Source organism: Dendronephthya gigantea, unplaced genomic scaffold (genome assembly GCF_004324835.1).
Source record: "Dendronephthya gigantea isolate DGI-Jeju-01 unplaced genomic scaffold, DenGig_1.0 000140F, whole genome shotgun sequence".
NCBI classification, from domain to species: Eukaryota; Metazoa; Cnidaria; class Anthozoa; order Malacalcyonacea; family Nephtheidae; genus Dendronephthya; species Dendronephthya gigantea.
The window spans coordinates 337,916-482,094 of record NW_021163150.1 but is presented as its reverse complement, the minus strand read 5'-3'; the positions used below and the strand labels follow the sequence as shown (position 1 = coordinate 482,094).

Genomic DNA, 144,179 nt, shown 5'->3' with positions numbered 1-144,179 from the left:
GGTCCATAAAATGCATTCTAATAAAATCAAGAATGTCTCAGCTGGCAGGAAGTACTAACAAAATCTGTTATCTCCCTAAAAATTTTTTGGGGAGTTTTTATCAGATTTACGAAATCACAACAAAATACTTTTGTTTTGGCCGTGTTTGTTTTTGCGTGCAAAGACTGGGGGTGACTTAGTTTCAACTTCCGGTCAGAAGGTAGCGTTCCACTTATTTTCATTTCACTGGGTCATACCTACAAGAAAAGCTTCAGTGTCCGCCATCTTGGCTTCAAACTTCCGACAGAGTGAGCGTTCCAGTCTTATTTGAGTTCACCGGTGCATGATTACGCCGCCGAACCAATTCTCGTTGTCGCGATTCATCCTGTACCATCTTTGACTAACGAATGTGGGTGATATTGTCAATTTAACTCAGTAGGAAAGAATGCTAGCCGAGTAGCAGTGTTTGATACGATAGGCCAAAAGCTACAGAAAATAACTTTTATTAATAATATTTTAACTTATAATAAAGTAACCAAAACAACAAAACTACAACTAACCGCCCGATATTTAATGAAAATTTGTGCTTTCTGAGATTAATGCAGAATATGATTCCATTGCATGACTAGAAATTTGTCTAGCAAATTACAGAAAGGCAATTGAAGAACATTATACTCTTTGTACACTCTCTGCGTGGGCAGATTATTAACATTCACAAAGTCCCAAGAGTCGATTCAAGTATGATGCGCAGCAATAACGAACTCCATACGCAAAAACGACTTACTTTGGTTAGCGCACACCAACTTGAATAGAATAAATTACTGCAGTTTGTTTAGCGTCCTCGCTCTGTCCGATCTATACCGAAACCCCTAAACTAAAGTCCTTATTACTGCATGCATGACGTCACCAGTTTCAAACCTACACTCTGCATGTGCATATGTATACTGAACGCGAAACGATATTTTTCAAATAAAAACAAACTAATGTAAATATGTAATAGCCCTGCGGTAATTTTGGAATTAAAGCATACAATATTATAATTAATTATAATCAAACTCAACATTTCAGTGAAACCAAACGTGACATTGAACTGCTACAGTCCGGTCTTGCTAAAAGAAGGTGATAACTTCACATGTCTATGTAAAGGTGAACATGGAAATCCTCCTGCTAATGTTATCTGGTTTAAAGATGGAGTCAACGTTAGTATTGTTGGAACGCAAAATCAAACACTGAATCTCTTCAATCTTAGTGGAGCAGATAATGGAACTTACACGTGTGTTGCCACAAGCTACCCTCATAAAAATTATACAGATGAAAAATCTATCGAAGTGGTAGTTTATTGTAAGTGCGATTACCGGATTCTCCGCCGGTAAAAGGGATCCAAACTCCAAAGACAAAGTATTTGAGCTGCTATTTCGCCATTCTATGTCAAATATTTCAATATATCGAAGAGCATGCAAAGGGACATTTTCAAAAAGTTAGGTTCAGGTCTTAACCATTGAACTGTAGGTAAACTGGAACGCTAATTCCAGACAAGCAAGTATATTAGCTTGAAGCCAAAATAGTTTTTCTGAGTTTTGAGATGAAATACTTGACGCCAGACGTTAGGCTGTGTGTCAAATTAAAGCTATTGAAAAGATATTCTTTACAGTTCAATGGCCTAAACACAAATTTAGTCTCTACGAATCAACTACGTGGCCATACTGTTCTATATTTTCCTTGTATCATATCGAAGCATACGACGAACGTGCGCAGGCCGGAAGTAAGTTATTGGCGATGTCTATTGTCTGTGGTATTGATGCATAAAATGATAAAATGCCGTCAGGCTGGCTATGCTACTGCTTATAAGCCAAGTATTCTTGCATCTCGAGACTTTTTACGTATTTATTTGCCTTCATACATTTCAGCAAAATTAAACGTGACATTGAATTGTCCCAGTCTCGTCGCGCTAAATGAAAGTGATAACTTTACATGTTTATGTAAGAGTGAAGGTGGAAACCCTCCTGTTAGTGTGTCGTGGTATAAAGATGATGTCATGTTTGGAGATTTTGGGACAGAGAAGCAAACATTAGATCTCTTAAATGTTGGTAGAACAGAGAGTGGAACTTACATGCAAGTGTGTAGCCACAAGCTTCTCTCGTTTTTTCTCAAGAAAAAAATCTATTCAAGTGATAGTCCTTTGTAAGTATATGATATCCTACCCTCCAAGATTTGCAACGTTATACGCTGGACTTAGGTTCAGCAAGGTTCGAACAATGCCTACATGATTATGTCATGATAAACCTGCCTGGCGACTTTCAAATATATATTTTTACTACATTTTAGTGAAACCAAACGTGGAATTAAATTGTTCCAGTCCTGTCATACTAAATGAAGGCGATAACTTCACGTGTCTGTGCAGAGGTGAAGGTGGAAACCCTCCTGCTAATGTTACCTGGTTTAAAGATGGAGTCAAATTTAGCAATGTTGAAACAGAGAATCAAACATTAACTCTCTTAAATGTTGGTAAAGCTAACATTGGAACATACACTTGTGTAGCCACAAGCTATAAAAGTTATACGGATGAAAAAATCAAAATAATAGTTCTTTGTAAGTATGATATCGCACGTCGCACATTCAACCAAACGTGATTGCTGCTTTTATTTCTATGCATGATAATCCTGTACGCAGGAGCACCGGAACCGCGGGGGCAGCTGCCCTTTGCTTACGGGGCAAGCGGGGGCAAACCTGTGCCCTTTCATATCAGGTAATAGTATCTCACGGTATTTAACTTTGCTAAATTTCAGTGAAACCATTCGTGGCATTGAATTGTCCCAGTATCGTCACGCTAAAGGAAGGTGATAACTTCGCATGTCTATGCAGAGGTGAAGGTGGAAACCCTCCTTCTAATGTTACCTGGTATAAAGATGGAGTCAAAATTAGTGATGTTGGAACAGACAGGCAAAAAATAAATCTTTTAAATGTTGGTACATACACCGCGGAACATACACGCCTCAAGCAACCCTGATGAAAAATATACTGATGAAAAGTTCATCCAAGTGATAATCTTTTGTAAGCATGATTACATACCAATAACTCGTAACATAACAATCACTGCATGTTTTTCACAAACATTGCATTCCAAATATCTTTGCCTGGCTATAATTTTTATTGCCACAAGAATTAAGGTTTTGTTTTTTAACAGTTAAACCAACGAATGCAGTCATTAGATTCTCAGCAAACCCAGCAGCAATCATTGGATCAATAACTGTAACGTGTACATCTGATGGGTTTCCTGAGCCAATAACCACTATATATCATAATGGTACTAAGATTGTTAGTGATAGCAAACGGTACTCAATATCTCAAGTGAAGTGGAACGATGCTGGAGAGTACAAGTGCATTGCAATTAACGCAATTGGAAAATACTCCGATTATGAATATTTAAACGTGATGGAAAGTAAGTCAGTCTATTTTTATAATTTTATGAGTTGTCTAGTTAACGTCGCATTCTCCTGTTATGTTTGTGGCTCTCGAGCTGACGAGCTCACATCATTGTCTTGTCCATAGCTGTATGTGATAAAAGGGTTTGTTTTGGGGGTGAATAGGAACCCTTTTACATTGAGTGACTTCCGAAGGAATTGATATAACTCATCCTATATCAGAGCTGTTTTATAGTCACGCATCTCATAAATCCGTCATATATCCATTTATTCATTCTAAGATACGAAACTAACAACAGCAATTTCACGCTCGCTATCCAGTACAAGCGTAACAAATCGCGAAGGTAATGAAACAGGTACAGTGATATTATGTATTGTATATAACAGATATCAAATGTTGTCTGAGAGTAAAATTTATATATCCCAATAGGAATGAATTTAAGATACACAAAATAAAACGAGAATAACCGTTGTAAATAGCATTCTTTGGCCGAATGATTTGAGTTAATTGATATCAAAGGACAAGCTCCCAGGTTGCTAAAACCAGAAGAATACCTTTCTCATTGTTTTTTTTAGAAAAGGCTGATCCAGTAGCATCGACTGACGGTGAAACAAAATGGTATATCGTTATGGTAGTATTGTTGTCTGGAATGATCATTGGAATTCTTATTTCCTACATTTTCATATGTTCTCGTCGCAAATTTAGGAAAGCTCAGCAATCTAACCCTGAACCTCCAACTTCTCCAGTTGATTTAACTTATCAAGAACTGGATCTTAAAAAAATGAAAAAAGAAGACAATTATCAATCATTAACAGTGAATGCTGCCAGAAATGATGGTGTAAATAACGACGAATCTACTTATACTGACCTAACCAAAACAAGAGATGCGGAAAACAATTATCAATCTTTGACATGAATAAGGACAGATATTGGTCCTTCACCTGGTTTAAAAAGCATTGCCTTTTTTATGGAAACCTGACAACAATTTTACGGAGAAGTTTCGACTGTATTTTTAAGACTATAGTCATGCAGGTTTGTCATTGCCTTTGAAATAAGGTGAGATTTCGATACGATTGGCATAAGATTTTATAACATTTTCCAAGTATTTAATGTGAAAAATTTGTAGAAGCGAGACAAGAATAGGTAACCCATTTTCTTTTGGCAAAATTTACCTGGATGCTGAACGAAAACGGTATTTCATCTATAGCGATGAGCGATTTCCAGTGACCTAGAATGATTATCAACCTATTAAATGAATGAATGATATTTTAAGTATACAAAAAGGATCATTCAGTAAACGTGACCACATGTACATGCGCAAGCCTGACAGAAACGACAAATTTTTAGAAATATAATCTCATAATATGTATATTAACTGACTTGTAATAACTGGTATTTTGGCATTGTTGGCGGTGATGGCGCCTGGCATATATACGTACACAACTACAGTAGAACTTAGAATACCGATAATGCCCTTTTTTGATCTTTTTAGATTTGAATGAAATGATCGATCCCTATAAACTATAAGTACTGTGAAATAAAACACTGCTGTAATTATACCCACTGGAATATAGTCGTGTTGAGAATTTTCTATGCATTTGTTTCCTTCTATTAACTTTTTATGCAGTTTTTGGAATTGGAATTCTGGAATTGCTCTTTCTTATATATCGTTTCATAATCTCGTGGTGTATATTCAGGAGTAGAAAGAATCGGTAAATGAAACAAGAAACAACGAAAGCAACTCTTAATCTTTAATTACTTGAACCTGGAATAAGGATTTTACAACTCTTTTCAGTTCACTTCTTAACCAGAGCAAGGTAGAAAAATCCCCCTCCAGGGAAACAAACGTCTAAAGCACGAATTGTTCTCAAAATATGAACTAACTGTCTTTAATTTATAAAAACAAGACAACTTACGGTCATATTTTAACTCTTTTTTCGCAGTCACTGTGAAACAAGGAAGTTCTACGACGTCTTTAAAACAGACAACGATGAGTTTTTTATAGCTATTTGCAAAGTGTACCGTTTAAAAGAAGTGGCGAAAATAAAGAGAAAGTCAAAGATACAACCATGCACCTGACAAAAATGCCTTTTATAACTTTAAGTTGGATGGGCCGTGTGAAGAAATTGAACTATTTGCAGATGCTATCAACCGAAGTTTGGGAAGAATGAACCATACCTTTCGTGTTTTGGTTTTGACAGGAAGTAGTTTTTGAAGGGGCTGATGAACATCAAATTTGGCGAACAATAAGAGAATACGGAAGTATCGATATTGCATCATTTGAATGCGATTGAAAGGAGTTTCAGATTTAATCAGCATAGATTATTTCATTTTTCTCCTCATGGTTGTCCCTATAACCATAGGCAGCCCAGACGTCGACATGTTTTCGTTCTCGTGGCGCTCGCGCGTGTACACGAGTCTACTTGTAGGCTGCCTATGCTATAGTGTTGCATGTATGATATAATTTATATTATTATTTATTGAAAATGAGTCAAGAGTTGTGATTGGCCAGCAGCTGTTGGCGAAATCGTCATATCCGCTCGGCAGCTGCCCAAATTTGGACAGTGACGTCACTTCGTCGGATATGAAAAAAATTATTGCACGTTTGACGTCACTTCGTCAGATATGAAAAAAATTATTGCACGGTATGACGTCACGCTAATTTATGCGGCTTGTGCCAAAACCTAAAAGCGGGAAAATACGAATGTCTAAAAATGTCTACAACGCAAGCGTTTAGTCTAAGCCCAAAATGTTTGCAAATAAATAATAAAACAATTATTGAATTCGGTTCTCGCAGGATATGAGGAATTATCAAGGCCTCGGTTTGTGTTATCCGCCTCAGCCTTCGGCTTCGGCAGATAACACAAACCTCGGCCTTAATAATTCCTCATATCCTGCTCAACCTCATTCAATAATTGTTTAATGTCTTGCTAATCTTGCTAACTGCATTATGTGTCCCCAGTCTACTTTCCGCGCTCAGAATTTGAACTTTGATCAGCTGTATACTTTTAATATTTAAATTTATTAAAATGATTATCATATCATGCCGTAAGGAATTTTCTAACGTTGTGTTAGGAATTCTCGAAACTATAATCTCTCTTTCGATGGGAAATACACAATTGGCATTGCAAACCAGGAAGTGAATTGATCGAGTGAGGATTTTGATTAGTAATAGCTAGAAAAACATCTCCTTTGATCTTAATTGTTGGACTCTGATGTAAGCATATAATGTGTAATCAATAATATTGAATATACAAGCTTGCATGCAATCGTAATAATATAAAGGCAGCTTTTCATATTTGCATGCGACTGCCTACCAATATGCGACAATTAACCTAACAACTAGTTTTTAATTTTGTAATTATACCTCAAAGTATAAAAAACACTTTGAATTAAAGCGAATAAATATTTTTGCAGTATTGTAAACAATATTATTAGAGTGGACTTGTCAAGCCTACGAGCCATTTTTGATATATACGGTGTTTGTAGGTGAGACAACATAGCCATAGGCATAGGGAGCCATTTTTACCGTTTCAGAAAGACCATGATGAATAATGTCAATAATGATATCTGGTAGATCAGAGTGTTATACCCAGCGACAAGATGTGTCGAACAACAAGAATATGTCGACGCTAATTCTATTTTGCTGGGATTTAAGTTAGCTACATACATTAGAGACCTTTAGTTTGACGGCGTTTACGGCAAACGCCAAACCGCTAACAAAGTTTATGTTTTAACTCCGCTATCTTTAAGTGTGCGGCAATTTCGCTAAGTTACAAACGTTCTGCATAAAACTTGTGATGTTCAGTAGTGAGGTAAGAAAGCAATAGGCTTTTTCTGATGTATTTAGAAAAGTAGCAAATTCAGCTTTGCCGTATGTGTTTCACGTTCGCCGTATAAAATTTAATGCTTGAACGTCTGAGGGTGTGTGCAGTCGTTCAAGCATTAAATTTTATACGGCGAACGTGAAACACATACGGCAAAGCTGAATTTGCTGCTTTTCTAAACACATCAGAAATAGCCTATTGCTTTCTTACATTACTGCTGAGTGCTGAACATCACAAGTTTTATGCAGAACGTTTGTAATTTAGCGAAATTGCCGCACACTTAAAGATAGCGGAGTTAAACACAAATATTGTTAGCGGTTTGGCGTTTGCCGTAAACGTCAAACTAAAGGTCTCTATTAAGTTGAAGAGAGCTGTGACCACGAACCTCTGGCTCTGACGGTTATATATATATAGATTATAGATTATAGATTTGGATGAAATATGATATCTAATTTATTTTTATATGTTGACAACGCTGCATTCCTTAATTAAGCGATTAAATTCTGAAAACCAATCAAAATGTACTATCATTCACTAATTACCAACGATGTCACAACATTGTTAGCAGCTGTCAAAGTTATCAGCTTTTAAAAACTGAAAAAGTCGTAAAAATCGCGTCGCATTGGCAAATCACTTCCTCGGTGTGTTGGCCATTTTTTTACAATGGCGTTCAGACTTTTTGCTTCATACCTTGACGTGCTGACTTTCACTGTTTCACATTTGGTTTTGACTCGTTCTGAACTTGAATGATGTTAGGAACTGAAAAAGAAAAAAAAATTCCCCAAAACTGCGTGTTATTTTTGTAGAAAATCACAGATTTGGCTCAAACCTTGAAGCAACAAATTACATTAGCTATTAAATATCATTTTCCTTTGTTCCCACCTATAATAGTGAACGTTACTGTTATTCAAGAGGTGATAAGCAATTATTACGTTTGAGAAAGTCACGCAGCTAAGCTAGCTTGATATTATTCATTTATTGTATATGTATAAATGAAGAATACATCATGTTCATGATCAAATATATTTGATATATTGGATTAACACAGTAATTTCCAACGGTGACGAGTTAGCCGTTAGAACTATTATTTCTCCAACCCGTTTTTCTCCTATGAAAACAATATTTTTACACGCTTCTCAAAACAAGTTGCCAACATGGCAACAAGTTGTGCCAAGTTTGTAGCAACGTTGTTATATGGCTGTATAATTAAAACTTGTAAGAAGTCTGATAATGCCATCGAACATACTAAAAGATGTTAACATGTATAGTCCCAAACTAGTTACAATAAACTTGGAGCAAACAGTGCGAACTTCAAATCTTGCTGCAAGCTTGTGATGTAATCAACAAGCCAATTTAAACAATTAAAGAAAATATTTTCGATTTCAGGTTGAATTTTGCATGCCATTTCACGTACTTTGGAATTAACTTTGGAAGCAACATTCAATTGTATTGTATCGGCAGCATCATTAGGGAGTAATTCTGAAAGTGACCGCACATGTGTAGTTTAATTTCCTCTATTTGTACAGGTAAATTTCCTTACGTTAATGCCAATAATGGCTGTTTTTGGTTTAATTCTCACGATTTTTGGACTCACTTTGATGTCATATCCTAATTGTCAAGGTAAGAAACCTGATTATTATGCATGTAAACATATACACAATAAATTATAACGATTGAAATCCATGCAAGCACAATAATCAGTGCATGGAATTTAAAGCTGGCCCTATATAATTCCCTGTAATTATTATATAAAACAGTGGTCAATGATTAGGGACAGGGTTGACCGACGTACAACATGAACATTTGGATATGGGCCCCCAATTATTGATGCTGGCTACGCCACTACCAATATAAAAACCTGAATTAAACCCACCATTTGTGTGATTGGTATTGTTTAGGCCAAATCACCTCGCCGCCTGATGGGAAATCATTTATCATCTTAAATGGAGCAACAGCAAATATAACATGGTCGTTTAAAAATGATCCAACTAAAGTAATTTCTCGTGCTTGGTTTTTCACAAGTAGTAATCGCTTATTCGAAGGATATGAACTTGGAAGCATAAGTAGAAATGGCCCACCAATGAAAGCAACCAGTTTGTTTGACGTTGAAATTAAAAAGCCAGGAACATTGCTTTTAAAGAATGTTAATCAAACTTATGATGGAACATACAACTTTGTTCTTTCAGCATCTGGGGGTGGTGCATCCACAGTTGTCGTTTTTATTGCAAGTGAGTAGTTTTATAGTCAAACATTAAATAATGCATACATGCATGAGCCATCATCCGCGATTATATAAGGGGCTGTTTACATGAGCCCGGTTACCCGAGTTAATAACTAGAACTGGCGTGAAAAGACTTTGAGGTATGAGTAAATAACATGATCCTGCATGGTAGTCGTGTGTCATCCTAACAATACCATGTGCTTGTTTGGTTTTAAAATGACTTATTTCAATACATCAAAAATTACGGGTTTTTTCAGGTAACCAGGCTCATAAACAGTGTCTTAGTGTAGATCCGGAAAAATAGTGTGTATCAATCCATACTAGCAAATAAATTTGAGGAATATACAACAGCTGGTTAAACATAGGTACTAGCTATAGCTTGGTTAAAAAAGGTAAAACGTATGACACCATCGCATTACATGCACTTGGGGAGCTCGCTAATCGCTATACCATTGCCTATGGCTATGTTGCTATAGTTCTATATAGGTGTGGATTTTACTCCTGCTACTCAGCTACTGCAACTTTCTCGTGTTTAGAGCTGCGGAAAATCGAATGTTCTATTATTATTAGCATATAACTCACTTATAATTAAATATGTAATAGCCCTGTGATAATTTTGAAATGAAAGCATAAAATATTATAATTAATTATAATCATACTCCACATTTCAGTGAAACCAAACGTGACATTGAACTGCTCCAGTCCGGTCTTGCTAAATGAGGGTGTCAACTTCACATGTCTATGTAAAGGTGAACATGGAAATCCTCCTGCTAAAGTTGCCTGGTTTAAAGATGGAGCCAACGTTAGTGTTGTTGGAACGCAAAATCAAACACTGAATCTCTTAAATGTTAGTGGAGCAGATAATGGAGCTTACAAGTGTGTTGCCACAAGCTACTTTCATGAAAATTATACAAATGAAAAATCTATCAAAGTGGTAGTTTATTGTAAGTGCGATTACCGGATTCTCCAAAGACCTTCATTTGAGCTGCTATTTTGCCATTCTATGTCAGTTAGGTTCAGTAAAATTCTTAGGATATTTTTTATGGTTATTGATCGTCCCTTGCTATGCACAAATTTAGTCTCTACGAATCAACTACGCGGCCATACTGTTCAATACTTTCTTTGTATCATATCGAAGCGTACGACGAGCGTGCGCAGGCCGGAAGTAAGTTATCGGCAATGTCTATAGACTTTATGCATAAGAGCATGGAGCCGTGATGACTGCAGGGAATTCTGGTTTTAGTAGTCACGGCGAAAAATTCTACCTTCAAAATTTCCCGCTGTGACTACTACGACCAGAATTCCCTGCAGGTGTCACGGCTTGTTACGTCATTATGCAGAAGGTCTATTGTCTGTGGTTATTGGTGCATAAAATGCTTTGTCTATCGAAAAGAGCATCGCCGATGAATTGCGACATAGAAGATCCATGCAAGCTTAACCTGTTCACTACCAAAGATGTACATGTATGGGTAATATGGTGGGTTTGCCTTAGCTTTGGTAGTGAACAGGTTAAACATCCGAGATTTTCTTCCGGGTATAGAAAGTATGAAGGATTAAGGTATCCGTGTCATTTGAATTACTCAGTACCGCTTTGATGAGAATGTACAGTAGGAGGCAAAAGTTTGAGTCCAGTGACTGTATTTCATTGTTTTAGCAGCATATATTAATATCCTACAGAAAACCTTACCGATAAGTGAACTAGAAAAAAGTAAATAAGTAAACAGAAAAATACATGCTGTACAACAACTATGAGATGTTATGATATTCATTTTTACGTATTTTAATGTGCAAACATGCATTTACATGTCATTGCTTAGTTCCCTCTTTTTGCTCTTGAAATGACCTTTATTCTTGCTCGCATAGATTCCATAGGTTTTTTAATGTCACACGTTCAATACCTTGCCAGCATTCGTTGACCACTTGCCTCAAGTCAGCCTGGCTGGCGGGTCTGTGCCTCGCCCTCTTCCGGTTAAAACGGTTCTACAAGTGCTCCATAGGTTTTAGATCTGGAATATGAGGTGGAAAGCCATGACAACGAGATCACCAGAATGAGTTTGCTTCTAAAAGATTTCTGGCACATAGAAGATGTGCATGTGCTTAGGGTGATTATCATGTAGTTAGACGTGCGATCATCTTTGTACCAGATGAAATTCCATGTCCTTGAAGAATTGGATGATACTTTTCTTTAATTAGGATCCTATTATATCTTTCAATATTGCCAAACCGAGCATGACCAAAGCAGCTAAAAGTTTGCTTGAGTAGGATTTAGTTTCTTCGAACCGTCCAAGGTTAGTTGCATACAACCTTTTTAAATTCTCACTTTTTCTGCGACCTTACGAGGAAAGAATCCTTCAATACTTAATGCAACTATTTGTCCTTGTGCACCATCACTTTGCCCTTTTTCCCACCCATCTTGGGCAGTGTAAAGGAATGAGAACTTTATTTTGTTATAATTTAGATCATTAGGACCAAAACAGTGTGCAATTAATATAGTTTACAGTACTGAAACACTAGCACGCATGTCTTAACTCGAATACGCTGCCAGGATTTAATACTGGAATTCTACAACGACTGGACTCAAACTTTTGCCTCCTACTGTATTTCCTTTAAAGTTGGACACGAAAATACTATAAGCCTTATAAGCCAAGTATTTTTGCATGTGAAGGATGTGATATTCTTTGAACAACATATATAACATTTTTTTATAATTTATGCCGGAAACCTTTTTTACAAAACCCTCCTAGCCAAACGCCGCAAATGTCAATATAATATACCTATCATTATCATCATTCTGGTCGATGACTTTGACATGTTTATTTGCCTTCATACATTTCAGCAAAATTAAACGTCTTATTGAATTGTTCCAGTCTCGTCGTGCTAAATGAAAGTGATAACTTTACATGTTTATGTAAGAGTGAAGGTGGAAACCCTCCTGTTAATGTTTCGTGGTATAAAGATGATGTCATGTTTGGTGATTTTGGGACAGAGAAGCAACCATTAAATCTCTTAAATGTTGGTAGAACAGAGAGTGGAACTTATACGTGTGTAGCCACAAGCTTCTCTCGCCTTTTCTCAAGAAAAAAATCTATTCAAGTGATAGTCCTTTGTAAGTATAGGCCTATGATATCCTACTCTCCAAGATTTGCGACGTTACGCTGGACTTAGAGTAAAACATTATATATTGGTTTGAAAGGTTCGAACAATCATTTATGCTTCTGGTTTTAGAATCTGAATCCTACATGATTATGTCATGATCATCCTGCCTGACGACTTTCAAATATATATTTTTACTACATTTTAGTGAAACCAAACGTGGAATTAAATTGTTCCAGTCCTGTCATACTAAATGAAGGCGATAACTTCACGTGTCTGTGCAGAGGTGAAGGTGGAAACCCTCCTGCTAATGTTACCTGGTTTAAAGATGGAGTCAAATTTAGCAATGTTGAAACAGAGAATCAAACATTAACTCTCTTAAATGTTGGCAGAGCAAACATTGGAAATACACTTGTGTTGCCACAAGCTATAAAAGTTATACGGAATGAAAAAAAACATCCAAATAATAGTTCTTTGTAAGCATGATATCGCACGTTCGCACATTCAACCAAACGTGATTGCTGCTTTAATTTATTTCCAATGCATGATAATCCTGTACGCAGGGGCGCCCGAAACTGCGGGGCAGCTGCCCTTTGCTTACGGCCCTTTGCTTACGGGGGCAACCCTGTGCCATTTCATATCAGGTAATAGTATCATATACATGATACATATCATACACTTGCAGGTTCGCATGTACTTGTAAATTTAAGTTTCCTATTCCTGTGCTAAGGTAAAATGAATGTGCCCTTTTCTAAAACTCTTCCCCCGCCGCCAGAAACTGCTTCTGACGCCCCTGCCTGTACAATTCTTTAAAATACTTACGGTATTCAACTTTATTAAATTTCAGTGAAACCATTCGTGACATTGAATTGTTCCAGTATTGTCACGCTAAAGGAAGGTGATAACTTCGCCTGTCTATGCAAAGATGAACGTGGAAACCCTCCTTCGAATGTTACCTGGTATAAAAATGGAGTCAAAATTAGTGATGTTGGAACAGAGAGGCAAAAAATAAATCTTTTAAATGTTGGTACAACAGACCGCGGAACATACACGTGTATAGCCTCAAGCAACCCTGATGAAAAATATACTGATGAAAAGTTCATCCAAGTGATAATCTTTTGTAAGCATGATTACATACCAATAACTCGTAACATAACAATCACTGCATGTTTTTCACAAACATTGCATTCCAAATATCTTTGCCTGGCTATAATTTTTATTGCCACAAGAATTAAGGTTTTGTTTTTTAACAGTTAAACCAACGATGCAGTCATTAGATTCTCAGCAAACCCAGCAGCAATCATTGGATCAATAACTGTAACGTGTACATCTGATGGGTTTCCTGAGCCAATAACCACTATATATCATAATGGTACTAAGATTGTTAGTGATAGCAAACGGTACTCAATATCTCAAGTGAAGTGGAACGATGCTGGAGAGTACAAGTGCATTGCAATTAACGCAATTGGAAAATACTCCGATTATGAATATTTAAACGTGATGGAAAGTAAGTCAGTCTATTTTTATAATTTTATGAGTTGTCTAGTTAACGTCGCATTCTCCTGTTATGTTTGTGGCTCTCGAGCTGACGAGCTCACATCATTGTCTTGTCCATAGCTGTATGTGATAAAAGGGTTTGTTTTGGGGGTGAATAGGAACCCTTTTACATTGAGTGACTTCCGAAGGAATTGATATAACTCATCCTATATCAGAGCTGTTTTATAGTCACGCATCTCATAAATCCGTCATATATCCATTTATTCATTCTAAGATACGAAACTAACAACAGCAATTTCACGCTCGCTATCCAGTACAAGCGTAACAAATCGCGAAGGTAATGAAACAGGTACAGTGATATTATGTATTGTATATAACAGATATCAAATGTTGTCTGAGAGTAAAATTTATATATCCCAATAGGGGACCGGTCATTATTTATACCCAGGGTTGGGGCCAAAGAGAAATTATTTTAACTGCCAAAAATTCACCTACCCAACCCAACTTGAACCAAAAATTTGGATACCCCACTATTTTTAACTTTAAAAAATTTTTACCCAACCCTGGCAGAAATGCTGGCCCGAGTGATTTTTCTTCACAACATTAAAAAACATGGCGGCCAGTGAAAACAAATTTGAAGCCTTTCTCCAATCGATAAATTTGGCTGTGGAACATCTTGAAAGATTTAAGCCGACTGGCTTTGACGACATTGATTTGATTAAGTCATTGGAGCCGGGGGAACTGCAGAATATGTTTGATATGGTGGGATTAGCAGCGAAACCGGGGCATGTGTTAAAGTTTAAGAAGGCTATTGCTCAACTCACTGCACCGACACCACAAAGAACTGGCAATGTTGACCAAAGTTCTGTGCCTCAGAAGACAGTTCAAAAAAGTAAGTTTTTAAAAATGCATATTATTAAATTAATACACTATGAGGACTATTTGTTTTGGGACAATCATGGAAAAGTATTTTTAAATCGAAAAAAGGCTCTCCATTTTCATACATGAATACTTAAATATATTATTGATCATTTCAACTTTCAACGTACATGTCCACATATAAACTAGTATATTTGAAATACAGTAACGACTGTATATTAAGCTTTAATATTGTTTAAATACGTTTTCCAATACCAGAAAGATATGAATAAAACATCTCCATATTTTTTCAAGAGAAGGCCCCTACCTCTTGACTGAAGACCTTTGCTCATGTGTGTGAGAAGTGAGACATTTACAATAGCTGATATAAAGGAATATTCAAAACACCTTTGCCAAATATTTAATATAATATATTTTCTTTCTTTTAATAATAGCGATTGCATTTGTTGGTGGGAAATTTGTCTTGGGCGAGAATGCTATAATTATGGATAAAGAGCCCTGGCAAAAGTTTACTATACCAAATGTAAAATCCAAGAGACTGATTTATCACAACCAGCTGACCAAGGAGATTTACCTCTCAGCATACACATCTAAGCAATCAGGTTTCCAGGCATATCTGAATGGTCAACGTCAATTCAGGTGGAATATGAAATGCAGCATTGAGAAACTTCCTGATATTGTTTCCAGTTACAAATCTGGTTTAATCCCAAAAGAAAATATCGATTGTGATCGTTACAGAGAGTTCCCCGCAGATGTCAAGATGGAGGATGTGAATAAGAGTCAAAGAGCAATTCTGCATATCAACAATACATAGTGTGAAATGAGAAAGGAAAAAGACAAACTTTTGAATAGAAAAAAGAACTGTATGGGGAAGATATGGAAGCCAAGAAATGGGCTAGCAATGAAATTGCTTTTGTTCTACCAACAATACGACAGATAAAGGAGTTGATAAATGAAACTGAGAAAATTGCTAATGATGTGGAACATGTTAGTAATCAATTTATGAAAAGATTTGATTCAAGCACTGTTCGTGAGAGTGAGGAGAAACGTAAACTTAACAGAGCAAAGGAGCAGAGGTCAAAGGCAAAGAAAAAGAGACAAACTGTCAAAATGTCAAAACCAGTCAGGCTTAATGTAGAGAATGATTCATCAAGTGATGATCCAATTGATATTCTTTAAACAGATGATGAATTTTAAGTATATTTTGTTCAATTTCATATCTTCAATATTACATTGTTGTTATTTTGAAAAATTGTTACAATTTTCTTTTTACCCAACCTTGAAAGAATGAGATTTTTTCTTTACCCAACCTTTTATGTCATGGATTTTTCAGTTACCCAACCATTTTCTCTTCGGCCCCAACCCTGGGTATAAATAATGACCGGTCCCTAGGAATGAATTTAAGATACACAAAATAAAACGAGAATAACCGTTGTAAATAGCATTCTTTGGCCGAATGATTTGAGTTAATTGATATCAAAGGACAAGTTCCCAGGTTGCTAAAACCAGAAGAATACCTTTCTCATTGTTTTTTTTAGAAAAGGCTGATCCAGTAGCATCGACTGACGGTGAAACAAAATGGTATATCGTTATGGTAGCATTGTTGTCTGGAATGATCATTGGAATTCTTATTTCCTACATTTTCATATGTTCTCGTCGCAAATTTAGGAAAGCTCAGCAATCTAACCCTGAACCTCCAACTTCTCCAGTTGATTTAACTTATCAAGAACTGGATCTTAAAAAAATGAAAAAAGAAGACAATTATCAATCATTAACAGTGAATGCTGCCAGAAATGATGGTGTAAATAACGACGAATCTACTTATACTGACCTAACCAAAACAAGAGATGCGGAAAACAATTATCAATCTTTGACATGAATAAGGACAGATATTGGTCCTTCACCTGGTTTAAAAAGCATTGCCTTTTTTATGGAAACCTGACAACAATTTTACGGAGAAGTTTCGACTGTATTTTTAAGACTATAGTCATGCAGGTTTGTCATTGCCTTTGAAATAAGGTGAGATTTCGATACGATTGGCATAAGATTTATAACATTTTCCAAGTATTTAATGTGAAAAATTTGTAGAAGCGAGACAAGAATAGGTAACCCATTTTCTTTTGGCAAAATTTACCTGGATGCTGAACGAAAACGGTATTTCATCTATAGCGATGAGCGATTTCCAGTGACCTAGAATGATTATCAACCTATTAAATGAATGAATGATATTTTAAGTATACAAAAAGGATCATTCAGTAAACGTGACCACATGTACATGCGCAAGCCTGACAGAAACGACAAATTTTTAGAAATATAATCTCATAATATGTATATTAACTGACTTGTAATAACTGGTATTTTGGCATTGTTGGCGGTGATGGCGCCTGGCATATATACGTACACAACTACAGTAGAACTTAGAATACCGATAATGCCCTTTTTTGATCTTTTTAGATTTGAATGAAATGATCGATCCCTATAAACTATAAGTACTGTGAAATAAAACACTGCTGTAATTATACCCACTGGAATATAGTCGTGTTGAGAATTTTCTATGCATTTGTTTCCTTCTATTAACTTTTTATGCAGTTTTTGGAATTGGAATTCTGGAATTGCTCTTTCTTATATATCGTTTCATAATCTCGTGGTGTATATTCAGGAGTAGAAAGAATCGGTAAATGAAACAAGAAACAACGAAAGCAACTCTTAATCTTTAATTACTTGAACCTGGAATAAGGATTTTACAACTCTTTTCAGTTCACTTCTTAACCAGAGCAAGGTAGAAAAATCCCCCTCCAGGGAAACAAACGTCTAAAGCACGAATTGTTCTCAAATATGAACTAACTGTCTTTAATTTATAAAAACAAGACAACTTACGGTCATATTTTAACTCTTTTTTCGCAGTCACTGTGAAACAAGGAAGTTCTACGACGTCTTTAAAACAGACAACGATGAGTTTTTTATAGCTATTTGCAAAGTGTACCGTTTAAAAGAAGTGGCGAAAATAAAGAGAAAGTCAAAGATACAACCATGCACCTGACAAAAATGCCTTTTATAACTTTAAGTTGGATGGGCCGTGTGAAGAAATTGAACTATTTGCAGATGCTATCAACCGAAGTTTGGGAAGAATGAACCATACCTTTCGTGTTTTGGTTTTGACAGGAAGTAGTTTTTGAAGGGGCTGATGAACATCAAATTTGGCGAACAATAAGAGAATACGGAAGTATCGATATTGCATCATTTGAATGCGATTGAAAGGAGTTTCAGATTTAATCAGCATAGATTATTTCATTTTTCTCCTCATGGTTGTCCCTATAACCATAGGCAGCCCAGACGTCGACATGTTTTCGTTCTCGTGGCGCTCGCGCGTGTACACGAGTCTACTTGTAGGCTGCCTATGCTATAGTGTTGCATGTATGATATAATTTATAATGTCTTGCTAATCTTGCTAACTGCATTATGTGTCCCCAGTCTACTTTCCGCGCTCAGAATTTGAACTTTGATCAGCTGTATACTTTTAATATTTAAATTTATTAAAATGATTATCATATCATGCCGTAAGGAATTTTCTAACGTTGTGTTAGGAATTCTCGAAACTATAATCTCTCTTTCGATGGGAAATACACAATTGGCATTGCAAACCAGGAAGTGAATTGATCGAGTGAGGATTTTGATTAGTAATAGCTAGAAAAACATCTCCTTTGATCTTAATTGTTGGACTCTGATGTAAGCATATAATGTGTAATCAATAATATTGAATATACAAGCTTGCATGCAATCGTAATAATATAAAGGCAGCTTTTCATATTTGCATGCGACTGCCTACCAATATGCGACAATTAACCTAACAACTAGTTTTTAATTTTGTAATTATACCTCAAAGTATAAAAAGCACTTTGAATTAAAGCGAATAAATATTTTTGCAGTATTGTAAACAATATTATTAGAGTGGACTTGTCAAGCCTACGAGCCATTTTTGATATATACGGTGTTTGTAGGTGAGACAACATAGCCATAGGCATAGGGAGCCATTTTTACCGTTTCAGAAAGACCATGATGAATAATGTCAATAATGATATCTGGTAGATCAGAGTGTTATACCCAGCGACAAGATGTGTCGAACAACAAGAATATGTCGACGCTAATTCTATTTTGCTGGGATTTAAGTTAGCTACATACATTAGAGACCTTTAGTTTGACGGCGTTTACGGCAAACGCCAAACCGCTAACAAAGTTTATGTTTTAACTCCGCTATCTTTAAGTGTGCGGCAATTTCGCTAAGTTACAAACGTTCTGCATAAAACTTGTGATGTTCAGTAGTGAGGTAAGAAAGCAATAGGCTTTTTCTGATGTATTTAGAAAAGTAGCAAATTCAGCTTTGCCGTATGTGTTTCACGTTCGCCGTATAAAATTTAATGCTTGAACGTCTGAGGGTGTGTGCAGTCGTTCAAGCATTAAATTTTATACGGCGAACGTGAAACACATACGGCAAAGCTGAATTTGCTGCTTTTCTAAACACATCAGAAATAGCCTATTGCTTTCTTACATTACTGCTGAGTGCTGAACATCACAAGTTTTATGCAGAACGTTTGTAATTTAGCGAAATTGCCGCACACTTAAAGATAGCGGAGTTAAAACACAAATATTGTTAGCGGTTTGGCGTTTGCCGTAAACGTCAAACTAAAGGTCTCTATTAAGTTGAAGAGAGCTGTGACCACGAACCTCTGGCTCTGACGGTTATATATATATAGATTATAGATTATAGATTTGGATGAAATATGATATCTAATTTTATTTTTATATGTTGACAACGCTGCATTCCTTAATTAAGCGATTAAATTCTGAAAACCAATCAAAATGTACTATCATTCACTAATTACCAACGATGTCACAACATTGTTAGCAGCTGTCAAAGTTATCAGCTTTTAAAAACTGAAAAAGTCGTAAAAATCGCGTCGCATTGGCAAATCACTTCCTCGGTGTGTTGGCCATTTTTTTACAATGGCGTTCAGACTTTTTGCTTCATACCTTGACGTGCTGACTTTCACTGTTTCACATTTGGTTTTGACTCGTTCTGAACTTGAATGATGTTAGGAACTGAAAAAGAAAAAAAAATTCCCCAAAACTGCGTGTTATTTTTGTAGAAAATCACAGATTTGGCTCAAACCTTGAAGCAACAAATTACATTAGCTATTAAATATCATTTTCCTTTGTTCCCACCTATAATAGTGAACGTTACTGTTATTCAAGAGGTGATAAGCAATTATTACGTTTGAGAAAGTCACGCAGCTAAGCTAGCTTGATATTATTCATTTATTGTATATGTATAAATGAAGAATACATCATGTTCATGATCAAATATATTTGATATATTGGATTAACACAGTAATTTCCAACGGTGACGAGTTAGCCGTTAGAACTATTATTTCTCCAACCCGTTTTTCTCCTATGAAAACAATATTTTTACACGCTTCTCAAAACAAGTTGCCAACATGGCAACAAGTTGTGCCAAGTTTGTAGCAACGTTGTTATATGGCTGTATAATTAAAACTTGTAAGAAGTCTGATAATGCCATCGAACATACTAAAAGATGTTAACATGTATAGTCCCAAACTAGTTACAATAAACTTGGAGCAAACAGTGCGAACTTCAAATCTTGCTGCAAGCTTGTGATGTAATCAACAAGCCAATTTAAACAATTAAAGAAAATATTTTCGATTTCAGGTTGAATTTTGCATGCCATTTCACGTACTTTGGAATTAACTTTGGAAGCAACATTCAATTGTATTGTATCGGCAGCATCATTAGGGAGTAATTCTGAAAGTGACCGCACATGTGTAGTTTAATTTCCTCTATTTGTACAGGTAAATTTCCTTACGTTAATGCCAATAATGGCTGTTTTTGGTTTAATTCTCACGATTTTTGGACTCACTTTGATGTCATATCCTAATTGTCAAGGTAAGAAACCTGATTATTATGCATGTAAACATATACACAATAAATTATAACGATTGAAATCCATGCAAGCACAATAATCAGTGCATGGAATTTAAAGCTGGCCCTATATAATTCCCTGTAATTATTATATAAAACAGTGGTCAATGATTAGGGACAGGGTTGACCGACGTACAACATGAACATTTGGATATGGGCCCCCAATTATTGATGCTGGCTACGCCACTACCAATATAAAAACCTGAATTAAACCCACCATTTGTGTGATTGGTATTGTTTAGGCCAAATCACCTCGCCGCCTGATGGGAAATCATTTATCATCTTAAATGGAGCAACAGCAAATATAACATGGTCGTTTAAAAATGATCCAACTAAAGTAATTTCTCGTGCTTGGTTTTTCACAAGTAGTAATCGCTTATTCGAAGGATATGAACTTGGAAGCATAAGTAGAAATGGCCCACCAATGAAAGCAACCAGTTTGTTTGACGTTGAAATTAAAAAGCCAGGAACATTGCTTTTAAAGAATGTTAATCAAACTTATGATGGAACATACAACTTTGTTCTTTCAGCATCTGGGGGTGGTGCATCCACAGTTGTCGTTTTTATTGCAAGTGAGTAGTTTTATAGTCAAACATTAAATAATGCATACATGCATGAGCCATCATCCGCGATTATATAAGGGGCTGTTTACATGAGCCCGGTTACCCGAGTTAATAACTAGAACTGGCGTGAAAAGACTTTGAGGTATGAGTAAATAACATGATCCTGCATGGTAGTCGTGTGTCATCCTAACAATACCATGTGCTTGTTTGGTTTTAAAATGACTTATTTCAATACATCAAAAATTACGGGTTTTTTCAGGTAACCAGGCTCATAAACAGTGTCTTAGTGTAGATCCGGAAAAATAGTGTGTATCAATCCATACTAGCAAATAAATTTGAGGAATATACAACAGCTGGTTAAACATAGGTACTAGCTATAGCTTGGTTAAAAAAGGTAAAACGTATGACACCATCGCATTACATGCACTTGGGGAGCTCGCTAATCGCTATACCATTGCCTATGGCTATGTTGCTATAGTTCTATATAGGTGTGGATTTTACTCCTGCTACTCAGCTACTGCAACTTTCTCGTGTTTAGAGCTGCGGAAAATCGAATGTTCTATTATTATTAGCATATAACTCACTTATAATTAAATATGTAATAGCCCTGTGATAATTTTGAAATGAAAGCATAAAATATATATTAATTATAATCATACTCCACATTTCAGTGAAACCAAACGTGACATTGAACTGCTCCAGTCCGGTCTTGCTAAATGAGGGTGTCAACTTCACATGTCTATGTAAAGGTGAACATGGAAATCCTCCTGCTAAAGTTGCCTGGTTTAAAGATGGAGCCAACGTTAGTGTTGTTGGAACGCAAAATCAAACACTGAATCTCTTAAATGTTAGTGGAGCAGATAATGGAGCTTACAAGTGTGTTGCCACAAGCTACTTTCATGAAAATTATACAAATGAAAAATCTATCAAAGTGGTAGTTTATTGTAAGTGCGATTACCGGATTCTCCAAAGACCTTCATTTGAGCTGCTATTTTGCCATTCTATGTCAGTTAGGTTCAGTAAAATTCTTAGGATATTTTTTATGGTTATTGATCGTCCCTTGCTATGCACAAATTTAGTCTCTACGAATCAACTACGCGGCCATACTGTTCAATACTTTCTTTGTATCATATCGAAGCGTACGACGAGCGTGCGCAGGCCGGAAGTAAGTTATCGGCAATGTCTATAGACTTTATGCATAAGAGCATGGAGCCGTGATGACTGCAGGGAATTCTGGTTTTAGTAGTCACGGCGAAAAATTCTACCTTCAAAATTTCCCGCTGTGACTACTACGACCAGAATTCCCTGCAGGTGTCACGGCTTGTTACGTCATTATGCAGAAGGTCTATTGTCTGTGGTTATTGGTGCATAAAATGCTTTGTCTATCGAAAAGAGCATCGCCGATGAATTGCGACATAGAAGATCCATGCAAGCTTAACCTGTTCACTACCAAAGATGTACATGTATGGGTAATATGGTGGGTTTGCCTTAGCTTTGGTAGTGAACAGGTTAAACATCCGAGATTTTCTTCCGGGTATAGAAAGTATGAAGGATTAAGGTATCCGTGTCATTTGAATTACTCAGTACCGCTTTGATGAGAATGTACAGTAGGAGGCAAAAGTTTGAGTCCAGTGACTGTATTTCATTGTTTTAGCAGCATATATTAATATCCTACAGAAAACCTTACCGATAAGTGAACTAGAAAAAAGTAAATAAGTAAACAGAAAAATACATGCTGTACACAACTATGAGATGTTATGATATTCATTTTTACGTATTTTAATGTGCAAACATGCATTTACATGTCATTGCTTAGTTCCCTCTTTTTGCTCTTGAAATGACCTTTATTCTTGCTCGCATAGATTCCATAGGTTTTTTAATGTCACACGTTCAATACCTTGCCAGCATTCGTTGACCACTTGCCTCAAGTCAGCCTGGCTGGCGGGTCTGTGCCTCGCCCTCTTCCGGTTAAAACGGTTCTACAAGTGCTCCATAGGTTTTAGATCTGGAATATGAGGTGGAAAGCCATGACAACGAGATCACCAGAATGAGTTTGCTTCTAAAAGATTTCTGGCACATAGAAGATGTGCATGTGCTTAGGGTGATTATCATGTAGTTAGACGTGCGATCATCTTTGTACCAGATGAAATTCCATGTCCTTGAAGAATTGGATGATACTTTTCTTTAATTAGGATCCTATTATATCTTTCAATATTGCCAAACCGAGCATGACCAAAGCAGCTAAAAGTTTGCTTGAGTAGGATTTAGTTTCTTCGAACCGTCCAAGGTTAGTTGCATACAACCTTTTTAAATTCTCACTTTTTCTGCGACCTTACGAGGAAAGAATCCTTCAATACTTAATGCAACTATTTGTCCTTGTGCACCATCACTTTGCCCTTTTTCCCACCCATCTTGGGCAGTGTAAAGGAATGAGAACTTTATTTTGTTATAATTTAGATCATTAGGACCAAAACAGTGTGCAATTAATATAGTTTACAGTACTGAAACACTAGCACGCATGTCTTAACTCGAATACGCTGCCAGGATTTAATACTGGAATTCTACAACGACTGGACTCAAACTTTTGCCTCCTACTGTATTTCCTTTAAAGTTGGACACGAAAATACTATAAGCCTTATAAGCCAAGTATTTTTGCATGTGAAGGATGTGATATTCTTTGAACAACATATATAACATTTTTTTATAATTTATGCCGGAAACCTTTTTTACAAAACCCTCCTAGCCAAACGCCGCAAATGTCAATATAATATACCTATCATTATCATCATTCTGGTCGATGACTTTGACATGTTTATTTGCCTTCATACATTTCAGCAAAATTAAACGTCTTATTGAATTGTTCCAGTCTCGTCGTGCTAAATGAAAGTGATAACTTTACATGTTTATGTAAGAGTGAAGGTGGAAACCCTCCTGTTAATGTTTCGTGGTATAAAGATGATGTCATGTTTGGTGATTTTGGGACAGAGAAGCAACCATTAAATCTCTTAAATGTTGGTAGAACAGAGAGTGGAACTTATACGTGTGTAGCCACAAGCTTCTCTCGCCTTTTCTCAAGAAAAAAATCTATTCAAGTGATAGTCCTTTGTAAGTATAGGCCTATGATATCCTACTCTCCAAGATTTGCGACGTTACGCTGGACTTAGAGTAAAACATTATATATTGGTTTGAAAGGTTCGAACAATCATTTATGCTTCTGGTTTTAGAATCTGAATCCTACATGATTATGTCATGATCATCCTGCCTGACGACTTTCAAATATATATTTTTACTACATTTTAGTGAAACCAAACGTGGAATTAAATTGTTCCAGTCCTGTCATACTAAATGAAGGCGATAACTTCACGTGTCTGTGCAGAGGTGAAGGTGGAAACCCTCCTGCTAATGTTACCTGGTTTAAAGATGGAGTCAAATTTAGCAATGTTGAAACAGAGAATCAAACATTAACTCTCTTAAATGTTGGCAGAGCAAACATTGGAACATACACTTGTGTTGCCACAAGCTATAAAAGTTATACGGATGAAAAAAACATCCAAATAATAGTTCTTTGTAAGCATGATATCGCACGTCGCACATTCAACCAAACGTGATTGCTGCTTTAATTTATTTCCATGCATGATAATCCTGTACGCAGGGGCGCCGAAACTGCGGGGGCAGCTGCCCTTTGCTTACGGCCCTTTGCTTACGGGGGCAACCCTGTGCCATTTCATATCAGGTAATAGTATCATATACATGATACATATCATACACTTGCAGGTTCGCATGTACTTGTAAATTTAAGTTTCCTATTCCTGTGCTAAGGTAAAATGAATGTGCCCTTTTCTAAAACTCTTCCCCCGCCGCCAGAAACTGCTTCTGACGCCCCTGCCTGTACAATTCTTTAAAATACTTACGGTATTCAACTTTATTAAATTTCAGTGAAACCATTCGTGACATTGAATTGTTCCAGTATTGTCACGCTAAAGGAAGGTGATAACTTCGCCTGTCTATGCAAAGATGAACGTGGAAACCCTCCTTCGAATGTTACCTGGTATAAAAATGGAGTCAAAATTAGTGATGTTGGAACAGAGAGGCAAAAAATAAATCTTTTAAATGTTGGTACAACAGAACGCGGAACGTACAAGTGTGTAGCCTCAAGCAACTCTGATGAAAAATACACTGATGAAAAGTTCATCCAAGTGATAATCTTTTGTAAGCATGATTATATACCAATAACTCGTAATATAACAATCACTGCATGTTTTTCACAAACAGAGCACTCCAAATTCATGTTTTTTATTGCTACAAGAATTAAGGTTTTGTTTTTTAACAGTTAAACCAACGAATGCAGTCATTAGATTCTCAGCAAACCCAGCAGCAATCATTGGATCAATAACTGTAACGTGTACATCTGATGGGTTTCCTGAGCCAATAACCACTATATATCATAATGGTACTAAGATTGTTAGTGATAGCAAACGGTACTCAATATCTCAAGTGAAGTGGAAGGATACTGGAGTGTACAAGTGCATTGCGATTAACGCAATTGGAGAATACTCCGATTATGAATATTTAAACGTGATGGAAAGTAAGTCAGTCTATTTTTATATGAGTTGTCTAGTTAACGTCGCATTCTCCTGCTAATATGTGGCTCTCGAACTCACGCCATTGTCTTGTACGTCCATAGCTGTATGTGATAAAAGGATTTGTTTTAGGGGTCAAAATAGGAACACTTTTACATTGAGTGACTTCAGAAGGAATTGACATAACTCATCGAATATCAGAGCTGTTTTATAGTCACGCATCTCATAAATCAGTCATATATCCATTTATTCATTCTAAGCTACGAAACCAACAACATTAACTTCACGCTCGCTATCCAGTACAAGCGTAACAAATCGCGAAGGTAATGAAACAGGTACAGTGATATTATGTATATATATAACAAATATGAAGTGCTGTCTTAGAGTAAAATTTGTATATCCCAATAGAAATGAATTCAAGATACACAAAATAAAACGAGAATAACCGTTGTAAATATCATTCTTTCGCCGATTCATTTGAGTTAAATATCAAAGGACAAGTTCACGGGCTGCTAAAACCAGAAGAATATCTTTATCATTGTTTTTTTTTAGAAAACGCTGATCCAGTAGCATCGACTGATGGTGAAACAAAATGGTATATCGTCTTGGCAATATTGTTGTCTGGAATGATCATTGGAATTCTTATTTCCTACATTTTCATATGTTCTCGTCGCAAATTTAGGATTAAAGCTCAGCAATCTGGTCCTTCACCTGGTTTAAAAAGCATTGCCTTTTTTATGGAACCTGACAACAATTTTACGGAGAAGTTTCGACTGTATTTTTAGGACTATAGTCATGCAGGTTTGTCATTGCCTTTGAAATAAGGTGAGATTTCGATACGATTAGCATAAGATTTATAACATTTTCCAAGTATCTAATGTGAAAAATTTGTAGAAGCGAGGTAAGAATAGGCAACCCATTTTCTTTTAGCAAAATTTACTTGGACTCTGAACGAAAGCGGTATTTCATCTATAGCCGATGAGCGATTTCCAGTGAACTAGAATGATTATCAAATATATAATTATAAATATATAAAAAAAACAAAAACAATTACCAACCAGCAAAAAACCGGGAAATTTTGAAATATTTTTTAAATATTTTTTAGTTATTTCCTTTAAGCTAAAGTCTCGAAATTTCTACACGAAATATAACTTATTAGCTTTAATTTCATATACGGCTAAACATTTGGCGTCAAGTATTTCAGCTCATTTCGAGTCGGGCCAAGAGCAAGTCCTCCAGGAATTTTAATATAGCTCAGTGGGAGCAAGTCACTGAGCTATACTATAATTCCTGGAGGACAAGTTGGGGCAGAACCATTTTGTGTTCTGGGAGCTAAAAAGCAGCTAAACGATATTAAGCGTTTTTGTTGCAATTCGAAGGAATACAGACCACTAAGAAGGAGTGACTTTTGTTAAGAGTCTTGGAAAACTAATTCGAATACAGAAACAAGAAATAGAGATATCTGTCTTGGGGAGAGGAAAGTACAGACTTCGCGACGAATATTCCCATATTCTTATAATCTGATTGATCCTAAACAATTAAAAAAAATGACGGACGACCAAAGAAAGAACGCCTTATTCAAAATTCACACGATTGATATTGAAGATTCGTTGCCAACTTCTGCGAGTATCGTTGCTGCTTAAAGAAATTATATCGGCAGGAGCTGACTGGATATCAGAAGATGTTTTGACCAAAATAGCTGTTTCAACAGAAGAATCAATGAAGCATGCATGCGTTGCTGAGTTACCTGGAAAACAATTTGAATATAGCTCAGTGCCCATTCCCCAATTCTCCGATTCTCCCTTTTAAAGAATTAAAAAGGCATGGTGAGGAATTCCGACTTTCGTCCCCTAAATTGGGAAAATTGCAAATAAAATTGCATAAACTCCCTAGCAAGGAATATGATACTACATATCAAGGAATTTTGGAGTTTCGTCAAAACTTGAACACACCTCTCTCTCTCTCTCTGCTCAAATAGATGGCGACAAAATATTAAGGAAATCAAATTCAAGAGAAATTCTTGGTAAAATTAGATCAAGATAACGCCGTTGTAAGTAACATTTATTACTATCTGTGAATTTCCATGTTGGATTCCACACTAAGGCCGCTATTCATAATAATTTTGATAAATAATGTGCATTTCTTCGAAGTTTCCGTGGGCGTACAAATTGCGAATGTATCTGTATTTTGAATTACACTATACAGCAATAAACATCATTACTAAAGCTAGATAATCGTTAAAATTTTCGCTGTTCAAGTAAAAATTTGAATTCTGTTTATTTGCAACAAAAAAAATGAGGGAACGTCAGCTGCTGAGTGTGTGTTGTACTTCATTTGACAAATTATTATTGCTTGTTGGGCATCAAGAATTACAGCGATATCGAATAATAAATCCTAGTTTCGAGCATTAGCCTCGTTTAAATATTGTACTTTAATGTTAGGAGTGAAGAGTGCCTTTAGTGTAGGAATGAAATAAGTTTACTATTGAATAGAATTTTAAGTCGAAGGGAGTACGTATGTGTCACATACCTATAACATTGTTTTTGTATCAATACTTGAATACGAAAGCTGTATATGTAGCACAGGGCCGGATTAACCTTTCGCGGGGCCCGTGGCATTTTTTCAGCGTGGGGCCCCTCAATCCTGTAAGGCATCAAAGCCTTTACTCAGGGCCGCCCAGAGAATTTTGGTTGCTCGGAGTAAAATTCCCGTTAGAGGACTAAAATCTGCCAAAAAATTGCCATAGAGAGTTGAAACATTGAGAGTTGAAAGAAAATTGAATTTTGGGGGCTATAGCAGTGTTAGGGGGGTTTGGAGGCAGCCTCCTCCAAGAAAACTTTGAAGTTTTAGAGTGCAGCAAATGCAATTTCCTGCATTTTGGGGGTGGGATTTCTGCAACAGCGAATATATATTGCATTACCTAAACTATAAATAACCGTTTAAATAAAACGTTTTCTGAAAGAGGACTATATATTTCCAACAACATGCAGTTTCATTTTTTTCTTGTAGGTTTTTGGGGACCCTTGCAACCCTGGGCCCAGTGCAAATTTCCCCCCTTGACCCCCCCTCTGGGCTGCCCTGCCTTTACTTCTGAAAGTCTTCAATTTTTTATTTCTTATTACTTCAATTTATTATTAATTATGGGGCCTCACTTTTTGGAGTGAAGTTATTTTATTTTGTGGCCATGCGGCTTTGGGGCCCTTTTTCCATCCCTCATGCACTGAAAAAAATAGAGCTGAGTGAAGCGTGGGGGTCCCAAAGCGCCATTCCACCCCCTCTGCCATATGGTTATGCGGCCCTGGTATAGCATGGTATTGAGGTACATTACCCTTGTGTATTTAAGAAAAGCTTTAGACTTTAGGTAATAAATTGATTGTCTTGCATCACACTGAGGCATATGGATTGTTTATTTAAAGTACTAGTTGACAGTAGCTAAAGTCCATGCTCAGTAGCAACAGCACACAAATATGTAAAGAATATTAGGGGTGCACTGGATACAGTATCCAGCCAGATATTCCAGCCAAATAGTGGAATAATTAAGGAAAAAATGGTATGGTCCAGTATCTGGCTGAATGGTTATCATATGATTATTGATAATTATTTGTCTGAATACATGCCATCATTTGGCCAGATACCGGATAATTTGTTTCTCAGTGGTAGGAATTGAAACTTGATTAATCAAGCTAGAATCATCAATTCGGTAACACAACATTTTTAACAGTGTGCACTCAAACAAACAAAAATAATTCACAGTTACATTAGTTTTCTCATTTTCTCTCAACATTTTATTCAATGCATATATTCTTAATTTATATACAGTTGAACTACTATCTAATTATCCAATTTTTCAATAAAATTGAAAAGTTTGTAAATATTTCTTTGGTACAAAGCTTTCGGTCTAATCTCAGTAATAATTGTACCTTGAAGTAATCCTAAATAATGTTACTTTCCTAAATAAACAATTCAAAGTAAATTGCATTGAATGATGAAGGCCAGGTTAACAGACTGAAATCTTTGCACCATACAAATATACATTGTGTTCCCACTATTTGATTATTTAACTTACTGTTTTTCTAGAGTTTAAATTCTCCATACCCGGCTTGAACTGATATAATGTTTGTTTCTGGTTTTCTCATTGTATTTGGTGTCAGCCTTGTCTGGTTCCCATGTGAAGGTAGGGTTTTTTATATTTATTTTCATTTCACAATTGTTCCAAATTGTATGTCCTTGGTCCTTGCCTTTACTGACGAAACAAAAAAGAACCATTAATACATCATCACCAGAATTTACGACTTGCGACAGAATATTTCGTTTATTTTTTTGATTGCCAGTAAAGTTACTTCTGATTTCTACTTGATTCGTCTCTGCAGTTTATCTGCTTATAAACTTTGTAAATATTAATTAATTCAAGTAGCTCAGGAAAAAATTCCTCTAGCCAATTACGTTGCAGAATTAGAGAACTATAACATTTGAAAGGGTGACTTTTCATTGTTTGGGTACCAAAAAGTAAAACCAAAGATGACGAAAATTGAAGCCATATTGGGGTCATCAGACTCCTAACCCTTTGGCATCTTGAGTTGTATTATGGTGATAGGAAAGCTATAGGTCGTCCGTTAGCACGAAACGTTGAGTTCTACGCTTACAACCGTATTGCGTCCCTCACAATGGAGTAAATCGTTATGATAAAATGTAAATCGTTGAGTAAATCGTTACTGCATTAGCGACTCCTGAAATGGACTGCAAATGGTTAAATAACAATGGTTTAATAACAGAACGTTACTCATGTTGGAGAAACGTAAATTCTACTTTATAATCAACAGAAAACGCAGGAGAGCCTGCGAAAAGCAGGCAGCCAAGCAGTAATACAACAAAAAATATTAACTGTGCATGAATTGACGAGAGGTACATACAAATGACATCAAAGTTGATGATTGTGTACTCGTCCGACAACCGATCGACAACTGATCGAGTAAGAACAAGCTTACACCAAGATTTAAAATCACACCGTTCACAGTTTTCGTTTCCGCACGAAACAGAAACAGACTCAAGATATGAATAAAGCAAGAGGCGGATATGTTTTTACTTAAAATGGGGCGCTCCATTGAGAGAGTGGCTCAATCGAGTACTAAATAAATTAATGCTGTAGTGAAAACTGTAAAATTTTATTTCCACCCCTTAAAGATAGATAGATAATCCGTTTATTAAAGTCATCTAGCAGCCATAGGCTGAATTGCATGATTATGTATACAAAAATATTTTAACAACTATTTACAAGATTACTAAACGTTATAGGTTTTACAATAACAATTAGTACATACAACTTTAAAATATCAACTACTTCTAAATTTATCAGACTAGATATTATAAATGTATCTCTAAATCTATTAGTACGGTATTTTGGAATGTTACCATAGGAGGCAATAAATTACGAAGTTTATGATCCTCATCATTCAAAATTGAGTTAAAAAGTTAATTGCATAGATCACCCCTTCGAACGTGTAAAGTCTTTAGTCCCAAACATGGCTAGGGCATTTTCATAAGATAGTTGAGGGTAAATGATACGTAGCGCTCTCCTTTGTATCCTTTCAATTTCTTCTGACAAATATTGTGGTAAACTATAGTGGAAAACTTGACATGAGTATTCAAGAATCGACCTTATTGCGGCGACATATAGAAGCACTTTAAATCATTCGCGTCCAGTCCAAACCTTTTGAGTTGTTTCAGTAAATAAATTCGCTTCGATGCTTTATTAACTATTTTGTCCACATGTTCCCTCAGTAAATAAATTCGCTTCGATGCTTTATTAACTATTTTGTCCACATGTTCCCTCAATTTTAAATCCCTTGTGATAGATAAACCAAGGATCAACAGTTTTTTTACTCGTTTAATAGGTGATACATTAATAAAAATGGGAGGAAAGTTAGGTTGATTCCGTTTGAAAAACACAACATTCCTTACATTTTGGGGGATTAAGTTGGAATTTATTTTTTTGAGACCAGTCGACAATAGAATCTGTTACTTCTTGCAAGGACCTTTTATCTGTGTGATCAACGATGTACTCTGATATATTGGTATCATCCGCATATTTCGTCATGTCTCCATGAAATTGATCGTTAGAAATTTCAAGGTCGTTGATCATTAGCAAAAACAGCCATGGACCAAGCTTAGTCCCTTGTGGGACACCAGCATTAACAGGTTTCTAGTTTAAGTATAATTTCGAGGAAAGCTTTACTTTCTGTGATCTTCCTCTCAGAAAATCCGTGATCCAATTCAAAGTTGATGGTTTAAGACCTATTTCTAGAAGTTTCGCATACAGAACATTATGGTCAATAAGATCAAACGCTTTCCAATAGTCTGTAACCAATTATCGCACACATCCGCTTTCTTTGTCTACTGTCTCTGACCAACGATGGATGAATGCAATAAGAGCCAATGTGGTATTGGAGCCAGGTATAAAACCAAATTGGTTACAGTCTAGGCTATTCATTATTCTCGGTTGTAAATCGTGTTTAATAATGAAATCTTCAGCAATTTTACAGAGTGTTGAGGTAAGGGATATAGGTCTTAACATCGATCACTTGTTTACCTCTCGGTATATATAGGGCAGATATTAGCCAATTTCCAAGAGACAGGCACTTGGTTTTCTTTAAAGGATGTATTTATTATTGTTGATATAGGCATTGCTAGGATAACTGCAAATTTCCGCAGAAACCAATTGGGCATACAATCGGAACCACTAGATTTCCCCGGTTTAACACGATTTAAATATGCGATGACGTCCTCCTCCGACAAACAAATTGGGCTATCATTTCCGGTCATAAAAGCACACGGTCTGCATTTGAAATTATGGATATATTAAGCAAAGCCTTGTGATCGTGTGTTTCCAGGAAGTTCCTAACTTTAATTTGTTTTAATATTTAATTTCACTTCCACATGCATGATATGCGAAATATTTAAACATTTAACTAATGAAGAGAAATAAAATTTGCATGTTGATAGTATTCCACACCCAATTCGCGCATGGCCGCATGAGCCTACCACGCAGAGTAACACGTCTGTTTAAATGGTAAAACCCTTGCTTTGAAAGAATTTTTACTTTCTATGTTTATAGGCCAAATCACCTCGCCGCCTGATGGGAAATCATTTATCATCTTAAATGGAGCAACAGCAAATATAACATGGTCGTTTAAAAATGATCCAACTAAAGTAATTTCTCGTGCTTGGTTTTTCACAAGTAGTAATCGCTTATTCGAAGGATATGAACTTGGAAGCATAAATAGAAATGGCCCGCCAATGAAAGCAACCAGTTTGTTTGACGTTGAAATTAAAAAGCCAGGAACATTGCTTTTAAAGAATGTTAATCAAACTTATGATGGAACATACAACTTTATCCTTTCAGCATCTGGGGGAGGTGCATCCACAGTTGTCGTTTTTATTGCAAGTGAGTAGTTTTATTACGCAGGTTTAGATCGAGGACATAGATAGAGTTGATTTCGAGGAATCGGATGCATGAGGACGACCACATGGAAGATTGCGTGATGAGCCCATTTTTGTGCCATCCGTTATTCACATCGTCTTTCACGTATCTTCGATCTGAGTTTGTGTGTAAAAGTATAAACTGTTTGAAATAAAATAGAACTTTTATATTTTGACAAATGAATACGGAGTTAAGCTCGTAGGTAATGACCATGAACCTTGTTTTTATGCCAGGCTCATTTTCTCTTATTGTTTTAGCTCAATCTATATTAATCTACACGTATTTCAATATATTTTTGAAGATTTTTTTTTCAAAAGATCGTAAGAAACAAATTAAGTCCGTTTCGTTTAATGTAGTCCTAAATGGAAAAATTTTTCGATCAATTTTTTTAGCAATCTTTATAATACATCTATTGGTCTATACTTTCTCAAGTACCCTAAATTTTCCCGATTCACTTTCGTATTTCCTAAAGACCCCGTATGTTTGCACAAAGGGGTAAAATGAATTCGGCTCCTTTTTATGAAATTAGTAAATCAGTTCTCTCGCACTTTATTACCCTTTCCTTCGGCGTTTGTTCCTTCGCTATTGCTTAGTACGTTTGAAAATTCAAAACATTGCTGTGTGACTCATGTAGTGGTATTACTGTGGTAACATTCATAGCGTTGCATGATAACACGAATACTTAAAGATTTTCCTTTTCTGCGGATCATCTCCAATGGCCGGTTATTATTTTTAATTGTTAGCGTTGGAAAGGATATTCCTCCGATGTTTTCTGTCGCGCCGACAATTGCCTGATAATGACGCACGATTGACGGCCTGCTATGCTTAATAAAGTCGAAAATTTTTTGTTATTTATATACCTGGGGACTGGAGATAGGGTGATTCGGGGAAATATTCCCCAAGTAAAGTCTATTGTTCGTTACTGGCCAAATCTCAATATTATCTAGCTACTTGAGCCGTACTTATAGCACAAGTTCCCAGTAAAATATAGATCTTTGCCTTTTGTTAGTCAAAGAATTTGCAATCCAACGTAATACATATGGATTGGTGCTGGTGGTAATTTTAGTCTCTTGATTCTAATACAGTTCATGCTGTACAAAACGGACTTATCCACCGTTCTAGCTAAACGGGCTTGATACAATCGGCCCCAGCCAGTTTATTTATGATAGCACGTACAGTATGAGAGCATCATTTCACTTTATCTATAGGTAAATTGTCATGCACATGCATTGAAACAATTGTCACATTTGAACAATCTTTAGTACATGCATGTTTAGACATCCTATAGGTCCATGACAATAAGATGATCTGTGCATGTCTTCATAAAATAATGTTTAGCGTCTAAATTAAAAGCGCTCAAGGTAAAAGGCATTTGTCAAGAAGTTTGGGGACGACGGTATTGATGTGGCTCACTGTTTGCGAGTTTGAAATCCATTTCAGCGATCTTATATTTCTTGGTCAATTCTGGATTAACAATATTTAGGGTTGTATAGTGAGCCAAAAAACTATTATTCAAAAATCTACAATACACAAATATGACTTTCACTATTTTAATTGATGTTGTGATAAATTTCAGAGAAATCAACTGTGACATTGACTTGTTCCAGTCTCATCAAACTAAATGAAGGTGATAACTTCACATGTCTGTGTAAAGCTGAAGGTGGAAATCCTCCTGCTAAAGTTGCCTGGTATAGAGATGGAGCCAACGTTACTCTTGTTGGAACGAAGAATCAAACATTAAAACTCTTAGATGTTAGTGAAGCAGATAATGGAACATACACGTGTATTGCCACAAATTACCACATGCATGAAAATTATACCGATAAAAAATCTATCGTGGTAATAGTTTATAGTAAGTATCGACATATTTGATTACTCAAGGCCGGGTGCATAGCTAATTCAATTAAAGCGATTTTTCACGAAATTTTTTTATCATACGAAATTTTTCGCTGGATTATCTTTTTACCTATAGTCGCATATATGCTCGAATTCTCATGCACGTTCAAAAACTTTCGTTCGATCGAAAAATTCTTCCTGGTGAAAAACTGCCTCATGCACGCCTTCAAGGTCAATATTACAAAACTCAAATCCTAACCCCATGCTCCGCAGCCTTTATTTTATCGGTGTGCGGTCGAACATAGGTTGCTTGTGCTGACAAATCAAGTAGAAAAACCAACAACCCAGCGGCAGATTTAACGTCGTGCAAACCCACCAAACTTTCGAGTTGCATATATCCGATACAAGTAATCCTCTGCCTTTTCAGTCTTTTCATCCCTGGTTATTCGGGTACTATTATTTGGTTATTCGGTTTTTGTTAACTGAATACAAGAACGATATAAAACGACACGACCTTAAATCCCTACCCGCAGCACACACATACGACAACTTTCATGCAGCACCTTCGCCCGGACAAAAACGCAACTTCTAGGACGAGCACAAACAAAACAGGCGCGTGAATTCAAAGAAGCTTGGTTTACTACGGACGGCAATAAACTTAAGACAAAACGTAAGGACTCTATCAATAATCGCGTTAATATGAGTAATAATAACTTAAACCCTGATCCACCCGCATCTAACACACAAAACAATCAAATCATTGCAAATCCGAATTTGTTATCTTCCTATTTTTAGGCGCATTGCTTGTGTGCTTTTAAGTTTCATCTTTTTTCTTCACGATTTCATTTTTCAGTTACACCAAATGTGACAACAGATTGCCCCAGTGCCATGGCCGTAAATGAAGGCGTTGACGTCACGTGTAATTGTGAGTGTAAAGGTGGCAACCCTCCAGCAAATTGTACTTGGCTTAAAAATAGTGTCCTAACTGGTAAAATACGAAGGGAGGAAAACACGTTGAACCGCCCTAATATTACAAGGGCTGATGGTGGAAATTACACGTGTGTAGGCAAGAGTCACTCGTCAGCAATGGCTAAAAAGTTAACCACAATAACAGTTCATTGTAAGTATATTATTAATTTGTTCAGACCAGCGTCAGTTGGCCTTCAGTGACTAAATTATTCAAATAGTTATATCCGTCCAACCACAATGTTGGTTACGGTTAAAGACCTTTTATTTACAAACCCAGTTCCAGATCTTTAGTAAAGTGCAGTGTTCAGCTATACTTAAGAAAAAAATAGAAAGTTTTAAAACTCTAAAAACCTACATACATACCATCTTTGCTATACGCTGTACCAACTTAGTCACGAGATCCATGCGGCATGGGATACAGTTAATCCATTATCAGTTAAAGTAATTGTATTATTACTCCGGCGTCAGCGACGGAGTTGAAAATTCGCCCCGGTTTTGTTTGTTTTTGTTTTTTGTTTTTTTTTTATTTTTCGTCGTCGCAAGTCTGTAATGGCGCGAAATATACTAGTATTTGAAATGTGTATGTGACCGTATTTATCTACGTCCCAGTCGTATCTCCCAAGAGTTGTGGTGCACAGCTTTCGCTAATTTTCCAATGCGCGATTCGATTTCGCTCGTATGATACGGCAATTCCTCCAAGAGGAACAAATAAACCGTTCTTCTCATGCTGTTCGATTAAGTTTAGATTGAATTGGGGTAAGAATGTATTTAATACATGTAGACCCGGTCCTATTTTAATAATATCGCTGCTATTTCGCCGTTTAACAAGATGATGTGGTCGTGTATGGGCGCGTTGACACGTCGCGTAGTTTGCACAGGATCGAAGATTTAATACAACTATATAAGCGCGAATTCCCAAGGCAAAGTGTAAGACGAAGCGAATGTATCATGCGGTTTATTTACATTTTTGAACAATTGAACTTCTATACTGCGATGTGCTTCTGAATTTCGCGATCGAACATTTAGGTTCGCAAGGCATCTAAATGCGAACATGTATGCGAAACAATACGCGAACTGTATTGTTTATGTTCAGAAGCTCTGTATTGAAGACTGGCACGTGCGCCGGAGTTAACGCCAGAATTGTTTTTCTGTTTATTGAACTCTGTTGGAGTTTAGAATTTGACCAAGAGGTGTGCAACTTGTTCCCTAGCGTAATTTTTGCTCTTTCATGCAATATTCTCATTTTTATCTTGAGAGATATTTTTCTCTTTTTCTTTAGATGTTGAGGTTAACTTCTATTTCCCAAACAATGGCAGCGTTACCATAACATGTACATCAAGTGGTCCTCGTTTACAGGACTACACAATATACCATAACGGCACTAAAGTCGCTAGAAACATGTCGTATACCATTTCAACGGTGAACGGGACTCATCCTGGATTATACAATTGCACAGCAATTAATGGATTATTGGGAGAACTTTCAACTGTCAAATTCTTAGATGCCAATAGTAAGTATATATTCTAGATGCCTCTATCTCTCATAAGGCACTCAAATATACGCTGCATTGGAACCTCTGCGGATCATGTGGATCTGATAATGCGGATCCAACCAATCTGATTAAATTATGCATGGTGTATACAGAGTTTTCAAAAAGAGCTCAACCTTCCTCCGGTAGGATCTCAAGTTTTGAAAACCTTCCTCAAAATGACGTTACATCACTAAGTCAAGTGGCAACCATGCAGCATAAAGAAATATTTGTTTTTTTGATACATGCATGCACACTCTATTTGATAGAGTGTTCAACTTTCCTCACAAACCTCATTCAAAGCAAACCTTCCTCCAGGTGGTACCCGCAGCTTTTTTGCAACCCTGGGTGTATATAATAGCAGGGTTTGGTTGTTTAAAAAGTAGTTGAAGTTTAAAACAAATTAGTGTGAAAGTTAACTTGTATATAAGTAACTAGAAACAACGGATAGTGAAGAGATTTATAAACCGCCGGCCCTCAATTTAGTTACCACAGTTATATATACTGTTCATTATAGGCAGTTCTGTTTTATCGCATATAATGTTCGTAGCAAGGCCTAGTATTTCATAAAGGGTAAAACACAATCAACATAAAAGACTTTAAAAAGCCCATGGTTCTCATCGGTCGCCGACAGTCGGCGATGACTATTGTCGCGATCACTGGAGAATAAAGTGCATCGTTATTTTGTTCAAATTTTTTTTAGTCACCGGCCTTCAACAATACATCGCCGACTGTCGGCGAAACATGGCGGCCTAAAGATTATAGTTTATTCAAATACTTTATTAGGTAGTGTCCAAGCGGTATAGGAGCACAAATGCGACGTAAAATCCCATACGAGGAAATCCACCGATTAGATTTACAGCAGCGACCAGAAGCGGATAGATATATAAAATACAATTATGCAACTGATACACTACTCACTAGTTTAACATTATTATTTTGTTATTTGTTATTTTGTACAAATTTTCTTAGTCACAGGCCTTTAACAATACGTACGCCAGGTTCTCATGTGTCGCCGACAGTCGGCCTAAAGATAATTTATTTAAATACTTTATTGAACAGTGTCCAAGCGGTAGGAGCACAAATGCGACATAAAATCCCATACGAGGAAATCCACCGATTAAATTTACAGAAGCGGATAGATTAAAATACACATATTGATTCGCATTGAACCAGCATGTGGTCGGCACGAAATTTTACGCTCCGCGTCATTTGGATATTTTTTATTCTTAATTGCAACTTATCGGCTCTTTTCTCGGCGCAGAAATGTGAGGGAGTAAATAAGAATGAACGTAGTGTGGTTGGAACAGCAATTTTTATTGTAAATGATGCGAAATTTGAGAAATTTTTGTGTGTTGCTCAAAGTCAAAGGCAAAGCGACAAAACCAGTGAAGCGAATTATTTATCTGGACTCCAAGATTGCTTATCACTGTGGCTTAAGGACTTCGGAAATAAAAAGTTTACCATACAATGTGAGAAACCGGTGAAAGTGATTAGTCTTGGAACTCCTGTTGGTGACATGGAGAACTTCACTAAACAACAACTAATGTGTTATATGTTATCAGTCGACGGTAGTGCGAGTGGTCGTGGTTATCGAACCATACAATCGAACCGTTTGTCTTACAATGAAGGAATTCGAGTAACTTATCCGATGACACTGTTTAATCTATTGCCCAATAAGCGTTTTCAGCATACAAGAGCTAAGCGGTCGCGAGCTTTTATTAGTTATTATCCACACTCAAACGCAGCTCGGCAAATACTTTTACAAGGAGGCGATATTTCTGTAAATCCAGGTCCAGACAAAAGCAACAATATGAAATCCAAATGTGAACAATGTGAAAAAACAATTAGATCTAATCAAAAGAAAATCATTTGCGTAACATGTTTTGGATCGTGTCATCTCAAATGTACATCTGTCAAGACTCTCAAGTCGTTTGTCACAAGTTGGACGTGTGCTAAGTGCCTGATGTCAGAGTTACCGTTTCACACAGTTAGATGCATTGATGAAGTCGGGAAGACTTCTACAGAACATTGTCAATTTATTGACCAATGTCCTCACCGTGCGGCTCTTACAACAAGCAATTCTCATCTGTCTTTCATGCACTTAAACACGCAGTGCATGACTTCCACATTTGACGAATTTGTACTCTTACTCGATGATTATCCATTTGATATTGTGACCCTATCGGAAACTTGGTTAAGAGACAATCCACTGGCACTGCTGCTCCAACATGTATCAATTCCAGGATTCACATTTACCTATCGAAACCGACAACAAGGTAAAGGAGGGGGTGTTGGGGCCTATATCCGTGAAAATGTTCAGTCCAAGAGGCGATTGGATCTCGAGAGATTACAGCCCGATTTCGAACATATGTGGCTGGAATTTCCGGGTAGAAACAAAAACAGTAAACTTCTAGTTGGTACTTTTTACCGATCTGACCTAATTATGGATTTACATGCCTGGCTAGAACGATTTGAGGATCTGTTATCCACCATTGTGAGTACGTGGGATGGACTTTTAATAGTAACAGGAGACATGAATATAAATCTACTTGATAAATCTAACTCCGTTACGCGACAATATATGGATATACTTAAAGGACTAAATTTAACAAATCACGTAACGAAGCCTACCCGGATAACCCGTACATCACAGTCGCTGATAGACCATTTAATATCTAATAATCCAACGAAGATAATGCACTCAGATGTGTTGCCATGCCCATCTGTGAGCGATCATGATGCCCCGTACGCCACCATAAACGTGCGTGTCACTAGATTTGCTCCACGACATAAGTACATACGTAATGAGAAACACTTTGATGAGGAATCATATAAGCAGGATTTCGCTACCCTTCCACTGCATGTTATGTATGGACTTGACTCCCCAGACGATAAGGTAGAGGTGTTTAACACGTTGGTTTCTGAATGTATCGATAGACATGCACCGTTACGACGGGTAAGAGTGACACGCCCTCCTGCGCCTTGGTTGGCTGATCCGGAAATTAGAAATCTGCAGCAAGACCGAAACCATTTACGAATGAAAGCACATGCTACTGGTGATAATGAAGATTGGGATGCCTTTAGGTCTGTACGAAACCAGTTAAAGGCAGTCATTCATAAAGCAAAGAGAACTTTCTTGAACAAAGCACTTTCTTCGAAACGCCCAAAAGAGATTTGGAAAACCATTTATCGTGTGCTCAATCCAAGCTCTAAGACTCTTAGAGCCGACCCAAGTGATTTGAATGAATTTTTTAATACCACTGCATGGCGGACCTTAGGCGAATCGATAGTGGATAGTCATGAGAATTTGTTTAAGATGGTCGAAAGTCTGTCTGATCCCGAAGACCGCATTTTCAAGTTGCGTGAAGTTTCACAGGCCGAGGTTCTCCGAGAAGTGCAACATTTAAGAACAGACTGTTCTACGGGCCCTGATCAGATTCCGGTGAAATTTCTAAAACCTGTTGCTGATCATTTAGCAGGTCCATTGACTCATATAATTAATATCTGTATTCAGTCATCCTATTTCCCGACAGCGTGGAAAATTGCACGTATATCGCCGATACCCAAAGTGGACCATCCCAAGAGCAATCAAGACTACCGCCCCGTGTCAATCCTTCCGGTGTTATCTAAGGTGTTTGAAAAATTAGTACTTCACCAAGTAACCGGATTTATTGATGAACTAGCAATTTTCGCTGAAAGCATGTCAGGATACCGCAAAGGACATTCGACCGTGACAGCTCTTCTTGGTATAAGGGATGACATTGTTCGATCTATGAGACGAGGCGAGGTGACACTAATGGTACAGGCAGACTATTCGAAAGCATTTGACACAATTAACTTCAAAACTGTTATACTAAAAATGCATTCTATGGGCTTTTCGAAGAAATTTCTTGAGTGGACATTAAATTATTTGACTAGCCGTCAACATTTCGTTCAAATCGACGATAGGTTATCGAATAAACTTGTAACCAATTTTGGAGTCCCTCAAGGATCGATATTGGGACCCCTTATTTTAACATCTATGTGTCGGATTACAATCAGCATCAAGTGTCCCTGCCATCAGTACGCAGATGATACGACACTTTTACTTCATTCGAGAACACAAGCATTAGGGGAATGTGTATCTGAGATGAATGAAGCCGTGTCTAGACTGAATAATTATTCAGTTGACTTAAATCTGGCTTTAAACCCTATAAGAAAGACCAAGTGGATGATGTTTTCGACCAGGCAAATGTCGCGAGTGCACTCACTACAAGAATATAGTGCAGATATGAATTGTAGAGGGGTCTTGTTAGAACGTGTCTCAAAAACAAAGCTATTGGGAGTTTACATGGATGAGAACCTAACCTGGGAGGAACAAGTCTCGAATGTTTTGTCATCATGTTACGCATCACTGTCCGTGATTAGAAAACTCCGAAATTTTGCACCATACCACGTTCGCAAGCATTTGGTGGAAAGCTTAGTTTGTCTAAACTTGACTATTGCAATTCAGTGTACAGTCCACTTCCTGATTATCAAATAAGACGTCTCCAAAAAGTTCAAAATTCTTGCGCAGGATTTGTACTAAAAAAGTACGCTAAAAGAGACGACTTGAACGAACTTAAATGGCTTCCGGTTGACAAGAGAGTTGAATATAGTATTTTGAAACTTGCTCATAAAGCACTGTATAACAGTAACTGGCCAAATTACTTATCATTGACTCAGCATACAACTAATAGTTTAAGGTCATTAACGGCTCCGAAACTCGAAATGGCCAATAACAATTCGTTTGGAACATTTCAAGATCAAGCTGCTAAAGTTTTTAATAAACTACCAACAGACATTCGCTCCATTAAGGAGTATGGTAGATTTTGCAGCAAAGTAAAAAATTTTCTATTACAGTCATGAACGGTAATCTATTTTATTTTTATTTTTTTTTTTTTTTTTTATAATTAATAAACTGTGTAAATATAATATACATATTTTAGATACCCTAGATATAATTTTAGATATAGTATATTAGTAGAATTAACAGGCGAAGAGCCACTCTGTGGAAGTACTGTTAATAAACCATTATTATTATTATTATTATTATTATTTATTTTATTATGTAACTTATATATATGCTACTTATCACACTACTCACTACTATATAGTTTAACAAGCAAAATAAGTTTATAAAATAAATTCTGCAATAAAATGATCCCCGTTAACTGAGATTTATTAACGAAGTCTCAGATGATTTTGAGGTATTGAATGTGAATATATAACATGAGTATATAATGAGTATATATGTATATGTACATGAGTATATATAAAATGAGTATATATAGCATGATTCTGGCGGTGATGTGATCATCCCAACACAGTGTACTCTAATAAATAACGTCATTAACTCAAATAATGTCATTTTCGTTTCACTCTCCCGAACGTAGTAATAGGCTTGTTTGGTTTCACAAAGACTTATTTTAATGCCTCAAAATCATCTCAGGTTTCGCTGAATCTTGGATAACCGAACTCATGTAAACACCCGCTACGAACAACGCTTCCTTAACATCAGTGGTGTTAAGGACGGTGGCATATGCATGTTCACCTGACTGTTAAACTCTAAGACATGAAAAAGTGTGTAAAAAACCAGAATAAATTGATCAAATCATATCACATCTTAACCTCGTTCCCAAAAAAACAAAAAACCCTGGAAACGAGGTTGATCACATTTTTAGACACTGTATCTATGATTGAAAAAACTTTTTTTTTCTATATAGTCTATAACAACTTTTTTTTTCATTTGACATATAGTGGGAAAACCAACACCATCAATCGCGCCATCGACAACAACAACACGGACAGTACCAAGCTCAAGCACGACTTCACCAGGTAACGCAGAATGACATTTTCACATTCTGTGAAACTTTGCAGTATTGTGGTGAGTGGCGAAAATTCACATCAGACAGTCAGACAGTCAGTCAGTCATAGTGTAAACTCCGGGGGGCGGAGTGTTTTTATGCGTATAGTACCTTTTTGTTTATGATCAGTAATTTAAAGTTTTTAAATCAGTTTAACTTGCTTTATTTATTAATTCTCTACATCCCTTTTGCTAAGTTCACCAAAATATTGAGGAATTTTGACCGTTACTGTAAATTTTAAAGCATTGCTTTTCCGCGGTTTGGGTTTTGTTTCAAAGGGATTTGCGCAGATTTCCCCCCGGAACACCCGATTTTTTCCTATACGTCGCAACTGCGCATGTGCCGTCGAGCTTCAACATTATTCACGATGTAAAGAAACGAGGAGCGACGAGCATTGCTTCAAAACATTCCGAGCGTAAAAATCGTGCAATTCTTTGAGAATCTACGCAATTTATCAACTTATGTTATGAATTACGAGCATTCAATTCGACACAAATATAATTTGGAAGGTTTATTCCATAAATAGAGCTAATAGGTTAGGAAGAAACGACGTTGTGTTGTTTATGTATTGATAGATCTCTTACACGAATGACGAATATATATTATGTCGATATATAGCAAGTCGATACCTGGTATTCTGCATACAGTACATAAATGATACTATACAAAACGGACTTTGTGCAGTAATCAAATCATTTTGGCGGTATACAGTATTGATTATATGTATATTGTTTTGTATCGATTTAGCTACGCGTCGAAGTATCCACATCATAGACATAATATGCACCGCGGTTTATTTACATTATTTACAACGCAACTATTTTGGCTATTCTTATGAAATGACGATAAATTGTTGCCATCATATAAATGTAGTGAATGTAGTCACAGTTGTTTGACGAAGAAAAGAGACTAAACTGAGAAAATCGCGTCCGGTTTACATGGGCAACTAAAATTATAATTTAATAGTGACAATATCCGCGGCTAACGTAACTTGAGTACTTTGAATAATTTCCTTTTGATTAATGTTTAACCTAGTTCATTATATTTTTACTTGCATAAGTCAAAATGTTTATGTTGGGAAAACGTGTTGCTTAGGTATTACAGGGCATGAAAACTTTGCACTATCCTTGGATCCCTAGTTATAACCTAGTTAATATATAAGCGAAGAAGCGAATTTATAGTTATGTCAGATTGCAGTTAATGTCATTTCAAACAAGTGAATTGCGTCATGAACATCTTATCATTTCTTATATATAAATAGCTATATCACATTGTTCTGAATACTTCTGCTCAAGGGATTACCTGGTTCTGAACACTATAGAAAAGAAATGTAGCTAGTGCCCCTATGCTTTAGGCATGCAGTAATTGTCCTCTCAATTCTTGGAATTTTATTTGTTTTTTCTAAGGTGGTGGTACCTCAGGTAGTGTCAGTGATAACAATACTGGTCTCATTGTGGGATTAAGTCTTGGTGGGTTGGCGTTCATCGTGATTGTTTGTTTCCTGGTATATTACTGTTGCACAGGAAGTAAGTTTTTCATTTGTTTGGCCACGCAGCGCTAGTGAAATACTGTAAGTAAGTTAATAAGTTTGGTAGTGCATGAAATATTGTAAAATGTAGACCCTTTCTCGAAAACGGTAAAACCGAAATAAATTTTATATAGCTTTAAAAAATCCATTACACCGACGTCATTATCATTAAAAGTTGATTTAATTGTTTCCTTGCTTCACTAAAATAATCGTTATGCGAGCGGTGAAGGTTTATGTAGCGGTCAAAAGCAGTTTCTCACACTAGTAAATATTTCTGTATTTTACCTAAAATTTACGTTTTTGCAAAATTATCTGTTACGTTACGGAAAAAAAGGCTAGGATTAGTTATAAAAATAATCCATTTCTCTAATCAAACTTTTTAATATCTCTAGAATTCTAATATTCTTTGCCTCTAGAATTTTATTACCCTTTTTTCTTCCATTTCTTGATTTACTTGGTGAGTTTACCGATTTCGGAATGACTCCTGTAATGGTCGGATCTACTGAAAAAGAGAAATCCCCGCTGCTACGATAAAAAATTTCGACTTGTTAATTAAACCAAATTTCGTATTTCTATATCCATATAATATGGGCGGTACTGTAGTAAACATTAAACCCTCCTGATTGTCCTTTCGCCTCCTGTACGCCATCGATCCTTGATGGTTAATAATTTCATAAAATTTTATATTTTTATAATCTTATCTTAAATCCTTGTGCAGCATGGTTATGTTGTTGTGCAGCATGGTCATGTTTTTGTGCAGCATTGTCATGTTGTTGTGGAGACGACGAAAGGTAGGTAATCGTTTTGTTCAAAATTTTATGTAATTGTCATTTTTGTACATGATATATATCTGTATTGCGTTGTATTTGTGTATATTGCGTATATCTGTATTGTGTGTAAGTTTTTTGTTACGGAAACTTTTGTCAAATCTTATGGCGGATTTTCTTGACCGTTTCGTTTGATCGAAAAATTCAGCCTGGTGGAAAACCGCCTTTAAGGCCATGTTAAGCCGATTTTCCACTAGCGATATTTTTCGCGCGAATCGACATTTTACTTTTGTTCGAGAGCTCTCAAATGCAACCATCTAGAACAAATTGCTCAAATACAAAGGAATAAAGTCGCTTCGCGCGAAAGATATCGCTAGTGGAAAACCGGCATTACACGGCGCAATTTTCCCTGCAACTTGCATTGCAATTCTTCTTTTGAGAGATGTAAATTTGGCAACTACCGAACTTTTGTCTTTATTACAATTTATGGCGTTTCTTACACTTACATTTTGAAGACTGTTCTTCACTCATTTATATCTCAAGAAAAATTGCACCGTGTAACATGGCCTTTACTCTTAATCAATCGCATCGGTTCTACTTACATGCCAAATGTGTATAGGCTACTTAATAATAAATTAGTTAAGTTTTGTATATGTTTCTTGTATTTCTCAACATAAACTCCAGCACATATTCAATGCAGTAAAACCACGAATTGAAAGTATTTTAATGGACGATAGTCATCTTATTGTGAACTTTTACTGACTATATATAAATCAGAAATACATTTAATAGTTGATCAAAGCAATGGGCAGGTCTTTTCTTATCAGGACGCTGACTTTCACAGACTGCTTTTTTTCTAATTCTAAACTATGCTGCATGTATAGTACCAATTCCACAGTATCATATAAGTATATTTCCCCCCGAGTAAGTCTGCTAATGAAGCCAAAGAATTCACGGAATATATAACAAAATGTCTCGACTCCATACTTAAGGATAGACCATCAGCGGCCATAGTAGTTACAGGAGACTTTAATCATCTGAACCCAAGTCAAATTTGTCAAAGGTTCAATTTGCAGAAGGCAGTTTTTGCCCCTACTCGTGGCTCAAATACGCTGGACCAACTCCTTACGAATATGTCCAAACTCTACAACAAAATGCAACATCTTCCCCCGCTGGGTCGATCTGACCACCAATGCATCCTTTTCACACCATCAAATCAGGGAAATCAAAGTAAGGCAACAACAAGATCTGTGAGAAATCTACATCCTGGAAACATAAGAGCACTGGGTCTTGCACTCAATCTAGAAAATTGGGAGGATGTCTACAATGCGGATGATGTGGATGATAAGGTACAATGTTTCAATGAAATCATTGGAAATATGCTGGATACTTATACTCCGGAAAAATGTATACGTATGCACCCAAATGATAAAGAATGGATGACACCTTATATTAAGACTCAAATTAGAGCAAGGCAAAAAGCATATACTAAAGGAGATAAAAATGAATACAGGAAACTTTGTGCCAAGGTTGCTGATTTAATTTCAAATGCTAAACAAAGGTATTATGAGATTAAAGCAAGCTCTACCCGCTCTTCAAATCCAAGGAAATGGTTCAAGTGTATTTACTCATTATGTGGAGCCGAAAAACAATCCTCTTCCACACCAACACATGCAACACAAATGGAACTAGAGTCAATGGCGAATAAACTACTCGATGCATTTATTGCCCCCTGGGCCAATCGAGAATCAAATTCACTAGCAGCTAGGGCTGCGGACGTAGAAATTATAGATCGCGATCCGCCTTTACCTAGTATTGGACAAGTAAAGACAATACTAAAACGTTTAAATCCGAGGAAAGCATCCGGTGCTGATGGGGTTCCTGCTTGGGTATTAAAGCGTTTTCACGAAGAATTAGCTCCGAGTATTCATGAAATTATATGCGCTAGTATCCTCCAATGCAAATATCCAAGCTCCTATAAACATGCTCTGATCACCCCCATTCCGAAAGTAAACACCCCTGAGGATTTAAGTACCGACTTCAGGCAGATTTCAGTCTTACCGCAAGTGGCCAAAGTCCTGGAGAAGATACAATTACGATTAAACCAAGCTGATTTTAAAATTAAAACTAACCAGCACGCATTTGCGAGGGGTAGATCAACAGTGAGTGCACTGACAAGTATGACTCAAGATTGGTATGATGCCACAGATCAAGGTAGCCCATATGATGGTGTACATGCATTGTTTATAGATTTCCGAAAAGCGTTTGATCTCGTAGATCATGAAATTCTTCTAACGAAACTGGGAAATATGGGAATTAATAAGTCATTCTGGTTATGGTGTCAAAGTTTTTGACCAACCGAACACTGCAAGTTAAGGTCCTAAATGTTCTCTCCAGAGTTGAAGCAGTACCAGCTGGTGTCCCGCAGGGAGCAGTTATCTCACCTACGCTATTTAACATTTACATTAATGATATGGAAGATTGTATCCCAAGTGAACTTTCAATATCCACATGTAAATATGCCGATGATTGTAGCCAATACGAACTTGTTTCTACTGGATTAAATAGTAAAATGCAGGAAGTAGTGAATTACTTGGAAGAATGGGCTACTCAGAATAAAATGCAGCTGAATACCGGTAAGACAAAGGATATGTGGATCGGATTTACGAGATCAAGTTCAGCTCCCCCAAGTATAAGTATAGGAAATAAAACGATTGAAAGAGTCACAAAAATTCAAACTTCTTGGGGTTACCATGCAAAACGACCTTAAATGGAAATCTCATGTACAAGATATCGTTAAGAAGGCAAGTAAAAAAATCTATTTTGTGAGGGCTTGTAGAAAAGCAAATCTTCCAAGTGATATAGGACTAATGACCTATTGCACAAAAATAAGACCCATTCTGGAATATGGGGCGCCAATCTGGGCAGGCATACCAGATTACCTAAAGGAGGACATCGAAAGAGTACAAAGCCGCTGTTTAGATATTATTGGATTACCAAGGAATAAAATCGAGTCACTTGCATCAAGAAGAAACTATCTAACAAGTAAAGAGTATGAAAATATACTAAATTCAGAAAATCATCCATGCAAGAGACTGATCTGTAGTACAAATGCAAATGAACACAATCTAAGAACAGGCTGTAACCCTCTTTCGGCGCTTTTTTCATCGACAGATAGACATAAACAATCTTTTATACCGAGAGCTGCCTGGCTGAAATATTTTAATGTACATAGTAAAAACTAATTAACTAAAATAGTCATACTTGCATGCATTTCTATAAAGCAGTTTTATAAATATAAATAGAGTATTTATACCCAAGTTTAGATATAGGAAAATTTTTTATATATTTTATAGAACCGATCGATGTAAATTCTTAAAATATTTTTGATGTAATACCGCTGTAATTCTTTGCCAAAGGCGGTAAATAAAATCTATTATTAAGTAATATTCCTTATGTATTGACACGCTAGCTATACGATCACTTCCACCACTATTTGAGCAGTATCGACATGTCTCTCTCTCGTTTCATACAAAAATTCTCATTATTGCACTCCTATATACGTGATCGTACGAATATAGTTACAAAACGTTATATATATTTTTGTTTTTGTGCTACCTTAGAGGAAATGCCGACGTGAACCCGAATGGCTCAAGAGTGATAAGAAACCACTACGAACTGGAGGAAGATCATGGTGAGGATGCAGGCGCCTACGATACGGTGAAACAATCCGATGATGGTGAAGGCTCGCAGGATAAGAAGAAGCCTGCTGGAGACTCACTCCCCCCCGTTTATGCCTCGGTAAATAAGGAAAACAGACAAGGGAACACGGTAGGTGAAGAGGAGAAACACGATTTCACAAAGAGTTGACGAGTATACATTTTGCCGGAATGCATGACCCGGAAAGAAGATTTTTTGCATCAGCTAGTTTTGTGCTGTTGTCCTTCAAAAATGTATTTATATGTACTTTTTGAGTTTTAAAACTATCCTTGTATGCATTTCCGGTTTCTTATTGTGATGAAAGTGAAAAATTTGCTTGACCACGGTGGGGCTAATTTTCAGTTTGCCCGGTTTATAACTCATAGTAGCACCATAACAATATGAGTTCACCTAACTAAGACATACACACAGCCATTATCCACAGTCTTGTTTGCAATGGTGATTTAAAAAGAGAATGAACCAGATAATCTATTGTGGTGCAACAGTGTAAGATAAGGTTTGTCACCTGAATGAAGGTTGGAGGTATTTACTACAATTTACTAACTTTATTAACATATCATAATATGAAATCTTGCAATGTGTTATAATAATCAACCTTAGAATTCATCATCACTTACAACAATGCAGGGGCTTTAATCAGGAACAGTTTGAAAATTGGACTGTATGTAGACAGTTAAGTAGATTCTACAAAACCTTGCTTGATTAATTGATTGAGAAGCTTCCTGCTAAATCCATTATTTGGATTTGACGTTGAAATTTGCGCTCTTTCTGAACCCATTTTTACTAGCATTAGGCGAGGAGCATGCAACCCCATTAATGTGATATACACAGTACAATATAAGCATAGGACAAAGAGTTGTGCATGTGTTCCTACCGACAATATAGATCATATCATCACTATATTACAATCTTAGACAATCAGTTTTATTACAATCTTAGACAATCAGTTCTATTAACTGTGGTTTTCCCCTTATCTCAAGAGCGTCCTATTTTGCAGCTGTATGCATCTCTGGACTCTGAGGCATTGAGGAAGCCTGGGTCGAAGAAAAAACAACCGGAAACAAAAAATGCACCAACTGAGTATGCGAGCATTGACTTCATGCAGACCGGGAAGACACCAAATGCAGATAACGCATAAACATAACTGAGGATGGCAAAGACTAAGTGAGTTATTTTAACATCCCGATTTAAGCTCGCTACCGTATCTCGATAGTTATAGTTATAGTTGTTAAAACATGAAATTATTCAACAAATCTTCATTTGAAATATTTTTTAATGTTACCAGGGAAGAGCTGGGTATTATACATGCACGGATATTACGTTTACGTTCACACATGAGGATCCCCCCCTGGTTGCATGTCAATCTCAATATCGTCTTTTGAAATGGGTTGTCTGACACTTACTGTAGAAAGACATCAACTCTTATAACTCTTGTAGAATGAGTCGTATATTTAGGCAAAGAGGGTTGTTTTTGCATGGTACTATATCAACACTATACTTACACAATTTACACTCTGATTCCTTGTTCTATATGCTATATATATCAACAAATATCATAACTTCAAGTCGACTGACTTGTCTTCTATTTTACAGGAGAAGTTGATTCGAGTGATATGTACATAATAAGAAGTGGATTTTAAACATTCTATAGCTTAAAGTAATTGATTACCAATCACCTATTAAGTGCATGAACATAGAATAAAGTAGAGTTTCTCAAATATTTTGTAGTTTTCCGCGGTGGAAATTCTACCGTGGTATTCGTGCGGTGGGAAATATTTACGGGAAATATTTATTCAACTTTTATCGGAAAAACGATTTTCTTTTTTTATGATCTTCATACAAAGTGTGAAATTTTGCACGATGTCTTGTGTTTTTGCAACATTGGCAAAGCCAGCAGCTTTTAAAGCGGTTTCAGTTTCCCAATCTAGCTACCTAGTCGGCTAGTCGCTGAGTGTATATGGATGAAATTCCAACTTAACTGCTTTTTGTTATGGTTTGGCAATCTTTTGAGCCAATTTGCATGCATGTCTACAGAGAGTTTTTAGAATTTGATTCGATATAATTATATCACTGTATTTGGCAATACGTAATGGTGTGCTGTCTAAAAAACTGCGGAATTTTAGGAACACGAGAATACGTAATAGCGTTTTTCTGTTATATTACTATATGTGTATTCACGATTTGTTTTAATAGTTAGTTTTATATAACAAGTATAGTTATTAGTGTCACGCCATAGGTTGTGATTTATATATTGACGAGAGCTTACTAACTTTTTGCCTTTTTTTCAACCAGTTTAAGTTCCCGGTTGAGCACCTTGCCTCAAACACTATTGCTGCATGGTTGTCTTAAATAACGGGTAAAAATAACGGGTTTACCCTATCAAAGTTTCTACGATATCACAGTAATAACAGGGCTGCTTTTAAAAGCACCGTCAGGCGTTTGCATGTGATCCATAGCTTCTGACTTGAAACTCAAAATTCTTGAATCTGATTTCAAAGAGAAATTTGGTAGAAAACGTTTGTAAGTTATCGTCTTTCTATTTTAGATCCAGGGATTGCATGCATAATATAATTATGTTAATAACTTAGATATATATGATTAGATTTAAGGGATGATAATGGTCTTTAATTATTCGCACAATATTCTAAGTATACTGTATACCACAGCATGACATGTAAAATATGTTGTAACCTGATTAATTACATTGATTGCACAAAAAGCATAGAAACAATTTCTTTTTTTGAGTTTAGCACAGCCGGCTGTTGATGAGTTCCAAGAGTTAATACTTAGTTATCCAAAAATATCCCATAACAACAGATCAAAGGATTTCTCGGAATCAATTTTGTGTTCCAGCTGCAATAGTTGCCACAAAATAAAAAACAAACGTTACTTACAATAAAGGTATCATAATTAAAGCAACATAGCGAGTGCATTTAATATTTTATGGCCCGAAATCTTGGACAAGGTAAATTCATTATGGGACTCACCGAACTTGTGGCTCATTGAAAATTCATATCGTGCTCATGCCCGGTCCAAACGCTAGCGACCACACCTATAATTTATGATTATACGACGTATGAAACCGAGTGTCAAGACCGAAGGGACACAGATGATTTGACTCATCAACGATCAAAGACAGAGTCGTGTTAAAACACGAGATGAAAGGTCAATTAGAGTAACGGATATTTGTGAGTATATCATTGATTTTAATTCTTATACAGTTGAGCAGTATCGCCCAATATTTCAAATTCCCAATTAGATGTTATGTCCATGACCTTGCTACATCGGTAATGAGCTTGTTTATATATTGTGAGTTGCTTTGAAAGTGAGGAAATAAATACAATTTCGTTTTTGTGCTAAGCTAAAAGCCTCATTACCATGCACAAGAACAAAAACTCGTTTTAATTTTCAAAAATATGTTTACTTCTAACAGCAATTTTTGGAAACTATGGTTACCAAAGCAGCCAAAATGTACTATCGTTAATTAATTAACTCTCGAGGATATTATAATAGGATAAAAGTTTTTAGCGTATGGAAATTGGAAAACTTATACGGAAACTGAAAATCGCTTCGCGTTGCCGAAATGCTTCCGGGGCTGTGAGGTGTATAACCTGTTGTCTGACTATATTTACCTATCAAATGTTGGACGATTGACACAGTGTCATTGTGATTGTTATTCGAAAATTTAGCAAAGGTAAGGTTATGAGCTAAGTTTAAAAGCACGGTCGACTAATAGTAAACAATACCATGCATGCATGCTAGAAATATACATAGTGTTGTGGACATTTGTGATGTATATTAATTCATAATTTCCTGTGTCTTCAATCTAACAGTGTCAAAAGACGTTATACGAGCTGGTAATACTTAAAGCTTTGACGAAAGAAGATAGCTCTCGTGTGCAGCGGAGTTTATGAACGACAACCAAGTGAGAAGTATGTGATTTTTGAAAACAAGTACAGATCGTCTCATAATAATCCAAAGTTATGGCTTCTTACATGGTAGAATTCGTATATGTAATTTACATTCCTGCATATTTGTTTGCTCTCGTGTTGTGCGGTGAAAGTTCGCTGTTGCATACCTTGAGACAGTTCTGATCTGAAAGATTTTACAGGAATGGATTATTACCAAAAATGCTGTAAAGTATTAGTATTCATGACTTTAAGTCGTACGTATTGGTCGCATAAATGATAACTGAAGTAATATGATAGCTTGATAGCTATTGTGATCTTCACTAAAACGGCTGATATTTTACTGCAACCTTAATGAGGTATCGATAGTCTTCTCTACTGAATATCTCAGGCATCATTCATGGTGGTAATGATGTATCAGTAATCTAGTTTCTAAATTTAAGGTTGTAAACAAATCTGAACTATACTACATACGAGTACTCAACCAAATAATTAACCCTGATCGGTTCCTCTATCTGCTTATATAGTCCTGTACAAAAACGGTCATTTATATTAATTTCCTGACATTTTTTATTATTCCTTCGCAGGTTTAGTGTTCATGATGACTTGGTTTGGTTTTCTAATTTTGTTTGGATTCATTTGTGTGTTGTCTCCATGTCAAGGTTTGACGTTTCCATGTCAACGTTTCGTTAATTTGTCTCTAATGAATAATATTCTTGTATGTTTGCATGGTGACATCAATAAGTAAATTAGCTGGTAGGTACACCACGTAAGTATTTAATACTGCAAAGCTCCGGGCCTTCATCAGTTTTTCTTTAGCATTAACCTTCATTGCACTGATGAAGACCCGGTGTCAAATATGGCCCACTCGGCTATCGCCTCGTTGAATGGAACATTCCATCTTTCACCTCGTGAAAATATTTTTACCATTGCACTCATAAACATTCATTATTTGTATAATATTGAGAGTATAAAGTATACGTTATCGAGGGGGACCAAATTTCCGAACTGTGCAATACGTGATTTGTCCTCCCCAGAAACTCTTAATTTGGCGACCTTATAAATTATGCTTAGCGGTTATACATACATATAGGAAAGGTTGTTTTAGGAAATTACCACTTGGGTATTTATTTATTTATTTAATGTTTGTTTTCGAAATTTTAGGGGGGGGCAAATTTCCTGGGACACCGGGTTAACGGACCGAAAGCTTTGCAGTATTAAATACTTACGTGATGTGCCAAAAAGCTAATTTACTTATTTGTCTCTAGTTATGATCGATGGCATTAGGGTTAGAGAGCATGGTGCTACGAATAATGACCGCTTTTAACTTCTCGGAATTTAATTGCTACTTTCAAGCTTACATCTCAGTTCTGTGGTGTGAAATAAAAACATCTTTAAACTTCTATATGCATGCTTAGCTTAGTTCCCATATTGTGAATATCCCGGTCAAACCACTGTAACCATAATTAACTATGTTGTCATGAAACACTTCAAAATTATCAAATAAATAATGCAATATTATCATATTTAGGAGTTCTCTATCCACCATCAAGTGGGAACATTTTTACTCTCCTACCTGGATCAACTGCAAAGATAGTGTGGAGATTTGATGATTCTATATCTTCTATATTTTATCGGGCTTGGTATTTCACGAGTACAAACGCTACTTTCGTTTCAGTGGCTCTCGCTCGAATCTTTAGTGATGGTAGCCCTACGATACTCGTCAGCTTTCCTGAGATTGCAGTAGAAAAACCATCAACATTAATTTTACAGAATGTTGATCGCCGTTATGATGGAAAATACAGATTCACTGTTTCAGCATTTACAGAATCTTTTTCTGAAGTTGTCGTCTTCGTTGCAGGCAAGTTCAGTCTTTTATTGATTTAAAGTTTCCAGTTTCAAAGATTGGTCTTGACAAAAATATGAAATATATCACTTGAACACAAACCCAAATATACTTAAAACATGCCACAATTAATATATAATACTATTAATACAGATTATTGGTGGTTTGCAATGACTTATAATTATCTGAGGAATTTATTTGACGAGCACGGTTGTAAGAAAAAGGATATTGCAGCGTTTTGTCGGGTATGCAGAGAAATTTTTGGGCCTAAATATAGTACGAGGTTGATTGTATGGCAAAAACAGGCATGCTTGTTTAGCATGCCTGTTACATGATTGCAAACAAAAGTTACCTGATTGCAAACAAAAAATAAACGGTGTCATGAATTACAATAACGCTTTGTTAAACATGGGTTTTGGGTAAATTAATCTTTTCCTTATCATTTATAACACGTCCATGAATTTGTGTTTATTCTGCGTTCTCCTATACCTCACATTGCCTTAATCTATAACAAGTACCTATACTGTATAATTGGTATGTCAATATATTTTAGAGAAGCCAACCGTGACATTGAATTGTTCCAGTCCAGTCACACTAAATGAAGGTGATAACTTCACATGTCTATGCAGAGGTGAAGGTGGAAATCCTCCTGCTAATGTTACCTGGTTTAAAAATGGAGTCAAAATTACTGATGTTGGAATAGAAAGACAAACACTGAATATCTCAAATATTAGTAGAACAGACAATGGAACATACAAGTGTGAAGCCACAAGCTACCCCCATCAAAATTATACAGACGAAAAATCATGCCAAGTAATAGTTTTCTGTGAGTATATAGAAAATACTCAAGAGGGTAGTAGAACATGCAGAAAAGCATAATATAGAAACTAACACATATTATATAGAGGCTAAAATCATTGCGGAGTATATGTTAGTAAAATATGTGTTTTAAAACCCTAAAAAACAAGTCTGCAAATATAAAACTTGTATGCATGTCATGATAAGAAACAGTGCTTGCCTCATCAGGTGAATTTATTCAACAAAATCTTGGGTGTATACATGTAGTATTTTTACAATAATGGTTTTGTTCTTTTGGCAGTTAAACCTGCGAATGTAGTTATCAAATTCTCAAAGAGCCCAGGTATAATTTATGAACCAGAGACTATAATGTCATCACAAACAGTAACAAGCTCGGACATTTCTTCGACATCTTCAGTAAAAGGTAAGACGCCCATGTCTTTATGCACATCAACAAACCGAATTACAGTGATTTTATTTGACAATTTTTCAAAAACGGACGTTTTTGTTTGGATAACTTAAACGTGCGTGCTTTGATGGAGAGTTTTTTTATGATGAATTTCAGAATTATTCGCTAACGATTCTTAATGACATAGTTGATGCTTCATTACTTTTTTAAAACTTAATTAGTTTTTGTTTCATTTATTGCAAAACTATAACAGGACAGTCATCACCAAGCATGCTGCCATCATCGACTTTAAAGACATCAAGCTCGAGCATTTCTCCCACATCTTCAGTAAACGGTAACACTGCAACAAGGCATGATGTCTTATTATGCACATCAACAAACCGAATCACAACGATCTTTATTGCCAATTCAAAAATGGATGTTTTTCTTGGAATAACGCGCTATGAAGAACGAAGACGGAGTCAAATTTTTGATGAATATCAAAACCATTGGCTTGTGTTTTATAATGCATGATTGATGTTTTAAAATCGTTCTCGTCCATGTTTTTTGAAAAGATGCGCGCGCATGCAGAGAACATTTTTCTTAAGCAAAGAAAAATGTTCTTGTGCAAACTCTAGGAAACAAAATCTCGCTTAGAACTTAATTTCTTAAAATAACGCAATATTATCATATTTAGGAATTGTCTATATACCATCAAGTGGGAACATTTTTACTTTCCTACCTGGATCAACTGCAAAGATAGTGTGGACATTTGATGACTCTATATCTTCTATATTTTATCGGTCATGGGAATTCACGAGTACAAACGCTACTCTCGGTTCAGTAGTGCTTGCTGGTATCAATCGTGATGGTAGCCCTACGATACTCGTCAGCTTTCCTGTGATTGCAGTAGAAAAACCGTCAACATTAATTTTACAGAATGTTGATCACCGTTATGATGGAAAATACAGATTCACTGTTACAGCATCTACAGCTAGCTCTTTGTCTGAAGTTGTCGTCTTCGTTGCAGGTAAGTTCAGTCTTTTATTGATTTAAATTCTCCAGTTTCAAAGATTGGTCTTGACAAAAATATAAAATATATCATTTGAACACAAGCCCAAATATACTTAGAATATGCCACAATTAATATAATTATTAATAAAATTTATTGGTGGTTTTCAATGACTTATAATTACCTGAGAAATTTAATTGACGAGCACGGTTGTAAGAAAAGGGATATTGCAGCGTTTATAGTCGGGTATGCAGAGAAATTTTTGGGCCTAAATATAGTACGAGGTTGATTGCATGGCAAAAACAAGCATGCCTGTTTTTTGAAAAGTTACCTGATTGCAAACAAAAAATAAACGGTGTCATATGAATTTCAATAACGCTTTGTTAAACCGGGGGTTTTGGTAAATTAATCTTTTCCTTGCCAATTATAACACGTCTATGAATTTGTGTTTATTCTGCGTTCTCCTATACCCCACATTGACTTAATCTATAACAAGTACCTATACTGTATAATTGGTATGTCAATATATTTCAGAGAAGCCAACCGTGACTTTGGATTGTTCCAGTCCAGTCACGCTAAATGAAGGTGACAACTTCACGTGTCTATGCAGAGGTGACGGTGGAAATCCTCCTGCTAATGTTTCCTGGTTTAAAAATGGAGTCAAAATTACTGATGTTGGAATAGAAAGGCAAACATTGAATATCTCAAATATTAGTAGAACAGATAATGGAACATACAAGTGTGAAGCCACAAGCTACCCCCATCAAAATTATACAGACGAAAAATCATGCCAAGTAATAGTTTTCTGTGAGTATATATATAAAATACTCGAGAGGGTAGTAGAACATGCAGAAAAGCATAATATAGAAACTAACACATATTATATACAGGGTGTATAAAAAAAAAGTAGACAATTTTGAAATGTTAAGAAAACTATAAATTTATCAAAATATCTCATAGATTTGTGCTAGTATGGGTATTTTACCATCTTCAGGTCATTCTAACACTAAAAACAAACAGAAAAATTAACCTCGAAAAATGGAAGAGCGGTTTGTGGAAGCATCATTTTGAATGGCTTGTGCAAACATGAATGAGAAGTTTAAAATCCAATTTGAATTCAAGGGCTGAACGTTTGGGTATTTGTTTACAAAGAATCGAAATTTCAGAAATTTTGATGAAAATTAAGTCAGCCGCGCAACTGCGTAAACGTTGGCTTTTTTCCGTTTAACTCGCAGCTTGAGTAACTTTTTTCATGCACGAATGATTTCATGCATGAGTGATTGCTCGGGTGATTAAGCTAACAATGGTGTTGTGAAAAAAGTTACTCAAGCTGCGAGTTAAACGGAAAAAAGCCCACGTTTACGCAGTTGCGCGGCTGACTTAATTTTCATCAAAATTTCTGAAATTTCGATTCTTTGTAAACAATTACCCAAACGTTCAGCCCTTGAATTCAAATTGGATTTTAAACCTCTCATTCATGTTTGCACAAGCCATTCAAAATGATGCTTCCACAAACCGCTCTTCCATTTTTCGAGGTTAATTTTTCTGTTTGTTTTTAGTGTTAGAATGACCTGAAGATGGTAAAATACCCATACTAGCACAAATCTATGAGATATTTTGATAAATTTATAGTTTTCTAAACATTTCAAAATTGTCTACTTTTTTTTATACACCCTGTATATAGAGGCTAAAATCATTGCGGAATATATGTCAGTAAAATATGTGTTTTAAAACCTTAAAAAACAAGTCTGCAAATATAAAACTTGCATGCACGTCATGATAAGAAACAATGCTTGCCTCATCAGGTGAATTTATGCAACAAATTTTTGCCGGGTGCATACATGTAATATTTTTACAATAATGGTTTTTTTTCTTTTGGCAGTTAAACCTGCGAATGTAGTTATCAAATTCTCAAAGAGCCCGGGTGTAATTTATGAACCATTGACTATAATGTCATCACAAACAGTAACAAGCTCGGACATTTCTCCGACATCCTCAGTAAAAGGTAACACGCCCATGTGTTTATGCACATCAACAAACCGAATTACAGTGATTTTATTTGACAATTTTTCAAAAACGGTAGTTTTTGTTTGGATAACTGAAACGTGCGTGCTTTGATGGAGAGTTTTTTATGATGAATTTCAGAATTATCCGCTTACGATTCATAATGGCATAGTTGATGTTTCATTACTTTTTTAAAACTTAATTAGTTTTTGTTTCATTTATTGCGAAACTATAACAGGACAGTCATTATCAAGCATGCTGCCATCATCGACTTTAAAGACATCAAGCTCGAGCATTTCTCCCACATCTTCAGTAAAAGGTAGGTAACACGGCATGATGTCTTATTATGCACATCAACAAACCGAATCACAGCGATCTTTATTGCCAATTCAAAAATGGATGTTTTTCTTGGAATAACGCGCTATGAAGAACGGAGACAGAGTCAAGTTTTTGATGAATATCAAAACCATTGGCTTGTGTTTTATAATGCATGATTGATGTTTTAAAATCGTTCTCGTCCATGTTATTTGAAAAGATGCGCGCGCAGAGAACATTTTTCTTAAGCAAAGAAAAATGTTTTTGTGCAACCTCTAGGAAACAAAATCTCGCTTAGAACTTAATTTCTTAAAATAACGCAATATTATCATATTTAGGAATTGTCTATCCACCATCAAGTGGGAACATTTTTACTTTCCTACCTGGATCAACTGCAAAGATAGTGTGGAGATTTGATGACTCTATATCTTCTATATTTTATCGGTCATGGGAATTCACGAGTACAAACGCTACTCTCGGTTCAGTAGTGCTTGCTCGTATCATTCGTGATGATAGCCCTACGATACTCGTTAGCTTTCCTGTGATTGCAGTAGAAAAACCATCAACATTAATTTTACAGAATCTTGATCGCCGTTATGATGGAAAATACAGATTCACTGTTACAGCATCTACAGCTAGCTCTTTGTCTGAAGTTGTCGTCTTCGTTGCAGGCAAGTTCAGTCTTTTATTGATTTAAATTTTCCAGTTTCAAAGATTGGTCTTGACCAAAATATGAAACATATCATTTGAACACAAACCCAACTATACTTAAAACATGCCACAATTAATATAAAGGGATATTGCGGCGTTTAGGGTTTCGGGTATGCAGAGACATTTTTGGGCCTAAAATATAGTACGGTTGATTGTATGGCAAAAACAAGCATGTTTGTTTTTTTGAAAAGTTACCTGATTGCAAACAAAACTAAGTGAAATTTTCTGAGAGCTTTAACGGTGTCATATGAATTACAATAACGCTTTGTTAAACTTGGGTTTTGAGTGAATTAATCTTTTCCTTATCATTTATAACACGTCCATGAATTTGTGTTTATTCTGCGTTCTCCTATACCTCACATTGACTTAATCTATAACAATTAAGTACCCATACTGTATAATTGGTATGTCAATATATTTTAGAGAAGCCAACCGTGACATTGAATTGTTCCAGTCCAGTCACGCTAAATGAAGGTGATAACTTCACGTGTCTATGCAGAGGTGAAGGTGGAAATCCTCCTGCTAATGTTACCTGGTTTAAAAATGGAGTCAAAATTACTGATGTTGGAATAGAAAGACAAACATTGAATATCTCAAATATTAGTAGAACAGACAATGCAACATACAAGTGTGAAGCCACAAGCTACCCCCATCAAAATTATACAGACGAAAAATCATGCCAAGTAATAGTTTTCTGTGAGTATATAAAATACTCGAGAGGGTAGTTGAACATGCAGAAAAGCATAATATAGAAACTAACACATATTATATATATAGAGGCTAAAATCATTGCGGAGTATATGTTAGTAAAATATGTGTTTTAAAACCCTAAAAAACAAGTCTGCAAATATAAAACTTGCATGCATGTCATGTTAACAAACAGTGCTTGCCTCATCAGGTGAATTTATGCAACAAATTTTTGGGTGTATATACATGTAGTATTTTTACAATAATGGTTTTGTTCTTTTGGCAGCCAAACCTTCGAATGTAGTTATCAAATTCTCAAAGAGCCCAGGTATAATTTATGAACCAGGGACTATAATGTCATCACAAACAGTAACAAGCTCGGATATTTCTCCGACATCTTCAGGACCGTCATTATCAAGCATGCTGCCATCAACGACTTTAAAGACATCAAGCTCGAGCATTTCTCTCACATCTTCAGTAAGAGGTAAGACGCCGATGTCTTTATGCACATCAACAAACCGAATTACAATGATTTTATTTAACAATTTTTCAAAACGGACGTTTTTGTTTGGATAACTTAAACGTGGGTGTTTTGATGGAGAGTCTAGCTTTTTTTTTATGAATTTCGGAATTATCCGCTTACGATTCATAATGGCATAGTTGATGTTTTATTATTTTTTAAAACTTAATTAGTTCTTTTTTGTTTTATGTATTGCGAAACTATAACAGGACAGTCATCATCAATCATGCTGCCATCGATATCATCGACTATAAAGACATCAAGCTTGAGCATTTCTCCCACACCTTCAGTAAAAGGTAACACTGCAACAAGGCATGATGTCTTATTATGCACATCAACAAACGGAATCACAGCGATCTTTATTGCCAATTCAAAAATGGATGTTTTTCTTGGAATAACGCGTTATGAAGAACGGAGACGGAGTCAAGTTTTTGATGAATATCAAAATCATTGGCTTGTGATTTATAATGCATGATTGATGTTTTAAAATCGTTCTCGTCCATGTTATTTGAAAAGATGCACGCGCAGAGAACATTTTTCTTAAGCAAAGAAAAATGTTCTTGTGCAAACTCTAGAAAACAAAATCTCGCTTAGAACTTAATTTCTTAAAATAAGAAATATTTATCACTCAAAATCCTAGATTTGATACAACTGATGAGAATTATTTTTTCCTAATGTTGGAAAAATTATTCTTCAATCTTTAAATGAGCCGGAATAATATCTTGATGTACGAAATGGGCAATTTCTACCAGATATAGTGGAGCAACGTCCCCCCACCTTAATTCCCTGAAATTAGCAATTTTTAGCAAATAATTTTGAAAGCAATTAAGTAAAGAGAAGTTAATCGGTTAACTAGAGCCGGCATCAAGGAATCAAAGGTAAAGTTTTTTTGTTTTATTGCTTTCCAACGGCTAAATCAAGTGCTTTACATATGCAGACTGTTATGTTTACTGCCTTGAATTTCGAGTTCCACTGCCTTTACTATTTATGAATGCACGTGCAACTCGTGAAACTCTCAGAGAATTTTAGTTATCAGGGAATTCTAGGCTTCGACTAAAGCCGACGGCATGCTCAGGCTGTGTGGTTACCAACGCGGAAGTGAAATAAAGGATCATACTAGTCGGAGGCACATTTGATCGGTTTCAGGCTGAGAAAATTTGTTTGTAAAAGTGGTATGTTATTATAAATCCTAGTATTGCAGAAGAGTATTTGTTCAATATTAACTTGAAATGTATTGGCTAAAATAAGACCATTAACATTGCTTATGGAGTTATGGGTCCGACGCTATTGTTTAACATTCAAAGTCATAGCTGTTGTCTGACTTCGACTGGGATATAAGGGTTATAAAACAAAATAATATCCGAAGTTATGTTATGAGTAGTTCAAATATATATTAAAGAAAAAAGGCGACTGGATATGAAATTGCCATGTTATTATTGAATTAATATTATTGAAAACAAGCACTGCCGACGATTACAATGGCAATGGCAATACATGCATATACTATTACACATGAGTATATAACATGATCCTGGCAGTGATATTCCTCACGAAAAACTATCCGCACACGAGAGTAACTTGCTGAGCTAACAGCCACGCGAGGTCTTTAGCTCAGCTAATAATAGCTCACGTGTGCAGCGGGCTTTAAACCCGAATATTTTATTGAATTCTCTGTTTTTTTTGTATTTAGTTCTTTTGTATACTATAGTTTAAAATTGTGAAATTTCAGGTCAAGTTTGGACATAAAAAGACTTACATAATTAGAAAACTACATATATGAGACAGTAACATCGATATCCTAATAATTTCGATGCTTATTTTGGTCTACAGGGTGTCCCAAAAAAAAAGCAACCACTTAAATATGCAGAACATTAATACAGCTCTAAAGCGCAATAGATAAGCACCTCTGGGAATTGAAATCTTCTCTTAATCCTTCATTTACAATGCTAAAAGTCATTTTAGCTGAACTATGGTGCAAACCCGAACAATATTAATATTCTTGCATATTTAAGTGGTTGCGTTTTTTTGGGGACACCCTGTATATCAGTGCAGACAGCGCTATCTCCCCGAGTATTTACGAATGGCTTAGCATCTTGTCCATTTGCCCCATCGGCCTTTGGTGTTATGCGAACGAGTAATGAAATTAAAATGAAACATTAGATATTTTTCTTAACCACTGATCTATAAATATCACTGATATGAGTCATGTTAAGGGACTGCGGAGGAGTCAGCCACTTTTGCCGATCAATAAAGGAATTTTATAATACTTATCAAGGAATTCTAGGCATTGGCCATATCAGTGTGGTTATACCAACCAGGAAGCGAAACAACTAACAAGCATCAATTAGTCGGAGCCAGCTTGATCAGTTCTAGTCAAAGCAAAAATGGTTGTCTTGGCGGTATGCTATTATAAAATTTTGTATCTTTGTATTGACACATAAATGAAAGGGCATATTTGTGTAATATTAGCCTCAAAGGTATTGGTTGAAATAAGCTTATGCGCGGGCGAACATTGTCATTGCTAGTTCCACATTCGAGGTCAATGTCTGTCCGACTACGTATTTTAAGACTAGTAACAAAATCCTCGTCCAAATATTGATCAAGGTGAACAGCCAGTCGAAGGATGTCAAGTATATAATCGTTTTAGACATGATCTTTACTCCGCATTTTCTCAGAGTATCATCCATATCAGACCGGTAGTCTCATAAGCTGAATGCATGGAACATTTAAATAAACATACCTTTGCAATGGCATGCATGGATAACTTCAGGTTTAGTATATACAAAGGAATACGGTTAAATATATAATACAAAAGTGATAAGCTGCCGTGTGACAGAAATTATTTCTTATCATTATGCAGGTTTAGCGTTCACGATGGCTCGATTTGGTTTTTTAGTTCTGTTTGGCCTTACATGTGTGCTGCTTTCAAGTCAAGGTTTGGGATCTCAGTTTTCCGTTTTTCTGCGCACATCAAATATATATTTGAATTTCTACCACATATACTTGTACTCAACATCTCTCGCGAATGAGGGAAAATTTCTACCACCCAGTTTATAAGAAAGATCAGTGCCGTGAACAGAATCCATGCCAATTTTGCCTCGTAAGTTACTTGAAGATCCTGAAATCGGGGAGGGTTAATATTCATGTAATTTACAGTTAGGTTCTTTTGAAATTTATTGTTTTTACGGTCTATTAACATGAATATATAAATGTTTGCCCCCATTTTGTTTTTTTGTGATGTTTAGGAGCTGTGTTTCCACCATCTAATGGAAGCGACTTGGTTTTCCTACCCGGGTCTACTGCGAGAATAAACTGGACATTTGATGATGATATATCAACTGTTCGTTTTCGAGATTGGAGTTTCACAAGCACTGATGGTTCCTTTAAGGGGCTAGCGCTTGCTAGTATTAGTCGTGATGGTGGCATTATTATTGAGACCGCCCTTCTTGAGGTTGCAGTAGAAAAACCAGCAACATTAGTTTTGAAGAACGTTAATAACAGTTATGATGGAAAATACAAGTTTCTACTTTTTGCGACTTCATCCCTCGCTTCTGAAGTTGTCGTTATTATTGTAGGCAAGTTCCTCTTTTTCATGTAAACTTTAAAGCTTCCCAAACTTTTCGAAGATTCAAGGTTTCTGTAGAATTCTTCACGAAATAGGGAAACATATCGTTGCTGATGCCATGCAGAATGGCCATGCCGTTCTTGGCCAGCATGAGAGCTTTTTATGACCGCAGAAGAACTTACAATTAAGTGTGTCAAACGGCTGTGAATGTGAAAGAGATGAACAGCAGGCTACGTGGACATAAAACACCATGCATGTAGTTGTATAAACATATCAAATAAGTGCATAATATCGCGCTCCTAAGTCGCATGTAAAATTCTCACTTAAATTAGATGTGCATGGCCATTTAATATAAAGCTGAAATGGGTGCTCACTTTTGGTCATTATTGTAAGTCGATACGATTTCTCATCATACATTTCAGTGACTCCAAATATCACATTCAGTTGTTCTAATCCAAGCACAGTAAACGAAGGTGCTAACTTCACATGTTTATGTAAAGCAGAACATGGAGGGCCGACTGATGATGTTACTTGGTATGATAAAAATGACGTCAAGATTGGTGAGACAGGAAAAGGAGAAAAATTATTGACTTTAATCAATGTTAATGCAACACACAGCGGAATTTACACGTGCAAGGCCCAAAGGCAAAGCCACATAAATGCAACGGATGAAAAATCAATTGAAGTAAAAGTAAGACTTAATTGTAAGTATATATGCAGTACGATTGTTCGTCAAGTGGGTGTAGCATATATTTATGCTTGGGTTTTTTTTCTGTTTCGAACAGGTCGTCATATATGAAAACATTTAGTAAAATCAAATCCTACATCAAATCCTAACCCCTTATTATCGAATTCAATTGGAAAAATGTAAATGAACGGAATCATTTTTATACACGGCAATAATTAAGTAATAACCCTATTGAGTGCATGTTCATGCATGTTTCGAAATACGTAGCCAAAGTAAAGTGTACCGGCCTGATTCAAAAAAGGATAAATTTAATTTTGAAGTATACCACGTTTAATTATACGTGCAAAATTCACTGGGATATCACCAAATACTGTAGAATTTAATACAAAATTTGACAAATACGAAAATGTGGTAAAAATTAGCCTATTAAATTGTTTTGATAAATGTTAGCATCTAAATTGTCCCACATTTTACTATGTAGCCTATGATTAAACATGTATAATGGGTGGTTTCCCTCATCTATTTTTTATTTTATTATCATTCGAAGAGCTTAAAAAAGTTAGAAACAAAGCAGTTAAATGAAAAATGAGTTCATGCAATAATTTTCGAAAATTTTGAAGTCTGACACAAATGCGTAATAAAATTGATTTACCGATATCTCCGCGGTTATACTAATTATGTTTAAAAATTAAATTAAAACTTCGTGTTATAAGCAGAAATTTAAGTTAAAATTTATGTCGGGATTCAGCGATGTTCATGTACTAGGGTATTTTTCTTTTTTCTCTATAATAAGTCAAACGGCTGCACTTTTTTGCACCACCTTGCGCGGTGGCTTAATATAATTATATAAAGTAATTCTGATATAGAAGACAATTTCATTGGCATGCATGCATTGTGGGTCCATGGCCTTCTTGTGACACTGTATCATGGGTTTCTGAATTTCCTGTTCTTTTTATAATTGTGAATTGTTTATAAATTTCTTGAAGAATTGAAAGGAATTGAGCATTTGGATTACGTGTAAATAGATTGATATAAAATTTTGTGCATCATTAACCAAAGGATTGTGTTTCTTCGAAGATAAACCTCGGGATACAAACATCACATTCACACCAAAAGAAGCTGCGGTCGGTCGATCAGTCACCATTACGTGTGAATCAGATGGTCTTCCTGAACCCAGTTATGCCATATTCCATAATGGTTCCCATATCGATAACAGAAGGACGCATGTTATAGAAAATGTCAGCTACACTCACAAAGGAACATATAAATGTGTTGCAACAAATAAACTTGGAAGCGATTCAGCCTTTGCCAATTTAACTGTTGTTGGTAAGGTTAATTATTAAAAGACAGATTTTCAATTTTTCTCTGGAGGTAGTTAAATGAAATTGCTTCAAACTCATGTTTCATTTTTGGGACGTTTATATTCATACTTATATGTAATATATATCGTAATATCCGGGGAAAGTTGAGGTATAAGGGCTGTACAGTGTGTGTGAGCCAGTGTTCCTATTCTATGCGCCAGTATTTTACGCCTATAACTATTATTCTTTTATATATTCTTTTTAATAATGCTGACGTACATGAAGGAGCACAACTAACAACGCAGCAAATGAAATCATCATACAGTAAACCAATAGCATCGAGCACAAGTATGGAGACGATCAGAATTGTGGTTTCGACTACCTGTTCACTTACCTGTAAGCCACCTACAACTACCTCTGCATCTCCGACAAGAAATAAAAGAGGTACTGCCTCAATATTTATAGACCTCATTGATGGGTTGACGTGTAATCCGGCCTGGTAATTAATTGACGAGTCCCGTAATCTGTAGGTATCAATTTGTAATGCAGGAAACGAGTAAAATGCTTAGCTGGATAACACGCCAATTAACCGATCCAATGAAGATTTCAAGATTTGAGACGTCTGCCATTCTTTGGTTGATAATAAATTGATTTGAAAGTAATATATAGAATAATTATTTTAAATAATTGTATAAAAATTATTTTGCCTGAATAACAAATACGCTGCAGAAAAGGAATTGTCCTTTTTAAATGTTATTAATTACGTTATTGTAATCAATTTATAAGTCCGTTTCTTCATATTCTCAGGAAACAATTCAGAAAAATGTAGTAGTGGAACTGAATGGTATATCGTTGTTGTAACTTTGGTGTCTGGGATCCTCGTCGGAATAATTCTTTCCTACGTTGTCTTTCGTGTTCGTCGCAGAAGAGGAAAACCTCAGCAATCAAAAACTAAATCTCCAACAGCTCAAGTTGATTCAACTTATCAAGAGCTGGATCTTAAGAAAATGAACCGAGAAGATAATTATCAATCATTGAAAGGGAATGCTGCAAGAAATGACGCTGCGAGTAACGATGAGTCAAATTATGCAGAGTTGAACAAAACCAGAGATGTTGAAAACAACTATCAATCTTTAACTTGAAGTCGACTTGTTGATGTCGGATTTTTTGTGCCCTTTGCGAGGGACCGGGATCCAAAGCACAGCGTCAGTAATACTTTAATTATTCTTCAAGCCATATGGGCCTAAACATGCACATGCACATCCCAATGCTTATTCTCGACAGTCTTATACTATCTTTCAATGTAAAGGCTATATACCACAATCTCTCTATTTAATTTGAATTTTACTATATAAATTAGCAATTGTTGCGTTCGTGTGACAGTAACTTGCAATTCGTCTCGTATATAGAAGACCAGAATTTTGAAAGTGGTCAGCAAAGAGCGTCAACCATCTTAAAATTGGGTGGAATAGAATCGCATCTTTGTCGGAGGCACCTAAAACGTCATATGAGTGTAGGCGAAGTGGGAAGAACCGTGCCAAATGTTTAATGCGATATGTATTATATTTCATTAAAGAGTAAAATTTTAATCGTAAAATTTTCGATAAACTAAAGGAAAGCAAATGTTAATACGTTGGTATGATTGTGTTCGAGCAGAAATTATTAAAAAGCTGCAAATGAACAGCAATGCGTAGCAATAGACCTTTTCAGCTTGTATGCAAATTAACCATTTCAAATCACATGGTCTGAAATGGTTAAGTTTTATTGGCTATTCCATGGTCACGACATCTGAAATGGATTAATTTGCATGCAAGCTGAAAAGGTTTATTGTGTTCTAGCAATTAATCCAGCAATTAATTGCATGCGTAGTCTTAATATTTCACTATTTTACTACCCAATCTTATATGATTTGCCGAACTCTTTATGATGTGGCCATTTATCAAAAAAGCTAAAATAGGTGTTCACTTTTAGTTAATATTGTAAGTCTACATGACTTCTCATTACATTTCAGTGACTCCAAATATCACATTCAGTTGTTCCAATCCAAGCACAGTAAACGAAGCCAATAATTTCACATGTTTATGTAAAGCAGAACGTGGAAGGCCGACTGCTGATGTTACCTGGTATGATAAGAATGACGTCAAGATTAGTGAGACAGGAAAAGGAGAACAATTATTGCGTCTAACATAAATATGTCAATGCAGAACACAGCGGAACTTACACATGCAAAGCTCAAAGCTGCATAAATGCAACGGATGAAAAATCAATCGAAGTAAAAGTAAGACCTTATGGTAAGAATATATCATGCAATACGATCTCGTTTTCTGCAGAAACCAAGTGGGTGTATATGCCTGGGTTTTTTTGGGACAGGTCGCATGTATCTGAAAATATTAAGTGAAGCAAATGCTCTCGAACTATACATTAAAAAATTCCTCAGTATATGGCTTTTGAATTGTAGCTTTTTAAATATAAACATCAACATTCAACTCAATTACATATATTGTCAAGTGTTTTGTACCCGTCAATTTTCACATTCATCGCTCACGCGTCCTGAACATCTTTGCAATTTGAACCCATCTTCTAGTGCTACTTAGGAATACTTAAACCTTTTGTTATGTAGTGTAACGTTATTCTGGTTCTGCATGAGGTTCAGCTACGGTACTTGACTAAATGTGCTGAGCCGTTCAAGCATCCGTATGATATCCTTATGATATCTCTTGCACGCAAAAAGCCCCAGAAACCACGAACCAAAATCTTATACAGTGAAGCATGCACTTAACATAAATTAACATAAACTTGTAATTAGCTCTCGCATCTACAGTTGTCCTGTATGTTTTCAAAGCTAATACTTTCGATACCCTTAATTTCAATCCCTTCTTACTATATTTACAAGCAAAAACCTTAAAATTTATTTTTTCAAAGCATTCTTCACTTCATGAAAGTTTTATTACAACATCAAAGGATACGAACAGTTACATCAGCCTTCGTAAGCACTAAATTACGTCACCAGGTTACATTACTTTATAGGATGACGTCATAATGGGAGCGATGTTTACAACTGATCTTATATATAAAACAAACATTCTTTCCAAACATTTACATATATAATGGATAACATTGAGAGAGGATCGCTCGAGAGTACTTGTGAGTTGTGAGTGTATCAAGACATCAGGTACACAGAAGATTTTACTTATCAACGATCAAAGAAGACATATATAAAACAATGCTAGGCTATAACCAGCAATGTAGATGGTACCCCTTTGTTGACTTTGCATTCCACTGATGAAGCCTTAATCAGCGAAACGTTTGGATGTATTATAATAAATTTTGCGTGAAGAAGTTCTTTTGTATTTGGATTCAAGATACGCCCTGTATATAAATGAAGCGGAAGTGATAGTGGAATTGTATTGCAGAGAACTACCGTAAGGAATTTCAAAAACTTCCTAAGGAATTCCGTCAACAGATTTTTTTGTTAAACCTATGCAATTATAATGCCATGTGCTGTCGACGAAATCAATGACAATGTATCAGGAAGTAGATTGACAAGGAAGACATGAAAGTAACACTTTCGTAGCTAATTGTTGGATCCAATTGTCAGCAATATTTGGTATGTAGCTAATAATATTGTGCATTAGCTTGCTTGGCGATTGTTCACCAACGTTGTTATCCAGGGCGCTTATATATAGGGCGGTGCAACGCGCTCATTGCGCGCCGATCGATGTGTGATGCGGAAGTATGGTAACGAGTCTGTTGTTTTTGCATAATGATGAGCATTTCTCGTTCTCTCATGATACGGGGGATTCATCTTCTACAAGTAATGCACACCAGGACAATGACACTGTCCGGGGCCATGCTGGGTGGGCAGTAAAGAGAGCTAGAGATGTTATCTTTAAGGGGCAAGATAAAGTGCCAGCGAAGGAAACTGTTAACGACGATTCGCCAGTGATTTTCAGCAGCAAAACAGCCGCACTAGCAGTTTTCTCACTATTGGGGGAAGATACGAAACAGGCTAATGGCAACTACAATTTTATTATTTATGAGCACGTCAATCCTTTTTTTATTTATCTGCACAAATTGACTGAACTTCTATTAAGTCCGGTGTCACGGTCTCAGAGCTCCCCCAGTCTCAACGCTCCCCTTGTACCTAATGCGCATGTGCATTGTAGGGGGATGACTGAGCACGTAGCAGTGCGGGCTCAGTTCTCCCCCAGTCTCAACAATCCCCCAGTATGGCTGGTTGCAGAATCGAAGCAAAAAACCGTCATATAAAACTTCATTCGCGTTAGTTTGATGCAAACTTATGTTTACGATCAACTGAACGTATACTAAAGGATATCTGTTGTGGATTTTGAATGGTCAATATACAGTATGTCGCGAATTTAGACTAAATCTCTAAATCATATGATAATGATAATATAAATATAAATAAATCATCAATGATGATAATAATTTATCAACAAAACACCGACTGACAGAGTGAGAGTATTTTTAAATGGCCACATTAATAAATTACATATTTTTTCTTTCTGCTTCTTACAGTCACTAGTATTTATTTATAAACTTCCATAATATTGATAAATTTAAAAAAGGGATTCTTTTATTTATTTATTTATAATTACTGTAATATCAGTCATTGTCAACCCCTTTAACTTTTTATATCTCTTTGGATTTTAGTATCTATCAGTCTCAGTCATCCCCTTCGCACTATCAGTCTCAGTCATCCCCTTTGTACTACCAGTCTCAGTCATCCCCTTCATACTATCAGTCTGAGTCATCCCCTTCATACTATCAGTCTGAGTCATCCCCTTCATACTATCAGTCTGAATCATCCCCTTCATACTATCAGTCTGAGTCATCCCCTTCATACTATCAGTCTGAGTCATCCCCTTCATACTATCAGTCTGAGTCATCCCCTTTGTACTACCAGTCTCAGTCATCCCCTTTGTACTACCAGTCTCAGTCATGAGGATAATATTCTCAGGGAAAAGGAAAACATACTGAAATTTTGTCTTGATGAAATGTCAACAAATAAGGAATTGAGAGGTAGATGGAATGAAATAACACCGAATTCAGACATGGTAGCATCTGTTGTGGTTTTGCAAAGAATTGTCCTGTTGTTATCCATAGAATTAAATATCGATTGATTACCTAAGAACGATAGTCAAATTATTAACCATTATATACCTAATAATATTAAACTTTGTCAGTGATGATTCCCGGATCTAACTGTTTCCTTTTATGTGTCTAAAAATATAACATTCTCTGCAATAGTTCCGAGTCGTAGATTGTAGGCTTAGGATATAGAATTCGCACAAATATTTATTTGCATGTAGCTAATTTTTAAGGCATTTGGGTTTTCACTTTTGTATTAATGTGAGATTGACTGTCTTCGCAGACTTCACATATTCAACGGCAATGCTGCCCCTTATATTTTGGTTGATGATATTACGAACGCGTAATTTATAAAAGTGAAATCTAATCTTGAGAATCATGCGGTCGAAGTGTCAATGGTGTCCATATTAGAAACCCAGCTTCGACGTAAATTATTATGTTGAGAGGTTGAAATTTTTGCAACTCAGACTGGGAAAATTCGAAGTGGGCTTGGGACCCCCGCGCTATATCTCTTAAGGTGCCGAAGAAGAGGGTTCAATGGTTACCGCGCTTCAATGCTGAATGTAGAATTATGGTGAAAAAACATTGCACTTTTTGTATCCACGAAAGAAAGGCAGCCTCGAAATAGTTGAAAAGAATGCAGCGTATAAACAACCTAAGATGATTTCCAATTTAATGCTTCATATACAGTAATATGTTGCGTGAGTTCAAATTTTTCTTTCAGATTGAATATCGTCAAAAAAATGTCTGGCTTTGGTGTTATTATTTTAGTAGGTCTCAGTTGTATCTTGTTTTCGTGTACTGGTAAGTGTGAGTGATATGTCTGCTTTAAAGTTCTCCTTGTAATGTATATTTGCGAGCAATTTAAAATTATTGAAGACAAGTCAAAGTGTAGCAATTCTCAGGAACCCTAACATGCAGTTAAATGTATAAAGATTCTCCAGAACTCGTATGTTATGACGTGAATGTGTTGTGCAACTGGCGGTTTTCATTGTCACTGATTCCCATAATCAGATTTGGCTTGAATTACCGCCATATTATTTGTCGAAAGCCCTACCCTACCTACAAAATATATTAAAAAAACGCGAGAACTTCCAATCTATATATAGTTATCTCTTTTCCCTGCACGCTTGTATACTGCGTCCAAATAATACTAGCCTGCGTGCAGACGTATATAAAAGGTTAACTTCTTCCCCATGCATGCATGAAGGGTGAAAAATACATTTCTGCAAGCGCTCACAACTCGATTTATGATACACATAAACCCTCTAATTTCCAAATAAACGACTTTAAAAATGATAATTTTTTGTTTAGGAAAGATATATCCACCATCTGGTAGGACCAGGTTCGTATTTTCTAAGGGATCAACTGCGAGATTACAGTGGACATATGCTGATGCGACTGATATTGTTTCTCGGATTTGGAGTTTCAAAAGTAGCGACGGGTCAGCAGAAGAAAGAATTGCAACAATTATTTTTAATAATCCTCCTCAAATACAAAACGGCAGCTTACCTCGAGTGTCAGTAAAACCGCCAGCAACCCTGATTTTACACAACGTCACTGAGATATACGATGGAACATACAAATTTAATCTCGGAGCAACAGGCGGTGGCATTTCTGAAGTTGTGGTTTATATTGCAGGCAAGTTTCGATGAAAAAATTCTGTTATTGATCGTATAACACTAGCTAGGAAATGATGCATGGCATTATGCAGTTGTTTTTGCATTCTGTAATCGTACCAGCGGGGTAAAAAATGTTTACGTAAAGATTATACACGGGAAGTAATGGAGAAGGCATCCCATGGAAGGCTGCGTTAAGGTTGTTAGTGAGGTTCCCATTTGCGGACATGCACTTTGTGAGTCGCGTCATCATATGGCCAACAAAAAACTCATGCACAGTGTGAGAACTCTCATATAGATAAGAGATAAAGATAGAATAGATAAAGGCGCTAAAGCGCTACATCAGTAAAGTTTGTCCATTGTCAAGGTTAGAAAAGTAAATGTAACGTGGGACAGCTTGTTATCTACAGAATTTTATAACACTTTAATTGCTTGAAGAATGGCCCCCCGAAACTTCAGTATATAATTTATATTGCCCGATTCGATAAAAATGGATTAAACGGATGGATTAAAATGGATTATTCAGCATTAAACGCTGCTTTTGAAAAAGAGGGTTGTTTTTTCGCGAGAAAATCATGCATACCGCATACGCATACTAATTTTACGCGGTATTGATCCAGCTATGGAGCAACCAAGTCGTCGATTCGTGAACCGACAATCTCGGGCCTTAACGTGGACAAATCTTTTGTGCCTATCTCCAGAATAACAATATCTGGGGCACACCGAGAAACTACGACTAAATCAAATTTGCGGATCTTCTCCACTGTTCTACCCCCTATACCGTGTAGAGAAACTCTCGCTGTTCCCTTGAGTTTAAAGGTTGGGCACATGCGAATATCCCGTTTGTGTTTCAGATCGCACTGTAGGCGACGAACAAATGAGTGCCCCAGGACTAAAACTTTTGAGGGTACCATTGTGTATAGTCGCAGCTACTCTATATATATACTATATATATATATATATATATATATATATATATATATATATATATATATATATATATATATATATATATATATATATATATATATATAGGAAACAATTGTAACTACCACGGCCAGAAGTAAAACTAAAAGATTTTATTAAAAATATACTAAGCTTAAATTTTCGGCCACATGCCGCAGCCTTCTTCAGAAGAATTTCTGAAGAAGGCTGCGGCATGTGGCCGAAAATTTAAGCTTAGTATATTTTTAATAAAATCTTTTAGTTTTACTTCTGGCCGTGGTAGTTACAATTGTTTCCTATATGTCTTTGCTACCGAGCAGTGTGGGAATACTTGTTGGTTATATATATATATATATATATATATATATATATTATATATAATATATATATATAATATATTATATATATATATATATATATATATATATATATATATATATATAATTCTATAGAAAACAAATAGAAGAACACTTCTGTAAATACCTTTCAACTTTAAACGAGCTCTGTCTTCTGGATGTCACGCTTAAACTGACAGTTTGTGGTTTGCATGGGTATTCGGTCTTGTTAGTTTTAAAATTGCTGCTGCCCATTGACCACGTAGCTTTCCCATATTGCATGCACTCCATCACCTGTCGGTCTTTTAGATAGGGCGCCAAGCCCATCATATAAGAGTTTTAATTAATTAGTTTTAATGCTATCTATAGCTTACAATATGGAGATTTATGATTTGCAGTTGTCTGCATGCATGTGGTGTATTTCATAGTAACCAGGACTCTTGCAGTAATAAAATTGAGTGGTCGCTGAAGGGACTACCCTGGAAAAGGTTTAATTAATGTATTCATGGAAAAAAAGCTATATGTATACAAGAAATCATCCTTTTCAATTTTGATGAACATGAAAACTCGCAGTATAGATAAACATCGTTTTATTTTTTTTTAGCAAAACCAAATGTTACAGTAAATTGTTCCAGTCCACTCATCGTTAAGGAAGGTGATGATGTCGTATGTGAATGTAAATGTGAAGGTGGCAATCCTCCAGCAGAGTGTACTTGGTATAAAAATGGCACCCAGATTAGTGAAATAGGTAAAGATGTAAACACATTAATCTTTCGTAATTTTAACGGGCGAGATAGTGGAAGATACACTTGTGTCGGCCAAAGTCACGTTAAAGCACGGGATGAAGAGTCCATCAGAATAACAGACATTTGTAAGTATATCATTGTCATTTTTTTTATTCAGTTGACATATAGACTGTTCTCAAGTACATTTGTAAAATTTTGAATTCGAAATTAGATATGACTACTGAAATACATATATAGCTATATATATAGCTGCAAAAACTCTTAAAAATAGTACATATATTTACAATTTACTGCTTTTAAATATAATGTAATAATTGCCACACCGATAAACAAATGAAAAGCAGCTATTTGCTTGTTCGCTAGTAAGTAACATGCAGTAAAAAACTTCAGTTTGCTGACTCTGTTCATTCTTTCAGTTAAACCTGTGAATACAGTCATCAGGTTTTCTCAAAAATCAGTTGAAATTGGTAAATCAGTAACCATAACGTGTGCGTCAGAAGGGTTTCCTGAACCACGTTTTACCATATTTCATAATGATACCAAAGTTGTCAGTAACGACAGGACATATACCATATGTAAGGTGAAGTGGGATGATGCTGGAACGTACAAATGTTTTGCAAAAAATGAATTGGGAAATGATGCTGCCTTTGCTATTTTTGCTGTTGAAGGTGAGGATTATATAGCCTATGCATTCGTTTGTTTTATGTCGACGCATCAGTTAACTTTTCTCCTTCAGATTCTGTATCACCGAAAATAATCTTGGTTAAAAAAACCTTTGGGTATCCAATGTATATTAGATACACTACATCTGATATAGACATATTATTCCTGTTAGGACCAGCTTATGCGACTTAAGTAATGTAGTAAGCAAGTCTCTAGATTAAGATCTGTTGTATCAAGCCGCCTTGCCATTTTCATGACGATTTAGTAAAAATCTCAAATAATTCCAGAAATGCAAGAGCAAGTTGCAACGATGTTGCCAACACGGTCATTGGCGAACACGAATATAACCCCGACGTCTATTAATCTTTCAACAAGTAGATCAGGTAACCAAACGTATCTGTAAAAGTAGTAGTAATATTTTGATAAAAGAATATCGAGTATAGGTGTTATAAGAAGAATATATTAACCGTTAAGCATGATATGAAGAATAGAATGCATGTATGAATGTTGATTTCACAACATTTCATTGGCTAATAGATTTGAGTGAAATCGTCATGTCCAGTTGATATAATTCGGAAAAATGTAAAACGATTGGTTTAGGTTTAAGTCTGTGTTATGATTTTCGATTTTTCAGAAGATGTTAAATCCGGTACAACTGAATGGTATATAATTGTCATAACCTTGGTGTCTGGTATTGTTATTGGAATTCTTCTTTCCAACATTGTTTCATATTCGCGTCGTAAGTTGTTTACGCAGCCTGAACGAACCCCAGAGGTGCAAAAAACGACAGAAGATTCAACTTATCAGGAGCTAGATCTTAAGAAAATGAACAAAGAAGACAATTATCAATCATTGAGTGGGAATGCTGGAAGAAATGATGGTGTAAATAACGATGAGTCAAATTATACCGAGTTGAACAAAGTCAGGGATATCGAGAGCAATTATCAGTCTTTAACCTAAAATCGTAAAGCTGGAATACAGGATACAAATGGGACTGAAGACTATGCAGAAGATATAGTTAATGATGCTAGAAGATGTTAGAAACGGATTGTTGCCTTACTTCATAATTACAGAGAGGACCTCTGGTTTTTATAAAAAGAAGTCGAATATCCTCCCTTAATAAAATAACCCTGGAATACTCCCTGGTTTAGGCCAGATAATGTACACATTCAGTAACTCTGTTCCATTGGCTCCATGAGTTCCGCGTGAAAAAAATCCCTAAGTCCGGATCGAAATTTCATGCATGTAAGGCCAGTTTCCAGTACGCCGTATTTTATATATGTTCCAAAACATTAAAAACAACCTGCATGAGACATTCCAGCTCATCTTTATAATGTGTTCGACACATGTGAAATACGTACGGCGTATGAAACGTGCCTAAAGCAGAAGGTGGACTCCCAATAAAAAAAACAGATTAAATTTACACGACATAATTGTAATTATGATAATTGTCATAATTTACATTCAAGTGATCTGGAAACTGGAACATGGATTCTAATATTCATTTTTAGCAGGCCTATATCCAGTAAGAGAGTACTGAAGCTTTTCTTACCTCGCAATCGATCGATTTTAGTGTTATAATAACTCTCGCCATTAATAATTATGGTCAAGCAGGTCAAATAGAAACTGCATGGCTGGACTCAGGTAGAGTGAAAACTTACCGAAAACTGACTCGACTTTATTTACAGACTCTCATTTAGCAATCCTGAAAGATCAGAACTGTGTCAATGTAAACCACTCTATATTACGTAATATGCCCTATAAATTTCTATCAAGGAATTTCAAAAAATCATCAAGGAATTCTTGGCTGCGGTTTTGCCCTGTAAATACTCAGTCAAAGTTGCCAACCAGGAAGTGAATCACGAATGAAACTAGTCGGAGCCTAACTTGATCAGTTCTAGGCAAAGGAAATATAGTTAAAGAAGCGGTATGTTATTTTGAAATTATCGTGTATTTCAGGACTGCATGACATTTGAAGTTCACTTCAAATGTATTGGTTAATTAAAACAAGCTTATAAGTTGATGATGGTTGACATTCACGTTACTTGTCATAACTAACATCCAAGTCATTGCATGCGCATGACCTCGTCTGACTTTATTGACTACGTCTACGATTATCTATTAAAAACATTGTCAATGTTTAACATATACATAACATGTAATTACAGCCCGTTGTAATTGACGATATGCACATTTTACCAGAATGCACTGCGGTCAGAAATCGTTTAAAAAAGCGAATTGAAGTTTTTTTAAGGACAGATATAAGAAAGGACGTTATTTTCTTCGTTGTGTTAAAGTTTCATATCATCAGGTGATTTCTTTCCCATGCTTTGTTAGTCATTTATGCTTGGTGCTCGCAATGCATTGTGGTAATATGTGCATGCAGCTATCTTTTTTCGTTATCGTCGTCAATTGGATTGAAGCTGTTCTGGTTATACCCAACCTGGCCAGCCATCAAGTTAATAGTAGTCTTTGTCATTTGTACGTGTGCATATATGTCATGTTAACGTTTAGTGTTGTACCTGATGGAAAGCAATTGAATAGGTCTATAACGTAATGTTGTGTGTAGTTATTTATATATATTAAGTTCTTTTTGTTCCAGCTTTCAAAATTAAAAGAATGTCTGCCTTTGGTGTTCTTATTTTATTTTGCCTCAGTTTCATGCTTTTTTCATGTAGTGGTAAGTCTTACTTGTCTTCTTGTACATAAAGCAAGGGCAACCTGCATGGCTACCACGTGGCATGATTAGTTAGCACCGTCTTGATGTGATTTCAGTACATTGTGATTTATCTTAATTACTTCTTGACACCATATGCCCTTCCATATCTCGCGGTCCGCGGACGCATCCGTATAGGATTTGGAATTTGAAATTAGGGTTTGCAATTAAAAGACAACTGAATTATAGCTACAGCGCATAAAATCAATAAAAACAAGTTTATTGTTTCGTTTTGTTTAGGCAGGGTAAATCCTCCACCTGAAGGAACCAGGTTGACATTTTTAAACGGATCAACAGCGACGATACAGTGGTCATATTATGGTGTATATGACATTTTAGCTCAAATTTGGAGTTTTACAAGTAGTGATGGGTCAGCAGAAGAAGGAATTGCAAGAATTATTTCGAATAATCCTCCTGAAATGATAAACAGCAGCTTACCTCGAGTGTCAGTAAAAAAGCCAGCAACCCTGATTTTACACAACGTCACAGAGAAATACAACGGAACATATAAATTTAACCTTTTAGCAACATTAGGCGGAGGCACTTCTGAAGTTGTGGTTTATATTGCAGGCAAGAAAATCATAATCTAATAGCTTTATGTGCAATTTGGAAATGATGCATGCTAACGTATTCAGTATGTTTTTGCATTCTATAATCGTACCAACGGGGTAGAAAATGTATACCTAGAGATTATACACGGGGAGTAATGGGGAAGGCATCCCATCGAAGGCTAGCTGCGTAAAGGTTGTTAGTGAAATTCCCATTTACGGACATGAATCGCGTCAACGAGACAATTATATACTAATAGAAAGGCCATTTATTTTAACGAAGCTTCATGTTATAGCTATGTGATAAATTTTGAACGAAATATTTAAGGTTATAACTTAAATATTTTAATGTTATAGCTTACAATGTTATAGCTTTGCAATGTATACACTGCCTGCATGTATCATGTATGGGGTGTTTTTCATAGTAGATAGGACTCGTATAAAATTTTGTGATGGCTGAAGGGACTGCCTTGAAAAAGTTTTAATTCATATTAATGACAAAAAATATAATTTTTTATGCATACAGGCCGGAAATCATCTTGTTCAATTTTTATGTAGATGACTCGCAGTCTAGATAAACATCGTTTTATTTATTTTTAGCAAAACCAAATGTTACAGTAAATTGTTCCAGTCCGCTCATCGTTAAGGAAGGTGATGATGTCGTATGTGAATGTAAATGTGAAGGTGGCAATCCTCCAGCAGAGTGTACTTGGTATAAAAATGGCACCCAGATTAGTGAAAAAGGTGTAAAAGTTAAAACACTATTCCTTCGTAATTTTAACGGGCAGGATAGTGGAAGATACACTTGTGTCGGCCAAAGTCACGTTAAAGCACGGGATGAAGAGTCCATCAGAATAACAGACATTTGTAAGTATATCATTGTTCGGCATTTTTTTTTATTCAGTTGACATATGGACAACATCTCGAGTATAGTACTATATAGCTGCAAAAATTCTTAAAAATAGTGCATATATTTACAATTTACTACTTTTAAATATAATGTAATAATTGCTACACCGATAAACAAATTAAAAGCAGCTATTTTCTTGTTCGCTAAAGTTTTCGCCATTAAGTAACATGCAGTAAAAAACTTCAATTTGCTGAATCTGTTCATTCTTTCAGTTAAACCTGTGAATACAGCCATCAGGTTTTCTCAAAAATCAGTTGAAATTGGTAAATCAGTAACCATAACGTGTGCGTCAGAAAGGTTTCCTGAACCACGTTTTACCATATTTCACAATGATACCAAAGTTGTCAGTAACGAGAGGACATATACCATATGTCAGGTGAAGTGGGATGATGCTGGAACGTACAAATGTTTTGCAAAAAATGAATTGGGAAATGATGCTGCCTTAGCCATTTTTGCTGTTGAAGGTGAGGATTATATAGCCTATGCATTCGTTTATTTTATGTCGACGCATCAGTTAACTTTTCTTTTTCAGTTTCTGTATCACCGAAAATAATCTTGGTTAAAAAAACCTTTGGGATCCAATGTTTATTAGATACACTACATCTGATATAGACATATTATTCCTGTTAGGACCAGCTTATACGACTTAAGTAATGTAGTAAGCAAGTCTCTATAGATTAAGATCTGTTGTATCAAGCCGCCTTGTCATTTTCATGACGATTTAGTAAAATCTCATATAATTGCAGAAATGCAAGAGCAAGTTGCAACGATGTTGCCAACACGGTCATCGGCGAACACGAATATAACCCCGACGTCTATTAATCTTACAACAAGTAGATCAGGTAACCAAACGTACCTTTAAAAGTAGTAGTAATATTTTGATGAAAGAATATCGAGTATATAGGTGTTATGAGAAAGAATATTAAAACCGTTAAGCATGATATGAAGAATAGAATGCATGTATGAATGTTGATTTCACCACATTTCATTGGCTAATAGAATTGAGTGAAATCGTCATGTTCAGTTGATATAATTCGGAAAAATGTAAAACGATTTGTTTAGGTTTAAGTCAGTGTTATGATTTTCGATTTTTCAGAAGATGTTAAATCCGGTACAACTGAATGGTATATAATTGTCATAACCTTGGTGTCTGGTATTGTTATTGGAATTCTTCTTTCCAACATTGTTTCATATTCGCGTCGTAAGTTATTTACGCAGCCTGAACGAACCCCAGAGGTGCAAAAAACGACAGCAGATTCAACTTATCAGGAGCTAGATCTTAAGAAAATGAACAAAGAAGACAATTATCAATCATTGAGTGGGAATGCTGCAAGAAATGACGGTGTAAATAACGATGAGTCAAATTATACCGAGTTGAACAAAGTCAGAAATATCGAGAGCAATTATCAGTCTTTAACCTAAAATCATGAAGCTGGAATACAGGATACAAGTGGGATTGAAGACTATGCCGAAGATATAGTTAATGATGCTAGAAAATGTTAAAAACGGATTGTTGCCTTACTTTATAATTACAGAGAGGACCTCTGGTTTTTATAAAAAGAAGTCGAACATCCTCCTTTAATAAAATAACCCTGGAATACTCCCTGGTTAATTTAGGCTAAATAATATACACATTGAGCAACTCTGTTCCATTGGCTTCATGAGTTCCACGTGAAAAAAATCCATAAGTCCGGATCGAAATGTCATGCATGTAAGGCCAGTTTCATACGCCGTATTTTATTTATGTTTCGAAACATTAAAAACAACATGAGGCATTCCAACTCATCTTTATAATGTGTTCGACACATGTGAAATACGGCGTATGAAACGTGCCTAAAGCAGAAGGTGGAATTCCAATAAAACATCGGATTAAATTTACACGACATATTGTAAGTATAATTTACATTCAAGTGATCTGGAAACTGAAACATGGATTTTAATATTTATTTTTATAGCAGGCCTATATCCAGTAAGAGGGTACTGAAGCTTCTCTTACCTCACGATCGACCGAGTTTAGTGTAATAATTACTCTCAAATAGAAACTGGCTGGACTCAGGTAGAGTGAAAACTTACCGAAAACGGACCCGACTTTATTTATACGGACTCTCATTTAGCAATCCTAAAAGATCAGAACTGTGTCCAATGTGCCCTATAAATTTCTATGAAGGAATTTCATAAAATCATCAAAGAATTTTCGACTGCGGTTTTGCCCTGTAAATACTCAGTCAAGGTTGCCAACCAGGAAGTGAATCACGAATGAAACTAGTCGGAGCCTAACTTGATCAGTTCTAGGCCAAGGAAATAGTTAAATAAGCGGTATGTTATTTTGAAATTATCGTGTATTTTAGGACTGCATGACATTTGAAGTTCACTTTAAATATATTGGTTAATTAAAACAAGCTTATGATGGTTGACATTCACGTTACTTGTCATAAATAACATCCAAGTCATTACATGCGCATGACCTCGTCTGACTTCATAAATTTCATAAAAATTTTAGGACACATTCCCACAACGCTGGCATCACCAACAATAAAAACACAACCAACGGTATTCACAGGGAAGAAGCTTACCACGCCGACAACAAGTGATGGATCAAGTAAAAATATATAGAAATATTGTGTATGGTGGGTTTGTATATCTTTGTGTGTTTATAAATACACTGTAAAATGTAAATCTCGCTATATATAGTGTTGTGCCAACACCAAAAAGGTGTAGGATAACACCAATTCCAGTGTTGTAGGATAACACCAATTCCAGCGCTGAATCAAATACCATTTGGCATTTGAGTGTAGCAATACACTTGAAAAGTGTAGCTCTACACCATGCAGCTTCCTGTAACACCTCTTAGTGTAAGAAGAAAAAAACGTAACCCTACTTACACTAAATTATTAACGCTTAAAAAAACGGCGAACCGTATGTAATCCCAGGTTAAAATGGCCCGGTTACAGACCGACTATACACTACAATGGCACTCACTTAAGTCAGTCGAGTGGCCTGAACAAATAAATGGGAAGCGCTTAATTCTCATGCATTTTGGGGGGCACGTTTAATTGTATTGTTCTTCTTAATTTATGAATTTATACGCTAAACATTTTAGCGAACTAAAATTCTCATTCCTTTAAGATAACTCGAATAAAAGGTAGAGTAAAAGGCAAGCAAAGTAGTGACTGTTTTTTCAAAAGATCGTAGAAGTTTTATATTTATAGCCTACCAAACTTTTATTACTGCAACTGTTTTATTTGTTCTAGGTTCAACTCCAAGGCAGACAATTTACAACTAAATATAAGCAATTTCATCGTTCTAGCGTTAGAACCTGCATGGTTGGTTATCGTGTTTATATAAAAGTTGTCTAATTTCCATCGTTAAATGTGTCTGGTGTTCGTAACTCTTTTCTACTGAGAATAACTTGCTTAGTAATATAGGAAATATGATAAAAGTTAATTGTTATCCAAAGTTAATTGACGAGAAAGAAATTCGATTAGTGGAGTAGTGGATCTGGCGATGCACCAGCTATAGTGACGAGGCAAAAAGCTCCACACGAAACACGACCCACCAAGACGAAAATAAGACTCGTGTCTTTCGACCCGAAGAATTTAGTTGAACTACTTACTATAAGGAATTTGAAATATTTCAAATATTTTAAAATTTGAAAGGAATTCACTAAATTGATTTTTTTTTAAGCTACTGGTTGAAGCTACGAAATGATGTCGATAAACACCGTCAATGTACCAGGAAGTGATCTGAACCTAAACAGAATTTTTATTATAGTGATACACAAGAAAGGTATCGCTGAAATCAATATTTTCTCAGCCTAATTTTTGGATCAAAGGTAAGCAATATACGCTATGTTGTCTATAATATTAAGTTGTAGCTTCCCATGCACGCATTCACCAATGCCATGGCCATATATGTATCAATCTATCTAATCTAAGAATGATAGTCAAGTATTAACCACCGTCAAATATTAATTGAACTTCGGTTTGGCCATAGTTTGGCGTTTTGTACTATTGGGAACATAGATATAGGAGTATTAGTCGCTAATAAACAAAGAAGATATTTCGAGGAGGACTGTCATGTATTAAATACTTTACATGCATGTATCAATGAATTTGGAGCATATAACATTCAATGTCAGCATATGAAAATAACATGATTCTAAAGCCTAAATATACAGGGTGTATCAAAAAAATTCAAATCGAAATTTTGCGTGTAATAATTCAAAATATATTTGACAAATTTGCTTGATTTTTACACCATTGTGAAGTTTATTTATTTCTCTTCCAAATGACACGTTGAAAACTGAAGGAGTACTGGTTCGCCAAAAAAAGTTCATAAAAATCACAATTTTCCGGCGATGGGAATTGGACGTTTGTTTTATTGAAAGTTAATTAGTTCCAAAGGGCTTCAAAATCTAATTATTACTGAAAACTGAAATGCAAATTTATCGCAAAAATTCTGCTTATTCAATGTTCAACGATAGCTTTGAAGAACACAATGCCTCAATTAAGCACGGAACAAGGAACATTTATTGATTAAATTTGCATTTTCTTTTGTCTGGAGGTCTCACTTCGAATTCCAATCGGCGGAAAAATTTGATTTCGAGCAACAATTTTTAAAAGACGATAACTCGGCCATTATAAGAACGGTATAATCGCAAACTAAGTAAGCTAATCTTTGTTGCCATATAAAAATTACACTCGTTTACTTTAGTATTTTATACACAGCAGCCTGTCAAAGTTGTATTCGAATTTTTTTTATACACGCTGTATATGTTCCACCCTGCAATTTATTGTCTATAAGGTGCCGATTACGAGAAAAGGGTTCGTTTACGTGTGGTTATACAAAAAGTCGATGCCTATGTTAAAGGCATGTGGCATTTTCGCTTTTTTCTTTCAGGCTGAAAATTCAAAATAATGTCTTGCTTTGGTGTTGTTATTTCATTTGGTATCAGTTTCTTGCTGTTTCCATGTAGTGGTAAGTCAAATATAGCTCTATCTACAAGTTCATCCATTTATTACTGTGAAACTCGCGAATGATGCAAGTACTTATAACTTAATACAATGCTAAATAATTTCGCGAAGAATTGAGCCCGCGGGTTTGTGTGCGTGCTCCATTGCGTGTTCTAAACAACCTGGGACCGCGTTAAATGATTAGAACGACCAACAATGATGAGTACGACTGTCTACGGAATTGATATTTGCGGCGCCACCGGAACCCAATGCCAGTGGCGTAGCCAGCATCGATAATTGGGGGGGGGGCATCATCATCGTTCAGGCTACGCCGCTGCCGGAACCATAGTATTAATAACATACAATTTGACTTTAATTTTAACTATACCTGCACTTTGTATTAAAACTAACCGATAATATTATTGAGAGTGCGTTCTTCCGTGAATCTGCAAACCTGCGTTTTGCTAGGGTGAAAAAATGCGCCCTTTTCTGAAACTCTGCCCCCGTTGCCTCTGTACCCACATGTGCGTAAACAATCCGAGTTGATCCTAAACACAAGAATACTCTCGTTCCGGAAACCGTTTAATTAAGAAAAGGTTTTTGTCCAGGAAAGATAAATCCACCATCAGACGGAACCAGGTTGACATTTTTGAACGGATCAACAGCGACGATACAGTGGTCATATGATGGTGCCACATCTGGCATTATAGATCGGACTTGGAGTTTTACAAATAGTGATGGTTCAGTAGAAGAACAAATTGCAAGAATTGTTTTAACTAATCCTCCCGAAATACTAAACAGCAGCTTACCTCGAGTATCAGTAAAAACGCCAGCAACCCTGATTTTACACAACGTCACGGAGAAATACAACGGAACATACAAATTTAACCTTGGAACATCAGTAGGCAGCGACAGTTCTGAGATTGCGGTTTATATTGCAGGCAAGTTTCGATTTAAAATAACGTATATTGCTGTTTGTAGTTCCTAACACCGCGATTTACCTGGATACGCGATGCAGTTATTTATAGCTAATAACCTCCACTGATTAGAACATATATTCGAAATATTTTCGCTTTTAACTAAATGAAATAAAGATATAATTATGTCCCATAAATTATGTCACTGTTTAGCTACACCATCTGTGTGGATCAATTGTTCCAGTGTGACCACAGTGAATACAAGCGATGACTTTCCATGTGTATGTAAAGGGGAGGGTGGCAACCCCCCTGCACAAGTTACTTGGTATAAAGAAAACAAGACTATGGACACTGGCGTTGAAGAAGCAACATTACGTCTTAGAGACGTTATTAAGGGCGACAGTGGAAACTACACGTGCGAAGCCAAAAGCCACGAGAAGGCAAAAAATGAAACAGAAATTTTCTTAAATGTTAATTGTAAGTGATGAATACGACTTCCGGGGTTGGCATGTTCGTAATCGTAGTATAGTTATACATGCAGTTACAGTCGTCGATTCAATTTCAATTAAAAATCCAAGGTGAGGGTTATTGATTGGTTATTGCCGTATATGTAAACAAGTGAATTGCTAAAAAATGTAGGCAAATTAATTGCTCAATACTTCTCGCAATGCTTCTATTGCTGCGACTGTAAATTCACTAAATTTCCTGTGAGATGAGTAAGTTTTCTTTTCTAAATCTTTTATGCTGTCTTAGCCAAATTTCCGAGATAACCTGTGTAAGTAAGCATTAGTCCGTCATCCCTTGCGCACTCAGAGTTCAAGTTAAAATTTTGAAAGGATATATAACCTTAAATGAACCTGCTGTATGCAGTCATACTTTTATATATTCATTATTTTTGTGGTGTAGCAAACCGCCTCTCTCGCGAGTACAACAACCCACATCTGGATGTGGCTATTTAGGTCGATTAATTTACACATTATGATGTATTCATTCATTATCTATATCCAAGTTTAAAATATTTTTTTTAATAGGAATTCCTACAGGTCAACAATATAAACCTTTTTAGTTCTTATGGTTTTTATATATTTAAAAATTCCCACTTGCTTGTTATCTCTTTGAAAGATAAAGATTATTCTGTATGTCAAAGGAATCGACTAACGACTCAAACGCGCATCTGATAATTCTAAAAAATTGAAGACAATTAATTTTTCTCATTTCACTGACACATTTCATTTGTTTGACAGATCCACCTGAAGGGATAAGTTTGGAATTTAGTTATTTTAAAACATCAGTTAACTTAACGTGCAATGCTGACGCTCTTCCTCTACCAACATACAAAATACTTCACAACGGAACTGTGGTTGCAACTGTCAAGACATTTACAATACATGAAATAACGAACAGTTTTGTTGGAAATTATACGTGCTGTGCAGAGAATTTTCTTGGACAAAGTTGTTTACCGACGCGTTTCGTAAAATTTGTGCTTCCTCTGAACATTTCAGAGGAAGAAGAAGGTAGAGATGAATTGCAAGAATTGTGATTTTTTGGTAAAATACAAAAATATTATCTATAGTTAAGAAACTCTGCCCCGTTAATTGTTTTTGTCCGCTTTATAAATCCTTACCTAAAAGCTATTTTAGCAAGGCAAGGACGCATCTGAGAATAACTCTTATAACTCATCTGGGAATAAATTATGTAGATTATGACTTCAGTGCAATAGGTATAGGGCGTATAGGAGGAACTAAAATAAATTTCATCAAAATTTTAGGACCAATATCCATAACGATGTCGTCAATGACCGTAACGGCTACACCAGCAACACAGTCATCAGAACAAAACCTAACTACCTTTACGAGGGAAGAAAAGGCAACGGTATTGAATACAAGAAATGAGTTTACTGCTACTGCGACGACACCTTCGACAACTGGTGGATCAGGTATATTTGTGCAAATATACAAATATATTGTGAAAGACTTGTACAATAAATAATATAATGAAGCGCAAAACTATATACACTGAAAATACCAAACTCCGAAGGGACTACATAATATAATTGTGTTAATTTGCCAATATCGTAAATAGACATGACGTCATAGAAGACAAATCACAATTATGCTGATATAAATATGCAAATATCGTGAATTTTTTGTAAAATTTAAAACTAGTATCCCCATATAGAAGAAACTGACATAAATTTTATCAAATTTTAGGACCAATTTCCATAGCGATGGCATCACTGACACTAACGGCTGCACCAGCAACACAGTCATTAAGACAAAACCTTATATTTATTACCTTTACGATGGAAGAAAATGCAACGGTGTTCATTACAAGAAATGAGCTTTTTGGTAGTCCTATCAGGCCTTCAACAACTGTTGGATCAGGTATTTATGCAAATGTGCAAATATATTGTGTAAGATACAACTTGTACGATAAATAATATAGCGACCCGCAAAAATGCCAAACTCTGAAGGGACTACATAACATAATTATTTTAACTTGCCAATATCGTAAATAGACATTACATCATAGAAGACGGACAAATCACAATTATACTAGCATAAATATGCAAATATCGTGATTTTTTATCTAGTAACTACTAGTATCTGGTAAAAAAACTGAGCTTATAATAGGTCTACATATAGGAGACTCTCACACAAATTTTATCAAATTTTAGGACCAATTCCCATAGCGATGGCTTCACTGACTCTACAAAAATCACCAGCAACAAAGCCACAAACCCCCCACACCAGCGAAGGAAAAACAGCAGTATTGAGCACAAGCAAGGAGCTTGGTCTTGTAAACATGTAAGATTTGTAAAGTTATATAGTGCTATATATTATTATTAATACAGGAACTGTGATTAAATTGGCCGTATTCATTTTAGGGAAAATTTCAGGAGAATGTAACTGTAAAACTGAATGGTATATCATTCTGGTAATATTAGCGTCTGGATTTATCGCTGGAATTATTTTTTGTTACATTGTCCTATATTCTCGTCGTAAATTCAAAAGTGGGAAAGCCAATTTAAACCCTGAACCTCCAAAATCTCAAGTTGATTCAACTTATCAAGAACTGGATCTTACAAAAATGAACAAAGAAGATAATTATCAATCATTGAAAGTGGATGCTGGTGAAATGACGGTGTGAATGACGATGAGTCAAATTATGCAGAGTTGAACAAAACAAGTGAAGTGGAAAACAACTATCAATCTTTAACTTAAAACTGGAACATTTGAGTTACAAAATATACGACCAGTGCGTGACTGGCATCACATTGTCTTACTGGCATCACAAATCTTTTATTATGCGAAGCTGTTAATTTTTTTATCATTATCATTGTGATGTTTCTGTTCAAATTTCAGTAATATTAAATTGCAGTTTGTAGGAACACCACGTGTATTTCTGATCTACAGAGCTTTGGATCCTTTATTGAATGAAGAAGAAAAATGGAGCAACTGGAAAGAAAAACACTTGTGGCGTGAAATGAGATGGGAAAAGAGTCAAATGACCTATTTCTTTAGCTTAACTTAATTCGCCCTGATAATTCATGATATCATAAAGGGCTCGTCCTATAATCTTATATTTTATATACATGCACTGGCGGTCAAAAAGAACTGCTCAAAGAACTGCTCAAAGAAATGCTCTCAAATGAATGTAACTGTCCCTCTAACAATATATACGAGTAAATATAGACTAGATTACATGCTAAGCTATATAAAATATTAATATTTTGTTGACCCTCCCTAGGCCTTATAATTGATAACGGCCTTACACCGGCGTGGCATACTTTCTGTTAAGGTAGTAATCTTAACCATTGTTTGACTATATCTTGGAAGTGTGGCACGTTGCATTAAATTATTGAAATATTGCTTGGAATAAGAGAATTATCCAAAATGCCTATGAAGCTCTCTCCTATGTTCGCTTCTTCTTTATGAATTTGTATCTAAACAGTTCTTTTTGACCGCTAGTGTACAATAAAAGATTATATTGATTGTTACGATTCCTGTTACATACGAGAGTAGCAAATTACTTCTAACAGCAAATTTTGGAAACTATGGACACCAAAGCAGCCAAAATGTACTATCGTTAATTGACTCTCGAGGATATTATAATAGGATAAAAGTTTCTTTGCGTATGGAAATTGGACTTATGCGGAAACTGGAAATCGCTTCGCGTTGCCGAAACGCTTCCGGGTCTGTGAGGTTTATAACCTGTTCTCTGACTATATTTACCTATCAAATGTTGGACGATTGACACAGTGTCATTGTGATTGTTATTCGAAAATTTAGCAAAGGTAAGGTCATGAGCTAAGTTTGAAAGCACGGTCGACTATAGGTAATGGTAATGATGTATATATATATATATATATATATATATATATATATATATATATATATATATATATATATATATATATATATATATATATATATATATATATATATATATATACATATCAGTAATGCGGTTTTCTAAAATTAAGGTTGTAAACAAATCTGAACTATACTAATACGAGTACTCGACCGAATAATTAAACCTGATACGGTTCCTCTATCTGCTTGTATAGTCCTGTACAAAAACGGTCATTAATATTTCCTGACATTTTTTATTATTCCTTCGCAGGTTTTGTGTTCATGATGACTTGGTTTGGTTTTCTGATTTTGTTTGAATTCATTTGTGTGTTGTCTCCATGTCAAGGTTTGATGTTTCCATGTCAACGTTTCATTGCCGTTCCAAATAACCAGATTTGTATATTTCATATGCTATTTTTGTCTCTAATGAATAATATTCTTGTAGGTTTGCATAGTAAATTAGCTTGTAGGTATATATTATTCGTATATATATATATATATATATATATATATATATATATATATATATATATATATATATATATATATATGTATATATATAAGCAATTTGTTATGAGTTCGCTCTGTGCCTTTGATAGGTTTCTGACTATTTCTGACCGTCATCTAGAGGCTTTTCACAACATGCTAAACCGCGGGTACAATTCTGAGCCTTCATCAACCCATCATAGCATGCGCGCTTCAAACCGCCTTTGAACGCTCGTGCCTTACAGAATCTATCAAGGAATTTCCGGAAAAATAACAAGGAATTCGGTACTGTCGTTATACCCTGTAAATACCCGGTTATACAGTATGAACTTATATCAACGATGCAGGAAGTGAATCAAGAATGAAACTAGCCAGAGCCAGTTGATCAGTTCTAGTCCAAGGAAATATAGCTATATGGTTGAATAAGCGGTATGTTATTATGAAACTTTGTATTTTAGGTCTTCGTTCACTTGAAATGCATATTTGGGATAAAATTAGGCTTATATATAAGAGCGTTCGTTGACATTGTCATCGCTAGTCTAACATTCAAGTCACTAGCTTTTGTCTGACTTTATTGACTACGTCTACGATCACCTATTTAGCTATTAAGAATATTGACTAAATATGTACAATATACGCCTGAATGATGTAAAGATGTATCGTTTGTATAAGGAGGAAAGCTATATATTATATGAACCAATAATTGCCTATATATCATTGCATCTATCAGGTTACCAATACTGATATACAATGTCATCTAATTTGGGCTAGAGACCTACTAGAAACATTAACAGGCTTTTCAGGTTAGGCCCTCATTTAAAGTTCAGATACCAGCTATATAGGCCACGAGCTTGTCTTTCATATGAGCTCGTTAAAGGCGAGATCTCGCTTCGTTCAGGCGGGATCTCGCTAGAGCCGGGCTGGCCCGGTTTCATATGAATGCAATTTTACAAACGTTTAAGAAATAGAAAACATTTTCTGTGTTTCTATACAGTTAAGAAACACGCGTGGGAGTTTGGGAGAACGAGAAAATAATCAGTAGGAAAATAAGCCCGTAGGGCGAGTTCACGTTATTTCGAGTTTTCCCTAACTTCCACAAGTGTTTCTATCACTGTATAAAAACACAGGGAAACGGAAAATTGGTTTCTATTTCTTTTATGATATAACTCGATAGAAAGATTTTGTACAAAAATTATAATTCGATTCAATTACAAATTCTCATTACATTACTTTGCTTGTCAAGTTTAGCGGGAAAATTCTCATGTTTCTATACAGGTGTAGAAACACGCTTCTCGACCAATCAGCACGCGCGTACTATAAATGTTATATTATAAAGTGAAATAATATGTGAAGCGAGATCCCGGCACTGCCGAGCTAGCCTGGGGCTGGCCCATCTCATCCATATTATGAACAGGCCGTAAAAGTGTCATGGCCTTTCCAAAGAAGACAAATATGCCGCAGTTTAGGGGGATACTTTTTTAATTTTAGACTAAGTTTATTCTATAAATGGTCTGCTGATTCTTAAAAGATGCTTAAAAATTGTTATAATTTTTTAAAGAAACTGAAGGTACAGTATTCAGTCAAAAAATAGCAGGTATTCGTCATGGTGAAAAAGCTTATTGTTTATGTTTATACATTATATATGTATAACACATGTTGATTGTTAGTTATAAGATCAAAGGAATATGTATTAGAAAACGAACCTATATATATATATATATATGCATATATGTAAAAGTATATAGGAATCGCAAAGGCGTGTAGGCCCTCATTTCATTTTTTGCACGGTAAAATATAATTTCTGATTAATCTTTATTTATATCACCCTTTTGCAGATTGAACAATTGTGATGTCTTGGTCTCATTTTCTATCTCTGTTTGGACTCATTTGCTTGTTTTTTACATGCAAAGGTTTGTACCCTTAGTTTAAAGTTTTCAGGTGAAAATAAAGGACCACAGTTTTTCATTTCCTGAAACGGCTATTTTGTTTAACTTATTATACTGCGACATGAAAACACTTTAATTTCTGCTATAAAACTGTTAAAATTGATGCTGGGAAAACTCTCGATGTTTTTAGGAGATGTATCTCCACCATCAAGTGGAAACAAGATGATTTTGTTACCTGGATCAACTGCAAAAATAGAGTGGACGTTTAATGATAAAATATCTGATGTGTTTTTTCGGTCTTGGGCATTTACGAGCACTTACCCTACCAACCGCACAACAACGCTTGCAACAATAAGTTTTAATGATAGCGTTGCAATAGTCACCAACGTTCCAACGTTCGCTGTACAAAAACCTTCAACATTGGTTTTAAAGAACGTTGGACGTCATCATGATGGAGTATACAAGTTTGCTGTTGTAGCAAAAGCGTCTAATACTGATTCTGCAGTTACCGTCATTATTGTTGGCAAGTCTTTTTGTTGTTTTATTTTTAATAGTTTTGTGGTTCGACCGCTTGTTGTCAATAATGCGAATACGGCAGTAAAATCGCAATTTTAAACCACTTATAGCTATAGTGCGGTATGTTTTAATTTTAAAAGTAATTTATTCCTAAGAATGAATTCAACTGAGAACAAATATACAATCTAAGAAAAATATTGTTTTCTTGAAAAAAGAATTTTTTTTCCTCAAAACAAGAAAGCGACTTTTTGTTGTGTATTTGTAAGATAGGACATGACGTCAAACCCATAGTCAGCACACTTCCCTCCAATCATTCTGGTTTTTACTTGTGTAGCTACCTCTGCATGTTCTAATAATAATATATCGTTATATTTCAGTTGCTCCAACTATCACATTCAGTTGTCCTAATCCCAGCACAGTAAACGAAGGTGATAATTTCACGTGTTTATGTAAAGCAGAGGGTGGCAGACCAACTCCTGATGTTACCTGGTATGATAAAAATGACGTCCAAGTTGGTGAGACAGAAAAAGGAGAACAATCATTGAATCTTACAAATGTAAATGAAACACACATTGGAAATTACACGTGCAAAGCACAAAGCCACGTCAATGTAACGAGAATGAAGTCAGTTGAAGTAAACGTCAGACTTAATTGTAAGTGGATACGGTATAATACGGCGTGAGTTAAAACATTAAATATATGTATATTTAATTTTGCGTTAAGGTTGTCACGTATGTTATAGATATGAATTTTTAGCATATTCTTGTCTTTCAAACAACTCGTTAAGAGTAAACATTTAGCAAAACAAATAGGTTTCATTGTAACTTTAGGTAGCGGAATACACAAACCTGGCAACAAAATGCCAGATCAAAAGTTAGGAAATAAATATTTAACAATTAATATCACGAGCTCGAACCGTATATATGAGCCGACGTTGTACGTCTATCAGCGAAATAAGAAATTTAACTATAGGTCGGCTGTTGAATTAATTTCAGACAATTTTTCGCTGAATGTTAACATGTTAAATTGAATTCAAAATCCCGTTTTCATGAACAAAAAGTCAGTCTTACCCCTAAATATTTTTATATTTTGTTAATATGTTTTAAATCTCTGGGATATCTAAACTTTTAAAAAGTGTTTTAAATTCTTTCCACTCCTATAAGCAAACTGTCGGGCATTTTGTTTTTGCTACTCACCATGTGTGAACTGATATCCAGCGAGTGTCTTGACTAATCAGATTGCAGAATAGCTCATGATCATATACATGCAGTGAGTAGTTATATTATAAGTACAATTACGCGAACAAAACATAGTGATCATGTGTGCACGCGGTCACAGGGTTGAAACTTCCAAAATGACCTTACTAGAACAGCTGCCATCTCGTAATATCAACAACGTGTTTTATTTATTGCCTTCTTTATTTCTTTAAAAACAATGCTTTATACATAACATGTATTTTTCATGCTATTTTATACTCTATCAAAAGTGAAAGTTAACAAAAATTTAATCAGTACGTGTGTTCTTTTTGTTTCTGGGTAAATAAATATAAGGCGTGGAAAAAATGAGGGTTCTAAGAGGTTCCACTACACCACGATGCAATTTACGGTCAAAATTACATATCAAGGGTTTCTGAACTGTGCAATTAGATAAAATTGTATGCATTCATAACAAACAGATTTTGTTTCTTTACAGATAAACCTAAGGATACAAACATAACGATCAAACCTGAAGTAGCTGAAGTTGGTTCATTAGTCGAGATCACGTGTAAATCTGGTGGTCTTCCTGAACCGAGTTATGCCATATTCCATAATGGTTCCAAGATAAACGACGGTGGGACGTTTATCATAAAAAACGTGGACTACCATCACAATGGAACATATGAGTGCGTAGCAACCAATAAACTTGGAAACGACTCAGACTCCGCCAATTTAACTGTTATAGGTAAGATTAAGTTTTTATCCCTTTTGACGCCTTTCTTCACTATTTCTGTCATCGTAAAAAAAAATTAGGTACGAGCGGAAGGAAATATGACATTTTAGGAACAACAATTTTCCCCAAAATATACTACAAGAATATAGTTTATTTTATATTCTCTTTTATATTCTCTTATACTTTGCAAAGAAAGAGAGAATAAGTTTGGGGTTTTTATCCCGATAAAGTAATGCAGTATATATGTCATTGTAATATCGGTCTATCGGTTTTTCATTAAGACCGAGGAAAAACCTAAATTAATAAAATCTCGAAAAATTGATCACGCTTAAGTTGTTAAATTGCGGCTGATAAGCGCCGGTATCGAATCGACCTTGGGCGCATTTTGGGTCTCCCTGAAGAAAAAAATGATCGCCCCCCTCCCCCCAAAAATTCTCTATGAGTTCCTAAATTACATTATATTACAGTACATTAAATCGACTGAAAGTGATGAGAGAAATTAAGGATCCCGTAATGATTTCTACTTTAAAAGTTAACTACAACAGTTAGCTAATTATAATATAGTTAAATTATTTTTATCAACAACGCTATGCATGGTTATATATAGGTCCTTGTATTGGATCTTTTTATAATGAGATTTTTTTGTAAATGTTTTAATTATTCCGCTTTCTTTCGTTTATTACGGAACTAACAGGACCGCCATCACCAACGATAATGACATCAGCAACCATAATAACATCAGAAATAACGCCATCTCGTCAAGTATCATCTTCAGTAACAGGTAATACTGTAACGCGGCTATGGATATTTCATGCATAAAGAGTTAAGAGCGAGATTAAAATGATTTCAAAAGGGAATTTATTTTCTATAGCTAAAACGAGACACCATCTTTTCTCAGTGTGCTTGATATCTCCGTCTACGACCGTATTAATTCTTTCATTTTTTATTCATCTATGGTGAAAAATGGTAACAACAAACAGAAGCAATAACGCCGTCAAAAAATCAAACAACAATATCGAGCACTGCCTGCACTACCACATGTATTCCTATACATACGACTACCTGTATCCCTACCTGTACCCATATGACCACCCCGACGCCTCTGAAAGGTGATAATTCAGGTCCAGAAGATTGTAGTGGTGGAACTGAATGGTATATCATCGTCGTGACTTTGGTGTCTGGAATCATCATTGGTATTATTCTTTCCTTCGTTGTCTTCCGTGTTCGTAAAAGTAGAAAACTAACAAACTCAGAACCTTCAAAATTTCCTGTTGATACAACTTATCAAGAACTGGATCTTACAAAGATGAATAAAGAAGACAATTATCAGTCATTGAGGGTGAATGCTGCAAGAAATGACGGTAAAAATGACGATGAGTCAAATTATGCCGAGTTGAACAAAACGAGAGAAGTGGAAAACAGCTATCAATCTTTAACTTGAACAGTTGAATATTACTGTCCAAGCTTTTTGGCCCGTAATCCTATGCAGTAAGAGGGAGCTGAAGCTTTTCCTGCCTGCAAATTTAGTGTAATCATTGCTCTCACCATTTATAATTATGTCGGGTTAAGAAGATAAAATAAGAACTAGTTTGAGTGAAATAGTGAAAATCTCCCGAAATCCGACCTGGTTTTGAATCGTGCCAAACTCATTTAGCAATCCTGTCAGGTCATGCAGAACTGTGTAAATGGTAATTGTAACCACTGTATATTACGTAAAATGCCCTACGCCATATTATTATAATTTATGTTAGCATATATTAGTGAAAGAATCACGTTAGGGGGGATTCCTCTTTCCTTTTTGTTTTGGGTTTGTCTTGAAATACAGCATTGGTAATTACTCCTCGTTTGAGTCCTTTCCTTAGGAATTTTAACAAGGAATTCTGGACTGTCGTAATGCTCTGTAAATACTCAATCGTGCTTTAATATATCAACCAGGAAGTGAACGAAGAAAAAACTAATCGGAGCCAAACTTGATCAATTCCAGTCCAAGATAATATGGTTTAATAAATGGTACGTTATTATAAAACTTTGTATTTCAGGACGGCATGATATTTGAAGTTCACTTGAAATGTGTTGGTTAAGATAAGCTATTTTAAAAGCGTTCGTTGATATTGTCATCGCTAGTCTAACATTCACGTCACTAGCTCTAGTCTTGTCTGACTTTATTGACGACGTCTACCATTTAACAAATATTAGACAACGAGTCCGAGTTGTCTATGAGCGAATAGTCAACGAAGGCGTAACCGGAGTTCACTATTCGCTCATAGACAACAAAGGCGAGTTGTCTAATTGTTTTAGTATACACCCTGTACCTAGATATGTTAATTTCGAGAAAATAATCGATACACCGCAATTACACCGAAAAATAATTTAATTAATTCAAGTTTATACGGTCGCGCGAGCGAATTTTTCCCAAACGTTTACCATCACGAATAGACAATGGTTGAGTAGCCAATCAGAATGTAGGATTTGTAATAGACAATAGTCGGGTGTATACTAATACCTAGTATTAAGAACTAAATATGTATAATATACGCCTGATGCACGTATAAAGATGTATCGATTATATAAGGAGGAAAGTGACTAAAATTAATTGGTATTATCGTCATTCTGACAATAAAATGTTCTTGTTTGGTTTCATCAAGGCTTATTTCAATACCTCAAAGTCGTCATACGCTTCGTTGAATCTTGGCTAAGCGGGACTTCCGCCCCACACGAGACCTCGCGTGGCTGTTAGCTCAGTAAGTTTCTCTCGTGTGTGGATAGTTTTCGTGAGGAATTCGCTTAGAGAGGCACGTTTTTCTCGTGTGCGGATGATTTTCGGGCTGAGCTAACTGCCTCGCGAGGTCGTTAGCTCAGCTGACAACTCTCGTGTGCGGCGAGCTTTAGTTACTGCGAGCCTGGTGCCTATTAAATATTAGTATTCCATGTGAATGTGGTGTATAGTTGAGGTATCACCTGATAATAAAACAACTTCAAACAGTTCAATGCCGCTAACCCCTTTGGATGTTTCGCTCGTCGAAACAAGAGACCTCGGACTCGGTGACTGCAAGATAATTTGAACACACTTCACATTTGAACAAAATTTTTCAGGTTTGGTGGGTCATCGTCAAGCAGGTCAAATTGGAAACTGGCTGGAGTGAAAAATGCCTAAAATTGATTTTGAACCGTTCTGGTTTCACTTAGGCCTAGTTCATACGTCGAACTTTGGTCCCGTCGAATGCATTCAAACAAAAGATGACATGGATATAATGAAGCTTAATGAGGTTTATCATTTCATTATCTATTGTTTGAATTGCATTCGACGCGACCAAAATGCGACGTATGAACTAGGCCTTAGCAATCCAACCAGCCTGACATGTTGTGTAAATTGGTAATACGCCCTATAAGGTGTATAAAAAACGCAACCTTAATAGTTTCCAGAGGCCTACGATATTTTGTTACTGAGAATATTTATGAATATTACATAAGTGTTGCAGTTTTTTTAAATGCACCCTGTAGAAACTATCAAGGAATTTCTAAACAATAATCAAGGAATTCTGGACTGTCGTTATGCTCAGTGAGTCATGGTTATATCAACCAGGAAGTAAATCAAGAATGAAACTAGCCAGAGCCAAACTTGATCAGTTCTAGTCAAGGAAATATGCTTGAATATAATACATGGTATGCTTATTATGAAATTTTGTAATTCAGACTGCATGCATGACATTTGAAGTTCACTTGAAATGTCATATATTGTCCTATATTGGATACAATAAACTTATGCGAGGGCGATCGTTAACATTGTCAATGATAATCTAACATTCACGTCGCTAGCGCTTGTCAAACTTTATTGGCCATGCACGTCTATAGCTATTAGGAATTTGCCTAAATATATATAATATACGCCTCAAGGACGAAAGATGTATCAAAAACAATTTACGATAGCAGTAAATATTTCTACTATTATGTTGTATATGAACAATTGCCTCATCCATCAGGTTACCAATACTAGCTAGACTGCGAGGTTGTCTTCAAACGAGCTATAGCATGACCTTAATCAGTTCTAGTTTAAAGTTATGATTGAATTATTATCAAAAATACCATGTCTCTGAAATATTAGCGGTCCAGGTCGGGTATAGCAACCTAAGGTATACCGCATACGGTAGATAGATAGATAGATACTCGAAGTCTAATTAGAATTGCATATGATTACATTTGCATGGGATTTCAATCATATTACACAACATATGCATTTCTAATTAAATTTCGAGTATCTATCTATCTATCTGCGGCCAACGTTTTTGCAAATGGGTGTATATATATATATATACTAGAAATACATTGCATGCAAAGTCCCCTCGCCTGAAGCAATAATCATATATATTTGAAATAATATTTCCATCACTGAAATGCTATAATGCTCGTTTCTGCTGAATGATCGAAGTCGTAAACAAAATCCTATATCTTGGTACAATTACAAAGTCGACTCTCGAGCTATCAAATTAGACTATAATCATATAATTTTAATAAATTGTGCTACGAATAGTTTTAAATACTACAATTTTGAGCGAAATTTCAATTACTTTTTAAACAGATTCACCTTTAAAATAAATACTTTCCAAATCAAAATCATTTCAACGAAATTGACGAATAAATTCAAAGAGGTGTCATACATTTGTTGATAAATCCACATATTAAACTTTATACAAAATACTTGCATGCTTTAAAATACAAAATCTACCCATTTACCTGTTCAACAGCACTCCAAAATTCAAAAATGCTCCAAAATCGTAGATTTTTTTACCCTTCATTTGAATGAAAGTTTTTTTATCCGAAGGCATCTTTTACATTATATTTTAATCAATTTTACGAGTCAATTTTTCGTATATTTTTAAGACCATTCTCGAAATAGGTGGTGTGCAACTATTCTCGTGACTCGTGAGACCTATAAGACAAAGAGATTTTCGCCATGTTGGATGACATTTGAATTGCAAAAAAGGAAAAAAGGTTTTAAATAATTCAACATGGCGACGTTGACGAAACATGCACATGCTGTCATGCACCACCCATTAGGGAGCTTTAGCAGTGACTACGACTACGACTACGAGATTCGTCATTCTCGCGCGTTGTTTGCTTACGCCATCAGTCAAAACTCGTAGTCGCCGGGCATTTGAGTACGAGTTTTTTGATAAACTTCGTACTCGAAAGCCCAACGACTACGAGTTTTGGCTGATGGCGTAAGCAAACAACGCGCGAGAATGACGAATCTCGTACTCGTAGTCGTACTCGTAGTCACTGCTAAAGCTCGCTATTATGAGAGAAGGGGGGGCAGTAGCAAGAGTAAAAATTCAATTCATGCTGGATCTTCCCAATTTAATTCATCCTGGATTTGCCCCCTCAGAAAAATTGCTAGAAAGTTTTCATCAAATAATATAAAAAGTTATGCCGAGTCATATATGAGAGAAAAAGTTCTCCTGTTTACCGGTATCTTGCTAAATGACATGCAGGCGAGTCCTCGCGACTGCAATAGTGTTTTACCGTATATGAACACAATTTTCCGGCTTAGCGAGGCAATTAATCTCGGTCTCAGTAAATTATAATATCTGATAAATCCTATCATTCATTTGCAGATTGAACCATTACGATGCATTGGTTTGGTTTTCTAACTCTGTTTGGACTCATTTCCGTATTTTTTACATGTCAAGGTTTGAACGCTTAGTTTTGAGGCCTGAGAACCATTAACCAATAAATTTAAAATACAAAATTGGTAACGCAAGCGTTTAAATTCGTCTGCTTTTCCGCGTTTAACCACAGGTAGCCCGCTATTGGATTTGCTTTTAGTTAAATATTAAACACATTCTATGCAAAACGACATGAAGTGTCATCTTCCTTCATTCACTGCCGACATATTATCGCAGGCGCCAATTCGTATGGCGCGCCAGACGGGACAAAAATACTTCCTTTAAAATACATGACTTGTTTTTGAAAATTACACCTATAAATGTGCGCATATAGAACTTTCCAAAGGATTTAAAACTTATCTTACAAAAACTACACCTTTTCAAAGAGAATAATATACTTTTTTTGGAACAATAGTTGTTATAGTTCTTCATAATCGATGTTCTGCCTTCATTGAAGGGCTCGTCACAATTTCAAGGAATGTCGCTTTCACTGAAGAAATAGTCAACGACTTTTGTTCACTAATCAATGAATTTCAGCGCATGAAGTGTATTTATGAAGAACGTTTTGATGGCTTTGGTAGAGACGATTTACAATATGTGTGCCCAATAGATAAGCGACAAAATTCTGGGAAAGGACGTCCAAAATTTTTAATACCCCGTGCCCAGCTTGTTGGTCTACGTTCACTGAACTTCACATGGAAAGCAATTTCAGATATGCTTGGTGTGTCTGTGAAAACGATTTTACGTCGAAGACATGAACTCTCTTTACCAGTTGGGGAGGACACTTATACTTGTATTACAGATGAAGAATTGGACGAGAAAATTTCATCTATTCTCACTTCATCACCAAACTCAGGAGAAAGAATGGTTATGGGCGCACTTACTGCAAAGAATCTTAAAGTTAAAAGGGAGAGAGTCCGTGCATCAATTTTCCGTGTCGATCCAGTGAATCGAATGCTTCGAAGACATACCTCAATCAAAAGAAGAGTTTATAATGTCCCCACTCCAAATGCACTATGGTATGTGGGTAAAGGTGTAAATGTAATATGGGAGAATGTTTAAGCACAATTTGCAATGCCAGTTGTTATTCCTGGAATTATTAGCATTGGGATTCCCAATGCTAAGAATTCAAGGAGAAATAATTTGGGAGTGTTGGAAATAGTTGTTTGTGTAACAATGGGTTTCTGTTTTTTACCCTCCAATTACTGGGAAGAATTTCATAATCAAAATACAAGTGAATATCATCTAATATACAATCAATGCAATTTGCTTTTGGTGACCAGATAAGGGATACACAATTACTAGTTATTTTACTTATTTACCAATATAAATGCAATGTTTACTCATAGGCATTTGGATGGGAATCATAAGCTCATACGATGGAGAATGGTGATTCATGGAGGTATAGATGGGTATTCCAGAGCAGTTGTGTTCCTCCAATGCTCTAATAACAATGAGGCTGTAACTGTCTTGGAACAGTTTTTGCATGGTACTAGAAAATTTCACTTTCCTCGTCGTATACGCACAGATCATGGAACAGAAAATGTGGAAGTTGCAAGATACATGTTGCAGAAGTACAACATACAATCCAATCCTGTTATTACAGGCAGATCGGTCCACAATCAGAGGATTGAACGGTTGTGGAAGGATGTCTTCACATATGTGCTGCAACATTACCATAATCTTTTCTATTTCCTTGAGGCAAATGGTGACCTTGATACAGACAATGAAATTCATATGTTTGCTTTACAATATGTCTTCATGCCAAGAGTGAACCGGGCACTTGAATGCTTTATAGCCCAATGGAATCATCATCCCATCAGAACCGAGGGAAATCAGAGTCCATTACAACTTTGGACAGCAGGTTTTTATGAATTTGCTGAGTCTGACTACAGAGCAGTTCGAGATGTTTTGGATTTTGAAACAGTCAACTTCAATGAGTATGGTGTGGATGATGATGGGCCTACCCCACAATTGCAAACAAATAATCATGTGGTTGTACCAAGATCTCTTGTTGAACTCTCTGAGGAAGAGGAAGTATTCCTCCATAGTCATGTAGACCCACTAAATGAGGATGGAAACTTTGGAATCACCCTGTATAAGAGATCTATAAACCTTGTAGAAGAGTTCCAACAAGAAATAGATTAGTGACAAGAATATTGCTTTATGAGAAATACATATTGGAAATAGGCAAACAGAAGCAAGCAAGCCATTTAGTTAAGCTGACACATGAAATGTATTTGGCTCTGTCTGAACTCTAAACACAACATGGTAATAGGAATACTCCTTGAATAGACAACAGTTGTCAATCTTAGAGAAAAGACCTTTTGTAAATATAAACAACTGAAACATAAAATGTGCAGTAAAGACATGCACAAATGAACACCAACAATAACATTAATAAACAATAGTTGCCATTTGTTTAGTAACTTAATAACTTAGTATGAAATTTAAAACTGAATGAGGGTGACATCTATACTCATACTACCATGCTACTACCATGGGTAGGTGCAGTACAAGTATGGATGTCACCCCTAATAAAAGCATAACATTTGGCAATGCTTGCAATATTTAGGCAGTATTGACTTAAGAATCATAAGCATGTGCAGTCAGTGCAGGTATACAAAATGCCTTGGGAAAATTAGTTCAGTAAATCAGCAACTTTAATATATTTTTCCAGCAACTCATTAGCTATAACAAAGATGCATAAATAAAAAAATTCCTTTGCATGACATTTAGAACAATGCTATTTTGCCAGCTCCCCAAAAATTTGCCAAATGTCATGCTTTTATTATTCTTGTTACAATTTTCAAGCCAGCTGTTAATAAAGTTAGATTGCAATTCAGCAGGAATCTAAAGATTTCCAAAGCCACAACAGTCGCACAGGGCAGAGATAAGAAGGTCACCAAGTTCTTGAGATGAGCATGAATGAATTGGTAGTATTATCACCAAAGCACAAGTAGATGCTGTTGGTCTACACTTGCAACCACTGGGGCAATCATGCCTGAAATGGACATTAAGAGAGCAAGGAAAACCAATGGGTGGAATAGATTCACAACCAGTAATAAATTTCAACACATCCTTCAGTTTCAAGTCTGGAGCCTCACATATACCTACAGTAAAGAAAATTAGAAATAGTCTTTTGGGAATTGTTGTATTGTAGTTAGTTAAAATGTCAAATGATACCTTCATAGTACAAAGTCTGGATGAAATCTGTAAAGTATTTGAATATGTCCTGTTCTTTTGATTTCAAAAGCTGTTGTTCACTAAAATGTACAACTAATCGCTGGATGAGGTCATCAGCTGTGATATCAAAGCTGCTATTTGCTGTAAATATTGGTTTGAATAATTCTGGGTATTTTCGAATTTCATGTAACAGCCCATACTGTTCCAAACCTTCTCCTAATTGGTTAAGCATTGGTATCTTTGGGACCACAGCCTCATTCACACAAATGCATCTAATAATTGATGAATTTTAGCATTTAATCACAATATTTATTATTGAAACGAAAATAATGGATGGGTTTTGATCCCAATAAGTTATCCATAAATTCATATGAATGTGTCTAAACACTGGAGTATGAAGGGAAAGAAAAAGGCTTGATCATAATAATTGCAAACATAGCAAATTTTGACTACCTTATTAGATTTTCCTTGTTCTTAACACTTTCTCTGGTTGGAATTCTTCTATAACCTATTCCATCTAACTCAGCCATCACTTCATCTCCGAGCAGAATTTCTTGCAGCTCACTATCAGATGTGGCAATTGCAATCTTAAAAAATGTGTGATATTACTGATATTAATAATTGATTATATATCAACCCACTATCTCAATTTCTTTATGTACTTAACATGTAAACTAGGTAAAAAAACTATTAAAATCAAAATGCTGATTAACATGAGTAAAAAAAAGCAAAAATATATTTAATAAAGCAACACATTTTAGTTCCTACAATAGGTTGAAAAAAAATTACAAATATAGGCTGACATTCTCATAGAAATAGTTTTGATATATACCCATTCTAACCTTTTCTACTGCAACTTTAAGAGAATCTCTTTTTACATCATTGACTTGAATGGTCACTGCATCAAGGCCACCTGAAATAAACTGATACACCCAATTGGCTAAAAAGTTAGGAGCTGGACCACCTTGCAGAACACTTGAGGCCATCAGTAGACCTGCAACTTTGAAGTGTCCCTCAGTTAGAGCCATTGTGCTTTTAACTGGAATTCCATCACTGAACAAGCGAATTTCCATTTGTTTCATGGTTTCTATAAATTTTAAAATCTACAGAATTAGACTTTAAGAAAAACAGAAGTCCTAGATAGAAACATGAGAATATGAGATATGGTGTAAGTCACTGTACCTCATAAACATATAATAATGACGATATACAATGAATTCAGTAAATGTTTTGAATATAATTACCGCAAAAAAATTCTCGTTTCGGTCCTCCACCATCCACAGCCTTCTCCCCAATGAAGTTGACCTTGAGAGAATTTTGAGGATTAAACCACTTGTTGTGATTGTTAGCATCTACATAATCTTCCCATAGCAGTTTGCGACGAACATATATGGTACTTCTTGCTTCATGAATATTCTTCTGGAGAGCTTCTAAACACTCCTGAAGATTAATTTGATCATTCTTTGGCACTTCTTCAGCAACACAACTTGTTTCTGCATCCACATCAATAATGTCATCACATGGAAATTCCATTAGTAAATCTCCATATGTTTGCCTGCTGGAGGAAAAGCCATCTGCTAATTCTGCACAAGTGTCAGCATGTTCTGCAATCTCAGTTAAAGGGAAACTTCTGTAGCATGTGGGGCACTTGCTTTTTTTTGCGGTGACACCAGAGGTACTTGCTTCACCTTGGTCACTATCATGAACTTTAGCCTTAGTGTTATCTTTCTTACTCTGTTGGAATGCATGCACAAGCAGAACTTCGTCATCACTACTTTCCAATGGCAAATCCTCCACTTGGTCTGCAATACTTGAGTCATCATCGCTCCACGGATTGCTCAAGTCCTCTTGAAAAATTGCTGACACAGCACGAACATATATTGGTCCCTGCTTGTTTAAGTATTTTAAGACTTTTCCGGTGTATGTTTCACACGAGGGATCAACTATTTTGTTTCCAACTGCTCTAACAAATTTGAATTTTGGATCTGGCAAACCTTTCAACTTTTCACCAAATGCAGTGATCATTTTATTTCTGATTTCCTTTTCAGAGTGGCTATCGCAGATTTCAAAAGCAGAAATACAACATCCTTGCGTATACAATTTCTCCCGCTTCAACCCACGTGGCACATCAACGATTTTCGGCGATGGCAAAAGAATCACATCGCGCAAAACAGGTTTTTCTTTGTTGGAATTCCCTTTATCAGCAGAATTATCGATCTGCTTTCTCTTTTTACCCAGGTTCTTCTTTCCTTTCTTCGGTCGATAGTTGGTCGATGGCTCGAAGTTTCTAACACTAGGTACATAGCTCCGGTCAGAATCAGTGCTTGGATAGAGGCGCCTCATTGTATTTTCTATGGTCTGTCCATTACCTCTTAACTCTTGATTGTTATTGTTGTTATTTTGATTTCGGAGTTGACTTCCCTCTCTTAGATTATCAACAGCATTAATTAATCGGTTCATTAGTTCCTCGGCCATGTTTTTTATTTAAAGTTTAAAACTATAAGAATGTAAAACTTCGAAAACGTTTTATGTAAATGAAGAAATACATGAAGGTAAGTAATTTACAAATTTTTCCACATGCGCCCACGACACAGTGGCAGTGGCCCACGATCAAAGCGTGAGCCTTTTCTGAGCCCGCGATCAAATTAAAAAAGAAGTGTTATTAAAAGGAACAAGTCTTTTGCGTGTTGGATAGTTTTAAAATATAACAACTATTGTTCCAAAAAAAGTATATTATTCTCTTTGAAAAGGTGTAGTTTTTGTAAGATAAGTTTTAAATCCTTTGGAAAGTTCTATATGCGCACATTTATAGGTGTAATTTTCAAAAACAAGTCATGTATTTTAAAGGAAGTATTTTTGTCCCGTCTGGCGCGCCATAAATTCGTGCGGTGCAGTGTAACCTTTATGTATATATTCATAGGAAGCCCAGACAAATGAGTTGAAGTTAATAAAAGTCCGTAAAACACTTGAGATATGTGTTAAAATTAATTAAAGTATGTTATATGCTACAAAACTACTGTTAGAACCATGTATGTAGCGTGCTCCAGTGGCGCTGCCATTTGACTATGCAACTAGTGACGTAACTTACTATATTATTAGGAAGGATGGAAACTCTCGCCTCAATTTTCAACATGTTCACAAATTAAAACACAAATTATTATTGTAAAACGGCACGTCGACTGCTAAATGCCTACCCTAGGTTTAAGTTGAATAATCAAACTATACTTTCATCACAAAAATAATACTGAATTCAAAAGAAAGCGCTGGAAAAACGTACACAAACTTTGTAAATTTGCCGAAATTTACGTGAATTCATGCGGGATGTAAGTACCTACCCAAAATGGCGGCGGCAAAAGAATCTGATTGGTCGATCATTCTTTGTTTACCTTTCTCGACCAATCAGATTGGTTTATCATACTTTGTTTACCTTTCTCGACCAATCAGATTCTTCTGCCGCCACCATTTTGGGTAGGTACTTACATCCCGCATGAATTCACGAAAATTTCGGCAAATTTACAAAGTTTGTGCACGTTTTTCCAGCGCTTTCTTTTGAATTCAGCATTATTTTTGTGATGAAAGTATAGTTTGATTATTCAACTTAAACCTAGGGTAGGCATTTAGCAGTCGACGTGCCGTTTTACTATAGTGATTTGTGTTTTAATTTGTGAACATGTTGAAAATTGAGGCGAGAGTTTCCATCCTTCCTAATAATATAGTAAGTTACGTCACTACTCACTAGTTGCATAGTCAAATGGCAGCGCCTCTGGAGCACGCTACATACATGGTTCTAACAGTAGTTTTGTAGCATATTACATACTTTAATTAATTTTAACACATATCTCAAGTGTTTTACGGATTTTTATTAACTTCAACTCATTTGTCTGGGCTTCCTATGATATATTAATATAAGGTTGGCAACTCTTTGTCGTATTTTCACATTTACGAATTACATACCCAAATTACACATGAAAATACTCGTACTTAAACACAAAAATATACACAAAAAACTAAATCTATGTGGGAACTGACTCTCCTAAAACATTTCCGAAACATTTGTTTGTCTTTAAAGCCATTGCAAATATGTGAAATTTACGAAAATACAAACACTTTTTGGTTGAATTTTTTGAAAAGCCGTCGGGATCCCATCACCCTGCCCTACGTCACAGCAAACACGCAATATGATTGGCTGGTTGAGTCCCGTTAACGTAAACAAATTTCAAAATTCAAAGCTAAGCCAATCATATTGCGTGTTTGCTGTGACGTAGGGCAGGGTGATGGGATCGCGACGGCTTTTCAAAAAATTCAACCAAAAAGTGTTTGTTTTTTCCTAAATTTCACATATTTGCAATGGCTTTAAAGACAAAGAAATGTTTCGGAAATGTTTTAGGAGAGTCAGTTCCCACATAGATTTAGTTTTTTGTGTATATTTTTGTGTTTAAGTACGAGTATTTTCATGTGTAATTTGGGTATGTAATTCGTAAATGTGAAAATACGACAAAGAGTTGCCAACCTTATATTAATATATACATAAAGGTTACACTGCACCGCACGAATTGGCGCCTGCGATAATATGTCGGCAGTGAATGAAGGAAGATGACACTTCATGTCGTTTGCATAGAATGTGTTTAATATTTAACTAAAAGCAAATCCAATAGCGGGCTACCTGTGATTAATATATACATAAAGGTTACACTGCACCGCACGAATTGGCGCCTGCGATAATATGTCGGCAGTGAATGAATGAAGATGACACTTCATGTCGTTTTGCATAGAATGTGTTTAATATTTAACTAAAAGCAAATCCAATAGCGGGCTACCTGTGGTTTAACATGATTAGATGCCTTAAATCCACTATAATACGTCAGCAACATTAACGCCTGAATTCTGATTACCAATTTTGTAATTGGTAACGCAAGCGTTTAAATTCGTCTGCTTTTCCGCGTTTAACATGATTAGATGCCTTAAATCCACTATAATACGTCAGCAACATTAACGCCTGAATTCTAATTACCAATTTTGTAATTGGTTACGCAAGCGTTTAAATTCGACTGCTTTTCCGCGTTTAACATGATTAGATGCCTTAAATCCACTATAATACGTCAGCAACATTAACGCCTGAATTCTAAAAGCTCAAACTCATTACTCATTGAGTGGAAGATCTCAAATTAGTCGTGACCGTTCCATGACGGTATTTACAGGTGAATAAGAGCTTGGTCAAAAGACTCAAAAACCTGTTAAAAAATTAAAATTGACAAAACACTTTCTCTCGACGTTTTTCTCTCGACGAATTTTATTTTCAATGGGCGTGACTAGTATATTAGTGAATAAACTAGCCAAATATTATCTTTTCTTATGAAACAAAGAAATCAAAGGCTTGTCGACAACAATATTTGGCTAATTAATTAACTAACTTACCAACCCAACTTCTATGCAATGATACATGCGGCTAATGATAGAGTTGATACTTTGTGTAGCCCTTGAGCATTTTTCCAATCATTTTTGAGAATTCAAACAGAATTCCCAAATGTAAATTTCCTTCACTGATTTTTAATGCTCAGATTTTAGATGCTCAGATCAGGAAAATAGCCCTGACAAATTTCGTCAGAAACCGTGAGTCCCCCGTATCATCAATGGCGTAAGTAGCCGCTGATTTTTGCAGCGTCTCAAAGGGGGTAATGTGGCAATGTGCCCAAAAATGATGAAGGTACAAGAGAACAGAAGGCCGGGAAACAGTGCGCGTGATAAAAATTTTTTCTATGATTTTAAATCTCTATTTCTATGATTAGATTAAATATTAGATATGATTAAATTTCTGTAATTTTTGCTCTTTTGACCTTCACGGATATTGTGACGAGTTGAATTCCTACAAAACCCTCAAAAATCAGTTTACAAAAATTAACCTAATTTTTTTAGGAGACGTATCTCCACCATCAAGTGGAAACAAGATGATTTTGTTACCGGGATCAACAGCAAAAATAGAGTGGACGTTTAATGATAAAATATCTGATGTGTTTTTTCGGTCTTGGTCATTTACAAGTAATTATCCCCCTAACAACAATCCAAAAACACTTGCAACAATAAATGGTAATGATAGCGTTAAAATAGTCACCAACGTTCCTATGTTCGCTGCACAAAAGCCTGCAACATTGGTTTTAAAGAACGTTGGACGTCATCATGATGGAGTATACAAGTTTGCTGTTGTAGCAAAATCGTCTAATACTGCTTCGAAAGTTACCGTCATTATTGTTGGTAAGTTTCTTTTATAGTTGTTTTTCTTCAGTAAATAGTTTTCGTAAGTTTATGCGCTTGTTGTCAAGCGTCTATGTACTGCAGTATGTTTTTATTTGAAAATTGTAGAAATTATTTTATTAATCTGTACGACAGATGAGGGCAACCTCGTCTTCCGAGAAATTTAACTATAGGGGACTGGTCACGTGCGTCATATCAATGCACCTGTAATTCTTTAAAACTCTGAAAATGAATTATTTCCGATGATAATAATAGTACTTTTTTCTCATGAATGAATTCAATTGAGAACAAGTCAAACGCATTTAGATTGTCAGCAGACTTTTGGCTTTTGTCAGCAGGTTTTTACTGTAATTTCCTCTGCTCTAATAATGGTATTATTTTATTTTAGTTGCTTCAAATATAACACTCAGTTGTTCCAATCCCAGCACAGTGAACGAAGGTGATAATTTCACGTGTTTATGTAAAGCAGAAGGCGGCAAACCAACATCTAATGTTAGTTGGTATGATAAAAATGACGTCAAGATTGGTGAGATAGAAAAAGGAGAACAATTATTGAATCTTACAAATGTTAATAAAACACACATTGGAAATTACACGTGCAAAGCTCAAAGTCACATCAATGTGACAAAAGTGAAGTCAATTCAAGTAAACGTCAGACTTAATTGTAAGCGCATGCGGTGTGATTATATCTTATCTCTGCAAGGACGTGGTTTGGAGCTAAAATAAGGCTGCATGTAGCTATACATTTTATACGTAAAGGTTTTTACGTATGTCCTAAATATGATTTTTAGTGTGTTCTTGTTTTTAGTGTATTTTAAACAACTCGTCAAAATTAAATACATTTAGCAAAACAAATAGAAATTCATGTAGTTTTAGGTAGCAGAATACACAAATCACAAAATCCCAGATCAATAAGTAGGAACACTATTCTGAGTAAATAGATAACGCGTGGAAAAAAATGATGGTTCTAAATGGTTCTATTACACTACGATAGAATTTAAGGTCAAGAGACCGAATTACATCCAGAAAGTCTAAGTTTTGGTGAATACAGTTCAAATATTTCTGAACCATGCTATATAGGCACACATAAAATTGTATGCATTCATAACAAAGAGATTTTATTTCCCAACAGATAAACCTAAAGATACAAACATAACGATCAAACCTGAAGTAGCTGAAGTTGGTTCATTAGTCGAGATCACGTGTGAATCAAATGGTTTACCTGAGCCCAGTTATGCCATATTCCATAATGGTTCCAAGATCAATGACGGTGGGACGTTTATCATAAAAAACGTGGACTACCATCACAATGGAACATATAAATGCGTCGCAAACAACAAACTTGGAAATGATTCAGACTCTGCCAATTTAACTGTTATAGGTAAGATTAAATTTTTAACCCTTCAAACGCAATTCTTCACTATTTCTGTCATCGGGAGAAAAGTACGAGTGCAATGAAATTTGACAACAACGGGCCCTCCCTCTAAAAGGGGCCATTTGCCCCCAAATACTACAAGAATATAATATAGTCCTCTTTCCAAAAGAAAAGAGCGCTATATATAGGATTAAGATTAAAGAGGACTATATATATGTGAGGTCCTAAATATATTAAATCGCTTGAAAGTAATGAGAGGAATTATGAAAAGTTAACTACAACCACAGGCAGCCCGGTCACTGCTGTTACGTCATGCTATTATATATGTATATAATTACAATAAGGCTGGCAACTCTCTCGCAAAAAATATAATACATACATTAATACCATCGCTTAAACAAAAATACTACGCTAGTTTCTTAAAGAAAAACTACATACAAAATACCTTGGATATATTGACTATATTTATCTGTCGCTTTTAGACTTGAAAAAAACTCTAAAATGCTCAAATTTCGGCGAATTAAAAGTGTATTTTCGTTGAAATTTTGCGAAACAGAGGCGGGATGCAATTTACTCGACAAACGTCATCATCGGAGAATTCGTCGCCAAACTTCTGATTGGCTGTGGCAAGTTCGGAAAATTACGAAGGTCAACTCGATGAAGAAAAAAGATCTTCGTTTTTTTCCAAACTTGCCACAGCCACAGAGCATACAGAGGTTTGACTTGGCATTAATTATGCGTTCCTAGCGGCCATGTTGTTAGCCAGTGCGCTAAAGAGAGACCCTATCCCCCCCGAACATTATAAATATCCATATATTCCACATTTTCACTTTATTTAAACAATCGCTCCTACTTCTATACTCTTCTAAAGGATAAGAACTAACAAAATCTGGTTTTGAGAAAAAAATTGAGCAACGTTTGTCAAAATACGATTTCTCCAGATAGTTCTGTCTCGGCTGTTTATATTCAAGCCGCCGCCATATGCATGATTTCCCGGGGGGAGAAGGTCTCTCTTGAGCGCACTGGCTAAGCCAAGGGGTACGCAAAATTAACGGCAGTCAAACCTCTGTATGCTCTGTGCCACAGCCAATCAGAAATTTGCCGACGAATTCTCCGATGATGACGTTTGTCGAGTAAATTGCATCCCGCCTCTGCCTCGCAAAATTTCAACGAAAATACACTTTTAATTCGCAAAATTTGAGCATTTTAGAGTTTTTTTCAAGTCTAAAAACGACAGATAAATATAGTCAATATATCCAAGGTGTTTTGTATCTGTTTTTTTTTAAGAAACTAGCGTAGTATTTTTGTTTTAAGCGATGGTATTAATGTATGTATTATATTTTTTGCGAGAGAGTTGCCAGCCTTATTGTAATTTTATAGCTACATATATAATAGCATGACGTAACAGCAGTGACCGGGCTGCCTGTGCTACAACAGCTAATTATAATTTATAGTTCAATTACAGTTGCTTTCACAAAACTTTGGCCGCTCCAGTTGCGAACTATGTTTTGAAACGGCTATCTTTAAAACAGGGAATGGGGGAATGGAACGGGGAATGGAACGGGGAATGGAAGGGAATGGAAGGGAATGGAATGGCTTCGGGGAATGAGCCGGGGAATGAGCCGGGGAATGGAATGAGCCGGGGAATGAGCCGGGGAATGGAATGAGCCGGGGAATGAGCCGGGGAATGGCCGGGGAATGGAATGGCTTCGGGGAATGTGCAGCTTGTGCGTCAGTGCGAGTTTGTTTGGCCCATTTGGCGTGATTAAAACCTGTAAACGCTTCCATGTCACGAATCATGAGACAGCTACTCACAGTTTGAATTCCTTGAGGTAAAAGACAAAGCGATTACAAGCTCATAGTATAAATGCGATGTTTGCATTGTCATTGTGATGTACATTGATGTACATTATATAGATAGAATTTGGGTAGGTGGTTCAATGTAAATCCTCCAAAATCTGAAGGCAATTAGTATAATACTGTAATAGTATTTTTTGCAGAAATCTTTTTAGTTCTTAATATAAAGGTCAATGTGTGTGATTAAAAGGTGAATAAAGATACTGACATAGTGTCACTTGTTTGTTGTTTTTTTCAGGCTATGTGAACCTCTGAACAGTTTTGTTTAAGCAGGAATAATGGTTGTGGTGGAAATGTGGTGAATGCATTCTTGACAAGTTATGGGTTTGCTTCCAAGAATACACTGAAACTTGGAGCAACAATGACTTTGAATATAATTATGTAATTAATATATTAATTAATCTTAATTTATATGACTTTTTACCTCACATAATTCAAATAATGTTCAGATAAAGAGGTAAATATTTCACTGTTAATGGTGTAATAAATATTTTATATGTTGATTATATTCATAATAATTATTTGTCCTGCTCCATACTTTGGCAATTCTGTTTAAGAAATCCCACCATAGTAGATCTTTTTTGAAATAGTTACAGTCAAGTTGTTGTCTAGTTTTAGTACAAAATAATACAAGTGCTACAATTAAACAAGGGAAAATAATAAAAATTAATTACATAAGCAAGCACATTTTCTATTTTAAAAAGGTCTATGCACCTGCAGGAATTTCAGTGGGATGTCACTGGGAGTATTGGACAATATTAAAGAACCCACAGTAATAACAATTGTCTTTAATTAATGCACAAAATTGTTAGTACATGTCATCTCAATTCATAGACCTTTTTAAAATAGAAAATGTGCTTGCTTATGTAATTAATTTTTATTATTTTCCCTTGTTTAATTGTAGCACTTGTATTATTTTGTACTAAAACTAGACAACAACTTGACTGTAACTATTTCAAAAAAGATCTACTATGGTGGGATTTCTTAAACAGAAATGCCAAAGTATGGAGCAGGACAAATAATTTATTATGAATATAATCAACATATAAAATATTTATTACACCATTAACAGTGAAATATTTACCTCTTTATCTGAACATTATTTGAATTATGTGAGGTAAAAAGTCATATAAATTAAGATTAATAAATAATATATTAATTACATAATTATATTCAAAGTCATTGTTGCTCCAAGTTTCAGTGTATTCTTGGAAGCAAACCCATCAACTTGTCAAGAATGCATTCACCACATTTCCACCACAACCATTATTCCTGCTTAAACAAAACTGTTCAGAGGTTCACATAGCCTGAAAAAAAAAAAAACAAGTGACACTGTGTCAGTATCTTTATTCACCTTTTAATCACACACATTGACCTTTACCCAAATTCTATCTATATAATGTACATCAATGTACATCACAATGACAATGCAAACATCGCATTTATACTATGAGCTTGTAATCGCTTTGTCTTTTACCTCAAGGAATTCAAACTGTGAGTAGCTGTCTCATGATTCGTGACATGGAAGCGTTTACAGGTTTTAATCACGCCAAATGGGCCAAACATTCAACACAACTCGCACTGACGCACAAGCTGCACATTCCCCGAAGCCATTCCATTCCCCGGCCATTCCCCGGCTCATTCCCCGGCTCATTCCATTCCCCGGCTCATTCCCCGGCTCATTCCATTCCCCGGCTCATTCCCCGGCTCATTCCCCGAAGCCATTCCATTCCCTTCCATTCCCCGTTCCATTCCCCCATTCCCCGTTCCCTGTTTTAAAGATAGCCTTTTGAAACTGTCAAGTGGGCGGGGAAGTTGTCAATTCCGTTTTGTAATTCGCAACGAATTTCCGAAGTTCAAATCGAACTTCGGAATTTCAAATCGAACTTTGCGGGCAATTTGACTAAATCGCTATAAAATGGCCACTATAAAACACCAGGGCAAAGCAATTTCAATGCAGTAAAGAAATATATGGTAATTGCTTTGCCCTGGTATTTTATAGTGGCCATTTTATAGAGACTGAGCCAAATTGCCCGCAAAGTTTGATTTGAAATTTCGAAGTTCGATTTGAATTTCAGAAATTCGTTGCGAATTACAAAACGGAATTGACAACTTCCCCGCCCACTTGACAATTTCAAAACATAGTTCGCAACTGGAGCGGCCAAAGTTTTGTGAAATCAACTGTAAAAATCTTAAAGATGATGTAAAGTCCGTTCTGAGCATATATTCTGCGCATAACAATGTTTGTTTACGTTGGTTATATAATCTTTACATGACGTATGCGTAGTTATAATTTTGTTATTTTCTTCTCGCTCGACGGGCTGTGATCTGTGATGAATATGCAGTATGCTTATTTTTTATTATATTTTGAAGAAAATATTGTTATATTTTGAAGAAAATATAAAGCGAAGCTTGTAAATAAACCGGCCGTTATTTAAAACGTTATATATTTGTAATTGTAGGACAAGCGAGAAGGTGGCGTCTGTAGCGACAACAAATAGCCTCGCCATTTCGGGCCTTATTCAACAAATAAATTCTTGGAGCATTCCTTTCAGCATAATATTGCTTTTTCTAGCAGCTTTATGATAAGATAAGTTATCGTCGTGACTCGCAATTCGAGCCTCTTCGGCTTGCGACATAAAATAAAATAATTTTGCTCCCGAACTGCCGTTTGTAATACAACGCGCTAATATCGCATATCATTAACATTCCAAAAGTTGCTCCCCCACTGATGGAATGTGTTGATGCGCGGAATTTATGCGCAGAACGGACTTTACCTCATCTTTAATGAAAACGCTATTGCATGGTTATAAGCTTATAGCCTCTTTTCTTCGATGTAATGATGAGATTTCTTTTAGGAATGTTTTAATTCTTTCTTTCTTTTATTGCGGAACTAACAGGACCACTATCATCAACAATAATGCCATCATCAACCATAATAAAACCAGAAATAACGCCATCACGTCCAGTATCGTCTTCAGTAACAGGTACTAGAAATACATGCATGCAGCAACCCCTCGCATTTCAAACGAAGCAAAATATTTTCCTGAGCTAGCCAGACCTAACCTTCAATATTATGAAATGTCCTAAATGTAAAGCCGATAGCTGATGTTTCAATTTTTTCGGAAACAAACACAGTCGTAAAGGTGAAGTGAAATCACCCGTTTTCCTGCTGCTTTCCGTTGCATTAAGTTATAGACTTTCACAGTGTAAGTGAGAGTTAATACTTCACTATAGCTAAACCTTCAAAACATCAAAACAGCCCAAATAATATAAATAACCAAGCAGTGAACGTCGAATGTTGTTTTTCGATTATTAAATTCGTGGAGTGATTGCAGTCGACTATATATAAACCTTTAATAGTTGTTATATTAAAACTCCGAATTACACTTTTAAGGACTCTTTTGGAAGTTAAAACGATGATGTAAAGCCTTAAATAGTCGGTTACGTCTTCGCAAAACCGAGCAAAACGACATACTGTACCAAGGTCATAAAAATATTCGTACAGCAAACACGAAATAAACCTCGAAATAAACAAAATAGACTCCTACCATTTCAAGGATTATAATCGAGTTGTTCCTTTTCACCGCTAATTCCTCCAGTTCTGATAATATTTTAAACTCTTCCCAGTGTTTTATCTGTTTTTTGATTCCACATTTCATATTTTGTTTTCGAAACATTGTTTTAAAAAATAGTTTGCAAAATGACAGTTAAATTGCTGACGTTTTTCACTGAAACACAAACGTTTCGTCTTAGCCAATCAGGAAGTTACTGATTACCAGTCTACACTCGTTCGCATTTCGCGCATGCGCACAAGTACCATGACCATTGAACGTCCATGACATTTGGGCAACTTTGGATTCCGCTCACTTCCGCTATGTTCTCCCGGGCCCCGGGTGTAATTCCTAATCTCCGGGCGGAATTAGTACCCTCGCACGGTGCTCCGCACCGGCTCGGGGATAATACTGTAACGCCGCTATGGCTTTTTATGCACAAAAATGAGCGAAATTACAATGATTTCAAAAGAAAATTTATTTTAGAGAGCTAAAATGTGTTAAAGCACAGAATCCAGTTTATATCAATCTCAAAATCATATTTGTAGACGCAAGGGCCAAGGCGATCTGCTTGCGATTCATAGTTATCCATGTCATTATCAAACGTTTTTGAAAAACCAGACTAGGCCTACACTTCCTTTCTATTCGTAAGGTGCATGTTACTTGAAAAAAGCTCTTGTGTGAAAGCTAAACAAAATCCGGCACAGTAACGATGTTGCTCTTATTTTAAAAGTAAATAAGTTCGAATGAGACCTTAAGGCCGATCTACACGATGCGATTAGTCGCATACGATTCGTATACTGGCGTATGTATTCGAATAAATGCGTGTAAAGGTTTCCCATTTTAAATTTCGTTATAAACTGATGAACAGACAGAGTGACGTTACCAATCTTTTTCATACGTCAGGATAAGAATCGTATACGACTAATCGCATCGTGTAGATCGGCCTTTATCAATACACAAAAACATGGAGTATATCAAATTTATTATATGTCCAGCATGTCTGCATGTGTGTGACTGGTTGACTCGGGCAAAGTTATGTGACACTGCCGTATACACCATCATCTTTTCTCAGTGTTCTTGATATTTTCGTCTACGACTACTAATTCTTTCATTTTTTACTCATACATGGTGGCAAATGGTAAAAAGAACCAGAAGCAATAACGCTGTCAAAAAATCAACCAACAGTTTTGGGCACCGCAAGCATTGGGATGAATCCTGTAACCACCACATGTATCCCTACCTGTACGACTACCTGCATCCCTCTTGGTACACCTATGACCGGTACCCCTACACCTGTGACAGGTGATAATTCTTCTGCAGTAGATTGTGGTGGAACTGAATGGTATATCACTGTCGTAACTTTGGTGTCTGGAATCGTCATCGGTATCATTCTTTCTTTCGTTGTCTTCCGTTTTCGTAAAAGTAGAAAACCCCAACTATCAAAACCGGAACCTTCAAATTTTCCAGTTGATACAACTTATCAAGAACTGGATCTTAAAAAAATGAACAAAGAAGACAATTATCAATCATTGAGAGGAAAGGGTACAAGAAATATCGGTGTAAATCAAGACGAGTCAAATTATACCGAATTGAACAAAACGAGAGAAGTGGAAAACAACTATCAATCTTTAACATGAACAGTTGAACTTGACTGTTCGATCGGAGCTGCTCTACTCAACAGTTAACACTATTCATTTCCAATTTTATGTTATATGTATACTGATGCGAAACAATACGTAACTTATCTGCAATCATGTGCAAAAAGTATTGAGACACGGTCATTAGACCTAGTATCTACGTACCCAAGACAATGTTGTTCCTATGATTTCAAGCCATTTGATTTGCCGAAAATAACATTCTAGATCTCAAGTCTCAACATTGTCAATGGGGGACAGGGGGGGTGGTCAATAATTAATCGAAATACCTGACAAAATAGTTCTCAAAATGAAAAAATGTTTTTAAAATACGTAGTCTCATAATTTTGCACATGATTGTTGGTTCGCCAGAACTTTAAGGCTGGATTTGCGTATCGTATAAATTCAATTCGTTCTAAACTGTAGTAATACAATGTGTAATAAGTAATAATACTAAATGTTAATCTAAACTTACTTTTGTTCACGAATCCAAGCCAATTCCGGGTAGGATTTATCAGGTTAACGTCTCTTAGGCTAGCATTTACTTAATTACTTTAGACTACAAACAATATCTCTGTTCTTGAACTAGACCATGTGTATGCGTGAATCATATGCGACTATAGATGCGTCATCTCTGGTCAGCTATCAAATTACTAAACATAATTATTCTAGTGCTCTTAAAGTATCTAAAAAGTAGTGTCTTATTGCATTTTAAACATAACTCCACGAAACAATTGTAGTTAAAAAGACAAACATTCTCTGACCGAAACATTACATATAGGTGTACGTGTGCTTAAGAAGGTCAAATAAAAAATTGGCTTCACTCAAATAGTGAAAATCTGCCGAAAACAGACCTGATTTGGAATCGTCCCGATGTAATTTAGCAATCCTGTCAAACTGACTGCGTAAATGCTAATTTGTGACCACTCTATATTATGTAATATGCCCTATAGAGTCTACTGTATCAAGGAATTTCAAGAAAATTAGCAAGGAATTCTGGACTGTCGTGATGCCCTGTATTAAAATACTCAGTCAAGGTTGCCAACCAGGAAGTGAATCAAGAATGAAACTAGTCGGAGCCTAACTTCATCAGGTCTAGTCCAAGGAAATATAGTTAAATAGCGGTATGTTATTATGAGATTTTGTATTTCAGGACTTCATGACATTTGAAGTTGACAAGAAGACACTTCAAATGTATTTGTTAAAATAAGCTTATTCGAAGACGTTAGTTGACATTGTCATCGCTAGTCAGCCTAGTCTAACATTCAAGTGACTAGCTCTTGTCTGACTTTATTGACTACGTCTACGATCACCTATTTAGCTATTAAGAACATTGACTAAATATGTATAATATACGCCTGAATGATGTAAAGATGTATCGTTTGTATAAGGAGGAAAGCGATGAAAATTAATTGGTATTGTCGAAAACAATACGACGGCAGCATATATTTATCATATACTATTTTGGTATATGTATATGAATAATTGCCTTTATCTATCAGGGGCCAGTTGTTCGAAAGGCGTTTAGCTTAAACGGTGGATAAGCTCAAAATGGAAAACAAAATTATCGATTTATTGAACAACTGAGCTGAAATATTTTGATGTAAATAGTTTAATTTTCAATGAAAGTACATGTTAAATGCATAAGATACAAGTTCAGTCATTCACAAGATCTATGAGAGTATTTTTAAACTTTGGCTTATCCACCGTTTAAGCTAAATGCCTTTCGAACAACCGGCCGCTGATTACCAATAGGCAATACCATGCAGCTAAACTACGAGCTTGTCTTTAAACGAGGTATCGCATGGCTTTAACAGTTCTGGTTTGAAAGTTTTTATTGCCGGCATTATTTATCAAAAATACTAAAAAAATATCAGTACCAGGAAGAGTAGCATGCAGCATATAACACCTAAAAATTAAATTGACCTTGTTTATTGACTATTGCCATATTCACCGAGTATGTCAGGCGAGTGTTTAGTCGGTAATTTTTTTTGAGCATGGTCAGAAGATTAAGGGTTTTTAATCGTTTTTACAAGTTTAAAGGAAAGAATCGAGGAATCTATGTCGTTCCTGAGAATTTTAAGATGTTGCTCCAGAAACATCCGATTTTTTCTCGAACATCGCAAATGCGCATGTGCTATCGGGTCTTGATCAATATTCACAGTGTGAAGTGCAATGAGCGACAGAGTGTTGCTTCTTCTATTTGTGACGCAAAAATCGAGTAAATTCTCGAGATTCCATGGAATTTACGTTTTGTGTTACGCACTACGAGCATTCCGTAAGACACAGATATAATGGACCTTTTGCATAATAGATCAACTTTTGAGTTTTGATTCAGGCAACAAAAATTTCCTAAAAGTGCATACTAAACTTAGCAAAATTGCCAAGTTTGGCTGCGAATTGTTGTAAAATGTGGAAAATATAGCCATGCGAAGTTGGCAATTTCGTGTACTTTTTTACTACGGCCGGGAGCATGTAACTAATTTAGATATTATATCTCAACTGTAAATCATCCAATCAGAAAGCTCGATTTGTACCACGTGATCAGTAAATTAATCATGGAGTTCCATCGAATTTTTTCACATTATGCTATAAAAGTTTGCGTGTATCACGCGTGGATGCCTCGCACACGACTCGAGGTTGTCAACAATTTCAAAATGGAGGCAAAAGAAGCCATTTCACCCAGCTTTTGCGCTGCCTACACGTTGTTTCGATATAATATATAATTTATAGACCGAGTCCACTCGGGGAATTCGACGAAATATTGCCCCCTCGGGAAGATATATCCCTCGGGCGAAGCCCTTGGGGTATATCTTCCCTTGGGGGTAATATTTCGTCGAATTCCCCTCGCTCCAGGTTTATAAATGATAATTGTATTGTACTTTTATTTAGTCTCTAATGTATATTCTATTAAGTGTGCCGGATACAACCGGCCCCAGATAATTAGCCAATCAGCTTTGTCGACCGCCTGGCCTGGCCTTTGCGTTAACCGTCTGGGTTAAGTTAACCGTCTTTTGAACAACTTGTCCTGAATTCTCTGAACTTGCTTACTGAAATCGTTAAACTGACCCGTTTAAGCCGGAAAATTAAAAGTGCAGTAAATCAAAAAATAGCGGATATTCGTTATCGTGAAAATCTAATGTCACACATTTTGATCAGTGTTGATTATACTAAGATCAAAGGATTATGATGATATTACAAAATATACAGGGTGTCTCAAAAAAACGAAAACTATTGAAATCATTCGTTAAAATTTGAATGCCGTGTTCACGAATTTCAGCCCGTGGGGATTTAATTCAACTTATAAAATGCTAAATACGAAAAATTTGAAATTGTGAATATGATTAAATTTAGATTAGCCTTGTTATCGGCTTCGAAAGAAAATGGTACAGCTGACCGCGGAACAACGAGTGTTTATTGTGATAAATTATACGCGCACCCAAAGTACAACGGAAGTGCGAAACGCTTTTCGACAAATGTCGACAAAGGAAATTTTACTGCATCATGCATAAAGGCCGGCGCACACTAGAGCTATGTGCTTAGCAAAAAGTCATTCGTGGCCATTGGCGTAAGCCAGTTGCTCTCGTGTGCGGGCGACTTTTCCGGCGACTTTGGTCATTCGTTCCACTTACGGCAAATATCTAGCATGTTTGATAATTTCTGCCTCGCGGGCCGAAATCTTTCCGTGTGCGGCAAACTGAAAGCTATCTGCTTATGAATTGTCTTAACAGCGCTTGCGTAAGATAAGAAAGCACATAGCTCTACAGGGTGTCCCAAAAAAAACGAAAACTATTGAAATCACTCATTGTTAAAATTTGAATGCCGTGTGCACGAATTTTAGCCCGTGGGGATTTAATGCAACTCAGTGAAATGCTAAATGCTTTGTGTTGCTAGAGAAAGGGGACATGTCTAAGGTCATGGTGATTGAGATGCACATTTAAATATTGTTATTAAATATTATTTTCGCGTACGAGCAAATTTTACTGCATCATATGCATGCATAAAAATGCTTATGGCAAACATTTACACATTTGTGGGTCCCAACAGAGTGCTTAGGCATTCAAACTCTAACGATTACATTGTTATGGGTGATTTCAATAGTTTTCGTTTTTTTTGGGACACCCTGTAGTGTGCGCCGGCCTTAAAAATGCTTGTGGCACACATTTATACACTTGTGGGTCCCAAAGTGCTTATATAGTCATTCAAACTCTAACAATTACATTGTTATGGGTGATTTCAATAGTTTTCGTTTTTTGAGACACCCGGAAACGGAAAGGCGTAGGGCGTTCCGGAAACTGGAAAGGCGTAGGCGTTCATTTTTTTAACGTTATATTCACAATTTCTGATAAATCTTATCATTCTTTTGTAGGTTGAACAATAATGATGTCTTGGGGTTTTTTTCACACCCTGTCTGGACTCGTTTGCCTGTTTCTAACATGCAAAGGTTTGGACTGTCCGTTTTGTGGCCTGACGGGAGATATTTATTTGTTGATTTGATGCGAGAAAAAGACTTGGGTCAACCACGGCCAATGATGTCTTCTGGATTGCCTATGGTTTAACGCAAGCGTTTAAATTCGTCTTCTTTTCTTAAATCCAAATTTATGTATCAAAAATCAGCAACATTGATTATTAAAATTGTTATACACATCTCCATGGCAAGAGCGAAATCATCCTGTCAAATCGTCATGGGGTTGAACATGCCTACCACGCGCCAAACTTTTCTGCAAGTCCCTCATGTGTTGTTTAATGTTTTGTGCCCGTTTTCATACAAACGACTTTTCGCCGATTTTAAACCTTACACTGATATCACGACATGATGACATTAATGACATTTTCATTTCTCTCCTTCCTAACCTCACCCGAAAAAAATATTCTGTCCCTCTCTTGACGCTCATGCGCATTGTCAAAAACAAACGTAGATCATTCTTCCTCTGTTGGCCTTCCTATATTGTGACATGTCTCTACGCCAATCACACACTTTAATTTCTACAAATCTATTAAAATTGATGAAACCGGCACGGCGTCACAAAATTGAACATGCGGGCTGGCTAAGAATTGCGTTGAATAACATAGGACCCATGCACCATGGTTGCGCAACGCGCTAGAAAATTTTATTAATTAGACATTCTATTGAATGGCTAAAAATTGGCTAAAAGTTTATGTGAAAAATTAGACTCGTTACGCCACGGTGTCTGACTATGCTGCACGTATAAAAAGATTTAAAGGGTAGAAAAATCTTGGGTAAAAAGTGGGCTGAGGGCTTTGTTCCCATAGCCCCCCCCCAGTGGCGCTGTGCCTGAAACACTTTTTCACAACTTTAGGAGATGTATCTCCACCATCAAGTGGAAACAAGATGATTTTGTTACCTGGATCAACTGCAAAAATAGAGTGGACATTTAATGATAAAATATCTGATGTGTTTTTTCGGTCTTGGTCATTTATCAGCACTTACCCTACCAACGTTTCAACAACACTTGCAACAATAAGTGGTAATGATAGCGTTAAAATAGTCACCAACGTTCCAACGTTCGCTGTACAAAAGCCTTCAACATTGGTTTTAAAGAACGTTGGACGTCATCATGATGGAGTATACAAGTTTGCTGTTATAGCAAAAACGTCCAATACTGCTTCGGAAGTTACCGTCATTATTGTAGGTAAGTTTCTCTAAGTTGTTTTACTTCTAATGGTCTTCCTGAGTTTGAACGCTTGTTGTCAAGGTGAATGGTTTGAACGACCATAGTAAGCAAAATACTTTTTTTCTTTCGTTATTGATCAATTTTGCTGCAGGTACAGTAATTATTAATTCTTTATGATAACAATAATGAAATGATAGTAATTTTTTGACAAATTTTCTTATTTATCTTCTCCATGATTCCTCAACCACTCTTCAGGAGAATTTTACTGTAATTTTTTCTGCTCTAATAGTGATATTATTTTATCATATTTTAGTTGCTTCAAATACAACACTCAGTTGTCCTAATTCCAGCACAGTAGACGAAGGTAATAATTTCACGTGTTTATGTAAAGCAGAAGGCGGCAGACCAACTCCTGATGTTACCTGGTATGATAAAAAGGACGCCAAGATTGGTAAGACAGGAAAAGGAGAACAATTATTGAATCTTATAAATGTTAATGAAACATACATTGGAAACTACACGTGCAAAGCCAAAGTATCAAACCACATCAATGTAACGAGAATGAAGTCAGTTGAAGTAAACGTCAGGCTTAATTGTAAGTAGATAACTAGGCTGTTGCAGCATAACACTTACATATCAAAAATAATTTTCGTGCAGAATTTTAGCTTTGCAGTATTGTGATAAATTCACAGAAAGAAATCTCTGTCTGTAGCTACTGTAAATTTTATAACATTGACTCTGCGGATGGTGCGGAAAATACACGAGGCGAATATATTTACACTTTCTGAAAGTCAGGCTCTGAAAGTGCATGAGTCATGCAATCCTACCCTTGGGAACCGATTCTGAAATGGAAATCTCAATTTAACAAAATTCGTTAGAAACTTGTAAAAAATTAAAAAAGATTATTAATATACAATATACATAGTACTCTAGTAATTGGGAATTGTTTCGGACTACAATGCGTAATATTCGTATTCATGTATTATATACACGCAGGGGAGTGCTTTATATACACGCAGGGGAGAGCACTCTCTCCAAGGCCATAACGTTTGAGGACTTGTAAGAAAAAGATTCTCTTTGAAGCTTATGATATAATGCGTTCAATGGGTAAGGACCATATAAGGTCCAAAGAGCGATGAAGTTCAAAGAACTTTTGCTAATAAACTGCTTCATTGATCTTTAATTAACAAAAGATGATATGGAATCAAGATAGCTAATTAGGTCTTGGCACTTAGAGTGGTTAAGGACCATATCGTTTTCTTCCACAAGGCGAAAGATTGGGGAGGGGAGGCAAATATTCATATATTCATGTTAGCAAATCTTAAAAACAATCAATTTCAAAAGGAACTGATAAAGCTGAAAGTGAATATATGAATATTTGCCCCTCATTTAACGATCTTTCGCTGTCCTTGTTCCATCGATATTAGACCGCATGTTATTTTTGCTCTATTACTCAATTGTTTCACAGAGACTATAAGAATGCAATGTAAAGTCCTGTATAATTTTTTTGCATTGTATATTTACAGATAAACCTAAGGATACAAACATAACGATCAAACCGGAAGTGGCTGAAGTTGGTTCGTTAGTTGAGATCACGTGTAAATCAAATGGTTTACCTGAACCCAGTTATGCCATATTCCATAATGGTTCCAAGATCAATGACACAGGGACGTTTATCATAAAAAACGTGGACTACCATCACAATGGAACATATAAATGCGTCGCAAACAATAAACTTGGAAACGACTCAGACTCCGCCAATTTAACTGTTATAGGTAAGATTAAATTTTTTAACTGGTCTTATGTAAACAGCCCCTTAGAAGCAAAACTCCTGGGGAGCTGAAATCTTTGTGCTCCAAAAGTGGATTTCGTGTAAAATTCACGTAGCTTTTTATGCAAACTATGTATATTTTCTTCAAAAATATTTCGTTCTGTCTAATCGGTCTCCTTTCAAATGTTGAAATTATTATCACTATTGTGATACTCTAACTATTTATCCTTTCATTCTTATCTTTATGTTGCTGACAAATGGTGAAAAGAACCAGGAATATTAACAACGCAGTCAATCAAACCATCAAAAAATCAGCCAACGATGTCGACCACAAGCTTGGAGACGAATTCTGTGGTTGGTGGCACTTGTCCACCCAACTGTATGCCTGCCAGTACCCTCACAACCGCTTCTATGCCAGGTGATGTATTAGATACAGCCTCAACTTCACGTTTCAACTTATATGAAAACAAACCCAACCTTAATAACACAACCTTGTATAAAAACAAACCCAACCTTAATAAATCCCATATGCCTTAAGGACGTTATTTTTTTATACACCATGTAGCTATCGCAAACATTTTCAACAAAAAAGCTCCACAAGAAACCAGTGACGTAGCCAGCCTTACGATTTAGTCATGCTATGCAAATTTTATATTATTATCATTATTCATTTCTTTAGAAATTCATTGTTTTCACAGTCAATGATCACCAAAATATTAGCATATCATGACTAAATTGTCGGGCTGGCTACGCCACTACAAGAAACAACATTTTAGTCAGCACGGCCAAACTCAATACCATTCTTTAGTGTTTGAGCTGGTTTTATAATATATATTTCAAACATTAATAATTCATAAGCATTTTAGCCGATGAATTGAAGTCACAATTGCTTTATACGTGGTCAAAGTAAAGTACCAAGAAGGACGGCACATAATTTTATAATGTTTCATCCTAATAAATGGAGCAAATTACACATATATGCATGAACTCGTGATTGTATAATCAATTAGCTAGTAAACTCGTGTCTTCTAATCTTTAGGGGGAGAATCGGAGGAGCATAGTAATAGAACTGAATGGTATATCGTTGTTGTCACTTTGATTTCTGGAATAATCATTGGAATCATTCTTTCCTACATTGTCTTTCGTGTTCATCGTAAAAATAGAAAACCCCAACCACCAAACCCTGGACTTTGAGAGTTGAACAAAACAAGAGAAGTGGAAAACAACTATCAGTCTTTAACTTGACGTTCGCATAGTGTTGTTGGACTTTTGTGCTCTTTTTAAGGGAGCTTGGGAGGCAAAAATACCCATTTATTACTGAAGCCCGATGGAAGTGCTTGGTAAAGCCCTGTTTACCCTACACTGCTACATTTAATTTATGGAACGGCACGGCTAAAATGGATAACCTCACCAGTTCCTCACCAGTGCACTGCCTTTGTATCGGATCGATCAGTTAAAGGGATATCGATTAAAATTCTAAACATAGATAAAATTGTGTACGGATACTAATTCTAGCAGTGCCGTGTCAATAAATTGAGTGTATATATAGTGTAAAGTGATATATCTAATATATCCAGTCGCACGAAAAGTAAGTGTCTAGCTATATTTATAATAAAACAAGACGCCTGATCTGGCGTTAACTCCGGCGCACGTGCCAGTCTTTAATATAGAGCTTCTGAACATAAACAATACAGTTCATATTCGCATTTAGATACCTTGCGAACCTATAAATGTTCGATCGCGAAATTCAGAAGCACATCGTACTTTAAAAAGTGTAGAAGTTCAATTGTTCAAAAATGTAAATAAACCGCATGATACATTCGCTTCGTCTTACACTTTGCCTTTGGAATTCGCGCTTATATAGTTGTATTAAATCTTCGATCCTGTGCAAACTACGCGACGTGTCAACGCGCCCATACACGACCACATAATCTTGTTAAACGGCGAAATAGCAGCGATATTATTAAAATAGGACCGGGTCTACATGTATTAAATATATTCTTACCCCAATTCAATCTAAACTTAATCGAACAGCATGAAAAGAACGGTTTATTTGTTCCTCTTGGAGGAATTGCCGTATCATGCGAGCGAAATCGAATCGCGCATCGGAAAATTAGCTGTACACCACAACTCTTAGAAGATAAGACTGGGACGTAGATAAATACGGTTACATACACATTTCAAATACTAGAATGGTTCGCGCCATTTCAGACTTGCGACGACGAAAAATAATAAAAAAAAAAAAACAAAAACAAAACAAAACCGAGGCGAATTTTCAACTCCGTCGCTGACGCCGGAGTAATTATGCTTCACGATATATGTCAAACGGCAAACACCAGGCGAAGGTGAATTTTAGGCTAAAAGGTGATAAAGAGAAAATTAATGAACTTTACGTTTTATTAAACTAGGCATATCATTGCTTCTACATGAGAAAGAACTGATACGAAAAAGTTGAACGAAAATTCTGCTATGAAAGTTCGGTTTTGCCGTTCTCTGGAAACCGTGAAGCTTAAACTCCCTATTGATATTTTTCGTAGCATATTGATATGGAGAAAAAATAAACAAGTACATGTTCGATCAAAAATATTGGTGAAATTACATATTAAGAAGACGCCTGTTCTGGCGTTAACTCCGGCGCACGTGCCAGTCTTCAATATAGAGCTTCTGAACAGCCTCGTCACTGCTTTAATAGTAAAAAATAACGTTGCATTCAGTTATTGTATAGAGGTCAGCTGAAAAAAACGCGAGAGTGCTTGGGGTGGTTTTGCCAAATTTAGCTTCCTCGCAAAAAAAAACCACCCCAAGGACCCATGCGCGCTTGCTTTTTTTTGCTGACCTCTATATAAGACCTGAATGCAACGTTATATATTTTACTATTAAAGCGCCTGGGTACGAGGCTGGCGCCCATACACGACCACAGCATGTTGTTAAACGGCGAAATAGCAGCGATATTATTAAAATAGGACCAGAATCTACATGTATTAAATATATTCTTACCCCAATTCAATCCAAACTTAATCGAACAGCATGAAAAGAACGGTTTATTTGTTGCTGTTGGAGGAACTGCCGTATCATGCGAGCGAAATCGAATGGCGCATTGGAAAATTAGCCAAAGCTGTCACCACAACTCTTGGGAGATAAGACTGGGATGTAGATAAATACGGTCACATACACATTTTAAATACTAGTATGTATATTTCGCGCCATTACAGACTTGCGACGACGAAAAATAAAAAAAAAACAACAACAACAAAACAAAACCGGGGCGAATTCTCAACTCCGTCGCTGACGCCAGAGTAATTATTATTTGATTTTATGATTTCAGCAATGTCGTTAATTATTCCATAGTCTGAAAAAGTCTTATATACTGATTATGAATTTGTCAAGACTTGTTGAACGATGTTTAGAATAATCATAGGTTACCCGAAAAATGAAAATGTGTTTTTTCATGGCATTATGTAAAACATTAGCGTGTTGATTGTTGATCCGTTATAATTTGCATTATATAAAGTACCGAAAACAATTGAAGACACAGAGATGACGATCTTTTTATTCTAAACATCGTTCAATAAGTCTTGACAAATTCATAATCAGTAATCAGTATATAAGACTTTTTGTCTTTTGGATTGTCTATGCTGACACAATGCAAGTAAAATGAGCGATCACCGATCAATGTTTTTTATAATTATCATCGTGGGAGCTACTTCATGTAATGCAAAGTATATAATGATAAAATACGTTTTCGGGTAACCTATGCTTGCTATGGGTTTTCCGTTTTTCATGCTTGCTCATGTTTTGTCGAATTATCGATCAGGAAGTAGGGAATTGTATCGCGTTATATTGAGGCATTTTTGCTTGTAATAGATCAAGAAAACGTCACTGTAAGTTACTTTGTATTATCATTATTATGTATCATCGTGTTGGGTATATAGCACTATATTTTGCTGTCAAATCGAATTTCTCTGATGCGTTTGCAGGCATGCGTCTGGAGCCCACCGTTGATATGTACAGTATATATTAAAGAGCATTTTTAAGAAAAATACTTTCTCAAATTTTTGCTCAGAGAATGCGAATTATTCGATTTAATATATTAACTCTGGAGAACAAATATCATCACGTTCTATATGAAGAGGCAAGGTTTTAGATTTGATTTGAAATTTGCCCAATGCGGCTTCCATGTACTTCTTGCCTGGGCAATTAATGATTATTTTTACAATCGCCAACAGTGTCCGTATACTTTGATCTTTGAAACGAGCTAACTGAAACTTTATACAATACAAAGATGATTTATACAAATGCCCCTTTGATAGCCGTATGAAATCCAAAGAATGAAAGCGAAAGAATTTAATACTTTGGGTAAAACTTTAGGCCAGTTCCAATAATCATATTCACGAGTAGCAACGTATATTGAAAGTGGAACATAACAAAAATATATTCCCAAAGATAGGTTTCTGGAACTGCAAGTAGTTTTCGATTTATTAATGAATATTATATATCATGTTTCCAAATGTCCCTACATATTATTATTACATTGGAATGATAGATGTAACATTGGAATGATAGATAGTTTGTATTTATGTTGCAGAGACCTATACCACGCTATAGCAACAAGCGCACATAAATAGAAACATTGATCCAGTGATGGATTAATTAAGTGCGACAGTTAAGGTGTACAAAAGATGATCAATGCCAATACTTATTACATATTGATGCAGGACATGCTAAATGTGCCTAATTCTAATAAATTATTGCCTTAACTTTGCTGCATAAAGGTATTTAAATGTTACATCAAACAACTTTCAACATCAACTCGCAACGCAACAATGTTTTGAAAAGGTTTACATGTCAAATTTGATATATATGAGCTAGTTTGTAATGCAGAAATTGTTTTAGAAACAAGTTGAAAGTTTATGAACTGTTTTTATTTCACACAACATTGTTGTTTAGATTTTTACTTGCTGTACGTTGCATTGCAAGTTGATGTTGAAAGTTGTTTGATGTAACATTACCTTTTATAATATAACAATTATAGTACACGCGTGCTGATTGGTCGAGAAGCGTGTTTCTATAACTGTATAGAAACACGGGAATTTTCCTGCCGAACTTGACAAGCGAAGCAATGTAATGAGAATTTGTAATTGAATCGAATCATAATATTTGTACAAAATCTTTTTATTGAGTTATATTGTAAATGAAATAGAAAACATTTATTCCTGTGTTTCTATACAGTTATAGAAACACTTCTGGGAGTTTGGGAGAACTCAAAATAACGTGGAAAAACTCGCTCTACGGGCTCGTTTTCCCACTGATTATTTCTCGTTCTCCCAAACTCCCACGCGTGTTTCTATAACTGTATAGAAACACGGAAAATGTTTTCTATTTCTTAAACACATTATATGTTATTATTATTATTATTATTATTACTTAGATTTATATTGCGCGAGGTTCCATAGGAAGATGCTCACCTGTGCATTACATAATTGATAAAACAAGTGTATATACATAAGAATAGAACAATTAAAATATATACCTAATTAATAAAACGCAATCTTAAAAAGATGTGTCTTTAACAAAGTGGCTCACTGTTTTTACACTACGGATGTTGTTTGGTAGTGAATTCCATAAATTGGGCGCCACTGATATAAAAGCACGGTCACCTAACGTTTTTAATGATTTAAACTTTGGCTGTGAAAGTAGTAATTCATTGTTTGATCTAAGATGATATTTAGATGGTGCTTTTACGCTAATCAGTTCATTTAAATACTCAGGAGCAAATCCATGAATAACTTTAAATGTTATTAGCAGGATCTTAAAGTCTATCTGGAATTTCACTGGGAGCCAATGGAGATGCATCAGTGTGGGTGTTATATGATTAAATCGCGGTATATTACAGATGAGCCGAGCAGCAGTGTTTTGTACTCTGAAGTTTCCGTATGTGAGCAGCAGGTGTTCCAAACAGCAAACTGTTACAGTGATTTAAACGGCTTGTTATTAAGGCATTAACTAGAGTTTTTATACTTTCAGTGTCCAAGTATTTTCGGATTTTCCTGAGATTATATAAATGATGGCATGATTAAAGTGTATAAATTATTTTACAGATGTTCAATTCAAGTTTGTTGAAGATTCATCAATTTAACCTTTTTATGCATAGGCATATATTAATCTTCTTTTATTGTGGTCTGTGGAACAGTTTACAATGCCAAATTTTGTATATAGTAAGCAATGAGAGACTGATTCTTATAAAAGGTGCAACAAAAAAATGTTTATATAAGTAATAACTTCACAAGTTATAGTATGAAACTAATGAAAGACTGCTCAAAAATGTGTAAAACAGCAATGTAAACAGTGATTCTCATTAACAGTCCTTATGTTTGCATTTATAAAGAAATTCTGTTTTCTAGCAATATATCAACTTGCTACAATTGGTTAGAAAATAATCCTCAATGTACATGAAACTCATTCATGCCACCCTTTCATGTGTATTGATGCTAAATCTGAGTTTTCTTTCTAATATTGTCCTCATTAGTTGTTGATATGCAATTACAGTATGTGGATCACCCATATCATTACCTGTAGAGTTGCAAATGTAATAGCTGATATGTTAATAGTGGATTGCATTCTAGGTTTATCAATTCTTCCTCCAAAGATGACCTGGTTTGGTTTTCTCACTCTGTTTGGACTCAGTTGTGTTTTGTTCTCTTGTCAAGGTTGTACTTTATATGCACATGTATTTTTCATTATTATATAACATTACATATACTACAATTCATTATATAAGTTATTAAATGGCAGTTATATGCAAATCAAGAATAGTAATGTTTGAAGTATATAACAAAAAAAATTGGTTGCTGTTCATAAGGGTATGTGAAATTTAAGATATTAATACTAGAACACATAAATAACTACAACAAATACATACTCAGGACATAAGACATTATTAAATAAGTAACAGAAGAAAATTTTAGTTAAAAGATGCTGTAGAAGTTACTGACAACTTGAGAATACATGAATATACAAAATTTTAGCCTTAGAAAATCAATATTGTGCATCTATTGTCTTGAGTCCATTGACTCAACCAAAATGCGTCATCTTGCATGTCTATTAATTAGTGTATGTTGAATACAATAGCGAAGTGCAATGAAACACAAGCACCAAAATGTATCAAAGAAATTGTTTTATATGTTTACTATTAAGTTAGTTCTAACTAGTCGTATTTTTAATCTTATTTCTCTCAACCTGTTTAGGAGATGTATCTTCACCATCAAGTGGAAACAAGATGATTTTGTTACCTGGATCAACTGCAAAAATAGAGTGGACATTTAATGATAAAATATCTGATGTGTTTTTTCGGTCTTGGTCATTTATCAGCACTTACCCTACCAACGTTTCAACAACACTTGCAACAATAAGTGGTAATGATAGCGTTAAAATAGTCACCAACGTTCCAACGTTCGCTGTACAAAAGCCTTCAACATTGGTTTTAAAGAACGTTGGACGTCATCATGATGGAGTATACAAGTTTGGTGTCGTAGCAAAAACGTCCAATACTGCTTCGGAAGTTACCGTCATTATTTTTGGTAAGTTTCTCTAAGTTGTTTTACTTCTAATGGTCTTCCTGAGTTTGAACGCTTGTTGTCAAGGTGAATGGTTTGAACGACCATAGTAAGCAAAATACTTTTTTCTTTCGTTATTGATCAATGTTGCTGCAGGTACAGTAATTCTTAATTCTTTATGATAACAATAATTAAATGATAGTAATTTTTTGACAGATTTTTCTTATTTATCTTCTCCATGATTCCTCAACCACTCTTCAGGAGAATTTTACTGTAATTTTTTCTGCTCTAATAGTGATATTATTTTATCATATTTTAGTTGCTTCAAATACAACACTCAGTTGTCCTAATCCCAGCACAGTAGACGAAGGTAATAATTTCACGTGTTTATGTAAAGCAGAAGGCGGCAGACCAACTCCTGATGTTACCTGGTATGATAAAAAGGACGCCAAGATTGGTAAGACAGGAAAAGGAGAACAATTATTGAATCTTATAAATGTTAATGAAACATACATTGGAAACTACACGTGCAAAGCCAAAGTATCAAACCACATCAATGTAACGAGAATGAAGTCAGTTGAAGTAAACGTCAGGCTTAATTGTAAGTAGATAACTAGGCTGTTGCAGCATAACACTTACATATCAAAAATAATTTTCGTGCAGAATTTTAGCTTTGCAGTATTGTGATAAATTCACAGAAAGAAATCTCTGTCTGGAGCTACTGTAAATTTTATAACATTGACTCTGCGGATGGTGCGGAAAATACACGAGGCGAATATATTTACACTTTCTGAAAGTCAGGCTCTGAAAGTGCATGAGTCATGCAATCCTACCCTTGGGAACCGATTCTGAAATGGAAATCTCAATTTAACAAAATTCGTTAGAAACTTGTAAAAAATTAAAAAAGATTATTAATATACAATATACATAGTACTCTAGTAATTGGGAATTGTTTCGGACTACAATGCGTAATATTCGTATTCATGTATTATATACACGCAGGGGAGTGCTTTATATACACGCAGGGGAGAGCACTCTCTCCAAGGCCATAACGTTTGAGGACTTGTAAGAAAAAGATTCTCTTTGAAGCTTATGATATAATGCGTTCAATGGGTAAGGACCATATAAGGTCCAAAGAGCGATGAAGTTCAAAGAACTTTTGCTAATAAACTGCTTCATTGATCTTTAATTAACAAAAGATGATATGGAATCAAGATAGCTAATTAGGTCTTGGCACTTAGAGTGGTTAAGGACCATATCGTTTTCTTCCACAAGGCGAAAGATTGGGGAGGGGAGGCAAATATTCATATATTCATGTTAGCAGATCTTAAAAACAATCAATTTCAAAAGGAACTGATAAAGCTGAAAGTGAATATATGAATATTTGCCCCTCATTTAACGATCTTTCGCTGTCCTTGTTCCATCGATAATAGACCGCATGTTATTTTTGCCCTATTACTCAATTGTTTCACAGAGACTATAAGAATGCAATGTAAAGTCCTGTATAATTTTTTTGCATTGTATATTTACAGATAAACCTAAGGATACAAACATAACGATCAAACCTGAAGTGGCAGAAGTTGGTTCGTTAGTTGAGATCACGTGTAAATCAAATGGTTTACCTGAACCGAGTTATGCCATATTCCATAATGGTTCCAAGATCAATGACGGTGGGACGTTGATTATAAAAAACGTGGACTACCATCACAATGGAACATATAAATGCGTCGCAAACAACAAACTTGGAAACGACTCAGACTCTGCCAATTTAACTGTTATAGGTAAGATTAATTTTTTTTAACTGGCAGTGGCGTAGCCAGCCTTACGATTTAGTCATGCTATGCAAATTTTGTATTTTTATCATTATTCATTTCTTTAGAAATTCATTGTTTTCACAGTCAATGAACACCAAAATATTAGCATAGCAGACTAAATTGTCGGGCTGGCTACGCCACTGTTAACTGGTCTCATGTAAACAGCCCCTTAGAAGCAAAACTCCTGGGGAGCTGAAATCTTTGTGCTCCAAAAGTGAATTTCGTGTAAAATTCACGTAGCTTTTTATGTAAACTATATGTCTATATTTTCTTCAAAAATATTTCGTTCTGTCTAATCGTTCTCCTTTCAAATGTTGAAATAGCACGCAAATCATCATCGCAGCAAATACAACCATCAACAACAACACAACAAATACAGCTGTCAACACCGCGAATACAGTCGCAAACAACACAACGAATACAGCCGTCTACAGCACAACCTGTAGTACCAACCACGACTCTGGAAGGTAATGGTAACATGAAATGAAAATATATTTTGTCACATTGGCCAACAATAGATTTCAAAATTCTATTTTATGAAGCTCAAAATCTGGTCCTAGAATTCTAGAAACCTCGTCAAATTATATATTAGTCTCTTTATTTGGAACTGAGTAACTTTCAAATCTTCAGCTGGGGCCTGTTGTTCGAGAGGCGTTTTTACAAAATTATCTATATTTATTGAACAACTGAGCTGTAATATTTCGATGTAAATAGTTTAATTTTCAATGGAAGTACATAGCTATTTAATGCAATAAGATGCAAGTTCAGTAATTCATAAGATCTATTAGAGTATTTTTAAGCTTTGGTTTATTCACCGTGGTTAAAAAAAATGGGAAACAGGCCGAATATCACACTAACAGCTTATTGCCGTACATTTGAAAATAGCTACACTTAAATGCCGGCTTTTTAAAAAATATATAACATAATTTAGGATTTTCAACACTTTGCTCCACAAGTCCGTTGTTATCCAAGCCTTTCTCAGTGCCGCCATCTTACTTTCGACAATCTAGCGCATGCGCAGACAAATTGCAGTTACGTTACCTTGGCCGGCATTGATGTGTTATAAAATAGCTCGCATGATAACGACTTGAAAATTCTATATCGTTTACCTTCCTTCGAAAATGTCAAAATGCACAGTAAGCTACATAATAATACTGGTATTAATTCTAGAAACTTCACCTGATGGTGGTAGTGATGAAATAAGCACTGGTGTCATTGTGGGAGCAGCTTGTGGTGGAGTGGCGATCATGGTGATTGTTGCTGGTGTGGTGATTTACATTATATACAGAGGAGGTAAGTTGTTCTATTTGTTAAGCTATATATTATATAGACTGTAGTTATTATTCTACTTTTGAATAGATAATTAACATCCAACGAGAAAAGACAGCTTGGTGAAAAAAAAAACCTCACAACTCGGCAATATAGCCACTGAAAAAGAAATAATGAGGAACCTGAAATTTGCCATTTTACTAAGGGAAATATATATTAATATATAGATACAATTTAAAAATTATATTTCTCATGCACACAAATTATAAAGTATACGAAATACTGCGAAGTAGGCAAATTAATACGTGATATTTGGCTGCCAAACTTGGCAATTATACTAATTTCGGTATGCTCTTTTTAGCTCTGGTGATTTATTTCTTTCTTGTTACCTAGATTATAAGTTGGTCTGTTATGCAAAAGGTCCATTGCTGATGAGTTAGTGATATATCTTACACATCTTATATTTTAAATTATTTCCATTCAATTTGATTGCATTTTATGTCAGATATGCCGGATGCCGTCTACGTCTATTGGTTGCCTAAAACTTTTGCACAGTACCGTGTTCCATTTTGTGGACTAAATTCTGGATCTATTTGCGTGTCATTTTTTCGCTTTATTGCCGTACTTTTTTCAGGCATGTATAGTATCACGTAAACAGCTCACTGACGATATGAGAGTTGTATGTAGTGGATATAATCTGTGAAATTATCGCACAAGTTATACCCAACACGTTTGAAATGTTTGCTCGACATTTAACATATCTTCTCATATTACACATCACATCATTACAAATGTATTTACGTCCTAATATTTATCTCGTTTGCATAGTACACTCCCATGCAAAACCATTGATTCAAATTCTTTATAGCGACGCCAATTTGCTGAATATGGCCACCAACTGGGTTTTTAGAACCACCCGCTGATATTTTTGCCTTCAATTTTTATATTAAAGATTTACTCTATTGAATATACTGGTTGATTTATAAATTCTATAACCAGCTGACCAGCTAATAACTATGCATCAACCTCCTGACCATCCCTCCTCGCGCACGATCCCTGATCGTTAATGTTTGCGTACCAATCTTATGTTATACCGCTCGTATGTAAAAACTCATTCCTCTATGTTTGCAATCTAGTTTCACAATTATTATTTTTTTATTTTTAGGTGACAACAAAAGGTAGGCAATTTTTTAGTTATAAAAGCTTCGTACTACCCTGTGTCATTGTGTCTTGGGCTTATCAAATAGCTTTGAACACGTTCTTAAACAGAAAGAATTCGTAGTCGACATTTTATCGCACTCAACCCGAGGTCTTGCGCGCATCCAATGAACCACGAACTGGAAGTATACCAAGATTTTGGCTAGTCGTGTCTTTTACTGGACTATGTTCAGATCAGTGACACGTCTGGCCAATCAGGGCATTGAATCTGGAGTTACCTATATGAGAACCGAAATGATGCTTGCAATAATTCTCGCTATTGCACTCTTACACGTTCGCATGTGTTCGTTCGCACGTTTCTAAAGTATCTGTGTTCTGCAATTTCAGTGACGTGGATCCAAATGATCCCAATGGATCAAATGGATCAAAAGTGATCGTAAACCACTATGAAATGGACGAAGATCAGGTGGAAGGAGGTGGAAACACATACGATAGGGCAAAACCACCCGATGGGTCGGGTGAAGGGTCGCATAACAATGCAGAACACAACCCGCCCGAAAGCTCTCTCCCCCCCGTCTATGCCTCTGTGAATAAAGAGAACAGACAAGGAAACACAGTATGTGAAACCTCAATCCCGAAAAAGTTGTCGATGTGCTTTCTACCAGAATGCATACATCACCGAAAAAAATTATTCAAAATTTCACCCAATCATGTAATGTTAATGATCGCGCACCCGCAAAAGCAATAAAAAGGGACTACCACTACTAATTTCTCAATTCGGCTTAATTCATTATTCAAATTACATCCAAAGATGGCGACCAAATAACCCGTAGTTCCAGGCTGATGGGTAGCAATATCAGGGGTTTTTTCCTGTCGTGATAGTTTGGGGTAATCTGGGTGAGTTCACTAACTTTACGATAGATATAACCAGCCAAATATGACTGGCGGGTTCTAAAACAGGGGGGGGTCATAAAATTAGTTGTAAGGATTGATCGACCTATAATGCGGCGTAATTATCTAAGAGCCTCTGTAAAAGCTGTGGTCAAACAATCCTAGAAAAGTTGGATTGGCATGACCAAAAAAATAAGTCCTTTTGAGCATTGGCATAACTTCATACATTCATAACTCATTGTCTAAATAATATCATTACCATCCTAATCCTAATTTTACCTTTTCTCAAGAGCGTCCTATTTTTCAGTTGTATGCATCTCTGGACTCTGAGGCGCTGAAAAGACCGTCACAGAAGAAACCAGCGGAAAACCAACCTAAAAATGCACCAACTGAGTATGCCAGCATCGACTTCATGAAGACCGCGAAGACACCAAATGATGACAGTGTTTCAACCTAAATGTGGATAGCGAGGTACTAGTAGGGATGTTGCAGAGTAAATTTAGTAGTCTCCATTCCGTCGTACCTGTCTTAGATATTTGTCTCGACGGTTTCCATTCCCTTGTCACGTCTTTTTACATGGTTATCTGCAACACTCAATCTGAGCATTTTGATTTTGGATTAAGAGTAAGAGTTTCTGTACTTCATTAAATTATTTGATAGATTGTTACCTTGAGAATTGCAATCTGTCACAACCACGATTCAAGTCGATTTATTTGAACTTTTATTTTGCAGGAAAGATGATTTGAGTGAGATCTTGAATACGGAATAGATCTTTAATGATTAGTCTAGTTTTGAAGTTATCGATTACCGATCACACATTGAGTGAGCATATAAACATAGATTGTGTAGTTTTTGATAAAACATTTTGTAGTTTTCCACGGTGGGAAGCCTCGCCGTTGTATGCACGTTACTGTAGTGAGCATATATATATATAGAGAGAGAGAGAGAGAGAGTAGGTTGTAAGACAACATATTCAAGCTGGGAATATTAACTTGCATGGGTATAATATATACGCGTAGTTAAGCAGCAGAAATCATTAATCAGTAGAAAATCTCACATTTCATACCGTGTGTGAGATTTTCAATAAAGTTTCTGCAACGTTGGCCAAGCCAACAGCTTTCATTTTCACAGTCACAAGAGACACTAAACTATAAACGTTTTGAAATGCAATCCTAAATGTTTCACAATAGACACTAAACTGCATGTCCTTATAGAATGAATTCCTAAATGCTTCACCATGCACACTAAACTGTATCTCATTAAAATGAAATCCTGAATATTTCACAATAGATACTGAACTGCATGAAGGTCTTCGTAATACAATCCCAAACGATTCGCGTTTGTCTAGTTCGACCATCAATTTAGCCAAAAGTCTAATTGCCTTTTTTCTGCGAGGTCTTTTGTTCTACAGCAAATATCGTCAAGTTAAAACACTTGGAACTCAATGTTTTCAATCTTTTAATAAGTGCTCCGTTGTTTAAAAACAGCGAAAAATAACGACTAAAATATCCTGTTTGGCACATTTTTAGGGGGAAAGATTATTGCATGATAATTGTTATTTAAATATATGTAATTTAAATATATGCCTAATGTTTGTAGACGCTTTCCTAAAATCTTGTCAATTAAAAATTGGTCCAGAAACAGGTTTAATTAATGACATTGATTTCCTAATGGTGAAATCAGTGGTGAAATCAATGCAATCTGATTGGCCTCAGCAAAGTGATTTCCAAATTCAAAATTATTCTAACAACAGAATATATACACACGCCTTATTGCCTGCAAATATGCCAGTAATATTGCTCAAAAATTTTGGTAAAGTTTAGACTGAAAATAATGAAAATGATATTGTCATTATACATTTCCCTCGATATCACATAAGTATGTAAACACACGCAGTAGTCTGCGTTCTTGAAGATCGTAGCATTTTGGTAACATGAAAAACAGAGTATATTTATGAACGTTTTTCTGTTAGGTCTATATATGTGTGTATATTTGTATATAATTTGTATTGAATAGCTATAGTTTTGATATAAACGTATAATTAGATAGAGTCATAATCACGCCATAGGTTGTGATGTGTGTATCGACGAATACTTACTAACGTTTTTGCCTTTCCCAACTTCGACCAATTTATATTCCCTGGTTCACACGTGATCCACCATGGTCCATGCTTGTCCCAATGACTGCAGCTAACATGCAGCCATGCACTGTAACAGTTTCTATGGTGGAGTAAAAATTTTCCATGGAAGCTAAAGCAGTGAGAGTTATTAAACATTATCATCAACGTGCTGCTTGATATAATAGATAGTCAATTATAATAGATATAGTCAATAATAGTCAATAATTTTCATTCCTGAAAACGCTTGCTTGCGCCGTTGAAAGCATGTTTATTTCAACCAGATTAGAAGAAATATGGTAGAAAATGTTAGTAAGTTCTCGAATATATTTTAGATTAAAGAAATGCATGCAAGATATAATAATGTATAATTATAACGTAGAAATTAAGTGCATCATAATTTGCACAATATAGCTATATACTATATATACTGTATATCACGTACAGAATATGTAAAACATATGTAAAATGTTGTATATTGATTAATTACATTGATTAAAAAACAAGACGCCTGTTCTGGCGTTAACTCCGGGGTGCCGTGCACGTTCCAGTCTTCAATATAAAGCTTCTGAACATATAAACAATACCGTTCATACTCATTTAGATGCCTTGTGAACCTAAATGTTATTCGATCGCGAGATTCAGAAGCACATCGTGCTTTAAAAAGTATAGAAGTTCAATTGTTCAAAAATGTAAATAAACCGCATGATACCTTCACTTTGTCTTACACTTTGCCTTTGGAATTCGCGCTTATATAGTTATATTAAATCTTCAATCCTGTGCAAACTGCGACGTGTCAACGCGCCCATACACGATCACATCTTGTTAAACGGCGAAAAAGCAGCGATATTATTAAAATAGGACCAGAATCTACATGTACTAAATATATTCTTACCCCAATTAGATTTAAACTTAATCGAATAGCATCAAAAGAACGGTTTATTTGTTCCTCTTGGAGGAATTGCCGTATCATGCGAGCGAAATCGAATCGCGCATCGGAAAATTAGCCAAAGCTGTGCACCACAACTCTTGGCAGACGTCAAAACTGTGACGATGCAGACCGGGAGACACCAAATGCAGATAATGCATAAACATAGCTGGGGATGGCAAAGAGTGAGTTATTTTAACATCTCGATTTAAAGCTTGGTATCTCGATAGTTATATAGTTAAAACATGAAATTATTCAACAAATCTTCATTAGAAATATTTTTTAATGTTGCCAGCGAAGAGCTAGGTATTACACATGCGAGGAACACACGAGGAACCTCATATAGTTGCATATCAATTCAAATATCATATTTTGAAATAGGTTGTCTGAAAATCGGTCAATTAACTGCTGGAAGACATCAACTTATAATTCTAATATCAACAAATATCATAACTTCAAGTCAACTGAATTGTCTTCTATTTTACAGGAGAAGTTGATTCGAGTGATATGTACATAATAAGAAGTGGATTTTAAACATTATTCTATAGTTTAAGTAATCGATTACCAATCACCTATTGAGTGCATGAACATAGAATAAAGTAGAGTTTCTCAAATATTTTGTAGTTTTCCGCGGTGGAAATTCTACCGTGGTATTCGTGTGGTGGGAAATATTTACGGGAAATATTTATTCAACTTTTATCAGAAAAACGTTTTTCTTTTTTTATGATCTTCATACAAAGTGTGAAATTTTGCACGATGTCTTGTGTTTTTGCAACATTGGCAAAGCCAGCAGCTTTTAAAGCGGTTTCAGTTTCCCAATCTAGCTATCTAGTCGCTGAGTGTAAATGGATGAAATTCCAACTTAACTGCTTTTTGTTATGGTTTGACAATCTTTTAAGCCAATTTGCATGTCTACAGAGAGTTTTCAGAATTTGATTTGATATATATCACTTGATTTAATATATATCCCTGTATTTGGCAATACACGTAATGGTGTGCTGTCTAAAAAACTGCGGAATTTTAGGAACACGAGAATATGTAACAGCGTTTTTCTGTTATATTACTATATATATGTGTATTCACGATTTGTTTTAATAGTTAGTTTTATATAACAAGACCCAGAAAAAGTGAGTATATGATGATAATTGTTAGCTCCAAAAATTTTATTGCTCTTCAAGCATTTTTAGAACGGTTCAAAAAATCACTATCCGGCTTTCATGCCATCGGCTCCAGATCCCAGATGCATACGTGAAGCGGAAGTGAATTATGAATTACTGGAATTTTAACTACCATTAGGAATTCTTAAAAACTTCCTAAGGAATTCCCTAAACCGATTTTTTTGTTGAACCTGCCTACCAGTAATATGCTGTGGACG

At 35.8% G+C, this 144,179-nt stretch overlaps 11 protein-coding genes across 17 annotated transcripts; 10 read left to right on the top strand and 1 right to left on the bottom strand.

Annotated features, from left to right (window-relative positions):
• Positions 1-36,417: 36,417 nt before the first annotated feature.
• On the top strand, positions 36,418-143,750 carry LOC114536595. Of its 3 annotated transcripts, none has more exons than XM_028557952.1 (8): positions 36,418-36,489; positions 37,618-37,848; positions 43,648-43,725; positions 45,161-45,280; positions 46,001-46,073; positions 49,673-49,880; positions 50,767-50,929; positions 143,292-143,750. In XM_028557952.1, exons 1-7 carry the CDS (start codon positions 36,456-36,458, stop codon positions 50,905-50,907), a joined length of 885 nt encoding a protein of 294 aa, XP_028413753.1. In that variant the 5' UTR covers positions 36,418-36,455; the 3' UTR covers positions 50,908-50,929; positions 143,292-143,750. The 3 variants fall into 3 exon arrangements, with proteins under 3 accessions (XP_028413753.1, XP_028413752.1, XP_028413751.1); XM_028557951.1 differs by lacking the exon at positions 143,292-143,750 and adding an exon at positions 51,363-52,109; XM_028557950.1 differs by lacking the exon at positions 143,292-143,750 and adding an exon at positions 51,363-52,109 and having other exon boundaries at positions 36,419-36,489; positions 50,767-50,933.
• Positions 56,263-63,128, top strand: LOC114536592 (titin-like). Its single transcript, XM_028557943.1, has 12 exons — positions 56,263-56,349; positions 56,623-56,745; positions 56,984-57,064; positions 57,407-57,739; positions 58,256-58,528; positions 59,604-59,726; positions 59,964-60,044; positions 60,379-60,711; positions 61,175-61,447; positions 61,725-61,766; positions 61,842-61,922; positions 62,168-63,128. Exons 2-12 carry the CDS (start codon positions 56,691-56,693, stop codon positions 62,431-62,433), a joined length of 1,941 nt encoding a protein of 646 aa, XP_028413744.1. The 5' UTR covers positions 56,263-56,349; positions 56,623-56,690; the 3' UTR covers positions 62,434-63,128.
• Positions 64,008-70,609, top strand: LOC114536593 (opioid-binding protein/cell adhesion molecule-like). 5 transcript variants are annotated; one of them, XM_028557945.1, is made up of 9 exons: positions 64,008-64,357; positions 64,819-64,893; positions 65,204-65,533; positions 65,946-66,227; positions 67,289-67,537; positions 67,798-67,956; positions 68,320-68,717; positions 69,524-69,803; positions 70,540-70,609. In XM_028557945.1, exons 2-7 carry the CDS (start codon positions 64,833-64,835, stop codon positions 68,652-68,654), a joined length of 1,416 nt encoding a protein of 471 aa, XP_028413746.1. In that variant the 5' UTR covers positions 64,008-64,357; positions 64,819-64,832; the 3' UTR covers positions 68,655-68,717; positions 69,524-69,803; positions 70,540-70,609. The 5 variants fall into 5 exon arrangements, with proteins under 5 accessions (XP_028413746.1, XP_028413749.1, XP_028413745.1 ...); XM_028557948.1 differs by lacking the exon at positions 70,540-70,609 and having other exon boundaries at positions 66,027-66,227; positions 69,524-70,045; XM_028557944.1 differs by lacking the exon at positions 70,540-70,609 and having other exon boundaries at positions 69,524-70,045.
• Positions 71,248-77,124, top strand: LOC114536571 (vascular cell adhesion protein 1-like). Its single transcript, XM_028557915.1, has 4 exons — positions 71,248-71,326; positions 76,128-76,394; positions 76,686-76,937; positions 77,087-77,124. The coding sequence occupies exons 1-4, from the start codon at positions 71,248-71,250 to the stop codon at positions 77,122-77,124; spliced, it is 636 nt and encodes a 211-aa protein (XP_028413716.1).
• On the top strand, positions 77,230-78,374 carry LOC114536598. Its single transcript, XM_028557955.1, has 2 exons — positions 77,230-77,315; positions 77,567-78,374. Exons 1-2 carry the CDS (start codon positions 77,243-77,245, stop codon positions 77,890-77,892), a joined length of 399 nt encoding a protein of 132 aa, XP_028413756.1. The 5' UTR covers positions 77,230-77,242; the 3' UTR covers positions 77,893-78,374.
• On the top strand, positions 80,015-82,592 carry LOC114536570 (myelin-associated glycoprotein-like). Its single transcript, XM_028557914.1, has 5 exons — positions 80,015-80,018; positions 80,797-81,063; positions 81,319-81,570; positions 81,853-81,948; positions 82,203-82,592. Exons 1-5 carry the CDS (start codon positions 80,015-80,017, stop codon positions 82,526-82,528), a joined length of 945 nt encoding a protein of 314 aa, XP_028413715.1. The 3' UTR covers positions 82,529-82,592.
• LOC114536568 lies at positions 88,750-89,786 on the top strand. Its single transcript, XM_028557913.1, has 3 exons — positions 88,750-88,911; positions 89,186-89,359; positions 89,653-89,786. Exons 1-3 carry the CDS (start codon positions 88,761-88,763, stop codon positions 89,784-89,786), a joined length of 459 nt encoding a protein of 152 aa, XP_028413714.1. The 5' UTR covers positions 88,750-88,760.
• Positions 91,976-97,588, top strand: LOC114536567 (opioid-binding protein/cell adhesion molecule homolog). Its single transcript, XM_028557912.1, has 7 exons — positions 91,976-92,245; positions 93,652-93,726; positions 93,893-94,225; positions 94,596-94,871; positions 95,911-96,159; positions 96,842-96,928; positions 97,128-97,588. The coding sequence occupies exons 2-7, from the start codon at positions 93,666-93,668 to the stop codon at positions 97,586-97,588; spliced, it is 1,467 nt and encodes a 488-aa protein (XP_028413713.1). The 5' UTR covers positions 91,976-92,245; positions 93,652-93,665.
• Positions 102,525-104,500, top strand: LOC114536566. Its single transcript, XM_028557911.1, has 2 exons — positions 102,525-102,829; positions 103,160-104,500. Exons 1-2 carry the CDS (start codon positions 102,525-102,527, stop codon positions 103,956-103,958), a joined length of 1,104 nt encoding a protein of 367 aa, XP_028413712.1. The 3' UTR covers positions 103,959-104,500.
• LOC114536590 lies at positions 104,543-107,563 on the bottom strand. Its single transcript, XM_028557937.1, has 5 exons — positions 106,241-107,563; positions 105,839-106,083; positions 105,450-105,583; positions 104,997-105,268; positions 104,543-104,923 (listed from the first exon to the last, which is right to left on the bottom strand). Exons 1-5 carry the CDS (start codon positions 107,469-107,471, stop codon positions 104,664-104,666), a joined length of 2,142 nt encoding a protein of 713 aa, XP_028413738.1. The 5' UTR covers positions 107,472-107,563; the 3' UTR covers positions 104,543-104,663.
• Positions 110,179-114,732, top strand: LOC114536565 (limbic system-associated membrane protein-like). The gene is made up of 5 exons (XM_028557910.1): positions 110,179-110,194; positions 110,910-111,245; positions 111,634-111,909; positions 112,378-112,626; positions 114,716-114,732. Exons 1-5 carry the CDS (start codon positions 110,179-110,181, stop codon positions 114,730-114,732), a joined length of 894 nt encoding a protein of 297 aa, XP_028413711.1.
• Positions 143,751-144,179: the final 429 nt, after the last annotated feature.

What these genes read in the sequence shown, in the direction of transcription:
- LOC114536593 (XM_028557945.1), top strand. Translation starts at nt 64,833, where the DNA reads ATGGCTCGATTTGGTTTTTTAGTTCTGTTTGGCCTTACATGTGTGCTG. An exon ending in TGTGCTGCTTTCAAGTCAAG is followed by an intron (nt 64,894 to 65,203) that starts GTTTGGGATCTC and finishes TGTGATGTTTAG; the next exon opens with GAGCTGTGTTTCCACCATCT. An exon ending in TGCCAATTTAACTGTTGTTG is followed by an intron (nt 67,538 to 67,797) that starts GTAAGGTTAATT and finishes ACGTACATGAAG; the next exon opens with GAGCACAACTAACAACGCAG.
- LOC114536567 (XM_028557912.1), top strand. Translation starts at nt 93,666, where the DNA reads ATGTCTTGGTCTCATTTTCTATCTCTGTTTGGACTCATTTGCTTGTTT. An exon ending in CTTGTTTTTTACATGCAAAG is followed by an intron (nt 93,727 to 93,892) that starts GTTTGTACCCTT and finishes CGATGTTTTTAG; the next exon opens with GAGATGTATCTCCACCATCA. An exon ending in AGTTACCGTCATTATTGTTG is followed by an intron (nt 94,226 to 94,595) that starts GCAAGTCTTTTT and finishes GTTATATTTCAG; the next exon opens with TTGCTCCAACTATCACATTC.
- LOC114536570 (XM_028557914.1), top strand. An exon ending in AGCCATTTTTGCTGTTGAAG is followed by an intron (nt 81,571 to 81,852) that starts GTGAGGATTATA and finishes ATATAATTGCAG; the next exon opens with AAATGCAAGAGCAAGTTGCA. An exon ending in TCTTACAACAAGTAGATCAG is followed by an intron (nt 81,949 to 82,202) that starts GTAACCAAACGT and finishes TCGATTTTTCAG; the next exon opens with AAGATGTTAAATCCGGTACA.
- LOC114536598 (XM_028557955.1), top strand. Translation starts at nt 77,243, where the DNA reads ATGTTGCCAACACGGTCATTGGCGAACACGAATATAACCCCGACGTCT. An exon ending in TCTTTCAACAAGTAGATCAG is followed by an intron (nt 77,316 to 77,566) that starts GTAACCAAACGT and finishes TCGATTTTTCAG; the next exon opens with AAGATGTTAAATCCGGTACA.
- LOC114536566 (XM_028557911.1), top strand. Translation starts at nt 102,525, where the DNA reads ATGCTTGGTGTGTCTGTGAAAACGATTTTACGTCGAAGACATGAACTC. An exon ending in CCCACTCCAAATGCACTATG is followed by an intron (nt 102,830 to 103,159) that starts GTATGTGGGTAA and finishes GTTTACTCATAG; the next exon opens with GCATTTGGATGGGAATCATA.
- LOC114536571 (XM_028557915.1), top strand. Translation starts at nt 71,248, where the DNA reads ATGGTAACGAGTCTGTTGTTTTTGCATAATGATGAGCATTTCTCGTTC. An exon ending in CATCAGAATAACAGACATTT is followed by an intron (nt 76,395 to 76,685) that starts GTAAGTATATCA and finishes TCATTCTTTCAG; the next exon opens with TTAAACCTGTGAATACAGTC. An exon ending in TGCTATTTTTGCTGTTGAAG is followed by an intron (nt 76,938 to 77,086) that starts GTGAGGATTATA and finishes CATCTGATATAG; the next exon opens with ACATATTATTCCTGTTAGGA.
- LOC114536568 (XM_028557913.1), top strand. Translation starts at nt 88,761, where the DNA reads ATGTCGTCAATGACCGTAACGGCTACACCAGCAACACAGTCATCAGAA. An exon ending in TTCGACAACTGGTGGATCAG is followed by an intron (nt 88,912 to 89,185) that starts GTATATTTGTGC and finishes ATCAAATTTTAG; the next exon opens with GACCAATTTCCATAGCGATG. An exon ending in TTCAACAACTGTTGGATCAG is followed by an intron (nt 89,360 to 89,652) that starts GTATTTATGCAA and finishes ATCAAATTTTAG; the next exon opens with GACCAATTCCCATAGCGATG.
- LOC114536590 (XM_028557937.1), bottom strand. Translation starts at nt 107,471, where the DNA reads ATGGCCGAGGAACTAATGAACCGATTAATTAATGCTGTTGATAATCTA. An exon ending in GAAACGAGAATTTTTTTGCG is followed by an intron (nt 106,084 to 106,240) that starts GTAATTATATTC and finishes TAAAATTTATAG; the next exon opens with AAACCATGAAACAAATGGAA. An exon ending in CCAGACTTTGTACTATGAAG is followed by an intron (nt 104,924 to 104,996) that starts GTATCATTTGAC and finishes TCTTTACTGTAG; the next exon opens with GTATATGTGAGGCTCCAGAC.
- LOC114536592 (XM_028557943.1), top strand. Translation starts at nt 56,691, where the DNA reads ATGTCATCACAAACAGTAACAAGCTCGGACATTTCTTCGACATCTTCA. An exon ending in TTCGACATCTTCAGTAAAAG is followed by an intron (nt 56,746 to 56,983) that starts GTAAGACGCCCA and finishes AAACTATAACAG; the next exon opens with GACAGTCATCACCAAGCATG. An exon ending in AGTTGTCGTCTTCGTTGCAG is followed by an intron (nt 57,740 to 58,255) that starts GTAAGTTCAGTC and finishes AATATATTTCAG; the next exon opens with AGAAGCCAACCGTGACTTTG.
- LOC114536595 (XM_028557952.1), top strand. Translation starts at nt 36,456, where the DNA reads ATGGCTAAAAAGTTAACCACAATAACAGTTCATT. An exon ending in AACCACAATAACAGTTCATT is followed by an intron (nt 36,490 to 37,617) that starts GTAAGTATATTA and finishes CTTTTTCTTTAG; the next exon opens with ATGTTGAGGTTAACTTCTAT. An exon ending in ATATTACTGTTGCACAGGAA is followed by an intron (nt 45,281 to 46,000) that starts GTAAGTTTTTCA and finishes ATCCTTGTGCAG; the next exon opens with CATGGTTATGTTGTTGTGCA.
- LOC114536565 (XM_028557910.1), top strand. An exon ending in AGTTACCGTCATTATTGTTG is followed by an intron (nt 111,246 to 111,633) that starts GTAAGTTTCTTT and finishes ATTTTATTTTAG; the next exon opens with TTGCTTCAAATATAACACTC. An exon ending in AGTAAACGTCAGACTTAATT is followed by an intron (nt 111,910 to 112,377) that starts GTAAGCGCATGC and finishes ATTTCCCAACAG; the next exon opens with ATAAACCTAAAGATACAAAC.